We start from the raw sequence: 144,179 nt of genomic DNA, 5'->3' as shown, positions 1-144,179 counted from the left end.
ATGTGGTAGCAAACCCTGTATGTAGCAGGGAAACAAGCATTCCAGAAGAATAGTTTTTATTACCAGCTGGCACTAATAGAGGGGAGACATAAACTTTTTACTTGGACTATGTGGACTCTTAATGGAGGGCAAAATTATCAGTTCTAGTAAGTTTGTGGAATACGTGTATCCGCTGTATGCATTTCATCTACTATGTATGTGTATCTTTTCCTTTGGTGGTCTCATTTGCTGTAATTCACATTCTATTATTTGTAATTGTACTCTGTTGAGGAAGAAGATAAATGTTCATACAGAGGAACACAATGTCATGAGTTAGGTAATTACAGAGTCAGAATGTGAACATAGTCTTCTTCAAGCCACCGCTTCTAAAAGCAGAAAAAAGAGTGTCCAGACTCTTGGACCTTAGAATCTGCATCAAATCAACAGCAAATGATAAAGAATATAGTTTAGAAAAATAATTTATCAGAAAACAGAACAGAAGAATCACTTTCACAGAAAGGAGGTTAGTAATTTGTTCTCTTGATTTTACTATACTTGTTTAATATTTCCTATTAACTCTTCATTTTTCACATAGTCCTATTCAGTGAATTATTTAAATGCATCATGCTACGGAAAATTTCTTATTTGATAAATGCAGAACTAGTAAAAAAGAGTTAGTTTACTTTCAGGGTCCATTGTTACTCTTAGTTTATGAGTGCTTAAAATGCGATTTTATCGTAGAGTAGCTATAAACACCAAATTTTTGCTTACAGGGAATCACTGGAGAAAAAAAAAAAAAAAAGCAGTAGTTTATTTTACTTAGTTAAGAAAAGAATGTAGACCTTGCAACAACTTCCATACTAAATTCTAATGTCAGTCTCTACAAATTTAATTTCACATATATAAATCCTATTTAATACAGTAATCAAAGTTACATGTATAAAATGATAGCAAAATACCTATTGGAACAAACATTGCCTTAGTTTGTACATTAGGCTGAAATTAGCATACTTTGAGAAGCTGATCATGTTGAAGATATAAACTAAGTACATTGAAGGTAACTTTGAGCCCCATAGGACTTTAGCCAGGTTTCCACGTTATGAAATGCAGTCTTCCATAGAAGGCTGATATGACCAAACGATGTACTTGAATCAGCTTTGTTCTGCACTGTGGTTTAGATTAATTTTTCACATCAAAGCTTATAGAACCTACATAGGTAAAATTGTTCTGTTACTTAGTCAGTTGTTTTACACAGTGGTACCTGTTTGAACAAAGAGACAATGACCTAAGTACTATATTTATTGCATTAAACATGTACCCTCATAAATGTGGCTTTTAATATTTCAGTAAATTATATGATATATTCTGTAATACTCTAAATAATTGGGAAGCTTTAACTGATGCATGCTTGCTGCTATTATTCTACAGCTATTAAAGTCTAAGATGGAAAGACATGTGAGTGTTAGAAAGGAAAAAAAAACTATTCAGCAAGACCATCATTCCTCACAACAGTAAGCAATAGTTTGCTGCTATTATAGATTTTATTTTGAGTTTATTAATGTTATGCTGTGAATAAACATACAATAGAAGATTAATATACTGCTTAACTTGCTTAAAATGTGAGGCTATAAAAATATATATATATTGATCTCTTCATGTTATTTTGCAAATAAATTTATTTTATAATATTTTATACATGTTAGAAATAATACAAATATCTTTATGTTAATCATTTTTATTTCTGTCTGTAACAGTTTTTTGGGTTTTTTTTGGAGGGGAACGTAAGATACAATATGAATTGGCAATTGCAATTCTCTGCTAATTATATGAAAACAGATTTTAGTAAGTGGTAGTTTTAAAAGAAATGAACAGCATAGATCTTTTTCTGATCAGTGATAGTTCCTTGTCCGTGACACAAGATGGAAGTTTTCTTTTAAAATCGTGCTCTTGTCTATCAATTTTCAGGTTAATTTTTGTCATAGAAACCTTGTTTTTCTGCCATGTTATTCACACTGCCTGCCTGTCCTGTGGATTTGTCGTGCAGTAGTAGTGCTTTAAATATAATTTGCTATTCAAAATCTTTCTTCATAAGAATGAACAGTTAACTTGTGTAATGGGCAGTGAAATACCTTCTAATTCTTACAAAAGAAACTATAGATGGGCTTTTGCTTCTACAGAAACTGGTTTCTGTACTGGTAAATTGCATGCAGGATGTTGTTTTACCAAAAATAACCACACTGCTAACAACCCAGAAGAATAAAGATAACCTTTTTATGTATTTGTTTTAGTCTTTGTGGTTTTTATTGTAGGAGACTAATACAGTTCAACAAGTAATTGTTCACCCTTAACTTTAACAACTTCAGTGATAAAGCAATATGTTCTGAACATCTATATTACATGTTATTTGATTACTTGTATCAGTATAAACTTGTCACCATATAGGTAAACTGAAATGTCCATATTGTCCTGAACAGAAAGGTTTTTATTTTTATTTATTTATTATTATTATTATTTTTAATTCAGGAAAGAATTCCATTGCAACTATGTGAGTTTTGTCAGATTTTTACAAATTTTCTAGGAAGAGCTACAGTGGTGTCCTGGCACCAAGTCCAAATTTTGGATGTCTCAAAGGTACTGCTGAGCAGTGGATCTGTAAGATGTTGTTCACCCTGAGGTTGGAGCTCTGAGTGTTCTGTCACAGGAATAACCCCAGAAGGTAATAAGAGTCCCTTTAATCCCAATCCACTTCAAGAAACCCAGTGCTTCCCAAGAGAATGAAGAAGGACCTGTTAGAGGTGCTTTGGCTACAGCACAGGTGGCTTGAGGCACTTAGTGCCATTACAGAGCCTGATAGGCACTGTCTCTGGCAGGAGGTTACAGGCAGCAGGATGTTGGGCAAACAGACATGTGTATGGGCTAATTAATACAGTTTTCTTTTTCACATGTTATGAAGAAGACCTGCTGTATACTTAGGTTAGAAGAGCTAAAAAAAAAAAAAAAAAAAGCAAAACCCTCAAGTACGCTGTTATGAAAGACAATTTGGATTTTTTTTGTAATTATATCTAATTTGATTTTTTTTTTTTTTTTTTGTAGTTTTGATCTGGTGACTTGATTGTCTGTTTTAATATAGAACAGCTGTTCTAACCTTCTAATTACAAGTAGTACTTATCCAAAGCAGTAATGTTATCCAAGTACTTATCCAAGCAGTAAGTCAGTGCTGGATAGGTTGGTAGTTACAAAAACAAACAAACAAAAAAAACCACCAAAAAACCAAGCACGTGGAATAAGACTGAAATATTTATACAAAAATTTTACTACGAATTCAGCAGTTTGCAGACGTATTTATGAGGTCATTTATAAAACCATTTTACCTTAGAAATTTACAATCAATGTTAATTTTTATTAAAAGTAGAATCAAACTGAAGTTATTCAATCTTTTGTGCAGTCAAATTCTAAACTTTTCCTTTCCAAAGAGTAATATATTTTCAGATTTCATATATATAAATATAAAATATTTACTTGAATAAATTTGGGTTTTTTTTACATTTATTTGAGAAAATATAAATATATTCATATATTATATAAATATTCCAGGATACCTGGAAGTAATTTGCCAGTGTGGAGGACTGCATTCTTTCTCCTTTGACATGCAGTCTTTCTCCCTTACCTGCAGGTATAAAATGCATTCGCGCTTCATGTTGATATACAACAGATGTTTCAAGGTGAGTTAGTCGTATATCAGTATGTAAAACAAAACTCCAGAGCTGGAGAGTACTGCACTTTATTGCAGTTCACAGAGAATGAAAGACGAATTAGATCCGCACACTTAAAATTTTCTGAGAAAACAACCTTCTTTATTCCTTTTTACCCACACAGGACTTTTATTTGTTTATGCTATATATATATTTTTTTAAATCCAAGCTATTTTTCTGGAATGAAAGTGCCATCAGAAACAATTACATATATATACTGTATATATTATGTATATATAATACATAATTATATAGTATATATAATTATATAATTTTTATTTATATTTAAACCTGACTGCATCCAGCAGAGGGCACAAGCACCTGCCAGATCATCTCGGTACTGATGGCCTCTTTTGCCACAGAAAGAGGTGTTGCAGTTACTAAAATGTCTTTCAGCTTTTCAAATAATTTATAGATTTTTAATTTTTTTTTTTCTAGTTAACATGACAATTCATCTGTAAAGGTGGCCTTCTTGATACTACTTCTGTCACTGGGCCAGGTCTTTCTGCATGTAAGTTCTATTAAACAGTGTGTGGCCATATATCTAGAGATAATAAGAACTGCCACACTTATCCAAGCTTACTAAAATACAACCTAAGGGTGTCTATTAAAAAGGCACTGGGGAGTTACACAGATTGCTTTGCCTTTATTAATAGGAAATATTTGTTCAATTCCACTGTGCACACAAACCAGCTCCAACCTTCTAAAAGAGTCAACTATTGAAGTATATATCTCATCTGCGTGTCTGACAGTCATAACAGGAAGTGTTATTAACAATGCTTTGGTGTTCTTTGAGCCTAGAAAATTCCTACAGTACTCATTTTGTTGTACATATTCAGAAAGGTTTATCTAGCTTTTCAGTGCATTAGGAGAAATATCCTGAAATACCTGCAGTGTAAGAATATGTAATGGCTCACAAACCTCTGCATTAGCAGTATGGTTTTCAGAGGAGGATGGAACAACTCTCTTTCATTCTCTGAGCACATCTTGGTTTTGTCTATGTGATCCAGCATGCGGCTTCTGTTACTTAGCATACCTTCTATTTTCTTGCTGATCAGTGGGAGCTTTTACACAGAGAAATACGTATATCTTAGTGCTTGCCTGAAAAAAAATCATACTGCAGTGTAACACAAGCAAAGTACACTGCGGCACATTCTCATCCCTCTGGAGAGGGCAGACTGCATGCTGAAGCACACATGAGCTCTGCTGCAAGAGAAACAATTGATGAAAATAAGGAATGATGTTTCATCAACAACTTACAACACTTAAAACCAGCAGCCAGATACGTTGTACACTTGCATTTTCTGTTGTCTTAAAAGCATGTTTCATTCTCTTTAACAGTAATCTTGATGTTAATCTTTGTGTAATATGACAGCTAATTAAAAAAAAAAAAAACAGCTCTTTTTTAGGACATACATATCTGAAACAATGTAATAAGCTGTTGTGTCTTTTTTTAAAGTATTATCTATAACATGTATATAAATGATCAGGGAATTGTCTATGTCTTTGTACTATTGCTTTATTACAATGTCACACTTGCAGATACCATAGCAACCCCTGTCACGTGGTACTTTCCAATTACTGAAGTAGCTTTATCCCCATACTCTGCAGCAATACTTGCATTAATATCTGTCTGTAAAGCAGTTTAGTAAATACTGCATCTTCATCCAAAATGGCAAACTAAATGTGCCAATGATGATCGTGCCTGGGGTATCAGGCAAAAAGCTAGAAAAATACTTTCCTCTAATGACAGGCATTATGAATCTCTGTATCTTTATCATCTTGATGGCTGTCATATGTGACATATAGGGGTTCATGCAGTATTCCTGCAAATACTATTAATATAAGTGTATAGAGATTTTAACTATGTAGGATTGAAAACTGAATGTGCTTTATGTGGTGATGGATGGGTGAGGAAGTTAAATGCAGGTCCTTGACATCCTCCATCCAGACTTGCATATACTTTCAAGAATTGAAACAATGTGGGGAGTGATGGTCAAAAGCATTGTGAACCTTACTTCTCTTGCTCTATTTATTTATTTATTTATTTTTTCCTGACACAGTGCAACAGTCTGTTAGGTTATTCTTACTTTTGTATGAAAATAAAAAGAACAATGAAGTGGGAATGTTTCTGGTGAATGAACAGTAACCAATGTCAGATGTGGAGAAAATATAATAAAATATTAACATGGCTTTTCTACTTGTGTTTTAGGACTAAAGCCTTCATTTCAAATTTGAATTTTACCTCATATGAGGACAGCTTCATGTATAGGAAATTTCAAAAGGTATGAAAAAGAACTGGTGACAGTAAAAGAAATTACAGTGCAGGTGCCGCTGAGAAGTTATTAATGTAAAATCTTTTGCAAAGTTAATTGGAAGTCAAAGCGCTCTGCAATTAGATGAAAGTATCAAAGAACATGGCATTGCAAAAATTCTGCAACAGAGTGAGTAGAAAAGGTTGTCTTAGTACAAGGGTCAAGAAAGAAAGCTGCAGGCTAAAATCTGGGTTAAAAAATAGTTCATATCTCTGTTAACATCCAAAATGTGAATGTGTATGTACTCTTTTTATTCAAATCTGTCATTACGTACACATCTTGAATCACTTCAGCGAGTAAAAGTCTCCCAGTATTCTTACGGAGAAAAAAGCCAGAGTATACTGGCTCAACTTTTCAATTATTTGGTAACTACTTGCTCTTCAGCTTTGTTTTCCTTGTCCCATAGTAGGAGGAAGCTTTTCATACAGAGAGGGGTGATGCACTGGAACAGGTTACCTAAGGATGTTGTGGATGCCCCATCCCTGGAGGCATTCAAGGCCAGGCTGGATGTGGCTCTGGGCAGCCTGGTCTAGTGGTTGGTGACCCTCCAATAGCAGGGGGGTTGAAACTAGGTGATCATTGTGGTTCTTTTCAACCCAGGCAATTCTATGATTCTGTGATATGATTCTATGATAGTCTCCATCTCTTTTCCTTCTTCTTCCTGCTTCTTCCCTAGTCTGGAAATGAGAGGAAATGCCTTTCAGCCAGAAAAACACAATATCAGTTTGTTGCAGCAAATGATTCAAACAGTGGAGCTGAAGAGTAATTGGTGACAGCACCTGCAAATGGTGGTAGGTAACCTCATTAGCATATAGACTTCAGCAGCCATTAGAATAGATGTTAAAAAAGGCATTTAGTAAAGAAATTAGAGTTAATTTATTATCTTTTAGGATTGATTAGATTACTGATCACAAGGAATATTATATTCTCCTTAAAACTCCAGATTTGTATGTATAATTCAAATAGCAGATACACAGCAGTCAGCCCTCGCCTAAATAGATAGAAAACTCTGTAGAAGTGATTTAAACCAACTTTGAAACATGACAAAAATGCTCATAAAAATGCTCTGGTTCTTAAAGACCAGTAATCAACTTACTTTCCTACTTGTGCTAATTTTATATACTTTTTTTTTTTTATATGAAGTTATATCCTTTTAAAGCATATCTCATCTGAAAAATAGTGGTAAGGACATTTGGAAAGTGTCTAGTTAATTTGTAACCCTATGAGAGTTTCTTTAGGTTAGACATTTTGCTAACAGTTTCTAGAGTATAGTTAAATTTCATGTATTTTCAGCTATTAACTTCTCTAATGCTTCAAAATAAAAGTTCTCTCACGGTTCCAAATAACTTTTCTAAAATTTTGCTGATCACTAAATGTATACAATACTGAGATTCTGATCTTGAAAACTTCTCTTTAGAGATGACAGGTTCCTGGGCAGACTGGTTTATGACAAGTGTTATAGACAATACACTAACATGGCATTAAGAGAAGTAGATACAATAAAATGAAATCCTATTTTAAATATAAAAAGTTTTCAACTCAACTTCAGTAGAAGGATTCTGTAGGATAAGGTTACTGAGCAATTGCACAGTTCTCTGTATTTTATAAAACACACATACTTGAGTGTTTTTGGATGCGTCTGATTAGTTTCAGTGTGTATTAAGGGATTACTACAAATTCCTTTAAAATAATCTGTATCTATTACTGTCATTATACTGACACATGCTATAGTCATGATTAATTATTACTGTCACAGACAACACAGTATATTTCCATTAACCTTCCATAACTTCCGTAAAAGTTAGGTACCAGTAGCAAACCTGTCTTGCCATTCTCTCATGATTCCACGATGGAGCATGCTGCGTACTGTTAATTCAGTCCCATGCTATTTTTGCCTCTGTGCAAGCGCTTGCTGACTTGTAGTTTAAACAGTAGTTAATACAGTGTGGTGTTATATTTTACTTAATTATTTCTCCACCATAATTTCTAAGTTGTAAACTAAGGTGGAAGAGTTTCATTAAAAAGAAAAGAGAAAGAAAAAAAAATGAACAAAAAATAATAGTAAGAAGAAATTCAAAATTTACAATTTGCAATTCAAAATGTAACGTCATTGAATTAGAATTTTTGAACTTTGTGACTAATGAACAACTTGTCCGTGTATACCTGTGTATAACTAATAATTCCTTTATAGCTCCTCTTGGAAATCACCTTTCCCTACCCAATCTTGCCACATGTAATTAATCAGAAGTATGACTACAGTGAAGTCCTTAACTAATTGAGGCTCATAATCATTGAGGCTCAGCTTCAAAATATCTGGGATCAACTACCATAAGCAACTGATGTGATACCTTTGGTTTGTGGTAGTTATACCAAATCCAGGATGATGTAAGATGTCACCCATTCAGTGAATTAGCTTTCAGGATTACTTTCATGAATTGGTTATATCGTACGGAATTATTTATTTCCCGTTTTTCAGTGTTTTGGGTTGGTTTTTTTTTTTTTTTTTTTAATTAAAAAAACATTAGGTTTTCTTACTGCATTTTGGGCATACGTAAAAAAAAGATTGGTCAAGACTGTATTGAATCATGAAATTGAAGAGTTTCCTCTCCAAATTTCCATGATTCAGAAGTGCATCAAGCATAAGTGTCTGTCATAGTCACATTTTTCAGGGATTAGAAGAAATTAAAAAAAAAAAAATAATTATTCAATTAAAACTAAATTCTCTGAATTCCAGAGATATTTTTAAGAAACTAAATGTTCATAACATTTTTATTTCTTTATTTAAAAATAGGCCATGTACATATAATTAAATTTTTAAAAAATTTCTCCAGTAGTTGTTCTTAAGGTATTTTAATCAAACTGGGTGAGTTATATTGGTTTAATTACTTCTTAATGTCTACCAGAGTATACAATATTAGTAAGATGTAGTGTCCCAATACGGTTATTTTATTTTATATTTTAGTATCTTGCTGCCCCACCTCTAATGGAGTTTTATTGCTTTTTGCTGCCTTCAAGCTGAGTTATAGCATCAGGAAGTAGAATGTACTTAAGCTGAATGCAAAGATCCCTTGATGATAAGTTTTTAAGTCAATGTGACAGAAATACGTTTTGCTTTGTTCCTTCACTGTGTGATGGGGAGCCACTGAGTTTTGTTTTTTTTTTTCTTTTAGCTGAAGAATTGAAATGGAAGTAAGCAGGTCTATATAGTGGCCACTACCATCGAAAACTGACTATGAATTTAACATAAATAGTAGCTCACATTTGTTAGCAAGGCAGAAATTCCTTCTTCCTCAAGGTCTCCCTCAGTCATTAAATTTAATGTTTAAAAGTTTAGCTTTTAGTGGAACAAACCTTTTGATAATGAACATACATAAATCTACTTTAAACATCAGCATAGTTTCTGCTATGAATATCTTATGCGTCTGAAAATAATAGATGAACATCATTCAAATATGTATCTAGTAATTATATATACCCTTTAAAATAATAAGAGATATTGTTTTTCCTTAGCTTTAAAGGATTTATTCATTCTCCCCTACAAATTAATAGAATCATCCTTTTTCATCTCTGGGCTCTCAGTCCAGATTCCTGAGTATGGCAAAGAGTTAGACTGAAGGCTTTAAAATTAGAACTCACCTGTCTCTTCACAAATGCTAATAAAATAGAAAAACTAACTTATTTTCAGTGGTATGCACGGTGAATGTATCAAGGCTTTCAGAAATAAAATGGTGTGAGAGTGGATTAAATCTGCAGCATGCTTTCCAAGCAGGGGGTTAAATTTCTAAAGCAGGCAGCCAGCCTGCGCTGAAGTAGTTTGCATGTATAGTTTGGACAGCAGCCTTTTGTAGTTCAGGCTCTCAGAAACACAGAGATTTCTGATGTCCTTTCAGAGAATATTGAGAAATTCAGTGAACTCCTGACTCTTTAGAACTACAGAAGTATGAACAGGCTAAAAAGATGTCTGGCTATTCATGGCTATTTATTATAATAAATAATAAAAAACCTGCTAGAGCTAGTGACTGTGTGGAAGCAGACAATGATACTCTTTACCTCTGTGGGATTTGTTCTAAGTGCAGAATATAAACAGATCTAATAATGAACTTCAGCTTGAAAAAAAAAAAAATTGTTCACTGTGACAATATTTTTAGGAATAAGGAGGAGTGCAGTAGAAACAGACAATGTCTGTGAATTTATTATTTCGAGTGGAATCTTTGACATATGCTTTTAAGTTGCATCTTTGAATTTGATTATTTTTAGGGCAAAATTGAAATACTGATTAAAAGTACCATCATTTGAGATGCAATTGAACCATAACTTGTGAAATAGACAAAAGCGGTAACAAAAAGCTGTATTTTACTGATAACTATGAACCAATATAGCAAATCAACTCTGGAGGAGTTCATCTCTATCTACTGTATGGTGAAGGAGGCACCAAAGATTATGAAGCCTAAGAGCCAAAGAATTCTGTAGTAGAGAAAAGGGCCTGTTCTCTGGGTGGGACAGTTGCTTGATGGTTAGCAGGCACTGTTCCTGAACCCAGAGCACTCAGGATACAAAGATGTGTGAGAATAGGTCTGCAGGAGTTTGTTTCAGTCAGGTCGATGGTATTAACATTGCCCCAGTACCAGCCTTTTGCTGTTCTCAGTGCAGAAGCAGATGGATGCTCTTAGAGAATGCTGCCCTATTACTCCCTTTTTTTTTTTTTTTTTTTTTTTTTTTTTTAAACTTGGACACTGAGATTTTGATAAGTGTAAAGGAGATAATCCTGATTTGCTGCTGTTGTACTAATTGCAAAGCAGTTCATGCAAAGGTAAATCTGTTCTGTGAAATGAGATAGGTATGGAGAAATCACATCAGATGAAATATTTTTTTTGTTCTTTTACACAGTGTGGTGAAGTTCTTTCTGTCTGTGCCACCCAAAGAATTACTGGTAAGTACAACACTGGATGAAGTTTCAATTTGTTTGGGATGTCTTTAAAAAGTATTTTGTGTATTTCCAATGGGAAATTCAAAGAGAATAATTAGATGTTACCTAAAAATATATTGCTGATTGCATAGTTATAGTATGATGATGTTTCTCAGAATTTTAGAAAATGCCAAGATATTCTAACTAAAAAAATAAGGGGCTAAAATGGAAATAGCATAGTTTTACCTCACATAGAAATAAAAAATTATTATGTATATAAATAAAGGTCTGGTAGATAATGGTTCCTCTAATCCTAAAATCAAGCAATTTTTTTTTGTTTTGTTATTAACCATCAAAATTATCCACTAAACTACGTTTTTACTTGAGGAGTTTAATTCCAATGAAAAATAATGGAAACTACTTAATTCTGGTGGTTGATAATAAGATATAAGTCCCACTTTTGCTTTGTAATATGAAAACAACAGTCTGGTTCTCTAGGATTGTGGTGATTGTGAGCAGTTACCATATGATGCTTGTACAACACTGTATGGGAAATGCATTGGTGATTTCGGGGACAGTGTAAAAAATCGTGTATTGCTGCTCTGCCTGTTCTCTGTATAAATAGGGAGTATTCTCCTGAGATGTCAATCTGGCACCTTTCAAAAGCTTTGCATTCAGTTACTATTTATTATTAATTGTTAAGTGCTTGCAGTGCACTTGCTACTGTGAAATGTAAAAAGATACAGTCCTTGTCCCGAGGAACTTGCTTTAGAAGATGAACAAAACCAATTCATTCTTCTGTACAACAAATACAGTTTTCTTTGTGCTTTGTTCAAATTCTCTAAAACTGTGGTAATGTGGGCTTCAAGGCAGGTTACATAATATTTCTTTACTGACTTTCGCATTACCCCGTTCAGAGTGAAAAGAACTGTCAGCACGTAGTTGGCTATATGCACTGTGACAGATTTCAGTGTTCTGAACAATTGGTCCCAACTACTCTCATTTCTTATTCAAGGTTTCAAACCATTTTTGAAAGCTATCAAATTGCATGTTAAACTGCTCAAGAAGAGAAAGAGAGAACTTCTGGGTGGGAAGACAAGGCAGAGACATTGCATACTGAACAGCAGGGGAGGCATGATATTACAAGGATGATACTTCTAGGAAAGATATCAGACTAGTCTGTGTTCCTTTCTCCATAATTAAGAAGAAAGTTTTGTGATTTTCTTAGGACTAAAAAAGGAGAATTAATAGGTAAAGCAAAGGTGTCATTTGCTTCAAAAAAGGGGGTTATATACACTACCCTGTATTTTTAAGTAGAATGCATATGATTTTATTTCTGTGCTTTTTTCTCTCTAGTACATGACACATTGGATATTTTATTGCAGCAGTTGTATTTGCTCAAACCGATCATGTCAGAGTCCCAAGTGTGGTCATCAGTATTTGGAAAGCTTCTTAACTAGTAGCAAAGTGCTCAATGTTAACATTTGCTTGGATAAGGAAGAATTTTGTAGCTAAAAATAAGGAAGAAAATGGGAAGCGGGAAAAATTAAAAAAAAAAAAAATAAAGAGAGAGAAAGGAAAATAGTGACTTGAATTATGCAGAGAAAAAAATGAAAATATATAATAAAAATATTCAGGAACAGAGGAAAGAATGCAGGAAAAAATGTGATCCAATTTTGATAAGTATAAAGCATCTATGTAACATTTTCTGAATACTGTATGTTTTACTTGCATTAAGCTTATGAATGAGTTGGCTGGACCAAGAATTATAATGGTAAAAAAAAAAAAAAAAAAAAAAAAAAAAAAAAAGATATTGGAAACAGTCAGTCTGACTGGAAGACTGCTAAGGTACCAGGTCAGAACAAATGAGTTAGAGGACTTCTGGCTCTGCTGACTGCAGGTGTCCCACCAATGTTAACCCAGTGAGCCAGAGCCTGAAACTGGTTAGGAATACGGTAGTACTTGACTACAACCAAAATGGGGGCTGTCTGCTTAAGACGGTTAGTAAATGTTTGGAGTTGTTCAGCTTCCCATTTAACTTAGGACTTCTTCAGATTATAAGCTTTAGCAAAACAGACATTCCATGTAGACTGTTCTTTTTCCTATTGGTTCCTGATTCTTTCTGTTAAATCACAGCTGCCTAGTTGCTATCCACTCATTAAATTCCCAAATGGAAGATCTGTAGGTGTCAGTCTCAATTGGAGATAAACACTATTCAATAAATTCAAATATAACCACTCAGGTTACTAGGATACCACTTATCTGTTCAGGATACAACTATTAACATTTAAATCCTCATTAACATTACAACACTGTCCATAAAATTCAGAACCTTTTACACAGAGGCATTCAAGTCTATTTATCAGTAATCTATTCTAAATAATCTAAAAACATCATGAATATCAGCATATACTTCGCAATAAGTGTCATCAGAAGGGATCTTGAGGATCTAATGTTTGTTTTAAAGAACAGGCTAAGAGGAACACCAAGCTGATACAAGTACAGCTTTATGAGAGGTGATCAACTGATGAAAAAGGTCAACTGAACTCTGAAAGTGCATTAGAATTAGGCTACAGAAGGAAATAACAGGTCTAGAATCAATACTTCAGACACATCACTAAATTTAAGCAAAGCTAACTTAGATACTAAACACTAAAAAGACAGCTTCAGTGTAATGACGCAAACACAGATAACTGAAAGTATTTCATTTTTGAAGCTCTTGACTGTGTAGTCAGTTCTAAAATTGAGCACTCTGGATAAAATTTGAGCACCATAAATGGAGAGCAAGGGCAATGAATCGTCATTTAGTTGTAACCATTTAGATAGAGCACTGAAATGCAATCAACAGATAAAGAGTGCTGGAAAAAAATAATTTTGAATTCTTTAGTGAATGACAATATGTAAAATTAGGCCCAGGCTTAGTTCCAACAAACAAGAATGTTGGTTTTTTTTTGTTTTTTTGTTTTTTTTTTCAAATTCCACTGGCATTTATACATCAGAATGGTTAGAGAAAATAACCTTGAGAAGGATGTTCTGCCAACAATTTACTTTGTATTTGTTCAGTGAGATTTTTAAGTAACAGTAAACTAAGATCTTCAGAAACTTTATTTGCTTGGATTTTCAAATTACTGGGATATGTAATGCTTCGATGTTCTTGAAAATAGCAACATGGATACTAGACACATTTGAAAAAATAAGAGGTTAGTATGGCAAAACAATGTAGCATGCATATATGTTTTTCAGTAGAGACTGTGGAAGCACACACGTATGCTTTTATTACACAAGCACAGAATTTGATTCGATCAGTTTCTATTTCTCATGATAAGCAAATTCCAATTCCCAGCTTATCTTCTATCCAGTCATATTTGGATATGGTTTAGGCTGGTTTTATCTACATGTCATTTGGGTACAAACAGCAAGAGATACAGTAGTAGAAGCACCTTCTCAGTTCCCGTGCCTTTACACTACAGCATCTGCAGGAAAATCAGGCCTCACAAGCCTGAACTGCAATGTGTAAGCAAACAGCAATAGAGAAATACTTGTATAGATGCAATTACCTGTCATATGAAAAAATAGGTTGAAAAAATAGGTTTGCAAGAGCCTATTATTTGATAATGCCTTGGGTTTTCTTTTTTTTTTTTTTAATATATACTGTATATACATAGTATATACATAGTGTATACCTTGCTCTGTTTGAAATGATAGGTGTCCAGCTCCACTGTTTAAAATAATTTTTATTGTAAGCAAAGAAACATTTAATTCACATTAATTACTGACAACTGCTTTGCTTTCGCTATCAAATTGCTAAAAAATAACAATGTAAAAATCATGTTTGCAGTCTCTTCAGGTTTTAGGCTGCAAATGCAGTTCATAAAGCTGAACTGAGCAGTAACCATAAGCAACTTGATACAGATGCCTACTCGGAATACCTAAGGAAGCAGCTAACATTTCAATAGCAAAAACTGCTAGACACAAATGAAAACTAATCTGTGCCAATAGAAGAAAAATTCATACATAGAATGCAATGGTATTCTCCAATAATAAACTCAAGTATTTTAACTTAGCAAAAATAACTCTAAGATTGTTGTTAAATAAACATACTTTTTCTACTATAATGTATATTGCATTTTATTCAGCTATTGTGCTTGTTGTTGTTTTTAATGATTTATTTAGGGAGGAAAACTGCTGATGTCTTGTTAACTTCTGATGTCGATGGGCGAGATAATGTTCTATAACTATATTTTTTACTTTAGAATTATTATTTTGCTCTCTGACAAAATAATTTGCTCTGCATTTGCTTGCAGGATTTTAGTTGAAAATGTTCTATGTAATCTCTAATAATTATTTTTCTTGTTATTAGTACAAGCTTAAGATCCTTTGGGAGACCACCACTTTGTATGTCTATCTTTATTTCAACTCTTGTTTCTGTTCAATAAGAATTTAAGATCAATAGTTCTTGGCCTGCAGTATCTATGCAGAGCTCTTTGTCTATGCAGACAGTATAATCTAACCTAGCCTATATAAACAATGAATTCTCAGCACTAAAAAAAAAAAAAAAAAAAAAAAAAAAAAAAGCAGAAATCTCTCTTCACTCTGGATAACTGGCAAATAATAATCTTCCTCTAACAGATATTTATAGCAGATAGACTGCAAAGATATTTGGGAATAGGAAGGAGATATTCCAGGGAGAATGCTGAAGGAGTCCTGGAAACGTTCCACAAGCTTAATGTATTCTAGTGGCTATTTTTTCCTAGTTAAAAAAAATTCTGATTCTAAGACTTCAGGCTCTTGTTGAATATAAAATATGCATAGCAGGGCAGAAAGGCATTTGAATCAAACTTTACTTATGTATCCAAAATGGTCATTATTATGTTTTTCAGTGTGATGCCATTTTGGAAAGAGGACCACCTTTTATTCTCCTTCTGAATAGTTCTCTATCAAGATTTAGGTATTTTTGTGGCACTTGTGATACTCTTCTGCATCCCTTGTGATGCACCAAAAGCAAACAAACAAGGAAGTCCACTTCAGTCATAATTCAGTTGCATGTAAAAAGTTAGTAAATCACAAAAAGTAATACTCTTTCCTTCACATTGGCTATTGCTTATGATAGCAATGTCTAGAATATCAGCTTTCAAAGGTTTGTAATGATTCAGAACATACATTTGCATAGTTTTTTATGAAAGTAAGACAAAAGTTGAATTCTTCTGTTCAAAAAATTATTTGCAATGAAAATTTAAGCAGGTTTGAAAAATTAAAAAACAGCAGTGTAAATGCTATTTGAAGAGCAGAGCATCCTTTAACTCTAGAATATCGAGTCACATCTCACAGCCATGTCATGACAACATAGGCCTGTAGCTGCTCCTTATTTCCAGTTTCAAATCTCAATAAAAGTTTGCTAAAAGTATAGAAGCTCCTACTACTGTCCTCTTAACAATAACAGCCACATTTCACTTAAGGTAGTTGCGCTATTCCTCACAGCGAGACATGCAGTGAATGCAGACATTGATGTGACCCTCAGAAAGTTTGTCTATAAAAATGTGTGTCCAAATGGTGCCAGCAAAGAAATGTCTGAGAACCTCAATGTATTTTATTGTAAGTTGCTATTTTGGGGCAGGGTGTGTAGTTTGATTTAAAAATTGAAATTAAACATTATATTTGTGTATAGTCAGATATAAAGTACAAAAAATTGGAACTTCAGAGTACAGAATAGAAAAGTTGATTTTCAATTGAAGTAAGAATGAAAGTTTTAAAAGTAAAAAAATTACCATAAATGGAATAGTCTGGGAAAAAAAGGCTGGTGTGTTCCTGTGGCGAAAAGGAAGGGGAGCTTTGAGGGCAAGCAGGAACGGAATCACAGAATGGCCAGGGTTGGAAAGGACCTCAAAGATCATGAATCTCCAACCCCCTGCCACGTGCAGGGCCGCCAACCTCCCCATTTAATGCTAGACCGGGCTGCCCAGGGCCCCATCCAACCTGGCCTTGAACACCTCCAGGGACGGGGCATCCACAACCTCTCTGGGCAGCCTGTTCCAGCACCTCACCACTCTCTCTGTAAAGAATTTCCCCCTGACATCCAACCTCAATCTCCCCTCCCTCAACTTAAAACCTTTTCCCCTTGTCCTGCAGTTATCAACCCTTTCAAAGAGTTGATTCCCCTCCTCTTGGTAGGTATTGAAAGGCTGCCTTTAGGTATTGAAAGGCTGCAATGAGGTCCCCCTGCAGCCTTCTTTTCTCCAGGCTGAAACTATCAGTTGATATGTATTGCTCTGATGAACAAAACGTCATGAGGAGACCTGAAGAAAAGTTTTAGAGTTTTACTAACATCTTATGAGAGATACTAAAGTGTCAATGAAATTCATCCAGAATTAAGGACAGAATTACTAATTTACCAAAGAGAAAATTAAGAAACACATATGACTGTAGGAGAATGTACTTTGCTGTAGACGAGCAATTTCTCTGTTCCTTTCATCTTAAAATAATATTTTCCTATGACTTCTGCAGACAGTTCTGTTTTAAGATGACTGTAATCAAATTGTTCCTTTAGAGGTCATGAAAGAACTACTCTCAGATGCACAGATAAGTCAGTTGTATTCTGTTTATTCCTTTTTCTGTTAATTCCTTTGAGGTAGTACAAATTAGCCCCTGGAGATCATATAGTTTTTTTGAATACATCTGTACCTTAAAGGAATAGTGGGAATAAGCCAGCTGTACCTTGCTCATCAATTCAGCTTTAAAAAGACTATGCAAGGCTTGGGGCTGCAGCTCCGATGGGCAGAGAAAGGTTTCCAAGGGCTTTCCCTTCTGCAGCACAGGACATCTTTATGCCTTTTACCATGCAATCACTTGTCCTAAGAAGCATTAGCAGCATTTCTTCCACTCTGCCAGCCAACTATTTCATCTCCTCCTGATTTCAGTCAATATAAATAAATATTTGGTTTTATTAGCATAGTAACTCAGTCTCGTGGATTGGAGCTCAGACTAAGCTTTCTAGCCCACGAGGTCTGGAGTTCTTTGAAACACTGTTCCTTTTGTATTTTGCAGCTTTTTATTTTGCTGAAAATAGCTATATGTAAGTGGCTGCAACTGAGTAAAGTCACTGGTAATTAGCATTTATTCTGTGTTCACATTGAAAATACTTAAGCCTATCTTTCAGCAATGATAGTTTTGATCATAAAATTCTAGTTCCAGACTGGTCTTGCCACTGTAGCAGACTCTGAGTAACACAAGGTAGGGTGGGGAGATGCGGAAGGAAAGCGTCTGTAGCTCCCTATAAGAGTAACCTGGCTTAGGGCGAGGGGAGCAGCTGCCACATAGTTAATGTCCTCACAGATGTCTTATTTTTAAAAGAAGATAAAAAATGACTTGAGCCTGCTTTCTAAGTCTTGGAGAAGGGCATGTGGAAAATTTAGTGGGAAACCCACTGTTTCCAGGAGGCTGATAGATCACAGAAGTCCTTGAGGAGGTTTTGAGACCACAGAGCTGTGGTTATAGGAAGAATGTTCTATTAATGTTTCTATTTGAGTATGCCTTAGAATTCCTTACATTTCTTGTAGGAGAGAGTTCAATCTCCTTCTCAAGTAACTCCATTTAGACCTTTGAGCTTGTTTAAGGGAGTGCTAGAAAGTCCGAAAGAGGCTAATACAATCATCCATTATTGTTAAAACACATGGCTATTTATGTACTGCTTTTGTAAATTTATGTCAATTTTTTGTCAATTTGTTGATTTATTTTTTTTTTCCTCTGCATGACAGCAAACCAAACAGTCACTTACAAGGACATTCACTTTACTTTCACACTAGACGGAATAAAAAAGAGACAGCTGTGTCAAAAAGATGAGCAAGATAAGCAAAATAATTTGTCTTTTCAAAAATAACATAGAAATTTATGAGTTTGTCCTTTTGGTTTCAAAATATTATTGAAGATTATACAAATTGTGTTGTTTTTAGTTCAGTGTTTAGTTAAATGGAGGTATTATTCAGTAAATCAACTAAGAGTGACCAAAATAAATTTTATTCTGACAAGAAAAACTCATTAAAAAAAAAAAGGTATTCTAATAGTTTCTCAATTTTCTTTAGATTAAACAGAGTTCAAATCTTTTCTAAGGCTAATATGTAGTGCTGCTAAGCTCAAATTCTGGGAGCATTTGAACTGAAAGAGAAACCTGTATACAAGCCTATCTATATAAAGAGTATTGGCAAGGAAATATTTTGCTATATAAATAAATAATGTATTGTGTATTTGTCAGCCAGTGATTGACCTCAGAACCTGGGCTTTACAGGGTATAGCTGACAGCACCTTAAATCCTTCTGCTCTGGAAGGAATACTTGAAACTTACAAAGAAGATTTGGAAGATCTATCCTGTTCTGTCACTATCTCATGAGACTAGTTGTAGGTTCTGTTTTTAGGTTGAAGGTATTGTCCTGAAAGACTTGTCTCATTCTTAGTAATACTTATATAAGTTTAATACTTATTTAGTATCAGTTTAATACTTACTTAGTATTAGTTATTTAGTATTAGTATACTAACATTTATTTAGTATTAGTTTAATACTTATTTAATACTTATTTTGGTGTTGTTGGAGAGGTGAAGACAGTCAAGTTTTGTACATCTTGGCCCCACTGGGTCTAGGTGATCTTTATTGTCTATTCCAACCCAAGCCATTCCATGATTCTAAGTTAGTTTAAACAGTAATATGTAAGTCCAAAGTTTCGATGTGGAATATATATCCTGAAAAGCCCTTATTGCTGCTCAGAAAGTCCTGTGGTGAAAACAGATGCAGATGCCAGACACATCTGGGGTTTTTTTTAGGCAATTTTGGGATAAGTTATTGCCAAATGATTAGGAACTTTTTGGGAAGAGGAAAGAGATCAAGGAGAATCTGTGTCATCTAATGGAAGCAACCAAATGAATTAAATAAAAGGAACAAAATCTGATGATGGAATAGTATTTGGGGTATTACAGATATTTTTAGAATTCCTGGTAAAGTACAATACAAGAACTGTCACTTTTCTATACAAAAAAACACAAATTTTTCTAGAACTATAAATGTTTCTAATAATTGAATGGAGATTAAAACCTAAAACAGGCCTAAATATAATTTATTAGATGGGCTTATGTTCTACGCCAACTGAAGAATGTGTAGAATATGCTACTTATGTTCAGAATGACACTGAATTCATCTCTCTATGCCTTTTGTTGCTAGAATTGTGAACTTGTTTATGCGGTACATCTCTCAACATTTTGGTTTAGACAGTTTCGTTCATGTGTCAAGTCAGTATTACCAATGGTGCATGCTCAGGGTTATTTAGAAAATTTCCTAAAAAAAAAAAAAAAAAAAAAAAAAAAAAAAAGCTGTATTGCTCTTTTAGCACTAGTGGTATGTTTATTATGCTGAACTATACATCTGTTTTGTCTGACTTTATTCTTAGGTATTTACAGTTAGCTTGGAATTTAAAGTAATACTCCAATACTACAATTTCAAAATAAATAAATAAATAAATAAATTGTGTTTGCCACAACTTGCTAACTTGCTCTTCAGCTCATAGGGTCTTCTTTAGCGAGATAAAATAAATAAACCTAAACTTCATGTAATGACATAACTGAGAAGAATATGCCAAAACAAATGAAGTACAGGCTACCATTTCTGATGATTTTCTATTGATAACAATCAGTCATTTACTCCAAATAAATAGGCATATTTATTGAAGAGTCAATTAACTAATTTCTCTCTCTCTTTCTCTCTCTCTCCTGTCCTTCGTTCATCCTATTTTTGCCATTCTCTTTTAGTATTAATGTGCAGAACAGCAAGATTTTTTTGTAAGTACAAAAATAGTGGCCTAAGAAATCAGTGTATATACTCTCAGAGGTTAAATAGGCAAGCCTATAAATCTTACTAAAAATCTGGAAAATATAAAAGGCTGTCATAGCTTTTTTTTTTTTTTTTTTTTTTTCCAGAGGAAATATGCTGGAGAGAAGTCAAAGAACAGTATGACTATTAAGATTATTGTGACCTTGACCTATTCAATGTTCACAGTGGTGAATTTAGAATGTTTTTGTGCTTATTTGGGTTATATATTTTTCAGCTCTTTTTTTTTTTTTAATGAATTATGTATAACATTATCAGAAATTTTACATCCATAGAAAATTGCGTTATCAGTGATACCTATATGCAGATACTAATCTGCACAGTATTTTAGAATTCGGATTTCACCTATCAGTGCTGAAATACTAGAGTATTTGAAGGAAAGCCAGGGACCTTTTTAGAGGACGTAAGAACACCAAGCATGTAGAACAGTAAAGAAAGGAGATCTGAAAATATTGAAACACTGTGTATCTAAAACATACAATATATGTTCAGAAATATTGCTACTTCTTAAGCTGCTCTATAATGCAGTTGTAAGGATGGTAAGTTATCCTCTAAGAATGAAAGAAGAGTATTTGAGAATTGTACTTCTGCCTATTCAGATACTAGAATCAGTCAGACACTCCAGGAACCTTAACCAAGTAAAGGAGAAGAATCTTCATCTTTGACTAGTCCACCAATAATCCTTATTGTGAGATGTTAAAAAATAAATGTAAATTTAGAATGCTGTTAATTGTCTTGAGCTGTTAGGAACTACTACTACTCCTCCTCAAAGAAACAAATCTAAAAATTGTACTACCTATTTCAAAAAAATAGATATGCATTTACTGGTTTTTAGAAGTGAAGGTAGCACATGCATTAGAATATCTTTTCGAAAGTCTTGAGAGAGACTGGGATAATCGTATAAGGAAAAAAAACAATTCATTGATAAGACTACATGAGATGAGGTCTAAATACAGGGCCCTATAATAGTACTGGGTTTTATTTTTTGAAGACTGCAGTCTGCTGTTTACACACGTCTGCATCAGTCACTTGGGAAACTTGTTCAGAAACATAAGGAAGTAATTATTTGAGAAAAGAAAGCAAGTTTAGGGAAGGATTGGGGAAAAAAAAAAAGAAAACAAGAAAAAACCAACCCCCGCAATTCAAGATATTGTAGAAGTCTCTCCAGTCAGTGATACTGGTACATTTTAACATTTCATCAAATCCCAAATGGAATCTATCTTAGTAAGAGTAAACCTCAAGTAATGATTTATTTATACACAAAGCATCTTAAGAGCAAGGTGCCTAAAAAAAAAAAGCATCCTGTTTATTCAAGGCTGTTGGCAGAAATAATGTCTGTGAGATAATGCTTCCCTCTTTTCTGCATGGAATAGAACCCTGTGGAAATAAACTTAGCTAGTAAGCATTAATTTAGTGATGAGCATTGTTAACTTCTGACGAATTTTACAAGCAGGAAAAATTCCTGAACTTGTTTCATAGACTTACAGTTTTCTGTGAAACTTCAGTACCAGTATCTGCATAAGGTATGCTATAGTAAAGCAGTCTAATTTCTTTTGTATTCCTTACATGTTCAAATCTCAAACATTTGTATGTTTACATCTGTCCTAGCAAGAAGGGCAATCCAGTCCATTCTTTTTCAATCAACGACTTTGTCCTCCAATGATTTGCAAAAGGATACAATTAATATATTTTTTTTCTATTTTTATTTACTTTGAAAAAAATCTTTCTGACTGCTAGGGTGTCAGAACAATGCATTTTGGGCAATGATACAAACTACTGATTTTCTTACCACTGTCAAAGCATTACAGTCGACTACTCACCAGTGCAGATGGCTCAGAAATAGTTGTTCATTACCAGCCCTATATGAAAGCTGTTGTGTCTATTTGTATTAATATATTCTTGACTTGACAGAAGTTAAGGCCAAGGTAATCTAGAACAAAAATCCTTGTAAAAATTATCACAAATCAGAAATTTTGTGGTCCAGTGGCAGAGTAATTTGACTAATTCTTGAGGGAGATAAACAATTTTTACTCTCTGGACAAAATTATGGACTGCAGGTATATTCTGAATGACAATAATGTAATGTTTTCAAGTTTCTATTCTATATTTTACTTATGATCAAGGATATGACGAAACTTAGCAATTTTTCTGCAATTATATATATATGTTATAGGCAAGATCATAGAAAATAAGGTTGCAAAAACTGTATTTATTACATAATTTTGCTGTAGATTGAATAATCTGTATCAAACTTTTCTAATATATATTTGCCTAAACTATGACATCAAACAAACTGCATATTGCCTTTTGTACTGCTCACTCTCAAGTTAGCTAACTGTTAGCTAAACTACTCTGTTCATTTAGAGGTTTTCTGCTTAATACCTGTGTATTGGATTTGTTTACCTGTAGTTTTTTTCCATAAGCTTTATTCATTTTTCTACCTGATGCAGACAAATTTTGATTTGTTGTATGCAGATTATCCTGGTAATATATAAACTGTTATATGGCTACAGAGGCTGGTGTGTTTGGATAGATAGTTACTGATTTCAAATACACCATTGATTATTTAAAAATCATTCTCAAGTGATATTTCCCTTACATTTTTGTGGTTTCGAAATTATAATTTAGATGCACAGCTGGTATATCCTGAGTCATTAGTGATCTATGTACTGATCTTTCCTATTTTTTATCTTGCCATTCCCAAGAGAGCAGAGAAAAGCATTTCACAATGGACCAAAAAAACAACTAATTAAAAAGAAATTTTTTAACTTGATCAAATTTGTTGGTAAAGCAACAGTATGTTTATTTAGAAAAGAGAAGTAATAATTAAAATAGATTTTTTTAAATGTATTATTTTTATCCCTTTCACCTTCACCTTGATTTTCCCATTTCAGATGAAATTATGTGTTTACTCTCCTAAGGCATAACTCAGTATAACAGTCACTTTACTTAAGCTGACTTCTGTAAATCCCAGCCAATCTTCCACATCTCATAATTTTCAGGCAGAAATAATTTTTTGTCACTTTGTGACACTTCAGCTCTTGCTGAGTTCGATGGTCTGTCCTTTGATGTTGGTGGGGTGTTGTTACTGAGTTACTACTTTATCTTGCATTTAGTGAAGCCAAATTATTTAATGAAGTAAAATTACGTTAGTCTATTACTTCAGATATTCATCTCAAACACATTTAATTTAAAGGTGAAGGAGCATCAAATTTGCTTTCATAAATAGTTTTTCATAGAATGTACTTTTCATAAATACTTTCTTAACAATACTTACATAAAACATTAAGTATTATTAAGACATACTTTCTTCTATTCCTCAATTAATATATTAATTGTCAACACCACATGGACATTAGAAATTTGCATCCAGTTGCTATTTCTTTTGATCTCGAAGAATAACACTGTGTCAAATATAACTAAAAAAGTTGTACTGTTGTAGTAAAAATCTTTCTTTTATAAGCACAAACTATACTATTCAAAATATTCATTCAAGAATGATTTTTTAATGCACTACCAGTATTTAAGGTTCTTTACCTGCAATTAAAGTATTAAAATAAAATATAGAATAGGAGTGATAGGCAATGATTTTAAGTAAAATAAAGCTGCTTTTTCTAAACAACAAGACAGTGTAGGTTTCTGTCTGCTGGATAAGCCTGGATATATTTTTCTCTTCTTTGCCCACTACAGAGAAAGTGCTGATAAGTTTCAAACAATAAACTAGGAAATGCCCCAGAGCTTCTCCCCCACAAAATAGAAAAAAAACCCAGCTCAAAAATAACAAAAAAATCTTCACAAAAATAAATATATCTTACCCATCATTTTCTTGAAAATATTAAAATCTCTGTAATGTAATCTGTTTAACCTCTGCAACTCCAGCTGAAACAGAGAACAAATGGTTCTTTTCCCAGAAACGAACTTACTTGCATGCAGTAAGATTTATTTAAAGGAACAGCACTTCTCACTGGAAATTAATCCTGGTACTTTATCTTATACTATTGCTTTTCTTTTACTCACCACAATGGGTATTATATAGAAAAATCTAAGCAGCAGTAGTCTGTGCCTCTCCTTTCTTATTTTGCTGTGCTGTTGCTCTCCAATTAGCTGTAGCTATGCAGTCCTGCAGACAGTGTGATAGGAACTCTCTTACCTTGACAGCAAGTACAGATGCAGCTTTTGCACTTGCAGCCTGCCTTACGCTAGTAACACCCTCACTCCTTCCGGTCATTCATTCCAGGGGAGGAATGACACCAGCATTTCTGAGCTGTTCTTGTGTTTTCGCCCAGAGCACTCGGGGAAAGCAGACTTCGTGATCTCCATGCTAACTACTAGCCTGCCTGCTGCCAGTTCTCCCTACTTCTGCCAGTGATGACATTCAGCTTGCTCCTCCACACAGAATACAGCACTGATTCCTCATTATGTAAGGCAGTCTAGGTCAAGTGTAGGAGAGACACTGCTGGCCTGAGCAAGCTAGTGGATTGTTTCCTCAGCTTCATGCTTCATGGGGTCTGGATGCTGGATCCTGATCTTTGCTACATCTTCTTGGGTAAATGTTTTTGCATGATTTAAATGGTTACTGTGCTATTTTTCTATGCAGATAACTGTCAGCCATTCTGTGAATTGCAGAAAGAATTGCTAGGTGAAATCAGCTCTGTCAGCATGATTAAATTATCAGACTAGCTCTTCTAGGCATCTAGCTTTAAGACACTTTACAAATGAATAAATCATAAACTGGATTTGTTTAACAAACATATTTTCTAACCGTATGGGGATTATTGTTGATTTGACTGATTAAGCAGTGAATTAAATCCATTTGCCTGAGCGTGGTGTTGGGATGCATTATTGGATATAGCTATTAGCTCTGAGAGGTTTACTGCAGTTCTTGGCTATTGCTTTGTTTTACCCTTTAAAGTACAAATACTCTTCTTTTATTAGACAAAACATAAAGAAGCAAAAAAAGAAAAAAAAAAAAAAAAACAACTCTAATTATCTTTTGGAGGAAGCAATTATATCCAGGATTCTATTACCTATTTACTGCTTTAATACATGAATCAGTGTGCTTATAAAATATCTAAGGTGAATACTGCAGATAAAATTACATTAGGTGGCTGCTCTGCAGAATGCCTTAACAGTATCTTAGCTAGATTTGCATTAGAGTGTAGCCTTTTCACAGGTACCATGTAGAATTCAAAGATTTTTAGTATATTTATTCACAATTGAAAACTAGTCTGTAATAATATGTAGAACAGATTTTTCACCAAATGAATTACACATACAGAGGACTGTCAGGTGCTGGAAAGTGTGATTATACTCGAATGCAGCAGAAGAGGCCCTGGAAAGTAACAGCATAGCACTGATGCTGCAGTATCATGTGGGGAATTTCAATAAGGCAAGCTTCTAGCTAAGGAAAATTAGCATTTAATAGATTATAATTTATTTGAAAGAGTAATGAGAAAACTCACGTTTATATGCAGTACCTTGGACAGCAACTGCTTTTCTCCCCTGTTCCTGCAGCCTACTTTATGGCAGTTGGCAATTTGTTATAATTAAATACTACTAATTTAAGATACGTTAAACAAATTCTAAAATACTAAAAATACCTGTGATATACTTTGGTCAGCCTGTGTATCATTCAGATTTAGCAGCTTTCTAACAAGACTCCATTTAATGTATTAACATAATTCAACATAAGCATCATTATTTTTATGTTAATGGGATTCAAAGCTGAGCATAAAAAATACTAAATTGTTATCTATTGACTATATGGTACTCACAGAATTGTCTTGTAGGTAATCATTAATTCTAGGAATAAATACTAAGGTCTTTTTTTCAAATCAAAATAGGTTTGATTAATTTACTATGTACAAACATAACATTTTGAAGGGAACAATGGAATTTGTTTAAATGCATTCTTCCCCCCCCCCCTTCCTTCCCCTCTTCCCTTGGAAACTAGTGGTTCATCACACTGTTCTAGAAATAACTGATAGAATTTCATTTCAACCTTTATTTGTAAGTAATGTAATTCATTCTTTAAAATATTTTACTCATTTAAAAGCTCTTGTTCTCTTCATTGTCTCCTAGTTGTTATGTAGATTTATTTTGTGATTTAGTAGAAACACTAGGCTTTATTAACCACTGTATAAGTGAAGTTATATTGAAGAATATATGACATGCTTTTGATATTCTAAAATCACCTCTCCTGCAATGCAATATATGACATTATAATATTTTATAGACATTATTTTATAGTTCAAAATACAGAAGTATGTTTTGCAAGCAAACTCTCAATATAATACTGTAGTATAGGAGCTTAGAAGAAAACTGCTTGGCACTATGCATTATTGTAATGATATACTTCACATTCTTTGTTTTTTTTTTTTTTGCAGTCTGAATTGTTCTAAAAGAGTTGTGCTGTTATATTTAGGTGCACTGTGTTCTGACCAATTTCAAAGAGTGGGTACTTCAGGTATTTTCTTCCTGGCTTAAAGAGTATTAATAGCCAACAATAATTGAAAACAAGACAAAGTATAAAAAAAAAAACAAAACAATCTTATTCTTTTTAAGTGTATGGTGATTTTCTGGAAACATTATTTTCTGCACTGTCGTTCATAGCAGAAAAAGCAAAGTACCTCTCAGCATGGAAAACTGCAATAGTTGGAATTGGGAAACAAAAGTGTTAGAAAACAGTGTTTCCTATGTATAATTACATATTATTATATTTGAATAGAACTTATAAGTAGAAGGGGGACTGACTTTTTACACAGTCTACTAGTGAAAGGACTAGGGGAAATGGCTTTAAACAAAAAGAGAAAATATTTAGGTTAGAAGTTATGAAGAAATTATTTACTCAGAAGGTGGTGAGGCATTGGCATGGAGAATTTGTGTATGTCCCATCCCCGGAGGTGCTCAAGGCTGAGTGCCTGATTTAGTGGCTGGCAACTCTGCCCACATTAGGGGGGATGGAACAAGGTGATCTTTAAGGTCCTTTCCAACCTAAACCATTCTGTGATTTATGCATTACTATATTTTGGTAAGTCACTTTAGGGCAGAGAGATTTAATCTAATTTGTAAAGTACATTATGAATGCACTTATATGCAGAATATGAAGCATATACCAATACCTCCTTCTATTTTCTTGTGGCTTAATAGAATTGTCCAATCCATGGCTACATCAGTATCTTGCTTTTCAGTATATATTCAGTATACTGCTTCACATCTATATATTCAGCATATTGCTTCACATCACAATATACACAATTGAATTTCTGGCAAACTTTTCTCAGCACTTTTATTCACAGTTCTGTTTTTTTCTGATCTACAAGGGACTGTCTGTGCTCTCTTCACAGCCCTGGAAATACCACTAGAACTGAGGAAACCATACAGAAGTGTGTGAACTGAATTATTTTTTAGAATAATGTGTGTAACATACGCAATGGAAATACCAGTTTTTATGGTCCAATGTAAGCAAAATATAGAAGTGTCCATTAGACTTTAGTTTCCATAAATATACTTAATATATTTATATCTCAGATCGTATCTACCCACTTTCACTGAGCTGTTAATATATACATACATATATATAGAGAGAGAGTGTGATGAAAAAAAAATGCTCTTGGTGCTGAGTTGAAAAAGGAAGTCTGGTAAGAACTGTGTTTATCTTATAATAAGATCTAAATTTGAGTCTATAATAATAGAACATATAAGCTTTCCATGTCAGACAGAGCTCTCACAAATTCCAATGTTTCACTGCCCCAAAGTGCCAACATTTATTTACACTTAGTAGGTTCTAGTATGTTCTATATGTGACAAAAATCACTTGCTGTAGAAATGGACTATGTTTATCTATTCTGAAGATACCAGCTGGCAGATATGTTCTGTTCCTTCTGCAGTCACTTAAGAGTCTTTAACACCTGCTTGTCCGTGAAGGATCTTGGATGGCTTATTCATTATAGGTTTAGATTCTTTACTCCATTACCCACTGCAGTTTGCAGAATTCATTCCTATAACTAGAAAGATAATGTGAAGAATTGAGGGAGATTTCTTAATGCATTGATAATTAAATTTTCTTCAGACATTCTCATTTAAGAAAGAAAATATTGCTCTTAGCCCTTTATTAATTGCGTATATAGAATGCATTCTTTTGCATTCTTGCTTTCATGGTTGAACACCTAAGCTAGTGAAAGTTAATGTAAAATATTTCTTCAGATTATAAATAAATCAGCTTTTAAAGTTACACCTAAGTATTATACAATTCAAGAGCCTGATACCAGCTGAGAATAATAAGATTATAGTTCTTTCTACTGTAAGGTCATAGAATTACACTGTGTTTGGGTATTGGGGAAGTGCTTGTGCTCTTCAGCAGCCTATCAGTGGTGACTGCATAAAAGCTGAATTTAGAACTGGTGATCATGGCAGCAGTACTGGAAAACATGTCAAGTCTTTCTAGATCAGTGCTTAGGCACATTTTAAGGAGAGAGTTTGCCTGGTTGTTTATAGCTTGGTCTAGTCCTGTGCATACTTTTCACATACTTTTAGCACATCTAAAGTTTGGGGGGGGAGGGAGGGAAAAAGCTGTAGAAAATACTCTCAAACAAAGTCAGTCCCCCACTTTTTTTTTTTTTTTCTATTTATGTTAACCTTTTCAAAACCAACAATCTTTCTGTCAAACCTGCTGTTAGAGATGTAGGTTACATACTTTTTTTTTCCCCAGTATTTGAATATTAGTTCTTGTATGTATGTGTTTTAACTATTTATTGAATGTCATAAGGTTGCTCTCTTTTAATCACTGTAATACATGTACAGAAAGTATTTTAAAATTTAAGAGATCAACCTTTAGTGTTCTTTCTGGAACTTTTTTTTATCTCTGTTGATAAATTCTTGCAAATTAGGTATTATGCTGCAAGAGTCCAAGTGCTTGTTGTTAAGGGTCAACCAATTAGAGTTGGAAAAATTTGCATAATTTAGATTCAAGCAAAATGTAGGAAATCTCATGATGTATGCAAAAAAAAAAAAGGCAGATCGGAAAAATATTGAAATTGCATCTAGGGGATTAAATTCGCTACAACTGCCTGGGAGGGACTGAATTTCAGGTTAACAAGTAAAGTGCCTGTTATGTCACAGATGACAGCCTTGTATTAAAATATTAATTTGGTTTATTTTTTATATCTTTGCTTTCAAAAAATCTGTTATGTAATGAAAAGAATGCAGTATTATTTTTGGCCTTTCTTCTGTGCACTTCTCACCTTCCCAGTGACTGCCCAGTTTCCTACTAGGCTGTGCTTATCTTTTCCCAACATGAGTGAAACTGGATTTCAAGTGTTTGCTCATGGCCATCCCATTTCCACCTCCAACCCCCCTCACCCCTTTTTCTTCTCTTTTTCTTCCCTTCTTTCTGTCTTTTTTTCTTTTATGTCAAGAAAGCAAAACTAGAAATGCTATCTGATTTAGCTCGAAACTGAGGCTGATCCGGTGCAGCTGCACTTTATTGTATTAGCACTTCCTTTTACTTAGCAGTCTGAATTTAATAAACAGCGTTTGTTGTCTAGGTTCCAGATTTGGCTGCTCAGCTGTTATCTGAGAACATTTTGATGTATAGATCTGACACAGCAACTATGTACCAGGCTGCAATTTTGGCAATGTTGTCACTAATACAGTAGTAGATAGAAATATCATATGACTGCAGCACGAGAACTTTTTCTTTTTTTTTTTTTTTTTTTTTCTGTCTTGAACCCATGACTAAACATGTTGGATCTACCAACAGTAGTCAGGGAGAAGTGTAACACAAGCCAGCATAAACAGCATTTAGTAGTGGCAGGGACTGACCTGGAAAGGTTATTGGTGCTTTTGTAATGGAGTACCCATACCCAAACTATTTCCCTCTCACGTTCCAGAGGCAAATAATTAACAGAAAGGAAATGAAAATAAATGAGAATTTTTACTCGTTTTACAATGGTTGACGATATTTACTTCTCTGCACAACCCTTGCCCTTTATTTCTTGCCAAAGGAACATGGAACTGTAGATTTTCAGACTCAAATATTACTGTCTTTAAACAAAATTGCTGGTAAAAGTCAATTCGTATATTTTGCCGGTAGATGGGGCTATCCTTTCAGGTCTTTGTATCTTTTTTTTCCCCTCTAATTATTTTTTTTACCCTCCTTTCTCTTCACCCTCCACTCATCCCACCTTTCTTTTTTTCTCTCTTTCTTTCTCTCTCTCTCTCTTTTTTTTTTTTTTTTTTTTTTTTTTTTTTTTTTTTTTCTGCTGTTTGGTTGTATTAGGTAATATGGAATGAGCCTCAGAGCAGGAAGCACTGTGGCTTTTTTTTTTGTTCATTTTTCCCCCAATGCAAATGCAGTAATTTATGAATCTTGTTAGTCTTGTTAGTCTTTTGGAACTGAAATTCTGGGAAAGTTTATTAGAGAGCATTTTATCACCATTACCTGCTAGGTTTTTATTTTTGTCTTTCTGATAATACATTTGAAATTCCTGTTTTATCTGGTAAGCCAGCACGATGTTAAATCCTAGACTTTAGTTCATTTATGTTAGCTGTCCTTATGGGGTGTTCCCCCTGACTTTTCTTTCTTTGTGGTTAATGCTAAGAATATAATTAAGGAGAAAATCCAGTTTGGTGGTTTTAAAAATGTTCTAAAAGCTGCAGTCAAGTCTGTTGGCAGCAACATATTCTGCTACAAGTTGCAGTTACAAATTTCATTGTAATTATGTTTATGGATTTTTGCCAGCTTGGATTTTTGTGGGTTTTTTCTTCTTTTTTTTTTTTATTATTGTTATTCAGGAGCTATTTAGAAGAAACAGAGGTCATATTGTTCCTTCATGTGGAAAGCATACTAAGAACTGAAGCAAGCAATGCTATAGTCAAGCTCCAGTGTTGCAGGAGCAACATTCCCATGGAGAAGCTCTGCTTTAAAGACTAAATGCTTTACCCAAGTGGTTGGGGGTTTACTGTAGGTAGAAAAGATCCCCTCCTCTCTTTTTCTGTTTCTCACCCTTTCTTCAGCTTTTCTGATCACATATTTTACCAGAAACCCTTATTTTAGATACATTCAGATCAAACCTGGTTGTAATACTACAGATATAACTCGGTTCATAATCTGAACCGTCTTGCTTTTTCAAACAGCACAAGAAATTGGCCAGGTGGACATCAAGCTCTTTCAGCGTCTTTTCTAAAATGGATTTCTTCTCTGCTCCTTATCTGAGGTATGTGTTTAAAAGTCTCCCAGTGAATTCATTTACTTTGGATTGAGCTGACTGCTCCATCCCCCCTTGGAAAGAGTTGTGGTCATTCATTCTGCAGTATTTGAAAATTGATTGGTGTTTTTTGTCACTGTTGAAAACCTATTCAGTTGCATTTATTTCAGAAATGCTTATTTCATAGTTACGTTGTCTAACGCTTGAGCTGTATTGGCTGATGAGTACTGCATTCTTGAAATGCACCTACTTTTCCCATTATGTTTTTCAAGCTTGACCCATGTGTTATTAAGTACAAAGGAAAAAGATTGTGCTAAAAATGACTCTGAGACTTAATGTGAAACAATAACAGGATGATTGCTGTCAAAGCTGACACCTTGTTGGTTTGTTCTCTTGAGCCTAATTTGTGTGATCTTGAATATTTGCTGAAATATTTAGACACAAGAAAGCAAGCTAGAGACAGGGCAGCCTTAATCAGATTGTCTCCAGTTTGTCAGATAGTCGCAGGTAGTTTTTATTATTTTAAAGAAAGTATCCATGTCTAGGGAAGAAAAGGGGATCGAATTTTTATTGTATAATGAAGAGTATGATCCAAGCAATTCTAGGGAAATTTTAGGAAAATGATAGCAATTTGCATAATCACTCTTTTTTAAGTAAAAGCCTTGCTATAATGAATTTTGGGAATACATTGTAGATAAGTATAATGGAATAATATATCCTATCAGTTGTTTGAAACACTACTTTATATCAGGGTAAGAATAACTTCTTACTGATCACTGAAATCTATGTTAGTTTCTTAGAACATTAACTTGCTTTGAAATTTCAGGAGTTGTAAATGTCAACAACTGAAAGAGTTCAGAAGCTATGTAAAATAAATGGCAGATTCAGAACTTCAAAAATGAAGGTGGCCTCGAAGCAAAAAACCTTATGAATGCCTGTGAATATGATTCTTCTCAGTGTATTATCTGAATGAAGTATTTTAAAGGATAGCTGATTATTGACTTTTAAAGGATGGCTTCACTGCTAATATCCATATCACATCACATCCTGCCTACTTTCAGCACTAGAGTTCCTGCAGTAGGAGTTTTGTACATAACTAACAGAAGCAGATGTGTTCAAGACACAAAAGCACAAAACTTAGCATTGAAGTTTGACCAGGGTGGTATTTTTCTGATCCTTTCCAAACAGTTTTTATTACCTTAAATTGAAGAACTGAGAATAAAGTGTGAATGTGTCTCTGCTCCTGGTTATAATAATCTGGTAGTAGGTACTTATTTGCAAATTTTTTTTGGAAAGTGGTACAAGTTTGATTTAAGTGTGTGTGTGTGTGTGTGTGTGTGTGTGTGTGTGTGTGTAGTTACAATTGTGTTTGATACTCCTTTGGATATATATGTTTTCTTTCATTTAATTAATTTTCTCAAATCCAGTACAACTCACATGCTGGGTCTTTTGGGCTAAGTATGCTTAATAGGTTTCTTAATTTCTTCCAACAGTAAGCATATATTCTTCAATTTCTCTACCAAAGACAACTTATGTATATTAGAGGCAATGGGATTCCACAAGAGTAAGAGAACTGTTTTTGGACTGTAGACTTCCTGTTGACATTTAAAAAAATGGCAAAATTGGCAAATGTATTATACATTGAATGATATATATGCACACTTTTAAACTAAGAAAATGTGTTTTTTGCTGTTAGTAAAACATTTGATAAGGAGTGCTATCAGATTCTTTTTAGCGTGATCTTTTAGAGCACTTCAGTGATCAAATTGCTTAAGGGGAAAAAAATTAGAAAGTTGAAATCACAGAATCACACAATGGCCTTGGTTGGAAGGGACCTCAAGGATCACGAGTCTCCAACCCCCTTGCCACAGGCAGGGCCACCAACCTCCCTATTTAATACTAGACCAGGCTGCCCAGGTCCAAACGTTTTTTTCCCAAAGCTCAAAAGTTCTGGCACATATTTCCATTTTTTTTAGTTGTAAATTTATTCTCATTAGATTTCTATCAATGAAAACTTCCCAACACTTGATGGAACCAACTGAAACATTACTGTAGGTGAAGTAATTAGTTAAATGACTTATAAAACACAGTCTGTACTGTGGACAGGTTAGTCCAATTCCTGTAACATATGCTGATCTTTTTTATTCAGTATTAGTAATATTTAAAGAATGACAATGATGTCATAATGAAGACATGGGTGTTTAGCATTTTAATATCTCCTAATTTTACTGATTATTGTGTCACTATTTCTCTTCCATTTCTGTCACTGTGTTGCCACAGGGACCCTTTCAGTGTTCTTTATCTTTAGAGAAACTTATCTTCAGAGAAAAAAAAATTATTTTACTTTGTGCTTATTATCAACATTTTGGTAGCATCCTTGCCTGCAGTATTAAATATCACTTGAAATACCACATTTCTGACTCGGACGTTATTTTACTATCAGTAAAAGTGCACATTTATCAGTCCTAGAAGCTTGCTCTCTCCTTCCTCTGTGTTTGGAAATTCTGATTACATTGCTCTTTCTATACAGTTGTTCTGTTTACACTGCTTTGTCTCAGCAGTGCGCTTCTGTCTTTCCATTGTTCTATTTTAAAGTGTCTGTATCCTTTTTTTTTTGTTTGTTTCCCCCTTTTTTTTTTCACAAGTCTTCAAGTAAAAGAGGATATGACCTTTCTATTTTCAGTCTCAGAAACATCCAGTTCAGTTTGTGCTTTCATGTTTTCTACCATCTCCCACCATCTATCTTAGTAATTTATTTCAATACCTTGTAAGCATATGGATCAGTTTCCTTCATCTTCCTTCTACTTCTTAAACAGATTGCTTACAGCATTTGCTTTTTAAAAATTACTTCATATTATAGTTCATCATACTGAAAAGCATCATAGCGAAAAACAGTAACAAGCAAATTCTGTCAAGGTCAGAAAGAAAAATATAGGAATAAATCTAGAAGATTGTGGGAGTCTTATTAGTCTTTTTAATAGTGATATGGTCAAAATGACAAGGTCAAAAATTACAAGGCTAAAGCAGTAACTATACCACTTTTTAGCTGAAATAATGGATCTGAAGGAAGTTTTCAAATGCTTGGTTATTTAAGTGCATTTTAAGCCAAAGACCTGATTATTTTCCAGATGTATTTGCCTTCAATGCTTTCATTCTTTCATCCCTTTCTAGGCTCTATTTTCTACTTGCTCTTCAATACTGTTGCTTTCAAAGTGAGCTCTTTTATTTTCTTTAATGTTTTAAAGCATCTGCTTTATTTCAAATTATTATCAGATTCACTTGCCATAGGAAACCATGACAGATATTTCTGAGGAAGGTAACTGCTTCTTTTAGGAATGCCTCAAGAGGACTCTTTCAGTAGCTTCATCAGGCTTTCTGGAATAGGTCCAGAGATGCAAACAAAAGGAAAGAAGTTAGAAATCAGTGGATTGTTAGAAGCTGCATACCAGAGATTATTTATTTTCATTCTTTACATGTATAGAGGATAGAAGAAGAAAGACAGACTGCAAAAATGAACTTATCCAGATGACATACTGTGAGGAACTTCCCGATAGGGAGAATAGTAAAGAGATTTAAGAGAGTGTCAAGGGAAAGTATGAAGTCTTTCAGTGAAGGAAGAGGTTGGGTGAAATATCACTTGGGATGTATAGTGATCCTGCCCTTGAAAGAAAATGCAGAAGATGGTCTGATTATTATTTTGACCTTTCTCTTTGTTAGTCTACAAAAAGGAGTATATGTAGCATGTACAACAACCTTCCACTAAAGTACATCACAAATTAGATAGGGTTCAAAACAGATCCCCTAAAAGATATCTTCATTAGGATTTCTTGGAGCACATAAGCCACAGTATCATTGCTTAATGGAAAAGAAAGTTACCCTAAATTTTTCCTTAATTTTTTTTCTTAAACATTACTAAGACTGCCTTCAGTTCAACTTACTTTCTCTTTAAATACGCTAAAGGAGATTGACCATGTAGGATGACCTTTACCATGTTTTCAGGACTTCATATTATTTCAGAATAGAAATTCTTACACATCCACAACTCTTAAATAATTAATTATGCCTACACTTCAAGAAAAATGATCTGATTTTCTTAGACATTTTGGCTCTATCTATGCTAAGACAAACTGGCATGAGATACTCTGTCTACTTAGGCACTTGTTCTTAAAAATGTAGTGACCATATGTACCCTGTCTACAGGGAATGTCTTCTCATGTGAGCTAACATGGCAGTCATGTCCAGAAAATCCTTGGGAAACTACTAATTACAATGAGTGAAAAATGTGCAAGGGTCAGTTGTATTTAACAAGAGAGTTGCTTGTGGCCTAGGATTGAGAAGTATTTATTTCCATTGATTAATGCATTAGTTTCTAAGCTACAGAGGAAACAAAGGAAAAAAAATGCAATGTAAATGTGTATTCCTTCATTTGTATATGTTTACTTAGGAAGAGGAAAAAAGATTTTATTGTGCAGAATATTTTTAGAGTATGACTTCAGAATAGGCTAAATACATTCACAAAGTGGGACAATGAATTGAGTTGAGATAAAACATTAATTTCTGAAGTAACTCTTGCAAAGGAGACAGCACAATATTGTCTTGAGTTTCCCTTAGGAACAGTTTGTACTTGGGAAAATAAAAATTAAAATATCTATCTTTTTTTTTTTTTTTTGTGATAGTTATATAGGGACACATCTTCATATAGCTTGTTTAAAACTAATAAAAGAAACTAAATTGGAGTCTAGAAGATTGTTAATCTGCTCGTACAAGAAGCACAAGACCGATTTAGAAATTATCTGGCTAAATCAGTTGCTTTAATGGTTTTAATTCAAATCTAAACTTGTTTTATTTTTTTAAATAATTCTGAAAATTTACACAAGAAACAGTGTACATAAGTCATTAAAAATGCATTCCTACTTAATGGCAAACTATTTGGTTTTGTTTAATAAGTAATATATGTAGGGCCTGAGAAAACATTTATACTAAATGAACTTAAAATTTGCTGGAAAACAGTATACTTCATGATAATATTTCTTCATGCTGGAGAGCTTTGTAGAACTGTTTGTTGACACGCCTGATGAGGAATGCTTGACAGGATGTTTTGTTGTCTACTTTTTGTTGGGCAAATATGGGAGATCTGTGTTAGTTCCAGTCATGGGAACAGATTGTTGATGTGTGCTGTGGAGACCCATCCTTGGAAATACTCAAAGCTTGATGGGCCATGTCTTTGAGCAACCTGCTTTGGGGTAGTTGGACAGGCCAGTTTCCAGAGGTCACCTCAGCCAATCTCTGAGTCTAATTCACAGCCAAATCGTAGGAGTGCAGAACTGTTCCATAGCCTAGTTCTATGTAATAAATGACAACTATACAACATAATATAAGAAGTGAGATTACAGTCTTGTATCAGTAGGAATGAGGACTTATCTGCTCTAAGGACTAAATATTGTTTTCGTATTTCATGAATTTGATGTGTTTTACAGCTTTACATATATATGTATATATATACATATATATATATGTACATATACACATGTATATATGTATATATGCAATGATGCTACCAGAAAAAAAAAATAGAAATCTTAAGTACCTTTTGAGTAGAATTATTTAAAAGTAATATTTTGCATGAATCCTCAATCCAAACTACAATGAAACATTGTATCCTTTGGTTTGCTAACAGCAGCGTTTGCTTTGCTAATCACTACAGGTTGAAAATGAGTAGCAGTTAAGAAATGCTTCATGTTTTGGATTTTTTTAATCTCTAATTGTTATTTCTAGTGAGTTCATATAGCTTATGAGTGTTCTTGGGCTTTAGTCTGATAACAGTGATTCTCACATCCTGGTAAATTTGGCTCTAGATTATATCCTGCCTAGCTGCTACGCAGGCTGTCTGTGAGTCTGTCACTCATGGATACTGACCTCAGACTTGCCCTCTTTCCCCTCAAGACAGGTTTCTATACATTTGTGAAGTCTAAGTTCAGGCTTACCATGAACCAACACTAAATAATATTTAATGGCTCTGCTGGGAGATACAAAAATGCATTCTGCTCAAGAGTGGGGAATGATAAATTAACAGACATGTCAGGAAAACGAATTAAAAATTAAAAAGCAAATATAGCTGTTATAGTACCCTCCCACTATGTCTGCATGCCTAATTCCTAGTCAGTAGTTAGTACTGAGATTATTAAGAAAAAAGAAAAATAAAGTTGGGAAAACTAACAATCAATTCATTTTTAAAAAATGTAGAGGAGTATTAAGCATTCAATTTTATTTACTTTTCTATAAAAGCTATTTTTCTATTTCAAAACAGATCTGACTTCATTATATATCTCCTAGCAATGTCTTTTAATGCAGGTTTTATCTCCCTTTTTCTTTGTCTTCTTTGCCCATAAGATTTCTATAAGTGTCTCATCGATGACATTTTTTTCAGGGTCACATGCTTAGTATCTCCTGTGACTAAAGTAAGATTGACTATGAGCTAAGGTTAAAGTTCCATAAGATTGGTCAAAGCTTTTGTATCTAAGTTTATATATAAATGCTTAGATGAAAAAATACAGTGTTCAAAAACAATGTGATGAGAATTTCATGTTGACATCTGTGTGAATTCTTGATTGCTTAGCACTTTGGAAAAGGATGAGTTATGCCTCTGGTTGTCTGCTTGTCTGACATGAAATGAGTCATTTGCTCTCTTTTATGTGAGAGAAGATTGTGAAAATGGCTAAATAATGTCCGTAAACTTTGAAGAATTATTCTGAATTCGGCCCAGAAAGCACTTTCCCCTTCTCTTTAGCAGTTGGCAGGTTTGTGTCTCTCTGTAATGATTCTAGTTTGGGTGACTTTCTTAAAGTGGTAATCACCCTTAACTGCTTTCAGGGACTTTTTTTTTTTTTTTTTTTTTTTTTTTTAAAGTATATTCTTGAGACTTTATCTCAATTAAAATCCTGTATTGCACATTTGTAGGACATATTTTCATTTCTGAAAGTTTCACAAACTTTTTTCTTAAAAACCTGCTTTCTTGCTCTGTTGAGCTCTTTCTGTAAACTGTTCTGCTTCAGTTGTGTCTACATTACCTGTTGCTTTGTATATTTTAAATATTTTTGTATGACTATGTTAGGTATTTAAGATACCAAGGTGTATGTAACACTTCAATATGGGAAGAAAGGAAATAACTACCCCAAACAGCATACAGTTTGAATGTGCACAGACAGAAACAAGGGATTTAAGTTGTAGTAGTTATTCTGATAGCTGATCACTGAAACCACTGCAGAGTTATGGAAAATATCTTGCAAAATAATAGAGTAAGAGAGCAATAATGAGCGATTTTTGCAAATATTTGTGACAGGTAAACTTCTTCAAAAGTACAGTGATGATGTAAACTTAAAAACTGACCAGTGGAGTTAACGTATTATAAGGGAAAACAGTTCTCAAGTTTCTAAGAATTGATACATCATTATGACATCTAGTCACCCTGGGTATGGGCACATCTTGTTTGATAAGGCCAAAGAATCTTGCATCCTGTTAAATTTGATGGAAAACAAACACAGATTTATATTACCTTGTGGATGAAAAAATATATACTACACGTGTATTGAAAAAAAACAAAAAAAGTGAAGTAAGATATAGGTGATTTTGCTCCAAAACTTAGACAAGGATTTTTGATACATGTAAGAACTGGATTTATTTTGAGCGCTAGTAGCATAGACACCACTAACCTTAGCAGTCCCCAGGTTTTGTTACTCATCTTTCATGTGCCAAGCTACTGTGTTAAGCACTGATAGACTGGGATGAATCATTACCTCTAGAAATTGAAAAAAACATATACTAGCAATGGCAGTGAAATGAGGTCTGAAGTAATTAAAACTTGAGTTAACTGGGGTTCATATACACTGCTTGTTAAATAGGGTGTTTCTGAAGGTTGCTTGGAGACCAAAATAGCTACAGCCCTATATTCTGCCTGCTTTCTGCAGTGCGACTACATCTTGGCAGGGAACAAAAGCAAAATTAACTCATTAGACACATCTTCCTAAAGAAACCCAAGTACTTGCTGCTGCAAACTCAATTTGCAGACAACCTGCTTTCCAGATCCAGATGGACTTCCTATAAAGGGCAGTACGGACAGGTTCATATTGTGTTAGGAGGAGTTTGTGACAGAATGTAATCTGCATTCTGCAATCTGTCAAATATAGTTGACATGCAGCATGGAAAAAATAAGTAGAAAAATTAAATGTATTTAAAACCAGGCATCTTATGATTTAATAGTGTAATATAGCACACATTTTCACCTTTCTTCTTAGAGGACATAGTTACTTCAGTTTCTGAGACAGGCTGTGTAACGACCTATTCACATTCTTATGCTTTAACTATCTTTTATATATCTGATCATTGTGTACTCACTGAAAAACGCCTAATGTTCTTCATTTTCAAAATCTCTAGTATTACCTTTAATAGTTACTAAATGCATAACGTATTCTGCAGAAGTGAATTCAGCAACCTTTATTTCCAATTCTTCTAATTCTACTGAATTCAGTATCGGGTTTATGTTATTACAAAGACATCTGAACTTGGAGATGTGTTTTATCCTATTACTCTTTGGAACATGATGATGAGCAGTAGGATGGTAGCAGAGACCATGCTGTGAGGGCCCAGTTCAGCCTGTGCTTTGCACCAGTTTTTGGACACCACAGTTCCATGTAGGAATTTGTGATGTTCTGAGTATTGTATCGTAGAGACTTAGCTGTGGGTTAAGACATGTTGGTAGACAGCATTGCCAAATATAATAGTCCTGTGACTTGTTTTGTTTGAAGAGTTCTAGCACAATAAAAGTTGGAGTACAATAGACTGACAATTACTGTCTCCTTTCACATAATTATTAAGCAATCCTGGTAAAGCATGTAGTGTTTTACGACAGTGGCAGTTTTGATCTTGACCTTTTTGGGGGTTTGGAATTTTTCATTATATTCATAAAAACCATTTGGATGTGGTACTTGGGGACATGATTTAGGATGGGTTGTTAGAGTCAAGTAGTATGAAGGTCTTTTCGAATCTGAGCAATTCTATGATTCTGATTCATTTCTCTCTCCTTTTTCTTCAAGCTTCTACTGTCAATCTGTAGTCCACCTAAAAGCTCCCTCACTACCCAGCCCAACAAAAAGCCAGTAAACCTTGCCACAGTCCTAAGGAGACCAAAAGTATACACACCTGGCATTCAGTTTTCAGCATGCCTGGTAAGGCTGAAGTAGGGAGGGATGAGGAGTCCACCTACATCTCGCTCCCTAGATCCTGTATACTTAAAGACAATTCAGGCTTCTCATGAATTTGACAGAAAGATGAAAATGTTTGAGGAGGTGAGGGTGGAATAAGACAAATTAGATCAAGTGAGAATAGGCAGAATGGGAGAGAAAATCTGAATGTATTTTTCAAATATACACTTATGACTTTCTCCAAACTAAATCCCTATCTCTATCCACAAGCTTTCCCACTTTGAGAATCAGTATTTCACAATAACTGTTTCCATAGACAGTATGTGTCATTTTACCATCCCGCAACTTGAAGCATGAGAATTAATTTGCACTGATCTGATGAAAGAGGACCTCTGTCGTAACAATATTATTTTTAAAAAGTACAAAATGTTTATAATAAACAATTATGAATGATGAATATATGTATTTACATGATTTAAATTAGTGCTTTTATTAATGTAAATGTATATCAATCATTTTAAGATATTAGTCCTACAGCACTGAAATGTCAAAATAATTTCTTTTTCTGAATGTATCTTTTTAGCATATACAAATGTTGGCTGGCAAAATTTCAGTACATAAAACTAAAGGGAAGTATTTCTCCAGTTTCAGTGCCTGCAATTCAAGGTAAATCAAAGAGTTTGAGCTGAAGCTGCTTTTTTAGCTAATATGAATCAGAGTTCTTCAAGATACAGATCAAATAAATTAATCAAACAGTAAAACTTACCTGCATGAAGTCGATAGCATGTTTTCAGAACGTCTTATCACTTCATCTGTTATATCTCTCTCTCTCTCTCTCTTACACACACGCACATACAGACACAAAAAATCACAGAGAAACCCAATAATTTTAAGAGTGATAAATATGGAAAACTGGATAAACAGTGGTAACAAACTGGCTCTTCCTCAAAATTGCTAGGCTCAGAATATTCTTTTTTATCTGTATTTTTTACTGGCTTTCTCCTCAAAAAACAAAAAAGCAAATTAAGATGTTTGATGTGATTTTCATTTTTTAATATAAGCATATAGTGGTATATGAGGTCTTCTCTTCATTCTAGCTTCAATCAATGTAACGATAATTTCGAAGCTTCTTAGATTTTACATGACTCCCTTGACTTTATATCCTTCAGTGCCTTAGGACCGTGACCCATTCATCACTTCTCTGTCTATGTTGTTCATATACCAAAGATTTTCTTTTCATAACTGGATATTCTTATCTTTTATATCGTGCACGTTATTGTGCCTGATCTCAAACATGTTGACATATTGTTTGTAAGAATAATTTTTTAAAAATATATTAATTTGACTTCTCACTGGTTTATACAAATGCAACCAGATGATATATATGATGCCTGCAGAAACATTAATTTCTGACTCTGGTATAAGATGGTGCCATGCCTTCAGCTGCATTGATCGGGCAGCAGGAGTGATGTGCTGAGGAATAGCTCTCAGTTTCGTTTCTCAGCTGAATAAATTATAAATCAGGGCCTGACTTCTGGCCAAAGTATTTGCTCATCTAGGCAGACTGGACCTAGCTTTCATGCTATTAGTGGAATCAAGAGCTGTGGGAGAACAATGACTAATCCAATCAACTATCTTCAACCTATTTTAGATATTGCATTACCATAAGGCATTATAACTCACTGAGTTAAAAATTACTGTTCAGAAAAAGTATTCTGGATCATTGAAACCTTTATTTCAACATTTAAAGTGGCAATTTAGAACAGCAAGAAGCATTTCAAATTACAAATATAAGAGTACTGTCAGTCTTTAAAAAGACAAATGTTTGTTTTGAATGATGAAAATAGCTGACAAATATTTTAATCACCAATTCAGAACTATAAAAATGGGTAAACTGTGTTGTTTCCCTCTCAGAAAAGCTGAGATTGAGAGATGTAATCCATCAGTTTCAATTCAACAGCAAGACGAAAACTTTAGAAATTATTATTTTTTATTACTTCGTTAGTTTAATTGACGTAATCTGACTGCACATTTTATATACTGAACTGTATTTACAGATCTTAAATCTGTTTCCTTGTTCTATTTCTGTACAATTTTTTTCTGTTTCCTCAGCACACCTTAATAGCATTATATTAATTAATTTTGCATTGCTCTGGGCTGCTGAAGATTTGAAGCCTCTATACTGCTATACTATATATGTATATTTACTTATTTTCAGAAGCACATTTCTCACTTCTTTTTTTTTCTTCACCCAACCATAGGATTAAAAAATACCAGAAAACCCCTAGATCCCAACATAAGTAGATTTCAAAATCTGTAATGTTATCACTGCTCACTCCTGACTGGGTTATTTATATCTTTACATTCTTATGTTTTTTCTAAAATCTAATAAAATCTTGACTATTTATTGCAGGAATAGAATAGAATAGAATAGAATAGAATAGAATAGAATAGAATAGAATAGAATAGAATAGAATAGAATAGAATAGAATAGAATAGAATAGAATAGAATAGAATAGAATAGATCAGATCACTGGAAATTAACCAGTACCTTAAAAGAAAAAAAAAAAAAAAAAAAGGTGAAATCTTTGCTTTAAATGAAAAAATGTGTAGTTAACAGTCTTTCTTCAGTGCTTTCAAACCAATGCTTCTGTGGAAATATTAATTCCCAGGTTTTGCCTTTCTTTGTAAGACAGAAGCATTTAATAAACAAGGCATTGTTCAAAGGGTGTGGCAGAGGCAGTATATGCTGTGTCAGCTGCTTGTAGTTAACCATTTAATTGCAAAAGTAATTGCATTGCTTCTAGCAACTTTTGAGATTTTCTTTCTTTTATGAAACTGAAAGTGTCATGACTGTAGGTCAGGACTTTTTTAGGTCTTAAAAAAGCTGAACACTGGAGGAAATATGTGAGAAAAAAAATAGTGAAATAAATCCTTAGAAATTATTGGAAAATATTTATATACAAATTCCAGTTCAGATAGGCTTTATTAAACCCACCTTTGCTCTGTAACTCTCTAGAGAGCCTGCTTTTGCAGAGGGCTTGGACTTGATCTCTGTAGGTCCCTTCCAACTCCTTCAATCCTGTGATTTGGTGAAATGGCCACAGCCTGTAATTCCTAGATAGTTTGCTGTCTGTATGCCTCTTATAATTGCCAGTGTTATGTTTTAATTTATGCTTCCTGGAGCCTCATGACAATGCAAAATGCCCTCACTTGGATGAAGAGCCAGTTTCTATGGGAGGTGACAGTCTCAAGGTGGACACTAGTGCTAACCAAGGTTATAGATCTGAATTGAGGCTTCTTGCAAACATCTAGACATCCGGGAATTAATGTAGGCCCTTCTTTCTGCTCAACATAATCTGTGTGGGGTATCACAAGGGCAGATAGGGCAGGAACAAATATCCATACAGGAAGTCAACATATCTTTTCATGTCATCTAGATTTAACCCATTTTTAGTAGTTCTTTCTGTGGGCACACCACATGGCTTTCCCCACAGCTGGCTTCCTGGTTGTTTCAGAGGGAAACAGGGCAGGCACATCCAACCTCTAGACTTGGATTTATAATCACATCAGTAGAAGAACTGAGATGTAATCACAGGATTATGATTGGCACATTTGTGAAGGGAAGCTGGCCAAGAACACTCATTCTGGTATGTAGAATGATAACTAACCAGTAGATGATGGAATTAATGGATGGATTTTAGTGAGCTGATTGGGATGACCAGGTAGTCTCTTGATGCTGAAGCCAGGAGTAATGAAATCAAGGGTTCTCCTTGACCATTCCTAGAAAAGCTTTGTGCAAGAAAGGGAGCTTACATGGCTGAGACCGAATCCCAAATATTCATCTAATATTTACTAAGAAATTCAGAGAGATAGTAGTGAAGGATTGTCTTCATTTTTCTACTATTGTTTTTCTCTCTTTTACTACTTTCAAAGTGAAGCATAATGGTAGTAATGCCTTCTGCAAAGTCTCTAGCTTGCTTGCTTTGAATGCTGTGTTTCTGAATCATGTGCCTCTGCTGCTGCTTTTCTCAGTGGTGAGCTGCACACCAGGGTGAGAGGTGCTATGCTTTGGGATGAATCTGTTGAGACAAAATTGAGTGTGGGAATAAGCACTGGTGCTGGGATTTTAGGATGGCTGCTGAACCATAGGTGCCATTTGTTGGAAATTAAGCAGACAGCCATTCTCTGGGAGATGTACCAGAGAAATTTATCTAGGCAATGTGTTACCTGTGTGGAATACATCACAAAAGAAAGTGTAGGTACAGAAACCAGCTCTAAACATGCTTGCATGCTTGTGTACTAGCAGCAATAATTCATAGATGTTAGTGCAAATTAACATATCTAATATTCAACAAACTCCATTACTGAACTCACTTATGAGCTCAGAATCGTAAAACTTTGGAATGACACGAGGATGGAACCATAGATGTGTTGTACATGTGGCAAAAATTGTGAGAAAGTTTTGAAAATGTAAATACGTTTGTCATTATGTCTTTAAGGCTGTTGGTCAGACTTGCCTTCCTCTGACCAAATGAAAAGCAAGTACAAGAATGCTGTCTGTGGGATCAGGAAACACACAGAAGTCATAATTTAGTCTCTTTTTAAGTATGCAGATGCAAATTTGATGTCATTCTAGAGGACAGAGCTATCAGAGTACCATCACTTTTTATTTCTTGTTTCCAAAGCATGGTAATAAGCCAAAATTTTAGAATGTAAATCTTGCCTTAAATTCAATTTTACGTAAATGTAAAAGAAATATATAACTTACATTGCATAGCCAATATTGCCTTACTTATTTTTAACAAACATTTTTAACAAAGAAATAGAAAACTATTATATTTTCTAAGGCAAACGGAGAAAGATGTTTCAGGCACAGCTTGATAAAATTCAGATTAAATTGGTAATGTTGATTCCCAGTATGTGGAATCCATGCATTAATCAAATGAAAAAGCACAGGAAAATTGTTACTCTGTACTGCAGTTATTTGTTACACAAGTACACTGCAGGAATACAGTGTGCATGCAATTCATTCATCTTGGTGGTAGTCCAGTAGTTCTAGCCTATTAAATGTATTTACTCAGATGGCGTAGTAATCTACATGCCTTGTGATTTGTTCCATTAAAATATTTTTTGCCTTTCTATGGAATGCCTAACTAATGTTTTTCAGCTTTTTAACCCAGAAATAACTCAATTGCAGTTAATGGAATTAAGCTAGCAAAGCAGAAAGCAGAAGAAATCTCTTTATTTTTAATCTGAAGTAGCGCACAATGGCTAAATTTTGGTTTAGAGATACATTAGTTAAATTTAAAAATCTAATGAGAAATCCAATAGCAGTCTAAATAATACGTAAATGTAAAATTAATGCTGATGGACAAATGCTGTGTTCGTATCATGCAGCCATCTGCATTTGTTTAACTGAGGGAAAAAAAGGATAGGACAAACAGCATAGTTATGGTGAGTGAAGCTTTGGTTTTTTACACAAAATTCTGCAGGTATGTCTGCTTGATTGCAGTGGACAACAGTTCATATACAGATAGTTTGAAGTGATACTGAATTTTCCTCCTGAGTTGGAGAAATTAGCTGGGAGTTCAAACTAGAACTAAACCTTTCTTTCCTAATTTTTTTATTTTTTATTTTTTTGCAGTTATTAATACACCTCTAGCAGTATTCAGCTTCTCAAGTGAATTTGTCTTATACAACAGAGAAATAGCTCTAGGAACAGGGAATTAGAAGCTGTAACTGCCTTTCCTAATTAAGGCTTCCCATTAGGCTGCCTAGTTTATGTTTTCTTATGGGCATTCTTTCTGTTCCAGTAACTCTTGGTTTAATTCCTGCATAGTGACGGCATAGCAATGTAAAGAGAAATCTGATGGTCTGTTGCCTGTGGTACTGTAAGAGTTTTGCTGATTGATGGAAAATGTGTCATTGAATTATGAAAGCTGATGGGGGAGTTTGGCACAGATACTTGTGTAATGAGATGTAAACTAAGCAATTATACATAAGTGTGGATATCACAGACATTTACTGTATTTCCTCTCTCCGGGTCCTGCTTTTTAGCTGTTGGGCAGACTAGACTGGGACACTAAACTGTCTTGCTAAATCACGTAGTTAACTATGGGTATTTGTGACTCTGTGGCAAATTACATAGTGATCCTGTCACCTTGTGTGCCAGTATCCTTCTTGGGCATCACCTTAGGTGATGGAAGTGGCTAACTGTAATGCATAGGCTTTTGCTTGATCTAGAATATACTGTATTTTCAGTATTTCCAATAATTCACATATTTACCCTTTCTTTAAAAATAATATGCATGAAGTAAGTATAGTTGGCCAAGTTCAAGTAGTCTAATACAAGCAAATCCGTGTACCCAGATATGCTTTAGCCATGCAGAGAGGAAATATCAAGAATGCAATATTAAATGGTATAGAAAAATCTATTATCAGTCTGGTAATGTGCATGTTTCCCTCATAAATCTGATCATTAGAAATAAATTTAATTTTGTATGTGAGCTACGGGAAGTCATGAAAAGTTGTTTAGTCTTAATATTGTAATCTGATTTCTATCCCTTTGCATTGCTTCAGATAGACTACTTAGCTTCAGAGCTACCTGTGGAAGTATGATGGATTTAAACAGGCCAGATGCAGACTTGGCTTTTGTGAAGAAAGGAAAAGGTGTTTCTCCTCAGCTAAGGCCTCGCATACAAAGTTGCAGCAGTTGGCAGTACCTCCCCTCCACACTTTGTTGAAGTTTTCTCAATCTTATTCTGCATTCTGATGGCATGAATCATAATGATTAATTGCTGAACCATGTCAGTAAACAAAAACAAACAAACAAAAAAGAAAATTCCATAGAAATCTGGGCTGTGTGGGTTTACATGTAGATTGATTTATCTTTATTTGTAGTAGCTGCACTCTTCAGGCTGTGCCTTGAATCAGCCAGGTGACATTCCCTGTGTTTATCACTGATACTCTCACTAATACCCAGGAATTATTTTTTAAATGAAAATGAAGATTACAGTATTACCTCATTGCACTTCCAAGTATTAATGCTCCTCTTTTAGTTATGAAGACATGGAGAACATGAAAGCTAAGATAGATGTTTATCAAGTTAGGAAATAATCTTGTTGAAACAGCCTCTTTTTCAGAAAGTTAAATACTACCTAATTGATTTTCTCAAACATCAGTGTGCAGCTGTTTTGGAACAACTTTTAGGTGAGGCACCACCTCCCTGTCTGTTTGCTTCATGTCCCTTCATATTGCTTAGAAAATGTGTGTAGGTGAAATTTGAAGACTCTGGGAATTTGTAAAAGCTCTATGAATATTTGAGCTTGAGTTATTCTGTTAGCGTGCATAGATGTATGACTACACAAGGAATGCAGTAGATCAGATCTATCAGGGAAGTGTTAATACAATTGCAGGCATGTTGCCCAGATGGTCAATGTGTGAATAGCTGCTCCACAGTAGTTCTGGATGCCTCGGACTTAATATGCATGGGCAGATCAACTATGTGTTTAGTAATACACATACAGCTGAATAACTTCAGACTTCTCCTGCATGTGGTTTACAAATGGTCTGTACACACAGAGTATTTTGAGTGTGTGTAGGAATTATTTGACTTGAAACAGTGTGTACAGTACTAAGTAAATACGAATATATTTTGCTTGTGACATTTCAGAACAAATGACACTATTCTGAAAATTTCTGAGTAACTTATTTTCCAAAATTTTGCCTCTGAGTACCAATTGTAGGGGCCAATACTTCATAGGTTGTTTGGTGTTTTTTGTTTTCCTTTTTTTTCTTTCAAAGGAAATCAGCATCTTTTAAATTTTATAGTGAGAAATCTTCATCTCACTTATTTAGAATCTGTTCCTCTGATTATGGGTAGTGGTTCTATATACCCGGAAGAAGTATATATATTTTTTTTCTCAGAAAACCAAGTTATAGATCATATACAAAAGCACTTTGATCCCTCTGCTCTGATTTATCTACTCTATTCTGCTACTCAATACATGTGTGATTAAAATGTTTGTGCTTACCTTGGCATTAATGATGTACATGATTATCATTAATACGCATAAAACAAAGCTTCTGTTTTATTTCCTTTTAATCTGTTGATATGTTCCCCTCACAGCTATGACTTGTATTTTTACTTCTCTGTCATTCCATAACTCTTATTTATTTTGAAATGTACTGCTTTGTACTGAGCATTCAGTTTCCTGAAAGTCTGAGTAATCATTTTGCAAAAACCACAGCAATGAGTGACAAGTGCAATTACACAGAATCACAGAATCATAAGGGTTGAAACGGATATCTCTGGATATCATCTGGTCCATGAGTGTACAACCTTTTAGCCTGCTTGAGATGAATTGGGTGAAAAGGAATTGTCTTGGGCCACATACAAAAAATATAGTCTATGTATTTTAGTATCAAAACATTTTGTTATATTTTTTCTTTTCATAGAAAGAAGAGCAACAAAACATAAAAGTAGTAGGATATTTGACCTTTTTTTGTGAAACTAATGCATCAGGCTTTTTCAGTGGCAGTGCTTGCAATTGTTAGTGAGTTCTCAATTGTTCTTCAGAGGTTTTTAATGAAATATTATTCTTCCTGTGCTTCACAAATGTACATACTGCCAATTAACAATGATATGATTATTTCATGATTGGGTGGTGAGTGATATTTTTCTCTAGTAAAATAAGGCTTATAAAATTCTGGTAAAGGGGCAGGATTTCATTTTTGAGTTGAATGTCTGATTGCAACTCTATACATTCTATATGAAAATCTGCAGGTAAAGTATTGATGTTGACTGAAAATGGGTGCAAATGTACAAAAAAAAACCATGATTTTTTTTGCAATCTTGAAATCTATTCTCCAATTCATTATCAAAACACGGAGTGAAGCTGTATATTTTTTGCTGTTCACAGGACTGTGTTTAGCCCGTGTATCAAAATGCATACGGTTATTTGCCATAACTTGAGTTAGCAGTGCACTGGGCCTTCCCTGTTCCCAGTTTCAGCCCAGACAGTGACGATTGCATACTGCTTCTGTTTGGTTGTTGTGAACAATCAGTGAGGGCCCAGGCCTGGGCAACTCAGCTGTGCAGAGCCGGTGCCATATGGTAGAGGGCAGCCATAGGACAGGCTTAGCCCTGTGGGTGGAATATACCTGCAAAAGCAAGTTCCCCAGTGTAGTTTGCACAGGGCAAAATGGCATCTGACATGAAAGTGCCTGTGAAGCAAAGATGTGCCACTGAATTCTTCTTCTGTGGAAAAAGTTGCACCCATTGACATTCATCAATGTTTGCTGAATGTTTATGGAGACCAACAGTGGATGTGAGAGCAGAGAGGGATGGATGGTGTGTTTCAACAATGGTGACAATGAGATGGAGTGAGATGGAAGGCAAGGCATTTCCAGATGGCAGTGCACAGCTGTCACCTCCACTGGAGCAGATTTTTATGAGCATGCGGGTTTGCTCGTTACTGGAAAAATGTGTGGCTAATGGTGGTGGCTATGTTTAAAAATAATGTTTTGTAGCTGAGAATTTGCTCTATCAAATAGTGTTATTGTGCTCTTTGTATCTGTTGTAGTTTCCATGGAAATAAGTAGAAGGTATTCGTAGGTTGCTCCAAAAGTAATATTTTAACATTCCAACATAAAATAAAAAAAGGATTTCAAAATAAATGTTGTAACTTTCTTATTCAATGATTGTAACATGTTTGTTTATTTTTTTTCTGCTTCCCTTTAGTATTTTCCTATGCAGAAGAATAAATGGTAATTAAAATGTGCAGGATGAAAAGATGGAGCAGCCAGTGCTTGTACCACCAGGACCAGACAGCTTCCAATACTTCACTAGAGAGTCTCTTGCAGCTATTGAACAACGTATTGCTGCAGAAAAAGCTAAGAATTCTAAACAAGATCGTAAAGACGATGATGAAAATGGGCCAAAGCCAAACAGTGATTTGGAGGCAGGAAAAACACTTCCATTCATATATGGTGATATTCCTCCAGGAATGGTGTCTGAGCCCTTGGAAGATATGGACCCATATTATATCAACAAAAAAGTGAGTCTAATATCAGTCCTGTTCATATCAAAATGTTTGGAGAGCTTTATCATACTTGTTTCATTCTCTTACTGTGAGTAAAATAGTTTCTTCATCTGTTAACTGACATCAGTGTGGGAAAACACCATTCTAATAATGTGGAAACAGCTAATCATTGTTAAAATAATTAGCACACAAGAGCAGAAAATGTTTGATGCCATTGATAGATATTCATTCTACCTCCCAGAAAGTAAATACATATTTGACATCTAGTTATAAAAATTAAATTTAGCTAATGCATAATGAGCGGTCATGGCACCAAGCCTGCTGAAGCTGAAGAAGTATTAGGTCAGTGCTCTCAGAAATATGGTTTGAATAGGTGGTTTTCTGTGGGGCCAGGAGTTGGGCTCGTTCATCCTTGTGGGTCCTCTCCAACTTGGGATATTCTATGATTCTATGTTTTCAAAACACATTCACCCTCATGTGCTGTTGGCAGATCAGTCTTCCTGCTTTCTGTAATGAGAAATTTTACAACTGTATAATTTTTAATATTAAATCAATCAAATTGGCAGCAAATGTGACATGATGACTGACTGTATAATTTGGTTATGTAGTGGATGTAGCAGGGTATAAATAAATAGAGTGAAAATCTAGACTCCTATACACAGCTCTCTTAAACAGTAGCGAAGTGCTCATCATCTCCAGTGGTACAGAATAGAAGCCATCATCCTTAGTGGATATTAACTTTTCATCATTTTCTTTTAATATGCATCAACATATACACATATTTGTATCTTCTGATATAATTGAACGTGTATCAAATGAACAATTATATCAAAATTATATCAAAGCTGAAACACAGTACATAATCTTTGATTGTAAACAAATGTAAGGATTCTAGATGTAGTGATAAAGAACCTACACAAACATATATATTTTATAGATTGAATACTTTGCAAACTTTAAAGAGTGAAGATTTACTGAAACTGAATACACCCATGTGTAATTCTGTGTCTAAGGTTCTTTACATTTAAAATTAACAGCATGAACCAACATTTTGGTCCCAGGAATCAGGTGATTTCAAATTCTAGGAAAAATTTTGGAATCAGAGAAACATAAGGATAAGCAGGAAATATCACAAGAAGAATCTAAAACTGATATTAAGGTTTCTGGTGGAAGTGGCCTTCAAAGGCTCTGGAATCCTTCCAAGCTAATTCTGTTGCACTGGCTATATACAGCAGAAAAGGCTTACAGCCTAGCAAGATGGCTAGCTTGGGTGATGCTTTAATTATTAGATACTGGGATTATGAAACTCTATAAATATCAAGACGAATTATTTTGATTTGCACAATATGCTGTGCTCTGAGTGTCTTTTAGCTTGCTAAATTTTATGTGATTTATCAGTCTGATTTTGACAAGAGAGAAAATACTATGTGAGAGCACAATATTTTTATCTTTATTATTTGATGACTCTGAAAGAGCCTTTATCTGCCATTCATAGTATATAAAAACTTATCTTTAAATCTCAGTTCTACTTTTACAAAGATGAAAGATCTGTTTCTACAAAATCAGGTTTTGTGGAGTTCCATACTGATTGCATCTGACTGATTATGATACAAAATCATACAAAATTGTATCTCTACCTGCCCAGAACTCATCCTGGATGTTCATAGACAAATCAGTCAGTCTTCTGTGTCTGAACAGTGAGAACTGTGAAGATGTGCTAGGAATGACCTACAGATACTTTTCTTGAGCCCTTAGAAATTGACAAGCCATTTAGCCCATTCATTGGTGGAGCTGAAAACCTACTGCATCAGGCAAGTCTGCTAGCTGAAGGTATTAAATCAAGTTTCTAGATCTGGCCTATGTGAAAGGAAGAATCTTTTTATTTGCACGCTAAATAACTTCTACAGGCAAGTCACATTTGCAGTACTGCCTGCTGGCATTTTCTTCTCTGTGCTCAAGTCCACGGATCTGCTCTATGCAAGTGATTCAATCTTCTGCGAAATAGGAATAGAAACAGCTTTTTCAGTCAAATACAAGAAAAGTTTTCTCACCCATTACAATTCTCTCCATTCTTCCTTCCTTCAGTGGGAGGAAAATAGGTTTTCCTGACATAAATTCCAGCATTAAAATATCTAAATCCTAGATTTTCTTATCTACTTTTATGTGAATTCTGAAAAGATTTTTATCTTGCTTCTTTTTTGAGTGTATTGATAGAAGTTCATGATCCTGTCCTGCAAGCCTCAGAAGCAGAGATAGAGAAAAGCCTGAAGCAGAAGAGAACAACTCCAGGAAGAGCCAAAGCACTCTTAACGCTTAGTATGTTCACCTCTGTACCATTTCATGTTGCAGATTTTTCTTTACTCCTCTCTGAATTCTGTCCTATAAGGTCAAGGAGTCAAGCAGCATACACTATCCCAAAGTAACAACCTGACAATTGCTGCATGATAGTTAGTGATTATATATTGCTGCCTGGGGAAGCATTTATCTGAAATTACATGGGTCTAAAGAAGCAATACAGAATGAAGGAAAATTACTATTTGTTAGAAAGAGTTAGGACAAGTATATGGATTAGTAAATGCTGCTATTGTGGATCATCTCTGTTAAGATGTGCATAAATGATATCTGATTCAGCCATAGAACATCTAAAAGTTTGACTTCCAAACGTTCAAATAGGCTACAACAATGGTTATCTACAGTGTTTGTCAAATGATTCTAATAATTGTATTCACTGTGTTTCTTCAGAAAATCTAATAGGCTGTAGAAATACCCTCTTTATTCCAAATTTGAGTCATAAGGAAAATCATGCATCAGTTGCTTGATATCTGTGTATTGCAACACACTAATTGGTCTGGTGGTGGGTTTTTTTGTTTGTTGTTTTTCCTTTCTTTGGAGGGGGAATAGGGAGTCTTCTTTGCTGGATAATATGAATCAGCAGGGCTGAGCTCTTCCCTAAAGGTCTAACTACTAAGTAATTAATAGAAGTCTGCCACCTATTTTGCCATACTCAGGCAGTTTTATTTTCAGAAGGATACTTTTCACTGTACTGCATATGAGATCAAATTGAAATTATGTTTTGGTATCTTTGTTTCTATGCAAAACTTATCACCAAAGAGGATGTATCAATAAATACATTAAATAAATATTAACTTAAAGATGAACGGAATAGGCAAAAATAGCACCTAATAGCAGTATAGATTTCCACTGTACTTCAGATAGCCTTAATGCCAAAAACTGGACCATGGGAACAAAATTCATCTATTACAATTTAATACCCCTCCTTAAGTTCTTATGGTTTTATTATAATGAAGTGCCATTGTACATGGTGTTCAGTAATGCTGGTCTTTGGAACTGTCAAGTTTAGCATTCTAAAACTTTGTTCACTTTTTGTCTTCTACTCCTGTTTAAGTGCAAATCTGTGTTTTCCAAATACAATGGCGACTGCCTGTTCATGGTGAAGCTGCCATCACAAAGTATCAGGGAGGTTCAAATCACTATCTATTGAGAAAGGATCAGCTGGAACCCTTTCAGATCCTCATGTGCAGGCATGCTTCAAAATCTCATCCACTTGGTTTCTTACCTTAAAGTCTGGCTATTTTATCTTGAAGCTAGGCTGCTTCATTTAAAAGGAGCGAAAGAATAGCTGGAATTAAATGGGCCCTACTTCATTTTTCTCCTGCTATAGTGTAGATTTAGCATTGCTGCTGATTGCCTCTGCCCACCCTGCCTCTTGCTGATTGATGCCTGTCAGAAAAGCTCTGTCCTTTTGTCCTTGGTTACACCAGTTGCCTAATCCTATCAAACCATACTTCCTGGATTCCCAGACTTGATTTGTCTTGCAGAAGGAAACAAAAAAACCTGTAAAATCATTTTACTTAACATAAGAAAAAGTGAATGCACTGGTGATCTTAAATATCTTTTATAGTTTCAAATGAAAGAATTTTGAAGATAAAAGTTACAGAGTAACACAGTAACACAGAAAAACTAAGATCTAGCTAGAAAAAAAAAAATACTTTCAACAGACAACCACAAAACAAGAAAATGCCAATTTCAGAAATGCCACAAGTCTCTTGTGCTGGCCCTCTCTAGGGCTTTCCCTGAGAAACTATTTGGGTGCTAAGACTAAGAAGCTGGCACTACAGAAGGTGCTGTGGGTTTTGAGATAGTGTTTATCTAACCATGGGAAGTGGTAATGCAATGCAGTAGTGCTCAGCCTTCAAGAAGCTGTTTCAAAGCCAAATGAGAGTTTTGGCTTTGAAGCACTTTCTTCCTCCTGGTAGCCCTGGTAAGACTACAGTTTCTCAGTTTGGGTCAAATATGGCAAAAATTACAGAGCTGGAAGCCAGTTTACAGGCACAAAGCTGCAAATTAGACCCTTCTCTTTAGGTATTTCATTGAATTTAAATTTACACTGGAATACTTTGAGTCTGAGCCTTTATAAAATGATAAAGCCCTTTATGAAACAAAAACCCTGGAAAGTATACATAATCTTCCACATATGAATATTAATCTTATAATTTATTTAGAATTTATTTCTCAGAGTATATCTACTTTGTTGTGTCAGATTTGGGTGGAATGTTTCATATTCATCCACACTCCCTGCACACTGCCTTGCATCTGGAATGAGACTGGGTGCAAATGCAGGAAGCTTACGCAGGAGTTGGACATTAGCTGTAATCCCTGTTTCTGCATTTTTAGGAAAATTCTTGACAAGATACAATTTTAATTCATTTTAAAGACTAGAAGTCAGTGGACCAATGCAGTCATTTTCAAGGTTCCCATCACAGAAATGTTTTTGGATGAAAAATTAAAACTGAAATAGAAATTGTAAGTTTTGCTGGTTCTGCTTATGCAGGGCAGCAGAAAGTGGAACAACTAAAATAGCAGCAGCTTTCAACTGAAACTGGAGTGGTGCCAGCATGCTGTTATTTTCCATAAGGCACGTTAGAAAAGAAATGTATGTTTAATAGGCTTGTGTTCAAAGATTTTTAAAAAGATGTAGGTTGGCTAAATGTAGGTGGTGTAGTTTTAGATGCAAGCTGGTAGGAAGTGTGACTTTTATTATATTTTCTCAACTACCTCATAGCTGCAGAAGCTGTTATTGTGAGCTGTGAGGCCTGGGGGCTGGGGCCAGATCTGAGAGGGAAAATTCACCATGCCCCTTGATAAATGGTACCAAAACCCATAATTCATCTGTTTGGCTACTCACATATTTAAAATGAAACCTTAATTCAAGGTCAAGTGAACTGCAGTTACCCTTGAAAGGTCATTTGTTATCTGTAATCTAACTGGAAATATAATTTAGGAGCATTAGCTCAGTTCTTATCCTGTTGTTCGGTTTCATCCTGCAGATTCTCCATCTCTGTGCAGAAGCAGGAAAAACAAATACATCTCTCATAGCTTTTCTACATATATTGAGTTGGTGTTCAAGATTCAGTGTTAATGACACTTAGTATTAAGGGCTTTGATCTGTGTTACCGGGTGTGCTGCATAGAGCCAGAACAGAGGCAGCTCAGGGAAGAAGACAGAAAGTGATTTAGGGCTGGGAGAGCACTCAGTGCTCATCCCCTTCTACTCTGCCTTCTGTTCTTGGTATCCACCACAGGCTTGTGGAAACCATTATTTCTGCAACTCCCTCTGCCTCCTGGATGCTGCTAGCAATTGGTATCATTACTTCCTGGTCTGTACACACTAAGCATCGTGAATATAAGCAGACTGAAGAGCTGTCTTCCTTGAAAATTCTTGACATGTTTTTCTCAGACTTATAGCCTTCCCAGAAATAGTTCTGTACACTGCTTGCCATCAGTCAGTAAACTTCATGTCTTGCTCCACCTTCACAGATAACCAGAAGAGATCAGTATCTCCTTTCTCACATTTCCAGTGGCATCCTAGCTTACGGATCACTTCTTCAGCAATGTAATGATAAGCAAGGAAGCTTTATCATAGTTTGTCCAAGAATAAACAACCCTAACAAAACAGAAAAAGCAATTTTAGAGATTTCTCATTGCTGGTTTCTTCAATACCTTTAATTCTGCTTGAATTTAGGCAGTAATCCTTGTGCATGCAGATCTCTTCCAAATTACCAATTCTTCCTTCTGCAGTGCTTTTTGTTCTCTTTTTGTTTGTTTCTACATTTGAAGATCACCTCAGTGCCACAAAGCAACTTGGCAGGCTGCATTTCCAATGTTGTATTGTCAGTTGTTGCAGCCACAATGGGCTGCAGTGTAAGCAATTTTTTTCAAAGTTTCCCTGAATTTTATGCACTTGTTAGTGGTTAAAATAAAATCTAACACGATGTATGTGTTCTGGGAAGGATTTACACCTTTAAAATGCAGTTTTGCAGGGTGGTCATCTGGGATGTGTTTCTTATTCTCCTCAGGTAAGGTATACTTGGATGCCCACAGTCCTCAGAGATTCATGACTACATGTGTTATTCCTATTTCTCTTTATCCTTAGCACAAGCTTTGGAAACTATAAACACAATTAAAATTTTTGTTAATCATTTCTGCATCTTTTGCTACAAGAAGTGAATAATATAACTGATATTGCTTAACAAAGCAGTATTACAAAAGCATTAGTGAAATGAATGTTCTATATTTAAAATTATATTTTTGGACATCAGGTAAGTACTGGCAGTAAGTTTTATTTCAAAAGTGTGTCATGCGTTTTGTATATTAACTATTCAAAAATTCATGAATTTGCTGACTGTCATTTAAAAAGGTTTAAAATAAGCATCTACAGTGAATACAAACTTACAAAAATTTTTGTTTTTCTTTTTCAGACTTTTATAGTATTGAATAAAGGGAAGGCAATATTCCGATTCAGTGCCACCTCTGCCCTGTACATTTTAACTCCATTCAATCCTCTTAGAAAAATAGCTATTAAAATTTTGGTACATTCATATCCTTTTGCAATTTAGTTCATGAAAAAAACCTCATGTTTCTATTTCATTGCAAATAGAAGTTTTTCATATGTTATTATTTTTTTTCAGCATTAGAATTATGGTAAGTTTCTATCAATACAAGGAAATTTGAATATATTATTTAAATACATTTGATTATATTATTCAAATACATCATAGCTATCCTGTCAAATTTTGATACTTTAATTATAGAAATTTACAGATGGATTAGAAAAATCACTAATCTCTGGATTTGTAAATCTTTTTCATTTTTTAAAACAGTCTTGTTAATTTAAAGACAATTTAAATATGCAGGAATATTTCAGAAAAATTTCTCCAGATTTATGTTAATATTAAATTGTTACATGCTCCTGATTCTTTTTTTGTGCTATGAAGCCTATCAATAGTAGAAATTATATTTAGTAATGAAAGCATTTTGTACTCATAAATTCCAGAAAAGCTCTCTATTTTAAAATTTTGCAATCTAGTTAATTGGAAATATCATAAGCCACTTCCAGAAAGCAGCAGCAGCAGCATAGCAGGCAGTTTGCAATGTCTTTGTATGTGCAAATGATTAATGATTGGGGGATCATAACTGATGGGACTGTGCATGATACAAGGTTTTAGTCTGGTATCTAGATTGGTGCCTGATGTTCATAACAGCTGATGGACATTTCTAGAGAATGAGGTTTTTGTGCAACTTCTTGCACAACGCCAGGAGTGGGAAAGCAATCACCACATGGAAACGTTAGCATAACAGTAAAAGTAGAGCAGTTACTCAAAGGCAGAAGTCTAAGACTTACTAGAGATTGCTGGGGCAATTTTCTACATATTTTCTAAGTATTTGGCTAAGAAGAATAAAATGGAGGACTGCTGCTGATTCAGTAGACCTTTTCCTCTAAGCTCTCTCAAAGTTAAAGCAATAAGAGGAGGGATGGAAAGTGCCTGGAAAGAAGGGAGCAGCTGGGGACAGTAAGGGACCTGACAGACCTGCAAGCATCATGGTGATGATGGTGAGAAAACGGAGCCAGTACTGTCAGATTGAAGTTATTTTTGTCTTAAATACAGAAGTGGTTTTTTTGTTTGTTTTGTTTTGTTTTGTTTGTTTGTTTTATCTTAAATGGAAGGACAGGTTTGTGGGTTTTTTGTTTGTTTATTTGTTTTTAATTTAATACAAAGCAAACACTGCAAGTATTAATGTCTTTGGTCACCTACAGTGTTCCATAATGCATTTTAGGTTTTGGATACTTATATTTTGTCAAGGTTAGCTTATAAGATAAAAAAAAAAAAAAAATAGGCAGTAATGTTGTTTACTATTTTTACTAATCCTATGATTTTTATCAGTAAACTCTACAGCCCTGCTTTGAGGCAGGAGTTTGGCATTGTAGTCTCTGTAAAAGAACAGTGCCTTTTGCTTTCAGTGCAAAAGATGTATTTTGAGCACAGTGAAACTGGTGCATCTTGGAGAATCTCCACATACATGTCCTCTGAAATCCCTGAACCTCTGTATATGGGGCTCCAACCACATGTGCCCAGACACACAATCAGATGTTGTTCACTCAGCAAGGAGTCAGAGTGTGTCTCTTCTAGAGCTCTGAGACTTCTGATATTGTTCTTACTTTACTGTTGGTACCTATTGTAATAGCAGTCCCCAAGAATTGGTAACAGCATGAATTTCTCTGCTGACTCACCCCCTGGTATTCTGCCTGCTTGACTCAAGGTAAATTATTCAGTTTTGAAGGCAACACAAGAGTGATGGAGGATGGCCAGACTTATGCAATGAATGGGAACAAATGGAAAAGTTAGAAGAGATGGGGGGTGAGAAGACAAAAAAATGCAGGCAACAGTGGCTGGAGTTGCAGGGTGCAAGGAGTATTAGAAAGGATCAAGGAGAAGCATAAGAGAAAAAGTGGTACCTTGGAAAGTATCTCTATGCTAGCTAGCCTTTGGAAACTGAAATTAGTGATATTCAGTATTTTCTCACTACCAGGAGCTATCTGGAAAACCAACTAGCAGTGTTTTTTGTTTTCTGTTTTTTTTTTTTTTCCAGATTTGCATCTTCCACAAAGTCTATCAGGCAGTAGGCCACTTCATCTGTTCCAGGAAGTGGCTGGCTTGAGGTTGAGCAGTAGCTCTAAATGAAAACCGTTACTGTGCAGGAAGAGTGTGAAAAACAAATCACTATATATCAGAATTGTTCACATATGTGTATAGTTGTATTCTTATATAATATAAAATACTAAATTAAGGGAAGTTTGAGATTGTAATACACTCAAAATGTGAGAGAAGTGGAAAAAGAGGCACAGGCACTGAATGTACCAATTATGTTTGAGGTTCTCATATGGGAAAGCATGGCCAGGTTTAAGACTTCAAAGTACATTATCCCAGCTGAGCATCTGTTCATCTGTTCCCTTTAAGAGTGAACAGCACTTTGGCCATGCAAATCAAACCCATGGTGAGTTGTGTACAGACTGAGCAGTGTGCAAGAACCTACCTGTGGCCTTTGTTATTAATGATACAGAGCTGTAAACCCACAATGTACCACACAGAACTAAAAACTCAACTCTCCCAAAAAGGCATTTAACTTCTTTAACTGAAGCTACAAACGTCTCCCAGCTTTGTTCCTAAAATTCATAAGGATCCAAGATTTAGATTTTTGTAGATACTTCATTTCCTACATAGCTGAAAGATATAGAATAAAGAAGGAAGAGATCCTTATGGCAAATTCGATTTGATGCACAGTGCTGATTTGCTCAGAGAAGGCAGTGCTTCATGTCTACCAAAGGAGTTTTTTAGGCCTTCTTCAGTCTGATTCCTCACTTCTGAACACTGGCCATTTTGATTTAACATTCTTTCTAAGTAGTTTTGTATGTGATATACATGGTGATAGAGCTCTTTGCTTAGCCCTATAAAAGTCATGACAGCCTTCTTTATGCTTCAGCATCAAACATATGTATTTAGCACCAAGAATGTTATCTGAATGGATAGTGTTTATCCTACTGGCATAGATCACATTTCTGCCTTTTTAAGAATATTCCTAAAATAAGAATCTTGTTTGTTTTCCAGGGTGCTGTATTTCTAACTACATTTTATGTACTTTGTTTTATGAGATAAATGAAACTTCCGGGAGATATCTCCATGTTTTTCAACTACCAAAATTAATTCTCTTTGGACAAGGAAATTTCTCAATTAAATAAATTCAGAATCTTGAATCCTGCCTGTGGACTGTGCACACAAGCACCATATAGGATAATAATTAATTATTCTACGCAAATAACAATGATTTTTGCTATTCAAAGCTTGTATGACAATGTAATCCCCCAAATGAGTTGTCACTTTAATGAAAGGTATCGCTATATTTACTGCTTATTCAACAATTTAGATAAATGTCACCTACAGAAATTGGGCAGGTAAATCCTTCCCTGTGATTTGAATGTTAACTTGAAAGTATATGCTTGAGTCTGAATGCTTTAAGTAATTATCTGAATGCTAGCACAAATTTTCTGCAAAATTTAGGTTGAAATGTAACTTTTCCTCCTCCTCTTTCATTTACAGTGAAGGTTGCTCTTTTGTTTGCTTAGTTATATTTTTATGCTAAAAAAACAAAAAACAAAACAAAACAAAAAACCCTCAAACTAAAAAATGCTATGTACCTATTATTTTTTTTTTAATGAAATTAAAATTCTTGGGCTCTTACATGCAACTTCATTTGTAAATACTTTTCATGCAAGTATTTTTAAGGAATATAACATATAAAAAGATGACTAGAGGAAAAATTAAAGTCAAACGTTTGGCATAAAGGTGTATGTAGTATTGCCTATTTTCTGCTGCCATCGTGTGGCTACTTTGGATCAGGTTTTAGTCTACACAATTACAAATGGTAATATTTTACTGCACTTAAAATCTATGGTTGATGTGACATTGCTTGAATTGCTATTGTAATTCCCTTAACTATGATTTACATTATTCAGCATGCTTATTATGTGCACTATTTTGACCAACTGTGTGTTTATGACCATGAGTAACCCTCCGGACTGGACCAAGAATGTAGAGTAAGTTGTGCATTTTACTTAAAGATATCCATGCCTCTGACAGTTCCTCAGTAAGCCAATATGCTTGCAACTGCAGTTGTGTGCTGGCTGGAACTATCATGAGATAGTAATAGTATTTCCTCTCTATACTATGTAGAAATGTTGGATAATTATTCAAATCTATTTCTGGGAGAATATTTGGGTTGACAAAAATAGAAGTTATTTATGGATATTGTTGTACTTGGATTCCACTAGTTCTTTATTATCTTCATGGTTTAGCATCTACACCATGTGTTAATGCCACTACATTAAGAGTAGAACTGTGGCTATTTGTAGATACCAGGTAAAGACAGCATATATCCAAATGTATTCTTAAAGTGAAATGTATTAAAGTGAAACTTATGTGCATGCTTGTATTCTCCCTCTTCTAAAGTTAATACTAGTTGGATTCGATTTTAGTGGTTCTGACAGTATCCAGTATCTTATGCTTACAATGTTCTTGGATCACAGAATGGATGTAGTATAATTTTAAACTGAGTGTCACTGATAATTTTAAAAAAATGTTATCTATTTTATGGTTTTATTTCTTTGATTTATGCATAAGATCAATAATTCTGTATTTAATGTGCATGAATTAAAAAATATATACAGTAAGTATAAAGCATGTCAGAAGACACTGCTTTTTACCACATTTCTTTTCAGTGCAAGTGTAGAATATTATTACTTATTTCAATTAATTTTTCTGATATTTTCCAGGTACACCTTCACTGGAATATATACGTTTGAGTCGCTTATAAAAATTATTGCAAGAGGCTTTTGCTTAGAAGATTTTACTTTTCTTCGAGATCCATGGAACTGGCTCGATTTCACTGTCATTACCTTTGCGTAAGTTTTTGTTTTTTTCTTTTTCTTCAAAAGTGAAGGGCAAAAAGGGCATGAAATTAGTATCAATACATATAAATTTCATCAAATAGAAATACTTCTATGAATTTACTTTGTCTAAAACAATTTTCACATTCTAATGTGAATATATTGATGTAAAACATAAATACTGCGAAAGCCATTAGTCCAGTTAGTATTAGGCTAATTTCATGTCCTGCGTTTTTTTCTCTGAGCAGAAAAGGAGCATCCCTTTGACTTCATTCCACAAACTTACCAATCTAGTCTAGATAAATTTTAGGCTTTCAAAGTTAAATCACTGTGATTCACTTCAGAGAAGTTAAAATTAACTGAAGGCCCTGAAAGCATATTAATGCAAGGCAAACTGCAATGAAAGGTAAACCTCTGACTGTTGCTATTTAATTTTTTGCTAAAAACGCCAAAGTGGTCTTGATGAAAGACCCAAGTAAGTAGCATAAACTTTGCCTAAATTCTGAATAACTGTGATTTAATCCTACAGGTATGTAACAGAATTTGTAAACCTAGGCAATGTTTCAGCTCTTCGAACTTTCAGAGTATTGAGAGCTTTGAAAACTATTTCTGTAATCCCAGGTAAGAAGTAACTGGTGTAAGGTGTTAGGCCCCTTGTACCTCCCAACTGTTCCTTTTTATCCTGTCATTGTGTTTGTGTGTGAACTCCCCTATTACAGATATGTGACAGAGTTTGTGGACCTGGGCAATGTCTCAGCGCTGAGAACATTCAGAGTTCTCCGAGCTTTGAAAACAATATCAGTCATTCCAGGTGAGAGCTAGGTTAAACACTGAGGCTGACTGTTGTTCCACAAAGGCTATACTCACATTTTTGAAGCATAAGCCTTATTTCTTTCCACAAAAAAAAAGAAAAAAAAAAAAAAAAAAAGCAGGAATTGGAAGATATCAGAATTTACTGAAATCTCTGATTCATTGCTTTTTAACATGAGCTCTTTCCTTTTGAAATCAGCCTTTGAGTTTAACAGATTCTTGCATGAGACATTGCAATACAAAGTGTGTGTGGTTTTCACCTTCTGATGTCAAGCTTTCTTCTCCACATTCAATGAATATCAGTTACCCTGAAGTTTTCTTACCCATATGTATTTTACCTACATGATGTTGTGTGGTATTTGTTGTGGATTTTGTGTCTTAAAAATAGAACTGTTTTAAATGTTGATTAAGTAACAAAGTTAATGGAATAAGATAATAAAGAATAGCATGGGCATTGCATGGGGGATTTATTATCTTAAACTTCTATGATTTTCCAAACCATCTCCAGTTTTATAGCATTAAATTTAACTGAATTTTTTTATAAACAGGCTCTTTACTACTGTCTTCTAATTCTAGTATGTTATAAAACTGTTAATAGCAAAGGTTTGGGGCAAGAGGTATTGACAAACAAAAAGAAAGAAGACTTTTCTGCAAGATTCATGTATAGCATGAATAACAAAGTCACTTGTTTTAGTATTAAAACAAGTATTTTGAAATATATGCAACTCATTCCATTTACTGTTTCAAATGAACATACACTTTGGCTTTTTATTCATTTTCACAAGTGAAAAAGCTCTTCACAAAAGTGTTATTTCACAGACATTATGATCATTTATTTGGGCTTCTGCATGAAATCTATAACTTTACTGGGAGATACTGTCATTTTTTATGCTTTAAAAATCTTTTGAACACCAGAATAAAAATTCCTTTACATTTTCAGGCTTGAAGACTATTGTGGGAGCCCTAATTCAGTCCGTGAAGAAGCTCTCGGATGTTATGATCCTGACTGTGTTTTGTCTGAGTGTATTTGCACTAATAGGGCTGCAGCTGTTCATGGGCAACTTGAGGAATAAATGTCTGCAGTGGCCTCCAGAAAATTTCACTCTGGAAACAAATATAACTTCCCAGCTCAACAGCACCATTGGTGAAAATGGTACACTGGTTAATTCAACAGTGACTCCATTTGACTGGAAGGGGTACATTGAGGATGAAAGTAAGTATTGTCAGCATAATTGTTATTAAAATGTTCTATAAATGGCTCAGTTCTTAAGAATAAGATATATTTCAAAGCAAGTTTATCAAAGACTATTGTGTCATTTCTGACAGATATCAGAGACTTCTGACTTCCAGTAAGAGAATCCAGTGAAGTGCTTAGAATTATCACCACACATCCATTCTTGTACTTCACCACTCCCATACTTAGAAAAGTTTATTTATGGTCTGACATAACTTTATGTTGAAATTTAAGTTTATTGTTCTTATCAGCTTCACCACAGGCCTGAAAAATAAATTATTCCCCAACCTTAATCAGTGTCTCCGAGATATTTAGAGACTGCACTCAAGTTACCATGCTCTGTTCTCTTCACTTTCAATCTTTTTTCCATCATGTTTTTTCTCTGAAGATTTATTTTTTAGATCTAAATCTCTCTTCTGTATTCTTTCTTGCTCATAAACATCCTTCTTATGGCACAGAAGCCACATCCAAGCATTTCACCTCCCTGTCTCACCTGCTGGTTGGGTTAAGCTGGCAAGAGGCAGTCTAGAAGGACTGTGCTGCAGCATAGTAACTTGTGCTTTATATATCTGCCGCTAGTGCTTGCCTTTGTTTACAACTCTAGCATCATTAAATCAAGTTCAGCTTGTGATCTTCCTGCCTCCTGAATCTTTTACAGACATTAAACACATTAGGTTTTCACTTTATATTTGCACAGTTCACTGTTCCAACCTGAAAAGCGCCGTTTTCTCTGACCGTCTTTGTGACTCTCCTGGATCTTTTAAATTGTAATGATTTCCTGAGACCTACCTGTCACCCTTATGAGATCAGTATCATTCACAAATTTGACAAGATCATATTAGTTAAAATCTTGAGTAGCACTGATCTCAGACAAGTCTCCTCAGAACTCATTTTGATGCATCTTTCCATTTTTATCATTTCCCATCATATGGTTTTCCAAGCTAATACGGATAGTTTGGCAAACTGAAAATAAACAAACAAATGTATTTCAATACAGTTAAATGTGAGATTGCAAACCTAAGATCCTTGCTTTAAATATCAGTACTGGACAATTTGTAGCAAGACAGGTTCACATGCATAAAGAGTGTACTTGGTAGCATACATCATCTCTAAGAATGAAAAAATTGAAAGGAAGAAGGAAAAGTGAGAGGAAAGGGAAAATTGATAACAGTAGTTAGCTGTGAGAAAGTGCTGGGGTCCCCAGGTGAGTTTCATCCCCTAAGTGTTCTTTCCGGTGCAGCAGGTGATTACCCCATACTACTTTTCCCATAGTAACCATATATTTTTCATTAGAGTCTGCTCATACTTCCTGTGGGTTTTTCATACTTACAAAGCTATTAGCACTAATTGGACATGCTTTGATCAGGGTGGGTTCTGAATGACCAGTTGAATTTTAAGCTCATACATGCATGTTATAAGGTCACCTAATACAAACCAAAAGCTACAGCAAATAAGTAGGAAAAAGCTGGAGGGGGAAGGGGATGATTTTCACACTGGGGACAATTGCTTTCCATGAACACCTGCTGTAGCAACGCTGTATTTGCAAACATATTTAAAAACAAAAACAAAAACAAAAAACCACCATGAGAATAAGCAAATGAAAAACAGGAGAACAAAGGAAAAGTAGTGCCACAGAGGCATTGCAAAGCACTGTCACAGCAGCTTGTGTGAAAGGTTGCAGAGCTGCAACTGAGAGGCAAGATGCAGAAATGTGATTAGAAGGTCCTTAGCAAGGCACCTAAGGCACTTTGGAGCAGACAGGACTCTAACAAATTGAGACTGAAACTCTGCAGTCAAAAGCTAAATGGTATCCTGTTCACATAAATAAATTATTGACTAGGAAGGCAGTATTACCCCTGTATTTAGCACTGCTGCAGTTGCTACTGGAATACTATAAAAAGTTCAATTTAGATGGAATGTTGAAAAAAATGGGGGATGTGCAGAAAAGAGTACAGTGATTAACAGGCTAGAAAACATGCTTTATACCAAGATAGGTCAGAAGCTCAACCTACTTAGCATATCAAAGAGAAAGTTTAAGGGGTGATCTGATCACAGTTAAGAAAAACCTCATGGGGAACAGATATTTCATCACAGACATATCTTTGATCTCACAGGCAAAGATATAACAGGTACAATAGCTGTATGTCAAAGGCAGTTTTTAAATAGAAGTAATTCTAACTATCATCATGCAACTGATCAGTTACCTCGATTGACTTCCATCTAAATTTCTTAAATTAGGATGTAATCTTCTTGTGAAACAATACTTAAACTTGTGAATACAGAGAGGTCCCATGCTGTAGTGTACAGCAAAGATTAAGCAAGGGAGACTGCATGTTTCAAGGTCAGACTTCATTTTCTGTCTCTTTTAACAAAGAATCTATAAACTAAAGCTCTGATTTCATTTGGCTTCAAGGAGACCCAAAGTCCCTTGAAAAATCTTGCTGCATTAATTATAGAAAATACTTTAATGAATGGCTCCTTCAACCTGTGGTGTTATTTACATAGAAATTCATATTTGTTATGAAGTTATGAATCTTGTTATGAAGCTAATAAGCTTTTCCTTTCTTACAGACAGTTTCACAGAAAAGAAATGATCTTGCATCTTCCTGTTCTTTTTTCACATTGGCTATTGGGATATGGAAGTGGTTCTTAAACTAGTTGTTTTGCAGGAGAGTAAGAAAGGTCTTAACTGGAACTCAATGCAGTACAATGGCTTTGTCTAGTAGAAATTATAATTGTTTTAAATGGCTAATAGTTGTGTATATTGCACAAAAAAAGGCATATAAGCCATGTGTTTTCCTCTGAGCTCAATTTTGGGAATATCAGAGAGACTTAATGTAGGCATTGCTGTCATGAATGAGCCAAACACTCTCTTTTCCCATGTTCAGAGATATGGAATCTGATAAAATTAATGGTAGATCCATTTATCTCATTAAGTCTTTCATAAACAAAGTTTTCTGGGAAATAAATATTGCACTGACAGACCAAAGACACATTTTAGTTATTAATTATTGTTTCCTAATATGCATTATGTGTTTCAAGGCATGTTGTGGTACATACTAGGTAGACTGTTAGAGCAATTCTAAAATCTGTTGCTGCTTCTTATAGAATTATTCATGTGATGCTTACATTATGTACTCTTCTGCTGAACTGCTCAGCTCAAGAACATGAGATCAAATTGTCTTGGCTTAGCAAAGTCTTAAGGGATGTCTCTGTGCCAGCTCTGTTCTTTCTTTCCTTGTAATTGAGTTGAAATATCTATTCTCTCTTTGCCTCTTTCTTTTAGTGCTCTCTCCGTACTTTTAGTTTTTAAATAAAGATGTTTATTTCATCTTAAACATATTGCCAGTGAGTCTTCTATGAAGTAGATGGAAACAGCCTAAAAGAAATAAATGGGCTGATCAGGTAGGTGCGGAACTCTCGAAGACCAAGTCTGATAGAAAAGATAAGTCATCTCCTCAGTCGCTTGAAAGGATTAAGAAGCTGCAGTCAGCAGTGCATAGAGATGCATGATATTTGCCTGAAATCCAGAGGAATGGAGTCTCAGGGCCAGCCCAGATGCTTTTCTAGATGTCCTAGTACAAAATCGTTGTTGGATGAGTTTGGTAATGCTGACCCCACAGCATATGGGTTTGTCTCTTCAGTAGTGTTGCAAATGCTTCTTACATACGCTTTCTGCTTATCTGATGCCGGATGATCTTGCAAGAGCTGCAAGTTTCCTGCTTTCCTTTGTGCTGGGTTTCACAGGGGTTTCATCCTTGTCCTGTCACTGAGTTTTCCTCCTCATTAACTGATGATTTTCCTCAGACTATTTACTTATGAAGCACAGACTTTTCTTCAATCTGTGTGAAACATCTCAGTATTTGTTTCATGAAATAACAATTACCCTAAATTTACCCAGACAACTGTAAGTTCTCTTGAACTGAAGTACTTGCCTGCCAGGGATTTTTTCCACATTTTCTCTCCAAATAAAGGGAAACCAGCCATGTGCCTTGAATGTAGCGAGAGCCTTTTCACGTCACACTGGCAAAATACCATTGTGAATTTTGCATTTAGTTAGGGGCATGTACTTACACAGTTTTGTTCAGCTTGTGTTGTTAGAACAATTTTCCTGTCATGACAATATTTTGAGCATTTGTATCTGCCATCCTGCATAACGTGGTTGTATCAGAGTATGCAGAGAAAGCCTATTGGCTATTGCCTGTGGAACTGGCAGGTCAGCAGGCTTCACAGCACATCTTGTCTAAAGTTTTCACACCAGCCTTCTTCTAGTGGTTTGGTTCAACTACTGCAGTGCCGTTAACGAATGACTGCCCTTTGTATATTTTATCAGGTCAGGTTTGTGTTCTTCCTAAACAGCTGTTAAGTTCCAACATGTTTTAAGCACGATTAGCTGACATCATGCAGAATAAGGTTTCTTTCAAATGGGTCAGCTGTGGTCAGCATCAAGCCAGCTAACTTTCCTACTTGCAGGTCAACACATTGCAATTCTGCAATGCATGCCAACCCAACACGACAGCAGCAGCACACAGGAGACTGTACCCTGTATGGCCGAGTAGATACTGAAACTGACTCCTTCACAGTGTCAAACACAATCTACATACAGCTGCTAACCTATGGCCTACCTCCTGCGGCCAGCAACATGTTATGCCTATGACTGGTGGCATCTCCTCAAACCCAGTACTCAGTGGTAACCTTCTTCAAGTTTGCTTCTGTAGCAGCCTGACTTCACCAGCACAGTATATGCAGCTACAGCCAAGTTTGAGCTCAGTTGTGCTGGTAGTACTTCAGTTGAGGCCATTTTAAGGAGACCAGCAGGTCAGCTCTGTGGAGCAGAAAACCAGTGGGAGTTTTAATTCTCCTCAGGCAGCAAAAAAGAAACAGTTCAAAAGTGCAGCAGCTGCAGAAGTGCTATTGTAAAAGTCTGCTTTGAGGAGAAAAAAAACAAATTCAAGTAGATAGTGAATGTGCATCTTAATAGGCACAACTTTTTGCTCATCATCTCTTTATTCTTCTAAGGACAGATAGGTCAATGTTGTTGCTGTCTAAACAATCTAAAAAGCCCCTTAAGTTCAGGATTACTAAACAACTTTTGAGATGCTTAGTTACAGAGTGATTTGGTGGAACCTTCCCATTATTTCTTTCCCAAGATTATAAATAATTTCATCATATATACATATCACCTACCTACACAAATGAATATTGCAGTTATTTGATTTAGATATATACCAAACTGTATACCAATCATAAGTCGCATTGCAGACTGTGAGTGCCCATAATAGTGAGAGCCCTTGGGAACCAGATGATTTTTGCAGAGTTCACTTATCATAGAATCATTAAGGCTCAAAAGGCCTTTAAGATCATCTATTCTAACCATCAGCCCATTCCTGTTCTAAACCTTGTCCCTCAGTGCCACATCTACTCTTTTCTTGAAAATCTCCAGGGGTGGTAACTCCCTGGTCAGCCTGTTCCAATACCTCACCGTTCTTTCAGAAAATAATTTTTTTGTAATATCCAACATGAACCTCCCCTGGTTCTACTTTAGGACATTCCCTCTCATCCTATCGCTGTTACCTGGGAGAAGAATCTTCTTCATCAGAACCTCCTCTCAGCTAGTTGTATAGAGTGACAAGATTTCCCCTGAGCCTTCTCTTCTCCAGACTGAACAATGCCAGTTTCCTCAAACACTCCCCATAATACTTGTGCTCCAGATCCTTCACAGCTTTATTGCCCTTCTCTAGACACGTTTCAGGGCCTCAATATTGTCCTTGTAGTGAGGGAGATACGAAATAACTGCCACATGTGTTGGTAAGTGGCCAACTGGAACTTTTGTCAATGCTGATCAAAAAGTTTCCCTCCTTAAAACAAATTATCAGTACCTTTCTTTTTTTCAGCTACAATTCAATTGTAAGTGTACAGTATAATGTCGTAAGTTTTTAGTTAGTTCATTGGTCAGTCTGAAAGGAGAATGGTAGAATTCATTTACATTCAGCAGCGTTCTTTGGGATTTTTAGTGCATTTTGGTATTTTAACAATAAGCTGAGAGATGACTTTTAGTGCAATTTGTGGTGGCATTTACTCCAAGTTACATTCCTACTGAAAAAATGCTAATATTCATTTAAAGATGTATCTGAAATCATATTATTTATAGATCTGGACTATTTGTTTCAGAGAGCTTCAGTTGTTAAAAACAAAAGAACAAACCCACAGATCAATATTCAGAATTTTATTAATTTTTTGGAAATTCTTTCCTAAACAGGTCATTTTTATTTTCTGGAAGGGCAAAATGATGCTCTCCTTTGTGGAAACAGTTCTGATGCTGGGTAAGACAAATTTTTGAGAGTTTTTTCACAGTGTATAAATTAGATCCATCTTAAGGTATACATCGTATATTTTGAGTGAATATATTCTTTCACATAAGGAGTGATATTAAGATTTTGCATTGCGATTTGGATTAGAGTTCCTGATCCATTGGCAACGTTGTACACCATTGAGCTCAGTGAACTGCTTAATGAGCTTAGTATTTGCATGGCTGAATCAGTAATTTGCAATTAATGTAGCTACTGCTGGGCATGAGAAGCAACAGATGGCACAGCTAGAAAACTCCAGCTATGTTCCAGTTCCTGCTGCATGCAGGAGTACTATCACATTCAGTAGCAGGCAGTAGTTTTCACAATGACATTAGTTACAGCGTTAATAATTAAAGGAATTATTTGAATTACATTTTAGAAGTTTAGATTTAGCTTTTCATAGCAGGTTTTTATTTGTGCCTTTCCTGTATAATTTTTTAGTGTTCTTTAAAAATTCTCGATTATAAATCACAATTTCTGGTGTTTCTAGTCTGATTAACCAAAGAAAAATACACTTTTAATCACAATCTTCTGTATGTTCCAATTGATAATACTAAAATAACTATATAAGATGACAGCCAGTTTGTCTTTGCAGGCAGTGTCCAGAAGGTTACACGTGTGTGAAAGCTGGTAGAAATCCCAATTATGGCTACACAAGTTTTGACACTTTCAGCTGGGCTTTCTTGTCACTGTTTCGTTTGATGACCCAAGACTTCTGGGAAAATCTTTATCAGCTGGTGAGAATTTTGTTATGGGTGATAGACTAAACATGTTTTTACCTGTAATGCAAGAAGTCTAAAATCAGTTATGTTATCTTACTTTTCAAAGTATAAGAAACAGAACTTTGTCTACCTATTCTTGCTTATGAATGCATTTTTGTTTCCAGACACTACGTGCTGCTGGGAAAACATACATGATATTTTTTGTTTTGGTGATTTTTCTGGGCTCCTTCTATCTGATCAACTTGATCCTGGCTGTGGTTGCCATGGCTTACGAAGAGCAGAACCAAGCAACCCTGGAAGAAGCAGAGCAGAAAGAGGCAGAATTTCAACAAATGCTGGAACAGCTAAAGAAGCAGCAAGAAGCAGCTCAGGTATAATTTAATGGCTTAATAAAGCGCATAACAGGAATTCTTGTAGAGATACTTAAATCCCTGTTTTTTGAATTTGGAGATTAAAACCACTGTGCTGGACTTTCAGTATTGGAGTTAGCTCAGAGATTTTCTCTTCTGCATTGTACTGAGAACAACTGAGGCATAGTCAAGAATATTCAGAACCAGGAATATATTGTTTGTTATGTTTTTCTTTAGTCATCAGTACAGTTTGTAAGTGATAAGACTTTGGGGGTCTAAAAATTCTGTACAAGTAAAATTTAACAGTTTTGATGTCATGGTTTGCTGAGTGACATGAATTCATTCTGTGATGTGACAGGCAGCAGCAGTGGCAGCGGCGGCAGTAACAGCATCTGCAGAGTCCAGGGAACCCAGTGTCGCGGGAGGAGCAGGTGGGCTTTCAGAAAGTTCCTCAGAGGCTTCCAAATTGAGCTCAAAGAGTGCCAAAGAGAGGAGAAATAGAAGGAAAAAAAGAAAACAGAAAGAACAGTCTGGAGGAGAGGAAAAAGATGAAGATGAATTTCACAAGTCTGAATCAGAAGACAGCATCAGAAGAAAAGGTTTCCGGTTATCTATTGAAGGCAATAGGCTGACATATGAAAAGAAATACTCTTCTCCACATCAGGTATTGCATATTGCATGTGTTATTTTTGATAGAAGCATATATTTAAAGCATCGTAGGCTGTTATAAAACAAGTTTATTCTTCCTGGTACAGTAATGTGAATCTACTGCTTAAAGAAAAGAAACCAGGATTTTCATTAAATTTTCTCATTCTTGTTTGCACCTGAGAGAAAGTGCTGTAGGTGCTAGGCTGTCTTGTAAAAAAAGACAAAACATCACAGTGAAATTTAACTTCATATACCTCCTCTTGTAAAAACATTGTTCAAAAGTTATATTAAAAATATTCTTCAGCTGATTCAGTTCGTTTCTTTGATTATACATTATCTATTCTTATTAAAATGTTATGGTGTCTTTCCATTATGGTAGCCTTACATTTTCCTCCTGCTTCGATGATTTTGGAGGTTGGTTCAATATATGAAGGATGCTGCATATATGAAAAAACATGCATGTTTATAATGCATTTTTGCTAGATGGATATTGTTCAATCACCCAGCTACTTTAGCAGACATTAGGAGCAAATTTCATTAGTGCTCAAAACTGGTTTTGTTTTAAAAATCCATGAGCAGAGGTATTTCTTCTTGCAAAATATGGTGAACGTACAAAATATTCACAGTAGCGTTAACTTCTGCTAAAAGTGGTTAACATTATGTAAGAAAAAAAATGAAAAAGATATGTGGTACTAATGGCAATACTAAGTTTGAAGTTTTCAGTTAATAATCACAAATTTTGTTTGCCTACAGTCTTTGCTGAGCATTCGTGGCTCCCTGTTTTCCCCAAGGCGCAACAGCAGAACAAGTCTTTTCAGCTTCAGAGGTAGAGCAAAGGATATAGGATCTGAAAATGACTTTGCTGATGATGAGCACAGCACTTTTGAAGACAATGATAGCAGAAGAGATTCTCTCTTTGTGCCGCGCAGACACGGTGAACGGCGCAACAGTAACATTAGTCAGGCCAGTAGGTCATCCAGGATGCTGGCAGTGTTTCCAGTGAATGGGAAGATGCACAGCACTGTGGATTGCAATGGGGTGGTTTCCCTGGTTGGTGGACCATCTGTTCCTACATCGCCTGTTGGACAGCTTCTGCCAGAGGTGATAATAGATAAACCAGCTACTGATGACAATGTAAGAAAGTTTTAAACAGCTTAGGCATCATGGCCTTTTCTTACTGCACCAGCCAGTGTTACCTACAGAATGGAATCCTTGGCAATGCTTCCTGGTTGGTCAAGCTGTGAATGCTCCTGCATCTTGTAAAATCTTTAATAAATTAAACAGATATGATAGTTTGCATTTACTTACTAATATTCTCATAACTAACAAATGAAATTTGCAGTTTCCATATAGTAAAACATTATCTATACATCCACAAAAGCACTGTACTGTATTACCAGGCCATGCATTCATTTTGCTGCTATAAATGTCTGGCTGGTTATGGTCCACAAAATCAAAGTTGCTATACGATTGAGAACAGTATACAAAAATGTTATCATATGTCTGCAATCAGTAAGACACTGTTATTACCAGTATATCAAAATTAGCATTATTGGTTAATTTTGATAATATACGATTCTATATCAGACCCACTAAAAATGTAAGGAAGTAGGCAGTTCTTTATTACCATTTGTTTCTTCTTTCTATATATTTCCATCCTTTGCTGGTGGAGTTCTGTAGTATAAATGCATAGTTAATTGGAATATTGCATTTCTGCACACACTACCAAAAATACAAATTATAAATGTCTGTGTGAACATATTTGCAGCACATATTGCTGTCACTGTGTATGTGTATGCAGATAGGAGAGGAGATCACTGAAATAAATTTCTTAGTTCAAAATTGTCTACTCACATTAATTAGAAATATACTAGCATGAGGAAGCATGAGGAAGTCGTACTTTTCTTACTTGCTACAATTTGTCTAGTGTAAAAAAACTAATATGTCATAGGAAATTGAATATTCTGTCAGCGAGAGCAAGGAAAAAATAGTTTGCAAAAAATGTACAATTTTTTTAATTCAGTCCTAATTCAGTCCTTTTCATATCTTTAAATAATTCTTCTAAGCTTGAAGGAAAGAAATGCAATAGTTAAGTGAATAAACTCTCACTAAATCTTGAATAGTTAGGTAACTATTGCCTATTATCATTTAAAAATTATCTTAAAGATATTAAGAAGTAAGAAAAGTCTGACAAGATAAAACTTGAAGTGCACGAAGCACGTATATATGCATATTAATAACAGGGATCTATGTAGTATTTGTCTACTTTATTATTCAAATGTGGTCTCACCTATTACTGTTCCCTGTGTAGGGCACCACTACAGAGACAGAAATGAGGAAGAGAATATCAGGCTCTTTGCATGTTTCTATGGACTATCTGGAAGATCCAGCTTTAAGAGAGAGAGCAATGAGCATTGCTAGCATCCTCACAAACACTGTGGAAGGTGTGTGTTATACATAGCTTAATGCCATATTGTTCCTGAAAATCTGATTTGAAACTTAAAAACTGATTTAAAATACGTTAATAGATACTGTCCAACAAACCAACGAATATTTATCAGTACACTCAGAGGCCTATATTCAATAAAGTCATTACATAAGTAAGCATTTCTAGTTCATTGTTTTGCTACCATCTACCCTGTGCTTGCTGGGACTACAAAGTTCTGTTTGATGACAACAACTGAGGGGACGCTTATACATATTATTAAAAAAACACTTCACCGTACACAAAAAGATAATAGAATATTTTTCAAATATATAACTGTATATACATATTTTTAGTAGTTATATTATTCAGTTACTCTTTAAAAGCTCAGCTGTATGTGATAAAAATGTTTTTTTTTGTACTAGGAATGAATAAAAATTATAAAAGATATGCCACAGACTGATAACTTGACTGGTATAACTCATGTAGCCTTGAGAATGCTAGAACAATCATGTACTTATGAATTTTGCTTTCTCACAGAACTCGAAGAATCAAGACAGAAATGCCCACCGTGTTGGTATAAATTTGCAAATATTTTCTTGATCTGGGACTGCAGTCCTCATTGGTTAAAAGTAAAACATATTGTCAACTTAGTTGTAATGGATCCATTTGTTGACCTGGCTATTACAATTTGCATTGTTTTAAATACACTCTTTATGGCCATGGAGCATTATCCGATGACTGATGAATTCAATAATGTACTTTCAGTTGGAAATCTGGTAAGTCTGTTGCTTTTTTTGTGTTTATGTTTTTAAAGGAAGTATGCCTGTTTGTTTGTACCTCTTTAAAAAGCAGATTTACTGACCATTTGTTACCCTCCTAATAGATTCTATCGTAACATTTTTGGATTACATAACTTAGAATTCTGTAAAATCAATATTTTCCTGTGTTCTGGAAAACCAAATTAAATATTTAAAAAACATGGCACCACTGCTACATTAAGTCTATATTAAATAGAAGTTGATTTATCTGGCTACTAAACCAGGAAATGCATTACTTCCATGAAAAAGACACCATGGAATAAATGTGTTTCTTTTTCAATCAATACAATACAAATGTGTAAATTATGAATGTGTTTTTAATTGCTTTCGCCTCTTTGCTCTGTTTCCTGAGTATAGGTTTACAGTCACTAGAAGAGCCATTTAAAGGCATTTCTAGAATTTTCTTCTTTAAATGAACTTTTATTTGGATACATGGATTGTTCTCTATGTATGCTTATTCTAAATATGAGAAATGTCCCACAGTAATTATTCTTCTTACAGTCTTTTATATTTTTTAGAATCAGATAATTAGTAAGGTAACTTTTTTATCATGTTGTCAACTACATTTTCTCCCCTTCAACTTCAAGAAGATAAATTATTAAAGAATTCAGTAGTTAATTTTCTGTAGCTATGATGCTTTTGAACTGACAGGTTTGATCACACAGAAGTATCTGTGGCTGCAGTCCTACTTCATCTCTTATTTTAAGAATTGATTTCTTATAACGTGATTTTTTAAAATCCTTGTTTTGTAATGAAGGAAAAAATATCTCAGATCAAATAAATGACTACAGAATTCGGAAAGGAAAATTAATAGACAAATTCCTAACCAAATTTCATACACTTATAATAAAGGAAACTCTGAATATATTGTATTGTAGCAGTTTGTCTTGTATTATAGCTTGTATATATATATATATATATTACAGTCTTACTTGCCAATCAGGAAAATATCATATAAATATTGGTGAATATTAGACTGGAAAGAGAGTGTGAGAGAGGTTGGCTGTAAGCACCATCCTCTTTCAATCTTAAGTTTCTTTCTCAAAGCAGAAGCTATCAGGGTTCTCCTGCTCCCATAGTTTATCTTTAAATGCCCTTGAGAACTTCACTGTCACAATGGTTAGGAACTTTATTCCTATTTTCACATGGTATTTATTCATTCCCACTTCTTCCATGGTGATTTTAATTCTCTATAATAACTATAAGTAACTTTTCCTCTCCAGTGCTTGCATCTGTGATGTATTTAGAAGTAATAAAATCTATCTCGAGAATTTATGTTCCTACACTGAACAAGTCAGAATCTTGTCCAGATCCCGATTATCCCAGTTATTCTCTTTAGCTGTTGCAGTTTCTGTTCAACTTGAAAACTGAGTTATCAAAAACCAAAAGGAAAGACAAATAACCAGCACAGTGCAGAGCTCAGCTAGCCTTTAATGGTGGCTTTCATACTTTCTTATCCTATAAGAAATTCTAATACTCAGAATCACAACTGCTTTCTCTTAAACCTACTCAGGCTCAGTACCTTGGTGGCTCCCTAAATATGATTCCTGCTTCATTAAGAATATTGAACTCCACGATAGGAAATGATTATCAGAAATATCATGTTTAAAATGCACTTCTAAATGTTATTTCAGTCCTGACTTAAAAACAGTTGAGCCAATTGGCTTTACTGAGCTTACTGACAACACCCACATAGAAGTTTCTTCAGCTCCTGCAAATTGTCGTATCTCCGTTCATCTCCAGCTGTTATAAATAATCTTATTTCTGTTGAACTGAATGGAATTATTGTAGGGTGTGTAAGCAAAGGAGCTACTCATCAGGAGTCTTAGACTTGGCCTCATTCATAATGCTGTATAATGTAATAAGTGTACCAAAAATTATGTTATGCCATATAATTTCTTGGAAAGCATTCTGGTTTATGCCATGAAAATCAAATTAAGGATATTGTTTGTACAATACATGAGGAAGTCCGTATCCTGATATAATTGAAATTGGATTACAAATGTTATAAACCAGAAGTTTACATTATGTCTTTTTCAGCTTAGAATTTAATTTTATGAAAAAAATTGGTTGGTTTATATGACCTCTGTTAAGGTAAGGTGGTCATAATATATCACCACAGTGAACTGTTTTTGAGTATCAGTTTTGGATGAGGCTAATTTCCGATAGGTAGCCTAGACAACAGCTAAACTTGCAATATTATAATTTGCAAAAAATAACCATCTGCACTCTGAATTCAGGTCTTCACTGGAATCTTCACTGCAGAGATGTTTCTCAAGATAATTGCAATGGATCCTTACTATTATTTTCAAGAAGGCTGGAATATTTTTGATGGATTTATTGTAACCCTTAGCTTGGTTGAGCTTGGTCTTGCAGATGTAGAAGGGCTCTCAGTTCTTCGATCATTCAGATTGGTAAATATACATCAATTGCACCGATTATTCAATGAGACTTCATTAGTTTGTTTTTTTTCCCCTTAAAAATTTTCATTATTTGCTACGATACTGATCCTGAAGTCTCTTTCAGCAGTACAAATCCATACAAATCCGTATTTGATACCTTACTGTCTTCAGCATGAATCAGTAGAGATACAGAAAAATAAATAGCAATGGCTGTCTTGGCCTATTTCCGATCTATTTATTATATGTACACACTTTAAACATCCTGCTATGCAGACTCTTTAGATAGATGTATTGTGCTCTGATTAATATCACAGGAGAAGATCCATTGTGTAAATAACTGCAGAAAAGTAGCCCCATTTATTTTAAAAGATGGACCCTAAATTTTAAACTCTATTTGACAGATTGTTTCTTGGGTTTGGGGGAAAACTATGCTTTGAAGTTATCAAGCTCTAACTTTGCAAAATTTTGTGACTGACCTTTTGAACATCATGCATGTAGAAAAGAACATAAACTTTCAACAGGAGGCATTTTTTTGCAGTAGTGTCTTTCCATAAAAATATCTTTGTATTTTTTGTTTCTGCTTGTCCTAACGCTGTTTTTCTTTTCTTCCAGTTACGAGTCTTCAAATTAGCAAAATCCTGGCCAACTCTAAATATGCTGATTAAGATTATTGGCAACTCAGTGGGAGCTCTGGGAAATTTGACTCTCGTTCTGGCCATCATTGTGTTCATTTTTGCTGTTGTTGGGATGCAGCTGTTTGGGAAAAACTATAAGGAATGTGTCTGCAAAATTGCAAGTGATTGTGTACTTCCACGATGGCACATGCAAGATTTTTTTCACTCTTTTTTGATCGTATTCCGAGTGCTGTGTGGAGAATGGATAGAAACAATGTGGGACTGCATGGAGGTTGCTGGCCAAGCAATGTGCCTTACTGTCTTCATGATGGTCATGGTGATTGGAAACTTAGTGGTATGTAATCAAAACATTTACAAAATACTCTTCAATAACAGAGTGGGTTCAATTCTGAAGAGAACTAAGTGTTCTGGCTCTACTTCAATAAAGCACTTAGGCTGGTAGTTTCAAGTGTAAGAGATTTTTTGGATACAGAACAAAGTATTCTGTACCTCATGATATTAAAAAGCTAAGACGATGTTAGAGTGAGCTCTTAGTCGCATTCTTAATTTGTCTTTTGGCTGTTTCTAAATATTTGTTCTCCAAACAATTTTAGTTTATGGGCTCTTAATAAATCATTTGCTGTAATTTTATTATTATTTATAACATAGGATTAGTCATCTAAATCTTGTTTCTACTGTGTGAAGGAATAAATTAAACAATTTTATGATGCTGAATAGCAAGTTTGTTATCTCAGGTGATAAGATTTTTCTAACAAAATATTTATACGCCATCTGGATTTAAGAATGTGTTTACAGATATTCATCAGTTGAAATATGTTTTAATAATAAACAAGACACAATCGAAACAAACAAATACCCTCCGTTTTTCATGGGGTAAGAGTTCTGAGGGTGCTTTTATTTTGTTTTTGTGAACTATTGAGATTTCAGCCTTCAATGCTGCTAATAGGACTTTTTAAACAAAGTGCAAGTTCTTTGTTGACGTGAATTTTAGAATGTTCTTTTTTCATCTTTCTGCAGGTACTGAACCTATTTTTGGCCTTGCTGCTGAGCTCATTTAGTGCTGACAACCTTGCTGTGACAGATGATGATAATGAAATGAACAATCTCCAAATTGCAGTAGCAAGAATGCAGAAGGGCATAGACTATGTGAAAAGAAAAGCGCGTGAATTCATCCAAAAAGCTTTCGTTAAAAAACAAAAAGCTTTAGATGAAATCAAACCACTTGAAGATTTGAACAACAAAAACAGTTGTATTTCCAACCATACTGCAGAATTGAGCAAGGACCATGATTATATTAAAGATGTGAATGGAACGACTAGTGGCATAGGCACAGGCAGCAGTGTGGAGAAATATATAATTGATGAAAGTGATTATATGTCATTCATAAACAACCCAAGCCTGACTGTGACAGTGCCCATTGCTGTGGGTGAATCTGACTTTGAAAATTTAAATACAGAGGAGTTTAGTAGTGAATCAGACCTGGAGGAGAGCAAAGAGGTATTTAGATACTTTGTGCATTTCTCTTGATCCCTTCTGCATGTTTTTCTTTACTCAACCCAAGCCAGTGTATTCAGTAATTCACCATTTGTTATTTTGACACTTCTTTATAGAGTAAGTGTATAAAAGAGGGTTTAATTCTTGATGAGCAGAAACTACAGTTCCAACAGGAGGTAGGATGCAAAGGAATGAGGAACCAAGATAATCAAGAACTGCTTATGACCTATGTTTTGTTGAGAACTGTATTTTAGAAAAACTGTTAATTAGCACTGCTGATTTTAAAGAATTTAATTTTGGTGTCCAAAATGCATGAAAGAAATGGTGAATTGAAAGGAAAAGTAAATATTTTTTCCAAAATGAAAAGGTTTTTAAAAAGTTTTGAAAAGTATTTTCAAAATGATTTTGAACGGCAAAGTATACTGCAAAGGATGAGTTATGAGTGTTGGATTGCTAGAAGAAAATACTATTTTTATTAAAATATTAAAAAGGCAATATTTAGGTGAAAACAGAATTTAAAAATAAAACCTCTATAAACTGTTTCTCATGAAAATTAATGACTGAAGCTAAAACTGGATATCTTTACCCATTTTCTTGCTAAAGATATTGTCCTCCACCTGTAGAATACAGCCTTCTATGCTTATCAGTGGTTTTTTTTCTCCTCTTTTCTTTCAGCTGCCACCTCATTTCTATAGTTATATTTGGGCTGTTACCTGCTTTTCAGTAGACTTAACAGGTTGCTGGATATATATTTAAGTTGTACTCTGTCCAGGACAAGAGATCTTTACCACTACTAGTTAGTTTTGGTCATAAATCTTTGCAGGCTTAGAACCATTATTTATATTTTGTAGTTTAAAATCCTTATTAAGATCGATACTGTACAAAGGAAAATTTAAAAACTGTACAAATTTCCCTTCAGTTTGTCAGCAATTAACTTGCACTGAATACCAGAACAAAAGAACTATTAAATTATTCTGGAAAATACTAATATTTTCCTAAAAGTATTTAATGGAAATTTGTGATTCTTTTTTCTTTTTTTTTACAGAAGCTGAATATGTCCAGTTCATCTGAAGGCAGCACAGTTGATATTGGTCTTCCTGCAGAAGAGCAACCAGAAGCTGAACCTGAGGAATCCATGGAGCCAGAGGCCTGCTTCACTGAAGGTGTCTGAGACAAAAAAAATCCAAACTTGTTTATGAAATATGGAACAATTAATTGTCAAAACTAGTTCTTAATATTTGTGTTTAATTATTTACTTTTTTGTCAGTTTTTAAACTATGTTTGGAAGCAGTAATGCTTTTAGACCATAATTCGCCATATTGATATTGAATTTAGTATCTCACACAAAAGAAAGTACAATAAAACATTTGCCACATAGACTTTAATTTTGAATGAATTAGTATATTTTTTATTTCTTACTTTATAATTTAGCTTTATGTTGCATGGATTTTTATCTTTTTGCATATACTGTATTGAGCAGTTAATTCTTGATAAATAAGAAATACTTTTTCTCATCCATTCTTTGAATTGTAAATTTCAGTTGTCTCATTGTTATATTTTATTGCTTTGAAGGAGAAAAAGACCATCTAGATGAAAATCCTCTGACCTTTTACTAAATAGCATAGCTTCTGGAAATGCTGTGTTGTGTTACTAAGTACACACAGCCAACAGTTACATAATTCAACAAAATCTTTCTTTTTCTCAATACATATGCTGTTGTAAGGCTGTGTACGGAGGTTCAAGTGCTGTCAAGTAAGTGTAGAAGAAGGGAGAGGAAAGCAGTGGTGGAATCTGAGAAAAACATGCTTCAGAATTGTTGAACACAACTGGTTTGAGACTTTCATTGTCTTTATGATTCTCCTCAGCAGTGGAGCCCTGGTGAGTAAAACATGAAGAGAGTATTGTAACTGCTCTCGGAAAACATTGTTGTAACTTAGTTAAAAAGCATGTAATTTCATGTTTTCAAAGGATCACTACATTTTAGTCAGGACTTTAAAAAACAGGTAGAAAAAGTCTCTTCTCAATAATATGTCCAAAAAGAACAGATATAATTGATTAGAGAATTTAACTCCACAACTGAAACTAATATGCCTGAATCTGGGAGAGGGACAACATGAGAAGAAAACACATTTAGCTTTATTATTTGGGTTTGGTCTCTAGTTTTGCTGGTGTTTATTGATGTGTCTCAAGGAAAATAACTGTCTCCTCTAAGAATAAAAATTTATCATTCATGCTTCTAGTTCAGACTTGTGTAGACTAAAAGGATATATGTAAAAAATGTTGTTGATCATTGTGCGGTAAGTATAACAAGCCTGTGAGAACAGAACAATGAGATTACGACCATAATATAAATCTATAATAATAAAAGAAACAACACTTATTATATTATTTTACAAATAAAAACGATGACAATAAATACAGAAATTTGAGATTAACTGACAAATTAAACGCTGAAATAACCTGTAAGTATGTCTAGTATCCACTCAGGGAGATACAATTACCATTCAGTAAATTACTTAAGTTCCTGAATTGTTAAACAAAATTACTTTGCAGTAGTATATTAGAAGCTCCTTTATAGAAAAATACTATAAAGCAGGTATTTGGGCTTTTTGTTGCTGTTGTTTGTTTGTTTTAAAAAAGAATAACTTGTTTTATCATTTATCACTTAAAATTTTCAAAAACTAGAAGGACTTAGCAGCATAAGATCAACTGCTTTGTCATTGTCCTGAAAATTTTACAGCTATGGCCCTGGATTCTGAAAATGGATCTCCCTATATATAAACCAGATTCTCTCAGTAGAATTCTGCTCACTCCTATCTCTTTGTAGAATCAAAGCTGTTTCTGAGAATTGAAAACAATCTGAGTAGAATAACTGAACAGCAGCAATAAATAAATAAAAATCTCTGACCAGAGTAGTTGTTGCTTTTCCTTCCTGTAAGTTGTAAAATATTTTTCTGTAGAGGAAAAACATACTGAGTTACTAGAAAAGAAACCTTGAAATAAAAGTGATAGTCCCACCCCTGTTCTTGAAGAAAATTTGCTCCCTTTCTTTTTATTCCTTCTTGTTAAAACCTAAACTATATGCTGTTGTTAAACATAAAACAAATATGTTTGAATATTTTTCTTACAGGCTTTTGAAGATATATATATTGAACAGCGCAAAACTATCAAGACCATGCTGGAATATGCTGACAAAGTCTTCACTTACATCTTCATTCTGGAAATGCTGCTGAAGTGGGTGGCCTATGGCTATCAAACATACTTTACTAATGCCTGGTGCTGGCTGGACTTTCTGATTGTTGATGTATGTACTGTATTTCTTAGGTGGTATTTTTACTCTTTTTTTTTCATTACTTTCTCTACAACCATAATATTTAAGTGTATACCACCTAAACTACTTTCCAGTTTAAAAAGTAAGGTAGGTGGAAAAAAAAATCCATAGTTCTTTGTCTTTCATTTTATCCTTACATTACTACTTTTCTATACCACAGAATTAATAATAATACAGTCCAGCTAACAAAGGAATATAACATACTAACTCTCCAGGTATTTGCGGTTATTCTCAGCACTGCTCACACCCACCTTAAGGCCCCACGGCCCCACTTTCCTTCCTGTGGTCTAAATCACATCCAGCATTCAGATTAATGTCTCTTCTACTAGACCCTTCTTACTGAAAAACAATTGTCCAAAATATCCAACTACAAACTCTGTAGTGCATATGACTGAATAAAGTTTTTACAAAGAATGCAAAATGCATGTGTAGCATTGGTTGTGTGACTTACTTAGTATAAAAGTCCACAAAATATTATTGAACTTATAATCTTCACGGCTGTGTTTGAAATCAAACTAAATTATCTTTCCTTATGGAGTTATCTAATAGTTTTAAATCTACTGTGCTGTAGCATGAATCATGGGAGACAATTTCTCTATGAATTGATGCAATTTAAAATTAGGATGACAGTTTAAAACAAATGTCCTCAGTTTGCCTCCTTAAGAAAACCTCCAGTGTGCAAAAATGCTTACTGTACCAATGGTTGGTAAAACTTACAGGAAAAAGAAATATTAAGCAAGTTGACATTTAAAATAAAAATGCATTTTGTCCTGCTTTCAGTGAATTAAGAATGATATAGATATTTTCTTTAATTTGGCATTAGATTATTACAGCTTGAAAAATTAAGTTTTTGATAGCATTATGAAGGTACTGTAAAAAAAAAATCAGATTCCAAAACGTCCTAGTTTTGCAGGTTAGTAAAGATGAGGATTAGCAAGAAGAGAAAAGTTCAAGATTTTACATCTAATACTTGCTTCTAAACACGATTAATGAAGAGCTCCGCTGCAGGCATTTCTTTCCATGTTGATTTGTGGGTAGGTGTTTTTTGTTTGTTCATTTGTTTTTAATAATTAAATAGTATATTTGACTATTAAAATATTTTTTTCAATAACTAGTTTAGGAATTGGAACAGGATAATGAAAGACCATTCAGGGGAAATGGAGTGAAAACTGAAATTATTTTGTCAAGAACCATTGTGAATGTAGAGGATATTTATATCTCATTGAGGAAATGCAGGGATGTAGGATACATACAGGCAGGTGAAAACGTGACTTTAGTAGTTCTGCTGCTTATTGGAACTGTTTCTGTGATGTCTTTTAAAAAACAGCATATTCCAGGTTAATATCAGCCTGTAAAGTACATAAATTTGGTCATCAGGCTAAAATATTAGTTAGTATAACTGAATATAGAATAATCAATCTACCAGTTTCCAGAGAAAGTTACTCTGTGACCCATCTGTTAACTCAAAACAGGCTTCAATTATTCCCTCCTAGCTGTGGGCAATCAAAGGAGTATTATCAACTATAATTACTAATTCCAGCAGCATTGTATAACAGAGGGGGAAAAAAAATTGCCCTCAAATCACTATTAAAATATGAAATTCCTAATTATTAATGTTTTCAGATACTAACTGTTACCTCATGGCATTTTTGTTTAACTTTTTACTTATCTTTCTCTTCTTTCTCATTAATTCTCTTTTTTTTTATTTGAAAGACTTCGTATTCCTGAAGAAAGTGGTCCAAATTCTTCTAAAATTCTTCTAAAGAAGTTTGTGTCTCACATCTATGGTATGTAAAGTAGTATGTATAATATAATAATTTTTACTTTCCTGTTTTCATATAGGTCTCTTTGGTTAGCTTAACAGCAAATGCATTGGGTTACTCTGAACTTGGTGCCATTAAGTCCCTTAGGACACTAAGAGCTTTGAGACCTCTAAGAGCCTTGTCACGATTTGAAGGCATGAGGGTAAGAAAAAATGAAAGAATCTGAAACTATGCATGCATACAATGAATCCATGCATGCAGAATAAGGAATGACAAGTCCATGCAGAAAAGCTGCACTATCTTTTTATCTATTGCATATCTTTTACTAACAGATAAGCAAAAAGCTTCATCAATTCACCTAAATCCATATGCAGTTATCACATAGCAGTTACATTCATTAAGATTACTTTACTTTCTAGCCAATCTCAGGAGTTCTGCATTTACGGCTTTAAAATTACCGATTATGAACTCTCTCAACAGACTTTTAATAATGAATTAAATAAGCATTACTCTGCTTATATGAGGATTTAATTTAGCAATAGTTTGTAAAGGTATTTTCTGTTACCAGCTGAAATCATTAATTTTTCTTCATTTATCGTATTTGATAAACGAACTTTGGCCTACCAACACTGGATCTTATTAGATCATACCAGAGATGTATTCATATCAGATAGTGGTTTAAATTTATTTCTGAGTTTGGCTGACTTTAAAGATAAAAGCTTCTAAAATGAGTTTATTTCAGTATGAAATTATTCTTTTTGTAAATTAAATGTTTTTCTTGCTTCAACAAATTTCTATTCAATACAGTGTGTATAAGGTTTTGTCATACTTATTCTGAGTTATTTAGAGGCCCTGCTTACTATACATCTCACTCAAGAAAGCATTAAAACTTTTTTTTTTTCATCTGTTTATGCCTTCTGTTCCTAAAAGCCACTGAATACAAACTAACTCTATATGCATGTCATTGAAATATATTTTAAGAGAATGTGTTTTGCTACTTCATGGAAACATGGGAGGAAATAGCGTGCTAACGAATTTCAGTTCAACTACAAAATAGTGAAATAGCCTAAAATGCACTGTTTGAACAGTATTTAGATACAAACCTAAGATTAATGAAGTCAAACTGAGAATCTCAGAATTCTTTTCCTTAAATTGTATTCATCAGCCTACATATTTCTACTTCAGTAATCATCAGAAGAAATACGCTATCCACTGACTGCTAGATGAGTAAATTTCAGTTTCATTTTTCAGTTTTGCTTTAAGCAGTGTGTGAATTGGTAATTCATCAGAGTAAGAGCTGGTCAAATTCTACAGAATGTATGAATTGACAATTAAGTTTAAAATGACTATTTGATTTAGCAATTTTCTCTGTCTTTTGTTGTACTTACTGTTCATGAACATTCTGACATGTTTTTTTGCAGACAAGAAATGTTGGGAAATTGCTCTCAGCTTTATTTTTTTTTTATAACATTCTGGTCAGCTGCAGGAGGACTGGGAGACTAGTTCAGAAGTTATATAGGAAAAAGAAACAACTCTTCAGATGACATTGGAAACAAAACAATCATTATTGGAAATACAATGTTGAAAATTATTGCAAAATCTTTTATTCAATTTTTTTTTCTGTATCCTTACATGACTTAGTAGATTTCCTACTTAGAACATTTAGGATATTCATGCTCAAAGAAAAATTATTATTTGAAATCTATTCCTTTGTTTCATACTGTAAAACTATGAATCTATGCCAGAGACCCAATCATATGGTAGGATTTCAGATACACAAGATGAATAATTCAAGAGCAACTTTACTGTGTAGGAATCACAGACAAGACTGAAAAAGCAGTAATGGTTACAGCTCCATCTTCCAATATTTATGATGATCAATGAAGTACCTGTTAGTAGTCACTTAGCAAATATGACCAGCCAAATGCATAGTCTTCTCTTCACTATTAGTTATATACACTTCTGAAGATGTTTTTTTCAAAACGGTTGGCATGCGTGCACAGCACTTGTCTACTGACAGATATTAGCATTACTTTATGAATGACTCACGAACAGTAAAAAGATTCCAATAGTAATTGACCAGCTCATTATAAGAATATACCCGTATCAACTTACAGCCTTCTCAGAAACTGAGTTCATTTCATAAAAACCCATTAAAAGAGATTTTGTATTTGCCAACAGGAAGTAAAAATGATTTAGCCCTTCTTGCTTTTTTATATTACACAGACCTACACTGACCAACAAGCTGAGTTTTTTTATTCAGCATGTATTTATTATTTTCCCCCAAATTCAAAATGATGTAAAATTTGCCTTGAAAAGAAGAGATCAAATGTATTCAATGGAAGCCCCTGTACATAGGCTGCTATGTATAATTTTGGAAAACAAACTGTTAAACAAGCTAAGCTACTTTAAATTGATATCTGATTATCATTCTGGTGAATATAAAAAATGCAGCATTTTAGAGACACTAAACAGTAATAGCTATTTTTTTAATCCAGAAATATCGAAACATACTTCACTCTTTAAGTCATGTTTTATTTTGCAGTTACAACTCACTTATGAAACAGCATAATTTCAAATTTGAGATAGATAATTTTCATTGACAAAGTGGAAATAAAATCTATGAATCATTGGTGATGAGACAGTTACAAATGGTTCATAGCCTGTGCTAGCTTTGAGCACATAAATGAATTTAGCCATATTAAAGGCATTTAAAATATCTACTAGTAATCTGCAGTCTAAGAAATTTTAATATTTCTATAGCCAGTCTCAAAACCAACTCCACCCAGATGCTGGAAGGCAAAGTAAAGAATTGCTTTAATTTAATTTAAATTTTTGTCATAGGGTTAATATTCTTATCTCAATTAATGACATACTAAGTAGAATTATCTGCAACCTGAGATTTGAATATACCCATTGCTTTTTGTTTAGCTTTTTAGTATTTGCAATACAATGCTTTTGCGCTAGTTCTGACTTGGTATGCTATTTGTCAATGTAAAATACTGAGTACACATTGCTTTGCTGAGTTAGAGAATTAAGTGACAATAAAGCATGCATTTGTGTCCAATTTCACAAAATAAAGCATGTCATGTCGTGCTTGATTTATTTATTAGAGAAATAGTAGAAGGCAGCAAAGAATCTGAAAACCACTTGCACTTTCAGTTTTGCATGCCTTATGCATATTTCTGGCTGATTGCTTTAAGCATTTACTGTATTTCAAATTTCCAGTCCAATTTCATAATGTGTAAAACTAAATTAGAGTATTTGGTGTCTTAAATATCTTCTAAAATTCAGTAGCTATACGTCAGACTCCCCTACCATGAAAGCGATAATGAGGCATTTCCAAGAATTCTCCAAACTTTATTAGTAGGAATGAAAGTTTCTTATACAATTGAGTTATAAAACACAGCATCAAGTGTCTGTCATTATAGATTCACAACTAAAAATGAGCTATACATTTCTATTTCGTATAGAATCTGTATAAAATCATTGAAATCTGAATTCAGTCTCCAATGCAGGACAAACTGGAGGAAACTTTTAAAATTTTCATAGAATGTCAATAATTGTGTTAATAATTGTACTGTCTTCCTCGGAGTTTAGAAATATTCTTCAGGACACATGTCAGTAAAACAAAAAAAAAACAAAAAAAACTGTCATATCCTCAGCAAACCCTTGATCTTTGGTTACAACCCTTGCAAGCACCAACTGTGCCTTGCACCTTGCAAGCTGTCATGTCTGCAGGGTTTTCTACAGCTTCAGAGGAAAGAATAAATCAACACAAACAGCATTTCCGGTAAATCAACATCTTATCTTACAGATAATTATTATATATTTAATCTTGAGAAAGTTTATTGGCTACCTCCTACATATTTTCCATGAGTATAGAGGGGTATTAATCTGAAGATTATGCAGTGTGAGAGATTTCTTCAGTGCTGCTGTTTTTGAAGATTGTGATCTTATTCACTACCTTTGAGTTTTAAGGAAAGTCGATTACAAGTGCAACATCTCCCAAAACACAGCTGAAAATTGTAGATAATTGAATGTAAGAAAACTTTATGTGTATATACTCATAAATCATATGGGAAATATTCTAGAATCTGGGGATTTTCCTTAGACTACAATTCTGCATTTAGAAGAGAATTTTTAAAGGAGTTGCTTATATTATTGAAACCAAGGTGATTTTTGACTGAATTTGTGTTTATTCTATCTTGAAGAAAATCCTTACTGTTAGGATCACAATTAATGAAATATAAAGGACAATGGTATTAAATTTATGCCATTACAAAAGCAAAAAACAATTTTCACCAGATCTAGTGAACTTCACCAGTACTGCTCTCACATCAGCTAATTATCCTGCTTTCATGTTTGTATGTATTTACAGTATTTACCAGCTCTTCTCAGACAGCGAAATGCAGCCCTGTGATCTGTTGCTCGGCAGATAACTACTGTGCTTCATCACACACTATGTTAAAGTGTATGATTTTTTCTGTGTTATGTCTTCAGAAGTATTTTGCTATATACTCGATCTGTTGTGAGAAACAGATGCAAAGCTGCTATGGGAACAAATGTATTTTATTAAATCGAACAATGTAGTTTGCCTTTAATAGACAGTTAAGTGAATAAAAAATGCTTCTGTTCTTACTTTAACCAATTTAAATTTTGTTAGGAAAGCTGTCCGGAACGAAATTAGGAGAGACCTCCTGAGATAATGTGCTCAAACCACCCTGCCACTGGTTTTGAAACTGCAGGGCACAAATCCACCATCCACAAGCATGAAATTTCTCCAGCACAAAGTGTTACGCAAATAGTTTGTGCATTAAATATTTGCAGAAGCATTTTCCTTTCTTTGAAGATAAAAATCCATATAAGATAAAACCCCTTTCTTTGGGGTCAACTACATGCATATAGCATTAATGAAGGACAAGAAGTAACTGTTGTATTAGCTTGATAAGGGAGTGAGTTTATTCTCACCTTAGATCTTTTGTATCTTGCTATCTTTTCTCAATAAGATTAAGAATTGTCTTTCCTTGTCTCTCTCTGATCCCTTCCATTTGCATGTCTTCTCTTTTACTCTCATTTAAATCTAAAGTTTTCCTTACAGTTGATGCTCTAAATGGCAGATTTCTTACAATCTTCTAACAATCTTCACCCTGTATCCTTAACACAGTCTTCATTCTATGCTGGCTTGAATAATTTGGGTGAATCTGCATTTTCACATTCAGCATAGATCCTCTCTTCAATCATTATTTGGAGCATGTCAAGCAGATTACAGTTTTTCCCACAGAAATATTTAATTTTCATCCTTTATTGTCTCCAAAACCAGTTCATAGTGTTCATCATGCATATGCAGCATCTTCCCAATTTTTTATTGTTTACTTACACTATGTATTTGTTGTTTACTTACACAGTGTATCCGTTCTAAGCTGCTCACCTTTGCATTCCCAATAATTTTTTTATTTAGTTCTATATTCTGCAGCTTGTCCAAAATGTGTACTGTGCTTCTGAGGAGGAACTAAACTTTTGCCTACAAACTTTGCAGAGTGCGTGTGGGAAAGGAGAGCAGAAGTGCAGGTATTGATCATGACATTGCAGATACTAAGCTGTCCCTTCCTTCAAACAGGGACTGTAAATACTATAAGGGAGTGTATACTACACAACTTGTACAAGATGTTTACCTTACACGTATACTGTATCTTGAAAAGAAAACAGTGGCTATTGATAAAATAATACTCAGTGCTTTATTATTTTTATATTTTATGAAAACAGGTTGCCAGGTGTCCTGTTTTATAACGAAGAAAATAGTCCTTTGAATTTTCAAGCTGTGGGGAATTTTGATTCAGTAGAAACTCAGGTGAAATCCCTGGCTCGATTTTACAAATCGATTGCCAGTCCTTTCAGCTTTGTATCTTATTCTTTGCTGTTTAGGATTTTAAAAAAAAATGATAGAAGGTTTAATGTTTAGATGATAGATTCAAGAGGGAAAAAAATGAATTTTCTTGTGTCTGCATGTGTATACCTATGTATAAATCTATTTATTTGGAGTAAAGCATCAGCAGAAATATTGATTTGATTTTGACACTTACCATTCACTGTTTTTTAAGTTCAGACCCACCTCCTTGTCAGTTAAAAATCTCTGCCTATAAGAAGGAATCAGGCCTATTTTGTTAGAGATTTTGTGTGCTTTAATGAGAGATAACAGAAGATGCTATTGTGATAAAAGATGAAGTCAAAGATCTAGTACCAAATGGAACCTTTCTCAGCAGAATTACTTAAGTAGTTCACAATTTTTATCTGAATTAAATGTTTAAGCTCTCCTTCACCTTTGTTAACATTTCAACTAATTTGGATTTTACCAAATTTCATCACTGCACTGCTGGATGATCTGATAATTTATTAAAATTGTATTTGCTGAGGGTTTTTGTTTTGTTTCTGTGGATTTTTTGTTTGTTGATTAAGATTTTATCATCACTGATTACCCTGCAGGCTCATGTGTTTCCTCTTTTTACCCGATTAAGCAAAAAAGAAACTTGATGAAATTGCATGTCTCTAAGGCATCTGAAGGTACTTCTCATCTAGATATCAAGTGCTGTTTTGTACATCACACTGCATATCTGAAAAGTTCTAGATTATGTATACAATTTAAGCAGTGAAAAATCAGTAACTGCCATCACATAAACCTCAAGCAACCTGTGAACCCCAAACTGTAAAGATATAGCTAAGAAATACTCTGCAAGAAATTCCTAGTTCTTCATAGATAAAAGCATAGAATCAATGTCATGCCTGGAAACTAAGGAGCCATTCAAGTATATATTGTTGTAGGTACTTTAAAGAATTCCTGGCAACTTTCTGATCTATGCTACCTACCTTTCTATGTCTAATTACCTTTCAAAAGGGATTAAAAGTGCAACCTTTATTTTGGATGTGGTTTAGGAAAAAAAAAACCAACTCAGGTTGTTTGGGTTTGGTTTCTTTTGTATTTATGTTCTCCTCTTTGATCTGAAGGTCTTCCTATCACATGGACATAAAAGAGCAGAATGGATGCAAATCTCTTTTCAGTTTGGTTCTCATCATGAATTTTCTGATCAGATGCCATATTCGGAGCACCAATCTATTTTTGTAAGCACTAGCCTATGGAAAACACCATTATTTACATATGGAAAAGTTTCTGTTTCATATTTCTGACTTGTCTGATAGGAACATCTGCATATGTTCTGTGATAGGTAAAGTAGAAAATGCAGAACATGCATATGATAGAAGATTCAAAGACAGTGAAAAAGCAATCAGTTAGAAGTACGTGAAGGAGAGTCAGCATTGATTTCAAGCTGCTGGATAGTCTATTGCAGACCCTTATGCTCCCGTAACTCAAATAAAAAAGCTGATGCACAGGGCGACTTTAAATTGTTGGTTCATGAATGCCAGGAGCAAGGAGTTAAAAATAAGACAAAGCCTTGTTCCAATAACTATCAGACTATCAAGAAGTGCTAATCTTTTTGATTTAGGTATGGACTTTCTTCATGGTCTCTCTCAGATCCCTATTTGATCCCCTGACTGGGAAAGTTACTGTGTTCCTTAGGTATTTTCCTCCCTTGCTTAAACTCCCTTATGATTCAAGAGAGAAAGCAACTGATAGCCTCCTCCTGGTCAAGTCACTGTGGTTTCAGCATCTTCTAACCTTCCTTGTTGGATGTTCTCAAAGTCCTTTACTGTAAGAACATTTTACACTCAGATCATATAAATCACCTGAGCTTCCATTCCTGCCTACCCACAGCACATCTGCCCATTCATTCCAGTCGTCTTACCTCTGTGGTGGACCAAGCATCTAAACCAACGTCTGCTTGCTCACTTCTTCATCTTTCATTGCAAGTTCTCTCTCCACCAGATCTGTGTACATCTGTACTTTGGCCAGGAGAGGAGAAGATTCATTTTCTTCTTATATCATGCTTGTTTGGCACAAAGTAATGTTCATATCTTACTCTGAAATCCTGCTCAAATCTGGTTCAGTGTTTAATTTGAGTCAGGAATGAATCTCTTTTTTCCTTGGATGTTGCTTATACTACATACACTGTTGACAATACCTCTCTTCAGCCTTTGTACTGCTGACAGATGAATGGCTTTTCTGCCTCAAGACTGTAGCTGTGTGACTATACAGACAGTCACTTAAAAAGAAAGAAATTATTTAACCTTTAGATACGTGCATGTAAGCCTATTCCTTGTTCTTCTTCCTTGGAGTTCCTGGAAGTTTCCTCAGGCTTTCCCAACTATCAAGGGACTGAGTATGGATGGAATATGTCTTACACTTCTTATGACCATATGTCAAGCATGCACAAAAGATTTGATTTTATCCATGAAGGTATTGGTGAAGTAAAATCTATTTAACTTTCTGTGCTTGTTTATGTAAATCTTGTGTAAGACTGTATACACGTAACAAATAATCACTGTAGCCTTTGATGGGCTTCTTCAGAGGAGATCAAGCACATCAAATCTTTGAGGAACTGCATCTAAAAATACATGTTGGTAGCTCCCAAAATGGAGGTAAATAAAGTACTTCATCATTTTTAGTAGGAAGAATTTTCCAGACATAATCTTATAATTTTCTTCTTCATCCTAAAGAGTGTAACTTCCTCCTCCTTTGCACCATGGTCAAAGAGTTTAGAACTTCTTCACAAAAGCTACAATTTTTATGCATAAGATTGTTAAGTACTACTGAAAACTTTTCCTGGTTTGTTTACAGATTGCAGGAAACCCAGGTTGAATGTAGAAGTTCCTAGAAATCCTGTGGTTGCTCATGCCAGGATCTGTTGAAGCCATTTTGCTGTGAGAATATTTATGTCTGTGAGACTCATGTGTTTGAGATATTGTGCCACAGCAAGGCTGTATCTAATAAAAATACTTATAATAAGTATAATATAATAATACTATAAATATAATAATACTTATATAAAGATACTCTTATAATTTACTCCCAGAGCAGGGATAAGCTGTTACTCTGCACGGTTCCCATTATATAAATATATATATATATAAAATAAAGGACTAATAGAAAATAGACTCAAAAGAAAAGCATTTTTCAAGATTAAAAAAAATGACATTTAGAATCACATTGATCTGTTCCAGATTTGAAGAGTAAAAATAAGAGCTTTGGTAACCAACATTCTGGTAACCTACTAAGGACTGTTTCCAACAAAGAGACTCACAATTTTTTACTTGCTAGATTTTTAACTAATTGAGAAATGTAATGATCTCTCTTCTGCATTTAGTTCACTTTTTATTGGTTCTCTTTTTTTCTGTCCATTTGCTGAAAATTACATGTGCAGGTGTTGTGTGTGTATTTATGGTTGCTATCTTGGATATATATTATGTAGGATAATAAAGACCATATCCCAATATACATCAGTTAGTCCCAAAGAAAATAGAGGAAATAAACCAAAAGCAAAACAAACCAACAAACAAACAAACAAAAAAAATCCACAATGAAAAAGCAAAATTGCCTCCAACTGCATACACCAAAGAAATTAAAGGCTTCTTTCCAAGGTGAAATTCACAGTCAGCCCAGCATCTGACCAGCATGTAAAAATCCAGTTCTACAATATATATATTAAAGGACAAAGACTCAACACTGGTGGGGAAAAAAAAATCAAAAATCCATCGAGCAACAACAAAAAACAAAACACAAACAACAACAACAACTTGTAAAAGTTTTAATTTTGTTTTCTTCTTTTCTTAAAAAACCTTCCAGGGGGACTGGATAGCTCAAGGGGTTGTTAATAGGATACAGAGCCTTTCATCTCTAGGTCACCAGTTCGCATCCAGGCCAGGTCAGTAGTGACCAGAAATTGTTACCATTTGATGGGTTTTCAGTGACCTATATGAAATACGTTGTTGGAACCATTGTGAGAACAGTTGCTGGAAGCTGTTCAGTTCTTATTTGAGAACAAGAGGCTGATCTTTTGGCAGTCACAGCAGCAAGACTGCATTACCTGTTCATCTAAAGATGTGAGACACTTCACTGTCCTTTTGTAGAAATCTTTCTACAACTATGATCAATTCATAATTGTTGTAACAATCATTGTAGCTGTTAATATTCTGCTGCCTGTTCTGGATCTGTGCTGTGGTCCAATGGATCTCAGGGTTGTTAAAAAGGTAACTGCTACAGGCAATCAATTCATGCAACACCATTCTTCGCTTTGAACACAGGTAACCTTCATTTAATTGACTTGCCAGAATAAATTCCCATCTTTCTTTCTTGACATCTCTATTTTCAGGCTTTTTACTAAGATTAAGCAGTGAAATTCAATCAGCATAACACATCCAGCATATTTTTATAAGAAGGAAAAAGAAAAAAGAAAAGATACAAGCAGAACTTTAATACAGTGTTATAGTAAAGGCCAGACTTGGAATAAATTCCAAAATCATTGCATTACTAATTTTTACGTTTTTTTTAATTCTGTCAAGTAGCAACAGATTTGTTCTCCCTGCAGGCCAGTAAAACAATAGTTCCCTCACTCCTTTGAAAATGGGTTCTTGTAATCTGGCTGTTACTGAGACCCTGTTAGTCTTCTTAAAAATGGGTAGCTTATATCACATAGGTACTTTATATTTTCTGCAGTAGAAATCTCATTAAATGAGAATACTTCCTTCAAAGCTATCACTAACACAGAAGCTGCCAATGAAAGCTAAATTTTGAAAATATGATAGCAATAATTCTTTACAAAGTTCCAATTTCCACTATCTATTAATGGAGGAAGCCTGTAAAAATGGCCATAAATTTTGGGAAGAGGAAGGTATTGAGTGATAAGTAACTCAGCCACAATACTTCACTTCCAAACGCCTTCAAGAGGCTTTGCAATACAGGTAGTAAAATGGAGCAACTCTGAGCTTGCTCAAAATAATCTTGGTAGCAGGAAAGCCTCCTCCATGTTGCAGAGAGCAGGGCACAAAGATAGACCAAGACACCTTAACAAATCCCAAGTATTCACATCAATCCTTTTCTCTCTTGTGCCAGGGACTGGATTACTGAGAATCAGATCCCAACCGTACGTTTTACCTTACCTTTTCACAAGGTCCAAAAAATTTTACAGAGTAAAAAATAAAATTTAAGATAACATACATTTAGTAAATGAGATCTGGTATTGGATACTTAAGGTGAATAGTTTTCTTAGCTGTTCAGCCAAACAAATATTGCAGGAGTTTTTCTAGCTCTGACAGACACGTGTGATTGTTTACTGTATGTATCAGAAAAAGATGTTTTTTTCTATATAAATAATTTGATATCTTGCCTACAAGAGCCTAAGCAGGCAACTGGCCTAAAGCAATTTAAAATACCAAATCAAAACCTTAAATATGTCCTTGGTGTATATTTACATAAATGAAGGGTGTTACCGACAAACTCAATACATGAAACAATAAGACTGGAGCTTGAAATAAATTCTGTTGATTCAATTAGACACATATTGCAAAACTGTCTTGCTTTTTTATACAAAGAAATTAATCTTTGTTATATTCTTGCATGGAATAATAAGGCAATAAAGATATGTATATAATTCCTGCATAATCCTTTTAAAGTAGAGCTTAGTTTCTAGATTCATGGCATTTATTTTTTCAGCTTAAATTTCAAAGTTATGTTGATAATGTTTAGGGTTTCCTTTTTTGTTTTTTTGAGCTACATTTTGATGCTCTTTTAAAAAATTTTCTTATTTACATTTAACATTTACTTTTATATAGAACATATCAGTGTTGGACTTCACCTTATTACAACCAAGTCTTCTATTTTGTTTTTTCTTATAACTATTTTAATTTTCTCATTTATTTTCCTTTCATTACATGTACTAATGTTAAGTATTTAAAAGTCCAGTGCAATGTTATAATTATTAATGTACTACATTAACACTTATGGTATTTGTTTTTGAACAAGCATTTATTAAGCATTGGTAAAACAGTATACAAAACTTTATTGCTGTAAATGTTCTTACACTCTTTTCTTTTTCCCCCTGTATTTGTGTACTAGGTGGTTGTGAATGCCCTTTTAGGAGCAATTCCATCCATCATGAACGTTCTTCTCGTTTGTCTTATATTCTGGCTAATTTTCAGCATCATGGGAGTAAATCTGTTTGCTGGGAAGTTCTACTACTGTGTTAACACCACAACTGATGAAAGGTTTGAAGTCGACCAAATCAACAATTTTAGTCAGTGCGAGGAACTCATAAAAAACAATCAAAGTGCCCGATGGAAAAACGTGAAAGTAAACTTTGATAATGTAGGATTTGGGTATCTTTCTTTGCTTCAAGTAGTAAGTGATCGCTCTTTGTTATATCACTCTTATTGTTTTTATGTAATAGTGAAAAGCAATTCTAGCAACAAAAGCAGAATACACACTTTTATCTACAACTTAGTAATTTATTAATACCACTGCTCTGATAATTTATTAGTCTTTCATACTGATCAGCAAAGTCTACTTAGAAGAATGAAGAACTTTTAGGACATCAGAGAGAACAAGTGTTCCCTTTCTATCTCTGAATGTTTCTAGAAGTACTAGGGCTGGTATATAGTTATCTGATTACTTTCAGTGCTGAAAAGAAATCTGCATTAGTGTAATTAAGTCACAGAAAAGAATTCCAGGTAGAAAACGCCATCTCAGTGATGTAACCACTGCAGTTACAAGATCTAAGAAAAAATTTATATCTAGAAGAGAAATAGAAGAAAAGTAACAGTAGGTGTTATAGTCTGTGAAATATTTTCCCTGCTATTCCTGTCCACACAGGACAATGTATGCAGAAAGGCTTATGTCTTCACTATCAAAAATTATGTTCTCAAAACATGAGCTATCCTTATGTGCACTGGAATACCTTACAACCTGACCCAGCCAAGAAATTGCAGGACTTTCACCTGAATTGTGCACAGTGAGCAATCTCTCTCTTTGAGGTCTAATTCTGAGAATTAATTTTCATTTTTAGTGTTTTAAAATAAGTTTCTAACTTTCGTATTGTCATAAGAAATCTTATTAATGCAGATTGTTAATTTACATGATGCAGTGGCATTGACATGGGCCTGCCCAGGTTCTAAGACAAGAAATCTGAGCACTGGTAACTGCCTCTCTGATTGAACAGAGCATCTCGTTCCATGACTCTGATAACACTGATGATTTGAAATTCATTAAGATTATTTACTGTCATATCAGGAATAGCAGAGAGGGACTAACAGAATTTGAGAAATATACAAAGGAATACAGTTTGACTTTGATAACAAAATTGGATTACAGTGGAAAGACTGTGAATATTGTTTTCTGTGTCTGATTTTTGAAATCCATTGCTAGAATCTCCACTGTGGAGGGAGGATCAGTATGCTTTATTAAACATTTTTTAAAATTAAAATTATTCAGCTGGAAAGGATGTCAGCAAAATTCCTTTCAAGTGGTTTGCAGCTCTTCTTTCGGTAGTAGCATAGCTTATTCTGGGACAGGTATAAGATAAGGTACTTTTTTTCCTGGTTTTATGGCCCTAGTCTGCACCTTCCCTCTACTTCGCAATGTCATATATATTCCAGTCTCAGCTATGTATAGCTTATTTTATTTCCACTGAATAGCAGAGAATATTTTATTCCTCAGAAAAATTTATTTCTTACATGAAAATTTATATTCTTGGATTATTGCATTGCTCTGGGAGGCAGATTGGATGAAATTTCCAAATGTACCCATGCTTCCAAAGGAAAAAATAATCATTAAGAGGGTCCTGGCTTTCGTGAGAGGACAAGACAGTTGTTTTAAAAATATCTGCAACACAGAAATTCTGCATAGATATGAAATACTTGCCGCGTTGATGCTGTTTTTGTGTGAGTAGAATTCCAGATATATCACCATATATTTTCACTTTTTTTGTACTACTAAGATGCATATAGATGTGCGGAAAGATTTTTGTTCAACGTTCGGAAAAAAAAAAAAAAAAAAAAGTGATAAAAAAGACACTTTTGTCATTCCATTAAACAAATACTTGAAACTGCATCTTTTAGGGTTTGATAAGTAAGCCACTTGTAGTGATTCTGTATGTAAGGAATGATACTCGCCCTAGACTAGAGCAAAGAAAGCAAATATCAGCTTGATTTTCAGCTAATGCTTTAAATGTGAAAAATCTATGGGGTTTTTTCCACTCTTAAGAGCAGAATGAAGACCATAACTCATAAATGTTTCTCAAGAAGATGTTCACAAGTTTTCACTTCAATATTTAAAGTACTTTTGATGAGGAACTGGTAAAGGATTCTAAGGCTGTTGTGTTTAGAAGAAACATGAGAAGTTGATGGGTATGTCTTGATTTACATACCCTCCTTAATCAGCTTGTATTAATAGTAAAAATGAGTAAACCGTAAGATTTACTTAAAAGTATCTGTGAATATGTCAGAAACAAGGATAAAGCTATTGAAACTTGGATAATTGGCCAAAAATAATGTTAAAAAGCCTGAAAAAAATCTGATAAAATCATAGTTGCTACTGGAAAAGCTTTCTGTGCACCCAGTGTGAACATTAATGGCTTTTTTTTTATTTAACAAGATTAATTCAGAAGTCTACTGAAGTCATTTATATCTCCCCTCTAGCAGTCTCAAGTACAGACTTGTTTAGGTTGTGGTGGACCAAAGAAAACTACCTCGTTGAGGTGAATATCATTGTTCTAATGATAAGCTCAGTGATAAGCGTCAATAGATGAATTACAGATGAAAGATTCTATTGCAACAGAAGGCTAGAAGCAACAGAAAGCTCTTACAATCCAGCCTTTTTTCCATTATTCATCCTGTTCTCTGACTCAGACCTTGTAAGCCAGTCAAAGAAGAACAGTGTAAATTAGCTCAGCTTTTCTGTGTTACAGGTAATACAATAGAAGCCTTTATTCTCTTCATCAGTAAGGTATTCTGTCTTGAGTGAATGCTATTGGAAATATTGTTTTAATGCAAATTATACATATATATATATATATATCCAAACAAGAACAAACCCAAACTCCAAGCCCCAGTGCCGAAAAACTTCAGATTTTTTTTCTTTTTTGATATAAATTTGTTTGAGTATTTTTCTGACCCGTAAGAAAATCATCAGAGCAAAAGATGAAGAAATTCCTTTCACAACTTTCACACATCAGTAAGTGAAGAGGAACAGGCTGATGTACACAAAGAGATGTGGCATCTATCCGTCTTGAAAATTTTATGGTATTATTTCTTTTTAATTTAAGCCAGTTAAGTTAATCCAAACAGTGTTTGGATTATTTGGTAAGTAGATCTTCTGAAGACCTGCTTTTATCCAGGATAAAATGTGGCAAATTAGTCTCAAAACACAGTATCACATTATTCTGTTATTTCTGGTAAAGACATGTAATATGTAGTGTTGCCACTCTGGCTTTACTTCCAAATTCATTGGAAATTATCCATCATGAGAATAATTTTATGTACTTCTAACTACAGTAGCTTGGGAGAATTTTGTTTTGTTGTTTTCTAGCTACTTTTGAATCTACATTTGAATTTGTTTTTCAAATTTCCTTGAGTAAAAACAAGTGTAATCTTTGAACTCAGTGAATTCTGATTAAGTGTCACTGAGGGTATATAATATATTTGTATAAATACTAAAAGGAAACTCAGATTTTGATCTCTTTGTCATATTTGTGTGTTTTCTAGTTCAGCATGCACAAATGCACAAACAATACCTTAAGCAAGATCTGTTGTAGAAAATTTGAGCCTAGCAAAACCGGGCCTAAGCTTCTATTGAATGCATTAGGAATAACACTCAGTAAATTTGCTGCTTTGATATTGAATCTCTGGTTCAATTATTTGCTATTGCTCAGGCTACGTATTTAGAAAATAGAAATTCTCCCTGAAATGAGGCTTCTGCTTTGGGAATTACACAATCTTTTTTTTTTCCCCACAGTTAAATAGTTAAATTCACAACTGTTTTTGTATAATGATGATGACAGTGATTGTTTCCTAATGATTTGCAGGATGGATCTAGAAGAAAAACAAATACTATGATGAGGCAGTGCATTTTATTATTGAAATTTCATTAAGTTTGGGGATTTCTGTTCCTTCACTTCTTCAAGACTGATAAAATCTTATTGTTTTGTGAAACTGTATTGTGACAAATACAGATTTTACTTCAGACATTTTGAAATACATGAAAGCAATGTTATCTTCATATGTTTCCATCTTCACACTCTTTTCGTGTTGACTAGTAATGATAATAATATAAAAGTTGTGATAGTTCTTACTATCTTCTTACTAGCTCTACTTGAAATATGCTCTCTTATTGATGACGATGAAACATAACAGTTTAATATTAGGCTTTTTTTTCCCTTTCACTCTAGTTTAGTCTAGGATATACTTACAAATTTACAAAAAAAAACTTTTGGTTTGTCTGAAAGATGATACGCAATGACCATCATATGTATGAACCAGAGACAATGGCGTGCACCTCACCAAAGAGCCACTCTTTCATTTGTATCATCCTTCAGATTTAAAAATATTACATCTTATTACTTATTACTTGCATTTAGTGTTTGAGGTCTGACTACAACCACAGTCATGACTTTCAAAGAAATACAAATAATATAACCAGAGAGAAACAAAAGTAAACTCCTTAAGGCATATATGAAGTAAGCATCCTGCCCTATTTAGACCTGCCAAGATCTCAGCTGAAATAATGAGTCCAGTTTTGGCTACCATTTCAAGAGATAAACTGATGAAAGAGAGCACAAAATAATGAGAATGATTTGAGTTTTGGACGAGGTCTGCGTGGAATGATTGAAGGAAGAGTGAAGATGTGAAGATTATTTAGCCTAAAGAAAAGGCAGCAGAAACCAGTTTGCAAAGAAATATTACAAAAGAATGATTGGTACTGTGTTCTCCACATCTATAACAGCTATGACAAGCGATAGCTTTAAATGGCAACAGTAGGATTTAAATGTTGGAAACAATAAATACAAGTGCTCATATAAATATTTTTGATAAGGCTGTGGAGTTTCCATCCTTGAAAGTCTTTGAGAGCAATTTAAACCTGTATCAGGAATTAAATAAATAAAATCAATCCGTTGCAGTTCAAGTATTCCACAAGGACTTTAAATTCATCCATCTATCTCTTCAATTCAACTTGTTTCAAATTTTTTTGTGATGTTTTGGTCCACTAACACTGTACTTTGATTTCACAATTGCACTCTAAGTTGCCTGAATCACTTTTTTTTTTTTTTTTTTTTTTTGCGTTGGTTCCAAATGTGGAAGTCATTTCAAAATGGATTTGCTCCTTTTTAGTATTCCACTGTTTCAAAGTATAAGGCAACTCTTTTCAAAATAAAATGATTCCTTTTCATTTAAAATCCATTGCAGGATGATACCAGCTGCTTTGTATGATGCGTAAGCAAAGCTTTTTTGATACCTCTGATAGGAATTAGACTTCAAGATGTTGGAGATATAGCAATAACCATAGATAAAGAATGTTCCCATCCTGACTTGTTTCTATGACTAATCTCTATGACAAGGAATATGAATGAACCTAAGATCTACAGCCTTGTTCAGTAAAATTGTAATGAGGATTAAATGACCAAGAACACTCTCAGTTGTTGGTTTTATTCTGTCTGTGACTGAATGATTGCTATTTGGAAATGCTGCCTCGTCCATGACTGTTTCAAAAGAGTAACTAATTGCTACAATAGAGAAAATGAGTTTGTCTTTCTAACGTGTAGATGAGGCAATCTGCACCTCATTGTCAAACAGAATTTTACACATATGGATTAGAGTCAATAGCTGTAAAAGTTCACTAATTTAATATCTGAAGCACATAAAGTAAATTCTGTTTTTACAAGATCATCCTAAAACATAGTTCAGGGTTATAGCCTCTGTAAAACATGATGCATTTAGAATGAATATAGAATCATTAAATCAGGTAAAATCTTTTAGACTAGATACAAATCAAAATTCTCCTTGATGCTACAGTGTTTATCTTTTCTGACCTAATCAAATCTTCGGTTCCCTTGATGTCATCCCTTGTGATGACATAGTAGTCACTGGTGGCAACTGAGTTACAAAGTCACTGATATGGCTTTGATAAGCATTTAACCTACTAAAATGACACTGCATTCTTGTGATAAATAATTAGAAATAAGTTCATTACATATTCTGCTTAATATGCTTATATGGAGACAAACGGGGTACTCAACAGTGCATCTTACAAGCAGCTCTAAAGAAAGCCAAAATTGTGGATAAATCTTATGTATGTTATAGTAATAATGCCTGGTGCCGTATTCAGTTGCTGGAAATGGTTATATGAATTGTCTTAAAGTTATATTCTTAAATAGGTGTGTACTGTTTACAGGCTACATTTAAAGGCTGGATGGATATTATGTATGCAGCTATTGACTCAAGAGACGTAAGTACTGAAAATATTAGTACATTAGTATAGTAGTATTATACATTAGTATAAGTACATTTTATCCTTGATGCATGTCTATCAACAAATGCATCTTTATATATCTTCCAAAAGTGAATAATATGCATACAGGAGGGTGAAACAGAATCAAATGAGCTAATATGACATTCTGCTGTGGCAAATTGTTGTATCAAATATGAACGCAAATATGATGCTGACAGTAATAGATGGAATGGACAAAAAAATATATTGATGTGAATGACAAGGAAATAAAAGATATTTTGTCCAAGACTGCTGCTTATTCAGTTTAAATTTTCATATGAAATCTTAAGAACGATATTTCATATTTTTTCCTCAGGTGTTACAGCAACCCAAGTATGAAGACAACTTGTACATGTATTTATATTTTGTCATCTTTATCATTTTTGGGTCTTTTTTCACCCTGAATCTGTTCATTGGTGTCATCATTGATAACTTCAATCAGCAGAAAAAGAAGATAAGTATCTTTTCATTCCTCTTCTAAAGATACTGCAAAATAGTGCCTTCCTATAAGTCCATGATATATGGAATGTATCAAAACTGAAAAGCTGAAGAATACCGTAATATAAAATCTTACCCAGATGTTGCATTCGTTAACTTCATAAGACTTTACACTGTAGTGTACAGTACACACCTTTCTCCTTTCTGTTTTCAATGTTCAGTTTAATCTTCCTCAAATCATCTGCTTTTTCATGCATAAACTAATAAAATATTGTTGCAGAATCAATTCCCTTACATACACCTGTGCACTAAAGCACTCTTCATTTTCTTTTTTGTTATTTGTAGTGGTTTTATCACCACAAAAAGTTACTTGATTATGATAAATAAAGAATTACACCGTTGGTCTCCTACAAATGCTGTTTTAATGATCATAGTATTCAATGACTCTCCCAAATTCTATTCTGTAGCACTGAATTGAATAGTGATTTGTAGCCATTGTAGGTTACAAAGATGACTGCTTTTACTTTCATCGTGCAGCTATGAATCTCACTGACATGGATGGTCTGAGTATCAGCTGCTTATCTTTAAAACCAATTTATCAAATAAATGCTTATATTGCAGACACTGAGATTTGATAACTAAGAGATCTTCCTCTATTCAGTCTTTATGATTTTCAGGAAATTCCTGTCCATATCAAAATATTCTGTCTTCCAGGTTTCTTTCAGGTTTCATTTAAAATTAATATGTAGCTTGTATTCATAATATTTTTTATATTTACCTCTCTTAAGGTGTTAACTCTGTGAACATATTAAGGTTAGTTTTATGTCAAACAACAGGACCTAGACAACATTTGCTGTGAGTTCCATAAATTATAGGTACTTAAGTTATCGCTTGTACCTTTCATATTACTAATCTGCAGTATTTCCACATGATGAGGAGAAACTCAGCCAATACAAGATCTCTAGAATCAGTTAGGATTCAAGTTGACTATACACTTACTATTTATCAAATGAATTCAAAGGCTATCTTTTTTTTCTGCAGAAGAAAGAATGATCTTTTGGATTATTTGCATATCAGCTCTACCATATATGTAACTACAATAAGTGCAATAACGTGAAATTTATCTTTACACTGATTTAACAAGATGGGCAGTCCTAGAACACTAATGAACATCATCTGTCTTTGAAAATATTTGTGCCATTTCAGTGAATTTTCTGGGAAAAGAAACAATCTTGCATGCACAATGTTTACTAGCACAAATTCTCCTTACCATTTTTCATCAATAATAATAATAATAACAATAAGAATAATAATAATAATTCTCAGAAACTTTTGTCTGATTGCTGCTTCACCAAGTATTGCTTGGTATGGAAGTTAGTTTTCTCAAGCTATTGAAGCTGGCCATTCCATTCTCTTTTAACTTTCTGTTGACTAACATAAAAATGCCAGTAATCTGTGCTGATTCTAGAAGATATCCATGCTGCCTAACAACCTCTGAATTCTCTGACGATGTTATAATTTCACATGGAACAAAGTTAGCATAGAATAGTGTAAGGTAACAAACATCAGTTTTCTCACTGAATCTACTGTCATTTCTCCTGGAGTATTTGGTGCATTTTAACAAGACAATCACAGTGACACATATATTATAAATAAACATGTTAATCACATTTCACTTTAAAAGCTTTTTCAACACTGCATATAAATTTGATTGTAACCAGCTTTGATTTCATGTTTTTACTTTGGAGGTCAAGACATATTTATGACAGAAGAGCAGAAGAAATACTACAATGCAATGAAGAAGTTGGGATCCAAAAAACCACAAAAGCCTATACCAAGACCAGGGGTAAAATTATTTCTATACATCAGGCTAATAGCTTCTTAAGAAGAGCTCATTTTTTATCAGTATGAAGAGAGACTAATTTATTATCAGTTAATTATCATTAACTGATTTATGAGTCAGCAAAAATGGAAAATGCGTATGCTGCTCAGCAAACTATAAGCAACATATCTTCTTTCAATAACTGTATTTGAAGTTACCTGCCATTCTCTTGGTTTATCATTTATCAGTCATAATACATTATAAAATCCTTATACTTAGAAACTATTTGGTGATTTTTTTTTCCATTTCCTGGATTTGCTGTGTTATGTTTCCTGAAAATTTCAAAAAATTTTCAGAATAAAAAGCAACGATTAGTTGTGTGGTCAAAGCTTCATGATTTCCCATTCAATTACTTGAGATCATTTTAGAAGGAATGCAAATATAGTGAAGTAAAACACTCCAAAGTTATAATACAGAAGAGAAACTGATTACATGATTTCCACAAAACCATTTTCATGGCTATGCTTAAAGGACTGCCTTTAATCACACAATCTCACTCTGTTTTTCTATAAGCTCTCAATTTTATTCATTTCACAGAACAGAAAGTGTATGAGGCAAAAGCTTGCATGGAAAAAGAGATAATGATGAATTCAAAATCCAGCATGTTATGATTATGCCAGGTAGCATACAAAACACACAGAAAAACTAAAAAACAGGCTGAACTAATCTGTTGTATTCACTTTGATTAATCTATTTACATTTCCTAGATATGTTTTTATGGAAGCCTTACTGGTTTTACTACATATATTTTTCTGCTTTCTTCTAATAGGAAAAGAAAAAAATTATTACAATCTGTAATGGATGTTTTGCTTCTTTTTTTCCTTCTCAGAACAAGTTTCAAGGCATGGTCTTTGATTTTGTGACACAGCAAGTATTCGACATTAGTATCATGATTCTTATCTGTCTTAACATGGTCACCATGATGGTAGAAACTGATGACCAGAGTAAAGAAATGGAAAATATTTTATACTGGATAAACTTGGTGTTCATTGTCCTTTTCACTGGAGAATGTGTCCTGAAATTAATTTCACTCCGCCATTATTATTTCACTATAGGCTGGAATATTTTTGATTTTGTCGTTGTCATTCTCTCAATAGTAGGTAAGTCTCATTTATTGACCTATAAAGAGGTTAAAATGAATATAAATTGAACTTTTACTCAGTAGTACTATATGGCTGGCTCTTGCTATTCCAAGGCTTATAACTAAGTCTTGCATGTTCTCATTTTATTTAAAAATTTACCTAATCATCGTTTTTGTTGTAATAATTCAAAATACATTGCACTTGTAAATATTAACTATACCTGGTAGAAAGCAATTATGCAGGTGCAATCTACAGAATATTTTTAATTGCTATATAGAACATCAATTTTAAAACTATTTTTTCTAAATTGTCACTATAATATGGAGAGTGTGGTAATATATCTTTGTTTATTTTTCCTCCTATTTTAGGTATGTTCTTAGCTGAGATGATTGAAAAGTATTTTGTGTCCCCTACTTTGTTCCGAGTCATCCGACTTGCCAGAATAGGTCGCATCCTGCGTCTCATTAAAGGTGCAAAGGGAATCCGCACTCTGCTTTTTGCTCTGATGATGTCTCTTCCCGCTTTGTTCAACATTGGCCTGCTGCTCTTCTTGGTCATGTTTATCTATGCCATATTTGGCATGTCCAACTTTGCCTACGTTAAGAGGGAAGCTGGAATTGATGACATGTTCAACTTTGAAACATTTGGCAACAGCATGATCTGCCTATTTCAAATTACCACATCTGCTGGCTGGGATGGCTTGTTAGCCCCAATTCTTAACAGTGGGGAGCCGGACTGTGATCCTAACAAAGCTCACCCAGGGAGCTCTGTTAAAGGCGACTGTGGCAACCCTTCGGTTGGGATTTTCTTCTTTGTCAGCTACATCATCATATCCTTTCTGGTGGTGGTGAACATGTACATTGCTGTCATTCTGGAGAATTTTGGTGTTGCTACTGAAGAAAGTGCTGAGCCCTTGAGTGAGGATGACTTTGAGATGTTCTATGAAGTCTGGGAGAAGTTTGATCCAGATGCAACACAATTCATGGAATTTGAGAAATTGTCTGATTTTGCAGCAGCTCTTGAGCCTCCTCTTCACCTTCCCAAACCAAACAAGGTCCAGCTGATTGCAATGGATCTGCCCATGGTAAGCGGTGACAGAATTCACTGCCTTGACATCTTGTTTGCTTTCACAAAGCGTGTGTTAGGGGAAAGTGGGGAGATGGATGCCCTCAGGATACAGATGGAAGACCGATTTATGGCATCAAACCCTTCTAAAGCTTCCTATGAACCAATTACAACAACGTTAAAAAGAAAACAAGAAGAAGTATCTGCTGTCATTATTCAACGTGCTTTTAGACGCCACCTATTAAAACGAACAGTAAAACAAGCCTCCTTTATCTATAACAAAAACAAAACTGAAGGGGGGGCTGGTCTGGGCATTAAAGATGAAATCCTTTTGGACAAGTTAAATGAAAACTCATTTACAGAGAAGACTGATATAACTGCATCAACAGCAGTTTGTCCACCTTCTTATGATCGTGTAACAAGGGCAGTCAAAGAAAAGCACGAAAAGGAAGATAAAGGTGTACAGAAATAAAAATAAATAGCAAGCAAAATCATCTATGTGCAAAGTAGTTCATAGCCTGCAAAGGTCATGTGTTTGTGTCAACAGGACTCCTGCTGGAGGTCTATGCCAAACTGACAATTTTTACAAACATACTATACATTAAAGGTCAGTGCCTATTAAAAGACAGCGACCCCTCGTCAGTAACTGTGATTGTGACATGGGGAAACAACCTTGACAAGATTTAACTGTTCTCACTACCAGCTGACACTGCTGAAGAGGAGAGAAAAAATGGCTACTCAGGCTGTAGGGACCAGCTAAGGGGTGCAAACCAAGTTCTAGTTGTGTGTTTAGCGTAAAACAATACAATAACTGTATCCACTGTTTGCATTTCAACTGCCATATACATCATATTTTTACAGATCTGTGTTGGTGGATTCATCTTTTTTTTAATTCATATGTTGTTTGTTACATGTAACTATTTTTGTAAATGGGTCTTCTGTTGGGAGAGGGGGTCAAGCACTACTTTACAGGTATAAGAGCCAGGTGTTCTACTATGCGACTAATATACACACAGAAATGATTTGCATGAAGGCATGCTGCACTTATAGATCATGCATGAAAATAACATTAAGTCACAAAGAATAACTGATTTTAGCTCAGTGTTTCTGGAAAGGAATAATAAATTCTGAGGTGCTTAATTAATGTATTCATGTTGTATCGCGTCCGAACCAGTCTTGGTATGCCTGTAAAGTCCCCTGTAACTCACAAGAACAGTAAAAGCAGATTATTTGTTTATTTATTTATTTACTTATTTATTTTGCACAGACCATTAAATTTCAGAAAGTACAGATTTCTTTCTGGGTCTGGAGTCACAGATTCTGTCTTTATCAAATGTCTTTCTGCATAAAAACACTAAATGAACCTGCCCAAACTGCCAAATTGATCAGAAAGAGCCCTTAATAATGTTGTTCTGCTTTATCCTGCAGTATTGTTTAGCCATCTTCAGCTCTTGGTAAGGTTGATGTTGTATGTTAATGAAAAGCCCTCTGCTATGTAAATAGTAATTTTTAACCTGTGGTGCATGTTTGAGCAAACAGATAACGACCTGAGCACATTTACTGCATCAAATATGTACCACAATAAGTGTAATGTGCAAGCTTTCAACAGGTAAAATTATGTATTATCTACCACTATAGATAGTTTGGATGCTAGCAATGCATGTTTATATTGCCTATGCCTCTGTTCCTTTGATTGTCCAGGATTCTTAAAAAAGGGAAGCCCTACATCAGAGCTAAATGAAGTAAACTATTCAACAAGACCTCATTCTTCCATACCATTAAGCAATATTTTGCAGCTATTTAGGAACTCATTTGATTTACATTTTTGAATTTTCAGTGAAAAGCATATAGTGTATATCCAAACTGTACAGACGTTGAAAACTACTAGACCTGTTGAAAATAATGTTAGAATTTTATAAGCAAATATAAATACTGTAAAAATCATTTTATTTTCTTTTTCAGCATTATGTACATACAACAAGAACTGAATTTTATCTTCAGGTTGACTCCACACCATTTCTTTTTACTTTCTGTCTGCAGCACTTTTTCGCAGAAGTACTCCAGAGAACATGATATGACTAAGAGAACAGATAGCTGTAGGTCTTATTTTTACTGTATTTGCAAACATGTCAATTCTTTATGCAAAATAAGTTCATAATTTGCTTCTAAAACTCTAGTTATTTGGTTGTTTTTTTTTTTTTTTGAAGTTGGAAAAAGATGTAAAGTGTTAATTGAATGTTTAAGCAGTGCCTGCATAACAAATTTTCAAATACATTCTTCCTTTCGCAGAATCCTTAGTTTTTTTCTCATATCTCACACACTTTTTAAAAAATTATTCATAGTGCAGTTCTAAATGTTATAATGGGTCCACAATATTTTTTTCACAAAGAGAAAGTAGCAAAACCATATAATCAAACACATCAGGACATTTTATGTTTCTTACACAGGAAAATTAAATATAGATTACTTTTATTAAAGTTATTGGCAAATACTATATTAGTGAACTGCATGCAGGAAAATGCTACTATTACCCTAAGTGAAGCTAAATAACATTATTAATGTGCCGAAATAATAAAGATTACATTTTTTATTGTATGCTCCTTTTGTCGTTATTATCTGACATTAGTTTAAAAACAGTATGCTTTTTAACATTTCTAATTAATGCATGTTAAATACTGAGCATGATGATTCTGTGTTTCTACAGTACTGCACAGAGTAACTCCATGAGCCACTTCCTGCATGGGAGTCCTCAACAGACAAGTATTACAGCTGTCCTGAATGTGTCCTAGGAGGCTCACAGGTAGTAAACTGAATATTATTTAATATTCTACCTACAGGTTTTAAAACTTTGCTTTTCTCAAAGAGACAGATGAGAATTATGTCACTATCATTTCAGTTTACGGGTAATAAGAAAACAAAAATAATTGTTTCTCCTACCTATTTCAGGTTTTCAATGTCAAAGAAGCTGAAATGTTGCTTCAGTACAGGTAGAGTACCTTGAAATTTTTTAGGAGATTTCTTTGAAGGATCATCCTGGACAAGGAAAAAAATTATTCTTACATAATATCTCCTTAGCAACTTAGGACTTTATAAGGAGTGAGCAATGGGGTAGAGCCATATGTGCTGGATTCATTAGAAGAGCTCATTCAAAGCAGTCTCGGCTCAGAAAATTAGCTTCACCTACTAATTCAGTCCAACACTGAATTAGTCATACCTACTTCATGCGTTGCTACAGGCTTGGGGCAAAGTGGCTGGAGAGCTGTGCGGAGGAAAAGAATCTGATGATATTGGTCAAAATTGTTCAGTCAGGGGAGGAGGAGACTCGCATCTCTCTCTGAACTGCCTCAAAGGAGGTTGTAGCAAGGTGGGGGTCAGCCTCTCCTCCCAAGTAACAGTGACTGGATAAGAGGTAAAATCCTTAATTTGTACCAGGAGGATGCTCAGGTTGAATATTAGGAAAAATCTCTTCTCAAAAAGAGTGATGAGGTGTTGAAATGGGTTGCCCAGAGAAGCAGAGGGCTCACTGTCCCTGGAGGTGTTAAAGAACCACAGGGATGTGGCACTGAGGGATGTGGTTAGTGGGCATGGTGAGATGGGTTGGTGATGGACAAAATGAACTTAGTGGTCTTTTCCAACCTTAGCGGTTCTTTGATTGCATTCTCTGATTCTATGACTGGTTTGCTCCTTTTATTAAATGTCATTACTGTTGAATCTTCTAAAGAATGCTTTGCTTACGTATTGGAGAGACAGCACGTCCCTCCTAAAGCAAAGCCATTCAGCAAGAATTGTTTCTGATGCCTGGACACAAAGGACAGCGCCTTCAGTCCAAATGGAAAACCTGATTTTTACTAAACTCTTCCAACTCTAATTCACTTGAATGGAAGAAATGGGGGAAAAAAGAGAGAGAACTTTCTGTATTTGATTTTATTACATTGCTATTTCATTGCTGGAGAGCTTTACAGTGCCTGAAGTTCTCAATATTGTGGTATATAAGAACATAACGGGAGCATGAGGCAGTCTTATGTCGGAACAAATGTCACAGCCAGCCATTCAGAATTCCGAGTTAACCGGCACGGGAGCCTCCGGGAGGCAGGCTGGAGGAGGCTGCGCCCGCAGGGCACGGCCGAGCGGCTGATGCAGCCGCCAGGACGGCACTACGCGCACCGACACCCCGCGGAGCCTGACGCGCTTCAGGAAGATCGGGGCGCGCCGCGCCACGCCGCAGCCCAGCGGCCGTTACAGACGCCCCACGAAGGCTTGTTCAAACCCGCCCTCTCTGCCTTGCGTGAACTCGTTCCCGCCCGCGTCCGACTCGTTCCGGCGCTTGCAGTTTTCCTTCCTGTGTCTCTCCCGCCTCCTTTCTCTTGGAGCCAATGGTAGGGCGCGCTCTTGCCAGACAGCCAATGGCAGCGTGCCGCTGGGCTCTTCCCCGCCCCTTCCGGCTGCCTCGCTCTGGTGGCGTTGGCTAGCAACGGCAGAGGCGATGGACGCGGCGGTGCAGCAGGTGCGTGCCACTGTGCTGGGGGCGTGGAGGCGCTGAGGGCAGCGGGGGCGCGTGTCGGGTAGCGCCAAACGGGGCGGTCGCGGGTGCGTTTGCGTGAGCGAATCGGGTTCGCCTCTCTCGCAGGCCCTGCTCAACTACTACTGCCAGGAGTGCTACTTTCACCATGTCCGGGCCGCGGCGGAGGAGGCGCTGGGCCGGCTGGGCAGCGACCCGGTGTTCCACTTCTACCGGGCGTACGGCGCGCTGCGCACAGGTAACGAGGAGCGCCGCTGCCGGCTGTGGCGACGCTCGGGCCTTGGGTGCTCCGCGGTGTTTGTGAGACCGCTCGCGCTCATTGAGCCGCGTACGTGCGGTACTTAATGAGTCCTCCCACCCCCATGTTCCAGTGAGGCAGCTATGAGGCACGCGGTGCTGGAGAGAGGAGTGATGTGGCTCTGTGTTTCTCAGTAACTTTGTGGGTATCAGTCAGGCAAATAGCTTCCTTGGAGGGAATCTGGAACCTAACTGTGTGGCCGGTGCTTTGTGTCACAAGAACTGGTTGGTTTCAGTGCATCTGTGCTTAACATTGTACCCATCTGCACCTGGGGAGCTGTGGGCTGGTACCAGTTGGGTGCTTTTACAAGTTTGATTAGCAGAAGCCATATTTCAGGCTGGCCGATCTAACACATAACTTCTTTCAAGTTCTCTGTACTGAAATGTTCTTTTTTGTTCCTTGCGTTTGTTTGAAGAGTTTGCACAAACAGCTGAAAATTGACGTCATTGATAACGAAAAATATGTAAAAAGAGTTGGGAAAAGCACAGAAATAAAAATGGAGTCAGCAGTTTTTTACACTGATCTTCTCTGTCCTCTCAAAGACTTTGCAGCTTATTTCACTCTTGTTATCACTAGGTGATGTCCAAGAAGGTATTCGACAACTGGAATCCATTAAGAACAAACAGGAAGTGTCACTTTGTGCAATGATGGCACTGATCTATGCCCACAAGAAGAGCCCTAATCCAGGTATGCTCATTAAAACAATAATGGTTTATGTTTTTAACAGCCATATGTGAAGACTTGAGAGTTGTAGATGAATTCTGTGTAACTTTAAAGGGTTTACTCCAACTTTGCTTTTGACATAATTTCTAGTACTTAGAAATTTATCAAGGCTGTAAATAAAAATACCAAAATATATAGCTGTAAAGAGTTAAGTCTAAATCTTTAAACACTGAAAAACTCATTTACCTGCCAAGGTGAAAAATATTTTATGGAGAAAGAAATTAAAATCAGGTTGCTTTCAATTCTTGTTTCCTATTGTCTGTCCGGTATCAGTCCTGAGTAAAATTGTAAGTTTATTAATAAGTCATGAAAGCCAGGCCATTAATATACTTCAAGTTACCCTGGTAAATGTTGAATGAACGAGTGAAATAGCTCTGATTAATGACTCTGCATTTATTTCTGTCTCCGTGGACTAAAGCTTTAAGATATTGAACTTGTCATATATTCAGTACTTTCTGAAAAAGTCTTAGCGATGAGAGTCAGACATTTGATTTTAACAGTTACACAGTTAACAGTTAACAATAAAGGACCAGAAAGTAATGTGAGCGAAAGAATATATTTGGACATTTGTCTTTTCAGATCGGGATGCTATTCTAGAGTTGGATACAAAACTGAAGGAGCAACGAAAAACAGCAGGACAGCAGGCTCTCTACTTCGCTGGCTTATTTTTGTGGCATCTTGGTCGTGAAGACAAAGCCCGGGAATACGTTGATCGGGTGATCAAAGTTTCTAGTGGTGATAAAGAGGTAGCCTTTTTCTTTCTACGTAAAGTAGTAAGAGGACTGTGCATATACTATGAAGCTAGGTTTACTACACCGATGGTATTTTGATGTTCCTTTGATGAACTTTGTGTTTTAATACTTCAACATCGTAATTGCATTTGACAGGGATGAATAAAATTCCTAGTGACTTTGAACGTATTGTCAGTCAGTAAATCAAAGTTCTGCATTGACCGATGGAGGTAATGTAGTTATGTCAGTTTTGCTCTTGCTAGGATTGTTATCATGATCAGTATCAAAGCAACAACAAAAAATTGATGATGTCAGTAGAGGAAGCGTCATCTCCTCTGAATTTACAGATTCAAAAGCCCAAAGGGTTGGAACAGTTTCAGCAGTTGTTAAAGGCAGGTTTTTCCTTTACCTGAATGTAATGTAAAACCTGTGTAACTGTTGTACGTAGCAACATCTTCTGCATTTATGGAGACACTGACAGTTACTGTTTTAAGAATCTTTAATCCTGCTTAGTTTGTTAATTGAGGTTAGCTCCATTGTTGCTTTTAATCCTTTAAGTTATTTAATCCTTTAATTATTTGATTTGAGTTTGAATTAATTTATGAATGAATTACTAATATTTTGAGTTGTGTACTGCTTATAATTTCAGTCATATATTTTAGATAATTAAAAGCTTCTGACTTTGATCTCTCTTTCAGTCTTATTTTATAGTATGGTTCTTTCCATTTATTGTTCTGTATAACGTACTTCTTTGCAATAAAGCATATAGCCTTTGTAATAAAGGCTAATAAGAACACCAATGATTGCAAGTTTTTCTGCAGGGACTGATTCTGAAAGCATGGCTTGATCTCACTTGTGGGAAAGAAACTCATATTAAAAAAGCAGTGAAGTACTTTGATGAAGCGCTGCAGGAAGGGAATGATGTTTTTGCTCTCCTTGGTAAAGTACGTTTACTTTGATTTTAACGCTTTCTAAATGTGTTACTGCAGCTTATTGTTAATAATTAGAGCTTGCTAATGATTAGAGCATGTGCAAGAAGTAGAGATACAGCTCACTCATACTCTTTTTGTTCAGTTGAATAGATTATTCTTTTTAAAAGCCTTTAGTAGATTTTAGCAGAAATTAAGCATGGGTCACTTACACAATTGTTTGAGGAACATAAAAGTTACCAAACAATTTGAGTTCTAGCACTGTATAAATAGCTGACATTTGCATTTCCTGTGGTAAACAGCCTGCTTTAAATAGTAGCTAATTGTACTGAGTAACCAGGGTTCGTAATATTTCTTACTTTCTGTCCTGATGAAGACAAAAGGATAGGCAGCATAGTGGTAAATAAGCAATAACTGTTCAAGTGATTAGTTGTTTTGTTTTTTTTTAATAAGTATAATTAGCTTCCAAATGACACCTTAAGGCCCAATAGGCACCAGTGTAAAAAACAATGGCTACTAATGAAATGCAGTCAGTCTGAATGTAAACTGAAGGTATGATTTTTAGTATGTGCACAAGAAAAAAACGAACTTTGAGTTCATCTATTTATATGCAAGAAATGAGGTTTGGTACCATCTGAAAACGTCCAAGTCAGAGGAAGTTTCACAGAAGATGCTTGTCCACATTACAGAATTACTATGTGCCATAGTAAAACAAAAAATATATATAGTAGTTAAAAGGCTGTAGTGGGGTTATCTGTGAATGTTTTTGTCTTATTCTAAGTTGTCATTATTCAATTGCAAGTGCTTGTTTTGAATGTGTGATATAGAAGACTGTAGCTCAGAGCAATGCACAAAGTATTTGGGTACACATGTGTGCATGACTGTATGTATTCAATTACCAGTACATTTAAAAGTGTTATTGCAATTAGATTTTAGGCAGATAATTGTCTTGCTGTTATTTAAGAAACTGTGGTAACTTTTATGTTTGCACCATGGCTCTCAAAAATATTAAATCAAGTGACATGCACACAATCACCTGGAATACAGTAAGTGAATTTTAAGCTTTGAAGTAAAGTTGAGGACATGAGCCCTAAATTGATTTCTACTCAGTGGCACTCATGTTAAACTGTGATACTACTTCTGATGTAGTCTTGTACTTGGAGTGCTGTACAAAGTACTTGAATATTGTTAAGTGTGGCAACAACAGTGACCTATGGGGACTCAAGTTTTGAATAAGTTCTGCGATCTGTTGGTTATGTTCAATATCCTGAAATGTCTAAACTGCTTCAACAAAAGTTGTCAAAAGCTACTAAAACAATGTCACTCTTCAGCTACATCTCCCGGGCTTTTTCTTGTTGATGCTGTGTTAAACTTGAAATAGAGGTGCTTACCCCACACAGTATTTTACGCTTCATCTTTTCATATTTCTTTTGTATGATAATTCTAGTTGATGCTGAAGTAAAATGCATATTGAAAAATGGTTTCTGTATGGAAGGAAATTCTGTATCTTCCCACTTCTGCACAGGATTTGATGCAATTTGTCTTCCTTCCTTTAGGCACAATATTTTGAGATCCGACAGAATTATTCAGGAGCTCTGGAAACGGTGAACCAGATAATTGCAAACTTTCCAAACTTCCTTCCTGCTTTCATAAAGAAAATGAAGCTACAGCTAGCCTTGCAGGACTGGGAACAGGCAGTGGAAACAGCACATAGGTTGAGTATGAACTAACACATCGCTGATGGTGCTTTTTATATGTTTAGACTGTAAGAATACTTTGGAAAAAGTTAGAGCAGTTTTAAGTAAAGTATATTAAACAAAATGAACTTCAGTAAGAGCCTAGCCTTGGAATTGTATGCAATTACATCAATGTGTTTGCACCATGGCTCTCAAAAATATTAAATCAAGTAACATCACACAATCACCTGGAACCCATTCTGCAGGAAAGAGGGAGGGTCTCTGTTGAGGCAGACCTGAAGTGACAGAAGCTGTGATTTCATATGAGAAGTGTGATTTAAAGTGATGGTGTGATACAAGTTACGACAGTTATTCATGTCAACACTCTGTAAGGTTGTCCCCCTTGTACCTTGATTTTTTTATTTTTATTTTTTAATTCTTTTTGGTATTACTGTTAAAGGTATTTTAGCTGGAAAGAAAAATTCGAAGGTGATGTTACTGAAGTGGGAGAAGTTCTTTGAAAACATTTGCATTTGAAGCTTTCTTGTAGCTTCACATATGGTAACGTTACCTTACATAAGCTCAATTTAGGAACCTGAAGGTTTAATTACTTTATTGAATACTGGGGAGATTCAATCAAATGAGGAGGAGCCTTAAATCCATATTCAAGTTCTATCATATGAACTGAATAAAACAGGGTAACAATAACCAATATATTAAAAATATTTTGTTTTTACCACTGTGATAGATTTACCAAAGCTTTGAAAATGAAGAGAATATTAATTATTTTCACTGAAAATGGTTGTGAATCAAAAAATCTGGTTAGGCTTCTTTAAATAAATCTGGTTAGGCTTCTTTAAATGTATGTTTTGTTTGGTTTTAGGCTATTGCAAAAAGATGCTCTCAATTTAGAGGCCACAAGAATGGAGGCCCTGCATTTTCTGTGCAGGGAAGGAAATGTACGTGAGGTGAGTCTTGCTGGTTGCAGACAGCTGAGCACAACGCAACCTTTGTTAGGGGTTAGATCCCACATTCACAGTAAGCTTTCTATTTTCCCCCTCATATACTGTGTCTGTATTGTACTGAAGCCCTAGCAAGATGTACGGATCTTGCTTGATGGGACACTCCCACCAGCTCAGATTCAGCTCAAGTTGTTCACTTTTTGTAGAATGTTTAGGGGATATACAATGACCTATTATATTCTCCCTTTGCTAATCAATGTATTTTTCTAGAAATTGCAGTTTTTTAGAAAAAAATCTATCTGATTTCTATCTCTGAACACCTCTGAATATAAATTTCAAAATACTGCTATGCAGTAAAATGTTTTTGGTGAAAATTACTTAGTGGTCCTAATCTGTTAATTCTTTCAGTGATGTCATTGATTTCTCTCTAAGGCTTCGGCAAGACTGAGCGACCTCCTTAAAGCGTTGGACAGGTTGGAGCCGAGTAACTCACAGCTCCACTACAAAATGGCGTTAGCTTTCAGTAGAACAGTGAGTATACTTTCTTTTTCTTAAGCAACAGACAAGTAACCACGCATCGTTTGTTTTACTTAACAGTTGTACCAGAGAATGTGTTCTAATAAGTGCTTTCCAAAAGATTTAAATAAGTTAATTTGTATGGCCTTTGGTAACTCAATTTGTTAAAGTTTTGCATTCATTTACATTGTGATTTCAAATACTTGAGCAATGTCATTCCTAAAATGTTTTTATTACTTACTTTTTAAATGAGAAACAGGTTTTCAATGAAAATATACTCAAATATCTCATAGAATGTTTAGTAGGACAAAGATCTGGTAAGCTTCATCATACAGCTTTGAAGTGGAAAGCTTCTTTAATCCTTATCAGAACCCTTTTAAGAAGGCATTCAAAGCAACTATCAACTGTGTGGAATTTTCTTTTATATGGTATTCTGTATTTGTTTGAGCCCTAGCACACTTTACTGTTTGAATTCTTACGGAACTACTGCAGATTAATCTTATGTGAGGTTATGGGTTTTTTTCCACTGTTGCAGTAATATTAAATGTGCAAACTCTAAAATTTGAAATACCTTTATCTTTTCCTAACTGAATTTGGAGGGGGGAAAAAAAAAAAAAGAATTCAAACTTTAAGATTGTTCTTACCTTTTAGTGTGGCCGGAACCAGCTCATCCTTCAACATACACAAACATTAGTAGAAAGAGCATTTAATTTGGATTCTGACAATGCAGAATTTGCTACGGAGCTTGGCTACCAAATGATTTTACAAGGAAAAGTGAAAGAAGCTTTAAAATGGTATAAGACTGCTATGACACTTGATGAAACAAGTGTTTCTGCCCTAACTGGTAAGGTCTTAAACTTGTTTTTTATTTTATTTTATTGCACTTAAGATGGGAGATGCTTTGTTTATGAAATTTTCCTACTTCTGCTAATATGAATAACAAGAACTATCACTGAATAGCATATTGTTCTTGTTTTGTGAAATTATTTTGCTAGGTATTTGTTAGATCTGCAGCATTTGTACAGTGTTTATTCTTAGGAAGTTATATCTTCTCGTATTCTGATGGTTTCGATTTGTTTTCTTTTGCAGTGCATGCCTAAAATTATATGATATCTTCATTTAACGCTTTTTTAGTACATGAGGCATTGCCTTAGGTTTCTCTATCTGGAGTTACTTGAGAGAGGGGAAGAAGCTTTTAAAATTTCATTAGTGTCACTGAAGACTAACTTTACTAGGGCTGTTTTTCCTTTCCTTCCAATTTTTGGCTCTGTTGTTTTGTGACATTACTATTTTGTGCAGTATTATGTTCTTGGCTTTCAGCAGGATAGTCCATTTAAAATGCAGACATGAGGTAACTTATTTTTTCTTGTTACTTTGACTAGTGTAATGCATATGGTGTACTCATTCCTTTTATTTTAATCACGATGCAGATCTGTACAGCAGATTTGCAGAAGCACATAACTGCAAAATACGTGGTGCTGCAGTGTTGTCACTCCTTAAAGAGTATTAGATCTTACCATAAGACAGGGATTCGCAACACTGGGCAGTAGTTCTTCATACAGGAGAAGAATGAAATTATTTGTTTCCTTTCTTTTCCCCACGTACTCCTGATTCAGGAGGAAAAAAGCCCACCAAAGCATTAGCTGTCCACTGCTAGCCTCTTGTTGGAATGGTTCTGTGTGGCTGTGCATGTCTGTTAGTGAAACAAGCACAAATGAAGGGAGGGAGCAAATCATTGATTACTGTTTATTTGACCATGGAAAAAGGCTGTTGCTTTATCAGATGTGTTGGTCTGAGTTTCAGCTGCTATAAATACTCATACAGTTACTTTCTTATCCTTGAAAACCATCAATTACCGTACTTTTCTATGGTAACTCAGATTTACTGTCACACATCAGTGCCTTTGCTTAAACTAGAGCCTGATTTTTTTAGTTTGATGCATTCTTCTGGGTGTGCACAGACCTGGCTGAAGCAAAGTTATCTGGAGGAGATTATGAGGTAAAGAAAGACATTTTTTGTCTACCACGGACAACCCTGCCGTTCTTTCTGTGACTCATGTATGCAGATGAAGCATTAGGTTTCCTCGGACCTCTCCATGCCGGGGCTGCATCCAAAACACACTGTTTTTTTTTTTTTTTTTAAAATTTTTTTTTTAACATGCATCACCACTGAAGTTATATTTTAATTGCACTTTTCTGTCATCTGAATGTCTGTTTTTTTATTTTACGCTCTTGGGAGCAGACATTATCATTTCAGTAAATTTGAAAAGTTAACAAACATTTGCCAAAGCTGGAAAGCTCTTATGCACTGCAGAAATAATAAAATGAAGGATAGGCGGTAGAACAAGCTGTCCACAGTGAAGACAGAAGTGCATGCTTTTCAGCCTAATTTAGACATGTATGAAACATAATCAGGCAAGGCTTCTGATAATTTCTGCAGCTTAAGGATTGGAAGATGTTTGGGAGGGAAAGAAATACCTATTTTTGGTAAAGTGAAGATCTTAAGGAAATGAAGAATAAATATGGCATGTGTACTTTAGTCTTTGCATTTTCATCTGTAGCACTGCTTTCTACTCTGAAAATTCAAACAGTATAAAAAAAATCTGGTTTGGGTGTGGTCTGGGGTGTTCTTTTGTTACCTTGATTGGATTTGGAAGTGAATATTTATGGTGCTTGATTGGTGTTAGTCTAGAACCAGCTGAAGATGTACTGTGCTCAGCTTGTAGTATTAGGATTTGGATATTTTCACAAAGTGACTTTCTGACGTGGCTTATATTAGTTATGTGTCTTCAGGTATTTCTAAGTATGGGAGATCAGCATTACTGTAGATCTTGGTGTATTCTTTTTCTTCTCTTATCTCCATTTTATGAAGATGCTGAAGAGAAGAATTCTAGGAAACAATGCACATGTTTGACTAAGAAGACAAATCTGAAATAAAATCTTTTGTTACAGGAATTATTCGTTGTCAGCTAATACAAGGGCAGCTAGAAGATGCAGAACAGCAATTGGAGTTTCTTAATGAAATCCAACAGTCCATTGGAAAATCTGGGGTAGGAGGCATCTTTGTATGCTGAAATACTTTGGTTGCTATCTAAGTAGTGGTCTGCTAGCTGCTTCCGCATTTCAGTCACTCAAGTGGAACATTCTAAATTTCAGTTTTCATTCCCTATCAATGTAAGTTAATAACTTAACAACACAGTACTGTGTGGTTACTAAGCATTGTCTCTGAAAATAAGTTTGAAATGTTAGAAAGGGAAGGGTATTAATTTTTGCAGGATTTTTTGGTCAGAAAAACTTAGAGCTGCTTGTACAAATTAAGTGAATGCACTAATGAAGGAATGGGATGATCACTGGTGTCATTTGCAGTAACATACTTAAGGTGTTACAGTATCTCTACACAAAGAAAGAAATGGCTAACACTAGTGATTATGTAATTTTGTATAAATAATAGGTGGATGTATCTGGAATATTTAAAATTTTCTGTTTCTCTTTCCTATAGGAATTATCTTTCTTGCGTGTGGTCCTTGCTATGAAAAAGCAGAAGAGACAAGAAGAAGTGATTGCCTTGCTGAATGATGTTCTGGATACCCACTTCTCATCTTTGCATGGTTTTCCTCTTGGTGTTGAGTATTTTGAAAAACTAAATCCTGATTTCTTGCTGGAAATTATTAGGGAATATCTTAATTTTTGCCCGGCACAGGTGAGCGGCTGTGTATTGCACCTCTTTGAAAACAAAACATTGTGGAATTTTTTCTTGAGATTGGGCTATCATGAAGCAAAGCTTAGAAAACTTTTCCCCTTGAAATGTGAATTTCTATGAGGTTAAATTGCTTTTTAAGATATTATGTTATAATCAAAATAACTGTGTAAATACTTCTTTTGCAAAGTCAGCAGGTACTGTAATATCTGATATTACAGATATTACTTATATTAGTTTCATGGCTTGCATCTGTATTTGTACAGAATTTTTTTTTTTTTTTTTTTAGAATTTCTTGTGATCAAGTAACTAAGAATACAGTCTTAATGACAAAGTTATTCACACTGTAATTATTCTGGTACTGAAATATTTTTGTCACTTCAGGATATCTTTTCCTTTTAATCTTCTTTTGTGTGTTGGTAAAAATCAGTGGACTACTACTTGATTGATATATTACTAATTTTTAATTTTAGATGGCTAACTTGTTGTGACTGAACTTGTTCTGGTTTTGGAGCAAAGACATGTAGGACTTAATACGTTCAGTGGGGACCTGACATCTCTAGAGTTGAAGAAACACTTTTAAAGTACCTCTGAAGAGTGTCTTCTTTTAAAGAGATTATCATTCTGAAATAGCGAGGAGTGATCTTTATTCTGTTTCTAGCAGATTCCTAGTCAAATTGTAGAACCTTTCCATAAATATTTATGTAAAGCTATAAAATCCAACCAGCAAAAACAGTGAGTGTTCCATTGTTATAATTTATCCCGCTGTCTTTGAGATGATATGGCTTGATAGTCTGGAAAAATATAACTACTGCATGTGACTTTGTGCACAGATGGAGATAAAAAGTGTCATTCTATGAAAGTGTCTGAAGATTTCCTTTGGATACTTAATGACAATGATGGTTCTGTAATTTGGAATGGAAACTGAACTGTTGTCTTAACAACTGTCTGTAGAAGAATGGAAAAATGGCACCTTTCCTGAAGTTTCGTTATACCTTTATTACAAAGAAGAGACTGTAGCTTCGAGGGCGCGTGTCCTGAGGGGATGTTAGGGTGTTAGGATGAGCAGAGGCATCTTTATGTTGTCTTTTGCTTGTTATACAACATAACTGTTTCATTGGCTACAAACTGTTTATAACAAAGGACAACTAACATGATGCAGAATAGCAGTTGATATGAAAGATTAAATGGAAGTGGTTATTTTCAGGCTGCTGCTTTCAATTTGGTAATAGGAGAGGGTAAGCTCTGTAGCATGGAAAGAGCATAGGGGAGACAGGACCAGGAGCTTTTCTTCCCATCTCTCTGATCGATCGTTCCAGCTTTGACGCTCTTGAAATTCGGTTCATATTACCATTTTGTTTGATCAGTTGGCACGGTAATTCTGAACTTGCTGCCAAATATTTATGGACAGCTCTTTAGTTACGTCAGGTCTGGGTCTGTTTTTCCTGGAATTCATGATGCAGTTTTGTGTTCTTGCTGATATCAACAAGTAGTACTTGAAATGTAAAATGTACTCTTATATTTCTTTCCTGCAACAACTTTCGTCTCTTCAGCTTTACTATTGTCATTAGAGTTTAAAGTGAAACTCAGACTTGAAATGGGATTCAAGCCCAAAGCCTACTAACAGACATGTTACTTCTGGGTTTTGTTTGTTTGTTTTGTTAGGTTTAGTTCTGTTGTTTTTTGGATTTGTTAATTTTGTTTTGGTTTATTCCTAGCCTGCAAGTCCTGGGCAGTCTCCTTCACCGCTTCTCAAGCACTGTGCTTCTGTTCTTGAAACTGTGGTAAAAACTGTGCCAGGTCTTCAACAAGCTGTTTTTTTAATTGCAAAGGTGAAATATTTATCAGGTAATACTTGTATGAATGGTTAGCTATCTACCTCTCTAGTTTCTCTGATTTTGCTCTTCAGCTGTGAAGTATTTCTTGTCCACTGTGTTGCACTTCATAGCTAAGTGAAGAATACCTGCGCTACTTCTGTGACTTGCGTGAACGTATTTTAGTTCTATGACCACATTAATGTGATATTTCATCTATTGCTTTCCGAAAGAGGCCAGTTATTAAATGATTTGAAGATGGGACAATGGGAAAAAATCTTAACTTTAACCTAGCTTTGATTTTTTTGTTCAGAGCTGCAATAAATAAATTAAAAAATAGTAGTCCTTCATGCATGACTTTGTTCATGTAATGCTAATAGTTATTAAAAACTAAATAAAATAATCAAATTAGTAAATAATGAATTAATGTTCTGTTTAACTTGTGTTTCTTATCAGCTACTTTTTCACTTCCTCTTTTTTGACTTCCTAGGGGATATTGAGGCAGCCCAGACTAATCTTCGTTACTGTCTGGAAAGGGATCCTTCTTATGCAGATGCACACTTACTGATGGCCCAGGTCTATTTGGCTCAGAACAACACTAAACTCTGTTCTCAATCCCTGGAACTCTGCCTGAGCTACAATTTTGAGGTGAGTTGGACAAAAGAAGCAAATTACTTTATTCAGTTAATCATCCAAGGTTTCTTGTATGTTTTTTAATATAGTGGTCTTTAAAATGAGATTTTTGACTCTTTCACTACAAGCTGTGTATCTAAATACTAATGTGAATGTGGTATCTGAATATTTATCAAATAAATAACTAGGTTTTTTCAACTAGTAAGGTTCAATGGGTAGAACTAATCCATTATTGCAAATACTGAAATTGTGTTAAAATACAAGAGAAGGGATGGCTTTTCCTCCAGTTCTTACATAACTACTGAAACCAACTAAAACAAAGTTGTATGAACAGAGTTGCTGGTTGCAGACAAAGTTTGCAATTGACTTTGAAGGCCAATATAGAAGAACTTGAAAAGGATCCAGTGTCTTTGTACTTCTTACACAGATGCACAGTTACTAGTGAAGGTAACAAAGATGAATGAGGAGTTCAGAAAAGGAAATTTCATGTTTTAGCGTCATAAATGTTATGAGTTTGAAGATATGCTATGCTGACTTGTTTTATTTGTTTACAGCAGAGCAATTTTCTGATTAATACTGGTGAGGGTGCATGTTACAGCATTCCTTAGGTCTGAGTTGGGCTAAGTCTCTTGGCAGTGCGTGGCTGAATAGTGGGACAATTTAACTTCCTTGCAAGTGTTCTCTCATTTTAGTTCCTTCTTCCAAATGATGCAAAAAAGCATAAGGTTAACAAACTATTCAGGAGATACTAAGGTGCTTGCAACTTTATGCATAACCGTGTTTCCCTTATTTAGATCTTTTCCCATTAGGTCTGTTTTGAGATGCTTGAGGAAACGGCAGACAGGACTTAAGCTACAAAATAATTCAGTACCATTTTTAATTGGTAGCCTAATGAAACAAATCTACTTAAATTGAAAGATGCAAAAAATCCATTAAAATTCAGTCTAGTTCAAAATCTGTCTCAAAGTTTGGTATAATAAAATAAGTTAATGATTATAAAACAAAAACTAATTGCTATTTTGCAGACTCCCTGAAAACTAATATTTACATTATTGCAACTTGAATCAACTGTATTTAGAGGTAAACAGGAACTGAGCTCAGTGCTGGGGAAAAAAAAAATTTTCAGGGAGATGGAATACTATGCAATCTGGGAATTTCTTCTTTCTTTGTATGTACGTGTAATATATTTTACATATATATGTATGTATATACGTATATAAATATTTTTTTTTCCTTTAGGTGAGAGAACATCCAGTTTATCACTTAATTAAGGCTCAAACCCAGAAGAAGATGGGTGAATTATCAGAAGCTATCAAGACCTTACAGATGGCGAGGAATTTGCCTGGAATGAGAAAGCATGCAGCTTCCTCAAAGGTGAAAGGAAAAAGAATTGAAGTTGATACGAGTGACCGTGTGGCTGTCTTTCTAGAACTTGTAGAGGCTCATTGTTTGAATGGAGAACCGGTAAGATCACAAACATACCCCGAAACAATTTCTTCTATCCGTTAACAGAATTGTCTAATCTTCATTAGCTTAGAATATAAAGCCATCAGTTTTTCTGCCAACAAGATATGTGATGTTTTGAAGATGTGATGTCTGACTTGACATCTGATTTGTGAAACTTTACAAGAAAAGATATGCATTTGCATGTGCTCAACTGACTCAAAATTTTCATGCAAAACTTCAATTTTTGTGGAGCACATGCTGTCTCAGGCATATAAATTAATATTTTGTTGTAAGAATGCTACTAGAAATATTTTTTGATTGTGTCCATACTTTTGTGTGTTAGTATGCTTACTTTCAACTGAATCTTAATATGTCTTCAGGCATATGCAGTGTCCAAGGATATAATGTACACACAACACTGTAGTTGGACAGTCAGAGGTCATCCTTTTCTAAATAGAACTAGTTAGAGCATGGTGTTGTGCAGTTGATTTTTGATCATTTTCTTGTATACGTGCAATGTAAGTGAAGAGGAAAATAACAACATTTTAAATGCTTCAGCAAAAGAAATAAATACTGTGGTTTGGTTTTGCTGCTTTTTTTTGTTTTACTTTATTTTTGTATAATGGTCTCAGATTTGCTTATGATGACTCCATTTTTGTCTGCTCAACAGCAAAAACTGTGTTAATTCTATTGATTTTATCTGCAGCATGAGGCCGCTGTAGTACTGCAAGATGCCATTGATGAATTTTCTGGAACTCCTGAGGAATTAAGGGTCATGATTGCAAATGCAGATCTGGCAATTGCTCAAGGAGATGTTGAACAAGCCTTGACTGTGCTCCGAAATATTACACCTGAACAGCCTTACTTTGTACAAGCTATGCTGAAGATGGCAGACATCTATCTTCAGTGCAGGAGAGATAAGAAGTTGTATGCTGCCTGCTACAGGTATAAATTTGTGATGTGTACATGTACTATTTCCCAAGATGTTAAATGGTAGCATCTTGAGCTTCTTTTTTCTTTTTGCTAAAACAAATCAGAAAATTTAGTGATGTAACGAACTCAAGCATTCTAACATTTAAAACTGTACCAGGAATTCTTATTTTGGAAAGATTTCAGATTTTTTATTTTAAGAAATAATAATGAACATCACTAGAGGATAACGTTATCACACCCTACTTGTTTAGATACCAATATTGACATGTTAAATACTGAACGCAGTTCTGTCCTCTGCTTCCAGAGACCTAGTAGAAAAACTGCCAAGTGCTCATACGTTTCTTCTTCTTGGTGATGCATATATGAATATTCAAGAGGTAAGTGCTCGCTAGAAATGAGTAAGTGACTAAGTCATTGGTATTGGATTTCAATATATACTCCAGAAAGTTTTTGTTACTTGATGGGCTGGAAATCTTGCTCAGTGTTTGTAGAAGATGCACTGTATTGGGTGAATGTAGAAATTTGAAATATACACACTTAAATTCGTATTTTTGGGAGAGTTGATTGGGTTAGAGCATGCAACTAATCAGATAAATATTTTGGGCAACTGTAGGTGATAAACAGTTGTCTTCTCCTTAATGAAGAAGTACAAAGCAAAATAAAATTTCCTTGTCTGCTCTTACAGAACTGGAGGAAAGAAACTGATTATTTTCCACGACTCTGATTTCACGTGTACTTTATATTAACTAGTGAAATGTGCAGTGGTAGAGAAATTTCAGAGGGAAAGTAATCTGAAGAGAAATCAAACTCCTTTGTTAGCCAGGTTCTTTCTGTATTTTGTTTTAACATGAAAATATGTATTTAAATGGGCTGCACACTTTCAGAATGGTCATTTTTCTCTCAGAAGTCCCGTATTTTATGAACCAGTAGTACTGGCACTTGCTCTTCAAAGTACTACCAGATTTTTAGTTTTCACACACATTTGTTGTCTTAGTCCTTGACTTCTGTGTTTTTATCTTCACTGTTGAAGCCTGATGAAGCCATAGAAGTCTACGAGCAGGCTTTGAAGAAAAATCCAAAAGATCCAGCTTTAGCAAGTAAAATTGGAAAAGCCTTAATCAAAACACATAACTATTCAAAGGTATTCCATAAGTTCTTGTTTGGTTTTGTACGTTGAGTAAGAAGTGTTTAATTTTATAGCAGTAAAAAGACTTAATGTCCTGAAAGTAAATTTACTATGTAATATGCAGCTGGCCAAAGTGGTAGCTGCATATTGGTGGATATAAACGTGATGAATTGTAGTTCTGGTGACTTAGAATTGGTATGTGTTTGGACCTATACTGAAGAAAATAGTTAAGTACTTATCCATTAACATAGTTGTCATACCTCTCATATCCTTAGCACTGTATAGGACAATGCTAGTGAAGGCTTTAGCTTCTTAATATCGGAGAAAAATAAGAAAATATTTGGGGAAAACTTGTGAAGTCTTACGTATTTTTAAACTTCTCAGGATGTCTTATAATCGTGTTTTTCAGATAGACTTTAGGGAAATTGTTTCTCCTTTTGTATAGTAATACAGAAATTTATAATTCTGATCCAACTGTTTTTTAAAGATTTTAAAGCTGATTTTAAAGCTGAATTACACAGCTTTAGCAGTTAATGAAAATGCAGTTTAATTGACAGTGAATCAGCTGAAGATAATAGGTGTTAATATGCATAATCACCAAAATGTGGCACTAATTATTCTGTTTCTTTAATTTGGTTCTAAATCTTGGGAAGTCCAAAACTGCAATTAAATGACATCCTATTAATACAGTGATTACTAGAAAATTACTTGGTTACATAAGGAAGGAGAGAAAGCTCTAAGCTGGATGCCATTAAAAATAGAAGTAGTAAAATTGTCTTCTGTAAGTTTTCTTTAATAACCAGATTTTTGTGTTTCTTTTAGGCAATCAGTTACTATGAGGCTGCCCTGAAAAGTGGTCAGCAGAATTTTCTTTGCTATGACTTGGCTGAACTTTTAATGAAACTAAAGCAGTATGCAAAGGCAGAAGTAGTACTTCAGCAAGCTTTAGATCACGAGTATGGTATGACTGTCATTAATTTACAGCATAATATGTAATTACTACTATTACTTGTGTGTGGCTGTAGACAATAATCAAAGTCCAGATCAGCATTTATTTTTTTTAACTATATGACACAGGGAACTACAAAGCGATAGATGAAAAATACTCAAAAATAAACTTCATTTTTACTAAAATGCTTGCCAGGACTTTTAAACATTACGTCATGTAAATGCAAGTTCAGGTCTCTATATAGGCAAGTTTTTTTGCTCTTCTTTGCTAGCAGAAGTTCTGATCTGAATTGATCACACATAGATGAGTCATTGCTGCTCTTAAGAGAATAGTTCTTTAAGTGCAAGATGCTGCCAGGTATCCTTCATTGCAAAGAAACCAAAGTTGAGTTGCAGATTTCCTGCTATGCGTTAGGAATGTGTACTCACATAAAAAGTTAACTCCTTTTTTTCAGTATGTGCAGAGAAATGCTGATCTTCTATTTAACTTTATTCTCTTATTAATAATAATTAAAAAAACAGACAAACATTGGTTTCTCATTTTGTTCTTGACATTTAAGGATCCAGCTAACTTGATAATCTTGCTCAAGAGAGCTTAATCTTTTAGTGTAGAAAGATTAAATTAGCATTAAATAGAGTTTGCTCCATATATGTTAAAATCTTTTCTTCTATCTTACAGTGAACCAACAACTGCGTTTTTTTTAATATCTTTGATATAAATGCTCCACAAGAAAAAAAAAGTATTTCATCAGCTAATTAATTATTTTTCCATTGGGCAAAATATTGAATAGTTCAGTATCTATGTTTAGAAATGCTAAAATAAAAAATCTGAAGATGTCAAAGAGAAATGAAATGTAGGGAGTGTTATGGAGGGAACAATCTTATGTGAGGACTAGAACAAGTTGCAAACTGACTTAAAATAGTCTATCACAATGACAGCACTTTGAAGACAATTTACTTCTATAGTTCAATACATTTATATTAAAAAAAAAAAAAAAGTTTTATAGTATGTAACTGTGCCCAAGGCACCACTTTCACAAGAGATTAAAATTAATACAAACAGGAGAGCTTGTAATATGTAAATACTGCCTTATGCATAAGTATTTTTAACCATTAGTCAGAATTAGCTTGCTGCTTTTCCAGCAGATACTAAAGCATTTAGTTAAAATAACAACTTGTATTCACGTCTGTCTTACTCAGTCTAGCAAAAGAAAGCTACTTTGAGGTCTGAGTTGAAATTTCACAAAGTAATCCTGTGCTTTTTTTGGTATGCTGACACTGAATCAATTTGGGTATTTTTCATTGCCTTCAAGGAGGTTTTCTGTAACAAATATAAAGAATGACTGTTTTAGGTGTCTTACTTAAGGTACTCATATTTCTGAAAATGCAAATGAACAGGCAGGTAGTTTGTATTCTTTTCACATCTTTGCCTTCAATCTCACTCTGTATATTATGATGATTACTCCTTCCATTGCCTGCTAACTGCACACAGAGTCAAATTGCATTCCTAAATAAATAGAATCAAGCTGTGAACTTCTCACCTAAGCTGTTGCCTGGAATATGTAGAAAATTTTGACTTCCCAGGATCGATTCTTAAAATAATCATGTTTGTTTATGTATTTCTTATAGTTAATGAACTGTCTTCTCTGATGGAAGATGGACGTTACCAGGTTCTGTTAGCAAAAATTTACAGCAAAATGGAGAAGATTGATGAAGCTATCACTTCATTACTGCAGGTAAAGGGAAGACAAAAAGAAACCCTGTGAAAGCTTGCAACGTTTTTGTTTTTATTCCTCGTTTTGCTTTTATCCTGGTTTCTAATCATAATATTTTTGTGAATAAGAAAAAAGCATATATGGTAGTGATAAGCCACCACTGACTGGTGTGAAATGTTAAGGTAAGTCTAAGCTTTTTTGAGCGCTGTCATCTGAATTCTAAATCAGGATTCTGGGTACCACTGTAAGGCTGCTATCATACTATGTGTTCATTGGTGTGTGGAGCATAGTTTTAGCAGAGTAGTTGAAAACAGTGTCTATTACGTATCCTTGCTGAGCACTGAGCGCTATTCGTAGAACAAAGAAGGACAGCTTTCAATGACTACGTGTCATTTTTTTTGTAACCTTGGCCATGTTATTTTTAAATAGCAACAGTAAACTGTTAATTCTGGAGTTTAATGTTACCATTCACTGAGTCTTGAAAGAGCAAATTTGGAAGGTACAGACAACATAATCCATTTAGAAGATGCTTTCTCATTGCAGTTCTTGAGTAAGAGGTTGGATCCTTCCCTTCCATTACAGCTCCAGTCTCAGTAGGACTAGCTGCTTGCTCATGGTATTACCTTTTGACAAAAACTTTTCTTCCCTTGCTTTTTCATAGTGACGTTAGGAACTCCCTGGGGGTTTTACTGTTTGTTAGTTCTCCTTCCCTGCTGGGCAAAATGGTAGGACGAAGTGTTTCAGTACAGCTACAACTTGCCAACTTCAGTTGGCAGTTCAGCACAGCTCTTCAACTTACTCTTTTCCAAATGAGTGAAGCAGATCTTTTAAGACTCAATTTCAGCTTGAACAGAAGGGAGGGAGTCCTTTATATAGGGATTAAATAAAATTCAAGTTTAAATCAAAGAAAATTGATCAAGTGTAATAAGAACTGGGCACAGCTACTTTTTTGGCTGTCCTTTTGATCTTTTGGGGCATCTGCCTTCAACAGAGGTCTCTGGCTCCGTGGTTTTATCTTCTCTTAATCACTCTCTAAATGAAGAAGCTTAAAGTAAAATCTGGTAGCTGTTTGCATTTTGGCTGAGTTTTCTATACTTAATAAAAGAGTTAAGTACTTAGGCTTTGACTTCTAGCTTTTGAAGTTTTGTTTGTATGCTTAATTTTAGCCTATTTAAAGTCTACGAAGTATAGACCTTACAGTATTAGATTGACATACAGTAGAGAAGCACGTTGGGATCCCATCTTCTTGAAGTGTTAAATGCTAGGCTGCTTTCCAGCGTGTTTTTAATATGAATTTTGAACACGGAAGGTAACTCAGGAACTTGGAAAGATGTTAGTGGTTTTGTCTGGCTTTTCCATACTCTTCTTTTTATTAGTTGAAGATTTTACTATCCACATACAAACTTGTAAAAATTGTAGCCATGTTGTTGTAAAATGAACTGTATAATATTGCTTCCTTCGAAAAAAAAAAAAAAAAAAAAAAGTTGACTGATCCTTTCTTATCCTTTTCTCCATGCTAGGCTCGAGAATTACAAGCCAGAGTACTTAAACGGGCTCAGACAGAACAGCCAGATGCAGTTCCTGCACAGAAACAGTTAGCAGCTGAAATTTGTGCTGAGATTGCAAAGCATTGTACAGTTCAGCGAAACTATGAAAAAGCAATTAAATTTTACAAAGAAGCACTTGTTCACTGTGAAACTGATAAAAAGGTCGGTTCTCCCTCTGACAACTTTGCATTTGTTTTCCTCTTCCCTTTTGATACTTAGCAATGCGTTTTTCCAGTTATCCACAGCGTAGAACTGTATTTAAAATTTTTTGTTTTTCTGTTTTCAATGATGAAAACCACAAAGGCTCTGTGTACATATTTGTTTTTTTCTGCCTTGAACTTTCTCCTTTTTGTCAAAATAAAAATAGCTGTATATGTCCTCCCAATTTCAGTCTGTTTACATAAAAGCCTCATTTGAGTGGGGATCTGTGTTCACTGAGTAGTCCGTTAGTTGCCTATATGATAGGATTGCTTTTATCCTGGTTTCTAATCATAATATTTTTGTGAATAAGATAAAGTAGGACTGTCATCATGCAACAGTTGAGGATGTGTACCTCAACTGTTACATTCTTACATTTACATTCTTTAATGGTACAGTAATAATGGAGGCTGCTCCAGCTTTTCTTGTTGCCCGTCATCTGGAAAGAAATCCCAGCAACTTCAGTCAGTTCAGACAATTTCTGTCTCTGCTGTCTGTGCTCTAATAGTTCTGTCCCTACTTGGTAAAATTCTGGTTTTATTCAAAAAAATGTTGCTATTGCTGAGCAGTGATTATTGTACTGCTTCTTTTTTCCCTTCGCCGCCTCTTTCGGATTTTTGCTTTAATGTTCGTTCCTTGCTACATGGAATACGTTGATGTCTTAGCCAATCTAAGACCAAATTTCTGGTTTTTAAAAACTTGTTTCCTGCTTACAGTACTGCGGTATATGTCCGGTTTCATTGATGTTCTTCTCTGACATGCCACAAGCAGGCAGTTTCCTAACTAGCATACTGCTTCACAGTCTTCCGCTGTTGTACATACAAAAACTTTCTTCAAATCACAGTTCTCATAATTAAAATTCTCACATATGTGCTAACTCTGTGTCTGTTCCATTGCTTGCTCAGTTGCCTTTCTGTTTCAGCATTAGAGTGATTGAGCCCCAAGGATGCATGCTTATGTAAATGTTGGTTTGTTAATATTTGTTCTGTGGTTGTTTCTCGTAAATGAATTCATACAGTCTTAATATGTTAGGCAGGGAAATGCAAGAAAACAAGTTTCTGTTAGAATTTGTTTATACTGTGTAGCTAATCAGTGAATGTTAATGAGATATTTGCTTGTTGGGACTTTGTAGCTATTTGCATGTACATTTTTTTTTTTTCCAAGAGAATTATTCTTTCCAAAATTATTTATTCTTTGGAGCAATACCGTCTGAGCATCTGTCTTCAATTCTGCAATAACCCATTAAAGAAGAAAAGTTTTACCTTTTTTGTAGCTGGGGGAATTGAAATCAATTAAATTATTTGATTGAGAGTCTAAAGGAAACAGTAGCAGGTTAAGACTTTAATAAAAGGTCTGTCTGTCTGTAGAGTAGAATTGTACAGCAGAAGATGGAATCTCAGGTAAATACATACAGAACTGAACTACCCTTCCTTAACCATACGCGATTCAAAGATTAAATATTTTACTACACAGGCAATGTTGGAACTGGCACGTTTGTATCTTGCACAAGACGATAGTGATGCCTGTCAGCATCAGTGTTCCTTGTTACTGAGGAATGAGCAAGATAATGAAGCAGCAACGATGGTAATGTACTGGTATACTAATTCTGTATTAGAAGTTTTTTGAAGTTTGTGTGTCTGCAATGTGATGAATTCATAAAATACGACACTTAGAACCGTTTCAGGAATGTGAGCAAATCTATTGCAACAAAATATTGTTTCTGTCTATGGTGGATGCTGATTCAGTGTTAAATTTCTGGCAACCTTACCTTCATTTTATCTCAATACAAAATGTGTGCTTAATATACCACATGTGGAGAAAAAGTGGTAGTTGTAAGATTGGCTGATGTGACTTAATTGGACATTCTATTAACAGTTATCAGATGAGCAGAAAAGAAGTTAATTTACTTTTCCATCACGTTAATACTTCAGCAAGCATTGTAGGAAGCAGGGAGGAAAAAAAAACCCTCCTCCCCCAAAACAAACCAACCAAACAAAACCACCTTCCAGAAGGAAAGAACTGTGTACTTAAGGTGTTTTTAAGTCCTTATAGAATCACTGTTAACTGTATTCCTTCTTAACCTTTTTAAGTCAGTGCATCAGATTCTCTCTGTGTGGCTTGTATGCCTATTGGCTTACAAGACAGCTCAAAAGACTGAGCAATTTTTTTTTTAACACTTAAGGAGCAAGATGATTTTAAGATTGGAATAAGTTACATCAGGTAACATCTGGGATGTATCCTAGTATAGTGTAAGACCAGGGGTAATAACGTTCCAATTACATTTTGTTAAATCTACTCTTTAGTAATGCCTCTTGGGGGAAAGAAACTGAAATAAGAGCTGGATTTACTTTCTCTGCTGATGTGGGCTATGTGTTTCTTTTTCCTTAACTTTGAGGTAGTTTGCTTTTCTATGTGCTTAATATGCATTTCTGGGAAATAGAAGTATTCAAGTGAAAACAAAACATCTTTGATTGGTACATTGTAACGTTTTATTCTCTCTTGCTGTCTATCTTAAGTGAAAAACTGAGAAGTGAATCTGCTTGTTGTTATTCTGTGTGTCTGTATAAGGTGTTTATTCTCCAGAGATTAGTGGGGAAAAAGCTCTGTTTACTTTTTGTCACAAATTCCTGCAGCACTTTAAACCTATGTTTTCTGCCCTTAGTTTTAAAGAACTTGAGTTAATTTTAAAACACAGTTTATAAGGTTTTGTTTTGTTTTCTCTGAATTGGTCAATGCTGTAGATGATGGCTGACCTTATGTTCAGGAAGCAAGACTATGAACAAGCAGTCTTTCATTTCCAGCAGCTCCTCGAACGCAAGCCAGGTGAATGTTCAGTAGTGGTATTTTTAACTCTTTGGTACTGATGTCTAATGAGAGAGAGGTGCAAATAGCCAAAAAATGCTTTGTTATGTGCTACTTATAATGCAAATAAAACAAAGACCACCACTATCTATAAAAACGTAAAGCTATTGTTAGGAAAGATGTGCAAATAACTTCTCTCAGATGTAATAATTTACACTGCTGTATTTATTTGTAAGTGTAAAGCGCTTTTTCTTGTATTATTTATATAAATGCACAAACACAAGCCTGGAAATTTATTTCTGGGCAAATAGAATTATAGATGATTAAAGGCTATGACCAGACAGAAATGTATTTAAATAATACTTTAATGAATGTCAAGCTTTCTATGAGTCTTTGTGTGAAATGAGCTGTGAGAGTACAACAAATGTTTTTGAGAACTCTTAAAAGTGAGGCACAATTGTACTTACCTTTGTACAGTCTATTTAGGAGTATTGCAGAGGTATCACTTTGTCTTTTATCTGACATTGTTTTATAACATGACTCATATTACACTGTATCATTTTTGTATGTGAAAAACAATGCAGGGTCTTCATCTCTAAATCTGTTCACAGTACAAGTGACTAAAATGATGATGTCCTGTTTATTTATTTATTCAGATAACTATGCCACTCTCTCGCGATTAATTGATCTGTTAAGAAGAGCTGGGAAACTAGAAGAAGTCCCAAGTTTTCTTTTAATGGCTGAAAAACATTCTTCCAGAGCAAAGCTTGAACCAGGCTTTCACTACTGCAAGGGACTGTATCTCTGGTACTTGCAGTTAAAATAAAGTTTATATGATGCAGTGCACGGTTAAATTAATTTTCTTACCTGTTATCATTTGTAGGTGCTACTTATGGTGTGTTAAGTATTCTAGCAGTACTTCGCTTTATTTAGTTAATGGGATTTAAGGAAGGGTTTCTTTGTCTCTTCTGTAATACTTTGCAACGAACTCTTCAGAGCAAAGCTGTTTTATCTCACATGCGGCTTTCATATTTTGTTTAGTAACAAAGGATATTCTTTCTGGTTCAATGATGTAAAGCTTTGAAATTTTAGAATTTCCCAGATTTTTTTTTTAATCTGCAAAAGCCCGTTCCTTGCAGTAGCACATTTGCTTCTCAAAACTTGTGTTACTGGTGTGTGTAAATATGTGAGCTGTTTTTTAAATGCTTGGGTTTTAGGTACAACTTGGGGCAGCCAATTATACTTGCCCAACTCTGAGCAGTGTAATTATCTGTGTAGGTATACAGGTGAACCAAATGATGCACTCCGCCATTTTAATAAAGCTCGAAAGGACAATGACTGGGGACAGAATGCAGTCTACAACATGATTGAGATTTGTTTGAACCCAGATAATGAAACTGTAGGTGGTGAAGTCTTTGAAAATCTGGATGCTGACATAGGGTAAGCAAATGAAGTAAATATTGCTTGGGTTATTCTATTATCACACTCCTTTACCCCTTAATGATGTTTCTTGATCATGTAAATTGCTAGAATTTTGGGCTCACCTAATGCTTTGAGTATTCTGCCTACAAGATGAGAAACAATTCTGAACCGAAAAATAAATCATTGTTAAGCAGAAAGTGTAGGGGATTTTATCTGGAATCCTAGCACTTGAAGTTTTGGTTAAAAGATAGGTTATAGACAGATTAGACCTGCCATTGTTACAGGAGAGAATGTAGAATGCCTGCCTTTATCACATTATTATGGACCCTGTACACACTTGTAATTTACTTGATATATAAAAATGTAATTTTATATATAAAGGTAAATGTTCAAAGTGTGGTTTGTTTTTTTTGTTTTTTTTTTTTTTTTACAAATGGCTTATGGTAACAGTAATTCGACAGAGAAGCAGGAGTCTGTGCAGTTGGCTGTAAGAACAGCAGAAAATCTTCTGAAGGAGCTCAAGCCTCAGACCATTCAGGGTCACATTCAGCTGCGAATCATGGAAAATTATTGTCTCATGGCAACCAAACAGAAATCAAATGTCGAACGAGCACTGAACGCTTTCACTGAAATAGTAGTGGCTGAGGTTAGTAACTTGTCTCATTTCCACAGTCTTCTCCCTTACATTTACTAGGACTATGTAATTAGTCTCGTAGGTCATATTAGGTATTATGTAAACTAATCAGAGTATTTTATGTGAAATGTGCAAAGAAACTTGCACTGAAATAACATATTTAAGAAATCTTGCATTGAGTTGAAAACTTAGACCTCAACTGTATGCTGATGTTGTCTGCTATTGAAGTGTGTATCGGCTTTTGGTTTGAGTTCTTGGGTTTGTTTAAGTTTCAGTTGTTTTTTAACCCTGGGAGGCAGCTAAGCACCACACAGCCACTTGCTGACCCACTGTGGCAGGTTGAGGGAGAGATTCAGTAAGATAAAAGCGCAGGAACTCACAAATAAAGTTAGTTCATTAGGTAGAGCAGAAATATCTGTGGATACTTCCTGAGCATGGGTGCAGTTGTCTTGAGCTCAGACCTGTATTCAGTCTCTTAAATATTTAACCTTATGGTTGCTATTGTAAGAATAATTGTTGTACTAGATGAAAAGCACATTTATAAGATTGGATGTTGTGTTTTTAGTTCCTGCAATTTAGCTTTTAATTGAACTTCCTGATGCCTTATCTTATTACTTTAAAAAAAAAAAAAAAAAAAAATTGTTTCTTTAAAGTGAAAAATTGAAAATCACCAAGTAGTTACTATGCTTTTTTCTGCAGAAAGATCACATACCAGCACTTCTGGGAATGGCTACAGCCTACATGATCTTGAAACAGACTCCACGAGCTAGAAATCATTTAAAACGGATTTCAAAAATGAACTGGAATCCCATTGATGCAGAGGAGTTTGAAAAGAGTTGGCTTCTGCTTGCAGACATATATATTCAGTCTTCAAAATATGATACAGCAGGTGAATTATTAAAACGATGCCTTCGGCATAACAAGGTAAGTGATTGCATATTATAAATAACCTTTTTATTTTAATTCATGTAAGTGTTTATTTCTCATCTGAAGCATGGAACAGGCATGGCACGGGCACAGATCTTAGCTCTGATGTTTCTATTTTTTTTTTCTTGTTCTGTCCTTTTTTGCTAATGAAATTGTTCCGTCTCTACATTTCACTCTCTTTCATCTGGAACACATCTTGTAATACAGTACATGTTATAAAAGATCAGGATACTGCTTATACTCTGCAGATTTGGTTTAGGAAGAGGCTTGATTGTGTTTCTTTTACTTGATTCATGAATACAAAGAGGTACGGTATATAATTCAGTCTCAGTTCTGAAACCTGCCTGAGAGCTTCCCTTTTTCAAACTTACACTCTTCTTATTTCTTTGTTTGAAATTAAGGAATAGGTAGCTACAGCAGGTCTTAGTGTACTTGTATCGTGTACATCTGCAGAGACGGCTCTTGAAACTGAATACATCCTATTTTATTTCTGTAGAAAATGAGCTATAATTTACTTAAGAAAAAATTCTACCATGAAGGACATTTACTCACTTGTCTGGACAGCCAGTGGAAGTGGCATAATTCATACCATGTCAGAGTAAATATGACTCATTTCTCTAAATATGACACATCTTTAAATAGGTGGTCTGAGCATGGCTGTGCCACAAGTTACACGTTGTTGTAGAAATTCCCCAGCAGCTCAACGAACTTAGACTATGCTAGCCTGCCAAATTGCTTCTTTTTTTTCAAAAGGCTCAAAATGCCTTTTGGAGAAAAGTTAGCAATTTAGAAATCTGAAGCTCCTTACCAAAACAGCAGAGTAAATCTGACTTTTCTCTAATCTGTATGTAAAGAAGGCAAGCAGGGGATGTACCATACAAATAGGTGCTGTTTTACATTTTTCCATGTATCCTGCAAGTTGTTATATTTCATTAGATTGAGAAAACTCATTATTGAGATTTATTATTTATTACTTATTGATTTATTATTCTTAGGGTTGTTTTTAGCAATCAGTACTTACTGTTGTGGATATGTATGTACAATGTAAGTAAACACATTGAGTGAACACTTCAGAAGTCTAGTATCTTGTAATAAGGTTTTCTTTCAATCTGAAAGTGTTAGGTTTGGTTAATAATCTAATAATAATGAGATTCTCAGCACTTTTTGTTAAATTGGAGTTTCTTACCAACTTCTTCTCTTGATTTTTTTTTTTATTTATTTATTTTTTTTTAATTTTTTTTATTTTTATCACGAATGAGAGAAAGTATATTTTTATCCTGGTCCCAGGAGCATTCTTCTGCTGTTTGTCCCATATGCTGTGATTTAAAACCTCTTAATTCTTGCTCTGCCTTTGTAAACAGGGTGCATATATTCATAAAAGTTTAAATTTTTCTACTGAAGTATTTTAATTGTTGTCAACATGATAAAGTGAGCTGTTTGCAGTAAAGCCATATGGTAGTTTGGACTTGTGTTTATTTTCACAATTTTTTCTGCTTCATTTACTAAATTCTTGTATAAATTATTAAATCTTTTCTAGTAATTTTTACTGCAGTTAGATTGATGCATATGTTTGTGTGATAATAATTACAACTGTTATTTTCATCTAGTACTTCTGGGACTTGTTTCTTGGTTCCTTTTAAGCTCCCACTTGGAATTACAGAAAATGAAATATTTAATGTTTGGTGTTCTCTTCAGGATATTTTTTAATGCCTTTTGTTTTAAATGGAAAGCTGTAATGTCTAAAAGTTTTCAAAATTAAGGGTATGGAAATATTTAGTGAAGAAAAAGTGAGACTATCTGTGGAAGATACAGCAGTTCCTGGCTGGACTTGAAATGCTTTCCATAGGATTATTATTTCAGAAGTATCTGCAGGGCTTCTGGAGGCACTGAACATTTTTGGAGTAATTGTAGTGTCCTCTGTGATGAACTCTGTACTTGACTTGGGATGACTTATGAAGTCATTGCAAGACTCTTTGTAAATGATTTTAAATTAAGACTATCTTGTCATCAAAACTAGTACAAGTATCACTTAAGCTTTCTAGTTGTAGAGATTTGAAGTATTTAAGCAATTAAATGTTGATACCTAAATAAAGTCTTGTGTGAATTATATTTTGCAGTCCTGTTGCAAGGCTTATGAGTACATGGGATACATAATGGAAAAGGAGCAAGCGTACAAGGATGCAGCAATAAATTATGAGATGGCGTGGAGATATGGAAACCAATCAAATCCAACCATAGGCATGTTTGTATAATGTGTATATATACAATGCACTACAGTAGGAATGAATAACTCTACCCTTTACTGGAAAGACTATATTTCTCTTTCCATAGTGAGAATATTGCTGGTTTTTCTTTACGTTAGAGCCACAGCTGTCTAAGGATCTACTTAAGTCATTTGGAAAGCTCCCATGACAGAACATAGCTGTTCTACGTTAACTAAGAAATTTCAGCTTGCTCTTTTTAGTGCAAGGTTAGATCTACAGCTCTTTTAGTTTGCTCTAATATGCTGTCTTGAAATATGGTGTTCAATAATACTTGTATAGTAATACAGCCTTTACTGGCTGTAGTAGAGAATTGTTTATACCTCTTCTGTACCTGGTGGTGGCAGATCACTTAACATTTCATTACTCTGTTTTGATAATCAGACAAATTTGAAGATTTTTTTTTTTAATTGTTTAAAGGGCTGTAAATATTTGCTTTAAAATTAATGGCTAACTGAAAACTTGATAGTATTCAATTTGCAGTTTGGATGGTTAATTGAAGCCCAAGGTGGGCTGTTACATTTGTGGACTATTTAAAGTAGGAAACCCTTTATAAAATTTAGGTTAAAATGTCCTTTCTTACTCAACACTACGTCTTGTCTCTAGGTCCTGAGGCTGGTGATTTACATAAATTCTATTCCCAGTTTTGGACTATCTAGTGGCCCCTCAGAAATGCATGCTGCTTGTAATCTGTAGTCTCTTTTTTCCCTGGCTTCAGGGAGAGAAGGCCTGTGGTGTCATCTGGAAAACCAATGTTGTTTTTTGTGGGTTTGGTGGTTGTTTTATTTATTTATTTATTTATTATACAATTCTGTAGCTGTTACGGTTATGAACTCCCATGTTTTGTTTCTCTAACTGTAACACTTAAGGCTGCAGTGATTTGGTTCGTGATTTTATTCCATGTGACCTGTGGATCAGTGTTTTATTGATTATAGAATCACAGAGTGGTTTGGGTTGGGAAGGACCTTAAAGACCATCCAGTTTCAGTCCCCCTGCCATGGGCAGGGACACCTCAGTATACCCTGGACTGGGACTTCTCTGTCCAGGCTGATATATTTGAGCTATACTTTTTACCTTTCAAAACCTCAGTCTTGATGTGTTCTGCAGGGCCTAACTATTCCTCATGACAGATTATTATTAGTGGTCTGGTCACTGTGGAACAGAAAAGCATTTTAATTCCTGGGTTTGTTTCTACATCTGTGACTTTTTTTTTGTCCTTTAATAATGTAATCATTTATTTTCTTTGTAAAAGAATGATGTATTGTAGATCAGAAACTCTGATGATGAGAAGCTCTGTAGGGTGCTACATTCATTGAAAGAGGACAGCCATTATGTGTTCCCTGGAGGAAAACTTGCTCTCTAGAATGTCTCCTTTTGATTCCAATGCAGCTGTCTATCAGTGTGTAAAGACATTCACATACTACTTAAAGTGTAATTACTTAAATAGTAATTTTTACAGGCTTAGATAAGGGAGAACCAGAAAACAAATATATTAGCCATAGAAACACATGGTGACCAAATTGAACTTAAATGTGATATTTTACTTATTTAATACAGATATTGAAGCTATCACCTTCTTTTCCCCCCTCTTTTTACTTACAGGATACAAGTTGGCTTTCAATTACCTGAAAGGAAAGAGATATGTTGATGCAATTACTATTTGTCATAAGGTACAATTTGTACTTAATGCTCTCTCTGCTGTAATAACTTTTGTTTTACGTAATGATCCTTCTTTTGTTATATCAGTTATTTTTCTGATATTAATAAGTTTGACTGTGTACAGGATACTTAATTTGCTTTATCCTGAGCTTTCTGTCCATCTGGTAAATAAGAGATATGAAGTAGCTGGCTGGCATATGTGAAAGCATGTTCAAGTGGCAGTGCCTTCTCTTTCTGTGGTTGCTGCTTGGTAAATCCATATAGAGCTGTAGCTGAAGACAATACTAAAATGCTTGTATTGGAAGAACTGTTAGAAAATACTTCTGCCTGTGTGGTACAAATATATCTAGATGTCGAATTATAGAGCTACAATTCTAGAGCCAGAGTGGACATAATGATATAATAAATGGTTAAATTTGCTGATTTGGGGGGGAAATTTAAGAGTACTGGAAAGGTTAACTTGAATGGAAGAGGAGGGAATTGCATGCCCTTTGACCCTTGCACTTTTGCTAGTTACGAGGTGGTGGGAAGGGAAAGCAACGTCTAAAATTGATCTTGACCAACTCGGTAGTCTTTCATTACAGATATTTCTGCATTCTTACAAGGAACTTATCACAGTATTCAAAATTCTAGAATGTGTAAGCTCATCAATGAGGCAATAACCACCCAAGTATTCTTTCCTTTTAGATGCGGAACTTTCTACAGTGGAGGGTTGTTTTTTTTTTGTCTTTTGACAGGTCCTTGAAGCACACCCAAACTATCCAAAGATCAGGAAGGAAATACTTGACAAGGCCCGTGCATCATTAAGAACATAACTTTTTTTTTTTTTTTTTTTTTTAAACTGATTGACTTATTAGTATAAGGTGCCTTCAGAAACTATTGCAGTGACAATGTCAGCACTAATGTATGGTGAATATGATTGATTTGCATTGAATTAGAGGTCTGGATTATTTTCAGGAAAAGTCTGCAGCCCTGGAAGGAATTGTAGCTATTCTGCAGAAAATACTACTTGCATGTATGGTACAAAAAATATCCAGAAATAAATAACAAAAATAAAGACCACGAGCATCTCTATAGAATACTGCCCAAGTGCATTTCAGATAAACACACAACTTGGATTCT

At 34.8% G+C, this 144,179-nt stretch overlaps 2 protein-coding genes across 2 annotated transcripts; both read left to right on the top strand.

Moving 5' to 3' along the window:
- Positions 1–51,018: 51,018 nt before the first annotated feature.
- LOC306949084 (sodium channel protein type 1 subunit alpha) lies at positions 51,019–109,414 on the top strand (the record flags this gene model as incomplete). Its single annotated transcript, XM_079538861.1, has 26 exons — positions 51,019–51,282; positions 58,046–58,182; positions 62,137–62,217; positions 62,953–63,081; positions 63,786–63,877; positions 64,817–65,089; positions 71,370–71,433; positions 72,056–72,197; positions 72,347–72,553; positions 72,891–73,196; positions 73,934–74,314; positions 75,492–75,624; positions 76,146–76,384; positions 78,667–78,840; positions 79,441–79,797; positions 80,481–80,960; positions 82,003–82,120; positions 82,681–82,835; positions 84,088–84,261; positions 86,131–86,253; positions 98,056–98,337; positions 104,380–104,433; positions 104,792–104,933; positions 106,635–106,759; positions 107,625–107,895; positions 108,246–109,414. The coding sequence occupies 26 exons, from the start codon at positions 51,019–51,021 to the stop codon at positions 109,412–109,414; spliced, it is 6,072 nt and encodes a 2,023-aa protein (XP_079394987.1).
- Positions 109,415–112,950: 3,536 nt separating this feature from the next.
- On the top strand, positions 112,951–143,872 carry TTC21B (tetratricopeptide repeat domain 21B; the record flags this gene model as incomplete). The annotated part of the gene is given in 31 exon segments (XM_079539238.1): positions 112,951–113,319; positions 113,323–113,394; positions 113,396–113,446; positions 113,570–113,699; positions 114,336–114,446; positions 115,062–115,228; positions 116,035–116,157; positions 117,699–117,856; positions 118,702–118,786; positions 119,213–119,311; positions 119,948–120,140; positions 122,248–122,345; positions 122,795–122,995; positions 124,711–124,840; positions 125,297–125,454; positions 126,679–126,903; positions 127,592–127,830; positions 128,123–128,195; positions 128,849–128,959; positions 129,767–129,905; positions 131,522–131,628; positions 133,128–133,316; positions 134,826–134,936; positions 136,094–136,175; positions 136,811–136,961; positions 137,433–137,594; positions 138,027–138,222; positions 138,910–139,134; positions 141,255–141,375; positions 143,001–143,068; positions 143,795–143,872. Coding segments are annotated over 31 exon segments (4,422 nt in total).
- Positions 143,873–144,179: the final 307 nt, after the last annotated feature.

This window comes from Tetrao urogallus (assembly GCF_951394365.1).
Source record: "Tetrao urogallus genome assembly, chromosome: 8".
Classification (NCBI taxonomy): Eukaryota; Metazoa; Chordata; class Aves; order Galliformes; family Phasianidae; genus Tetrao; species Tetrao urogallus.
The sequence above is the reverse complement of the archived record's forward strand: the minus strand, read 5'-3'. Positions and strand labels throughout refer to the sequence as shown.